The sequence below is a fragment of the Castor canadensis genome, chromosome 11, assembly GCF_047511655.1.
Source record: "Castor canadensis chromosome 11, mCasCan1.hap1v2, whole genome shotgun sequence".
Taxonomy (NCBI): domain Eukaryota; kingdom Metazoa; phylum Chordata; class Mammalia; order Rodentia; family Castoridae; genus Castor; species Castor canadensis.
Window position 1 is genome coordinate 21,278,610 of NC_133396.1, and position 143,533 is coordinate 21,422,142.

Genomic DNA, 143,533 nt, shown 5'->3' on the forward strand with positions numbered 1-143,533 from the left:
GCTAGAGACTGTGGGATGGAAAAGGGGGACATCTTACTTAAAGTTAGAGGTCAAAGGAACAGCAGATTTGCTCCATCACCATACAGAACTCTTAAACTTGGCCAAGCACCATGAGGGCAGGGCCAGTTGACATCTGGGAAAGGTTATGCAGACCTTGAGTTAGATGGGAAAGTGTACATCTCTGGGAGGACCTTGAGATCACCCAGGATTCCTGAAAAGGCAGGAATGTACCAGATGTATGTTGCTTTTTCTATTAACCCATCAGTGAGGGGGACAGCAAGCTGAGGCCTGAATCACCCCCAGAGTCCAGTGAGCCATGACTGGTCCCTGGAAATGAGACACCATGGAATGGAACACTGGGTTAACAGCACTTCTGCTTTTTACCTACCTTTACCCCTACTATGAGATCCATCACCTCCCTGGCAGGAGTTGACAAGGGAGTTGACACAAGTCCTGGGGATGTCCTGCTTAGTTGAGGCTGAACTAGGTTTTGACAACTGAAACACAGTGAGAAGCTGGGAGACTGGATGGGAGTAGATATGATAGTTATAACCTTATCCCATTAAGTGTCTTTGCCTGAATGGGGCTGCCTTTATTCTCTCCCACCATGGCCCATAACAGAATTGAGTGTTAGGTCCCCTGACAACCTACTCCTCTCCCAAAATCTCCTTTAGGTTTGAAACAGTGTCTTCTTGAAAACATGACTGATAGAAGTGGAAAGCTGAATGATGGGATGGAAAGGCAGGTCCAGATTCCCATGTAGTCAATTGGTAGCTGTGCAAATTTGAGCAAAATCTTAAACAAGGAACTTGAGCCCCACTTTTCAAAAGATGTCCTCCCTCAATTGCTATCTCTTGGTTATTTGATCCGACACTAATCTAGATAGCACTGTAAAGGAACTTTGTAGCTGTAACTAAAGTGACAGACCTTAAGAACAGGGAGATCACTCTGGAATAACCAGTGGGTGCAATCTAATCACTTGAACCAGCTGGGCGTAGTGGCATATGCCAGTAACTCCAAGTGCTAGAGGACTGTAAATTTAAGGTCATCCTGGACCATATAGCAAGATTCTATCTCAAAAAATCCAGATTAAAAAAAAAAAATCCCCCAAACCAGAGAACTGTCTCTGGCAAGAGTTAGAAAGATATGACAGACATACTGTATGAGAAAAACCTGTCTAGCTATGTATAGCTAGCTTGGAAGGTGAGGCGGGGGTAGGAGGTTAGGAATGTGGGCAGCCTCTAAACAGAGCATGACCCCAGGCCAGCAGCCAGCTAGCAGAGAGCTCAGTCCTGCAACCCCAGGAACAACTTGACAACAACATTAACTTGGAAGCAGACTCATTCCCATTGTCTCTATAAAAGGACACAGACCTACAGCTACTTTGGTGCTGGCCCCCTGAAACAGATACAGAGAAACCACTTAACCTACCTGGGACCTTGAACCCAGGGTTTTTAGCATACTTGGCAGGTCTATCATTTAGCCACACCCTTAGCCCACACCTGGGACTTCTGACCATATAACTGTGAAATAATAAATAGATATTGTGAGCCACTAGTTTGTGACAATTTGTTATAGCAGCAATAGAAAACAAAAAAGATATTGAAGCTGCCTCAGGTACACCAGGAGGTAGATGCCATTCTTACCACTATTTTATGGATGAGGAAACAGAGAAAGTGAGAAGACTGAAAACATCTGCAGGTGGGTCTCAAGAACAGTTATTCTTGGTGGAAGTGTTTGCTACCAAGTTTATTTGCAGTGCTAACAGCACAACATTTACAAAACATACTTTGTACAATCAAGACTGCACTGCCCTTGCACACTGGGGAGCTAGGGAAGACCTCTTTCTTCTAACAGCTATAACAGTCCTCGATAATGAGTTTATGAAAAACATTTTTCTCTTCCTTCAGCAAGCAAAATTATTTATGAAGCAGTACAGTTCAACAATAGGCAGCAAAAGGAAAAAAATTACCTCAAAGAAAGCAACAGTTCCTTTCCTGGTGGGATCCATCATTTTACAGACATGAAACATTCATATTAGAGAGCTTATATTCTAAGAGGATTGGGTTACATACCAGAGCTCCAACAATAAACATTTTTATAGAAGACTCTTTGGACACTGGTTTTTGAAATTTTCAGAGCACATTCTTTAGAAATCAGGTGACTGAGCCCAGTGTTCTGGTGTGTGTGTGTGTGTGTGTGTGTGTATCAATAATGAATCAGCGTTTTGCTCAACTGACAGGGTATAAATGGTAGGGGCTGGTGGAGTAGCTCAAATGATAGAGTGCCTGCCTACCAAGACCCTGAGTTCAAATCCCCTACTGCCAAAACAAACAAGCAAAAAAACCAAAAAACTTCTCAGGTGAAAAATTACCACAATTTTGTGCTCATGACAGATTTTAAAGGGAGACTTGAAGCTGTCATATATAAACAGATGCTTCTTTTAAGCTGATGTACATAAAATATTTAGTAACCAGAACTATGGAAGGTCGCAAAGGCACTCTTTGGGCTTGGAAAGGCCATTCCTTACGCACATCCTTGTGGTCTTGTGGCTTTAGATGCATGGCTAGCTGCAATCACGGCTGTGGGCAATCTGTGGTATCAGGTAGGTGTCCAGATCCTGGCACTGGTAAAGGGCTACGCTGTCCAAAACCCACTCCCGGGTCACCACCAGTGCCTCACACACCTTCCCAATTGCTGGGACAGAACACAAGCAGAGATTAATGTCAAGTCATTCTTACAAATTAGACTCCAAGCACTCCAAGAACCTGATGATAAGAGTTTCAGGGTTAATCAGGAAAGGATCAAATTTTTGTTCTTAAGCAATGCTTCAGGGCATAGGATCTTACTCAGAAGCCTGAGGAGTGACTGCTAATGAAAGTCCAGCCTCTGGCAACCATATTAACATGGACTTCAACTTGTTAAAGGAAAGCCATCAGAGCAAAATAGCACTGCAATTTAATGATGTGAAAAAATATCTTAAGCGAAAAAACCAGTATTAAGAACATGATCACATCTGTGTAAAGTACACATGCACACATGAATACACCATGCCTAGAAGAGTTTTATACTGATCATCTCCAATGGTGGGATCACTATTCTTATTCTACTGTTTTGTGCTAGATTATTTCTATGATGAACATTCATATTTAAACTACCCCCCCATGGAAAAAGTTCATGCATTACTTTTATAATAGAAAAGAATAAAAATGTTAAAAAGACATTTTAGCCATTCACTCATTCAACAGATATTTAAAGTGGGCTGAGAACTGTGCTACTCAAATGTCAGGTAATTGGTGGTAAACCAAGCACATCCACCAGGACCCCATATGACAGGTACATGCAGGCACCTTACCATGGAAGCCATCGTCCTCTGTCCAGGCATCTGGCTGTACGACCACAATTGGGTGAGCACCCTGCAACCCCAGGAAGGAAAGAGTATTGAGAGTGAAGAGTAGGGCATTTTTTTGAATGGGACTGAGGTTTGAACTCAGGGCTTCACACTCACAAAGCAGGGGCTCTACTGCTTGAGCCACTCCTCCAGCCCATTTTTCTCTGGTTATTTGGAGATGGAGTCTTATGAACTATTTGCCTGGGCTGGTCTTGAACCTTGCACCTCAGTCTCCCAAGCAGCTAGGATTACAGGCGTGAGCCACCAGCACCCAGCAAGGCAGGAATTTTGTAACTGTCACTTCAGCATTTCTAGTTTGCTGAAGAAGACTACATTGGGGGTAGCCACAGAAAGGAGGGGGAAAGGCACATGGTAAAAAGCAGAGGAGACAGTTGTAATGGCTCACATCTGTAATCGCAGTTACTTGGGAGGCAGGAGGATCATGGTTTGAGACCAGCCTGGGCAAAAAGTTAGTGAGACCCATATTCTCAACCAATAAGCTGGGCATGGTAGCATGCACCTGTAATTCCCAGCTTTGAAGAAGGCATAAGTAGGAAGATCACAGTCCAGGTCAGCCTGGGCAAAAATTAGAGACCCTAACTCAAAAAATAACTAAAGCAGGGCTAAAGGCATGGCTCCAGCAGTAGAGCACCTGACTAGCAAGAACAAGGCCCTGAACTCAAACCCAAGTACCACCAGGAAGAAAAGCCAAGATTACAGGTGTGAGCCACCAAGTGCTGGACTACAGAAAACTCTTAAGGATACGTTAGAGGCCTTGTTCAATTGCAGGAGAGAATATTGTGTCCCCCCTCTAACAGGACCTCAAACACTTACTGTGCCAAGGGTGAATGAGGAAAGCTCCTTCACGACAGAAGCCCCACACAGCTGCAGCATCCACTCCAGTTGATCTACATAGGACAGTCAGACCGTACATCGCCATGGTGATCCACATACATAATCTGTGCCCTCTACCACCTCCGCCCCAGAGGAAAGCTTACAACAAGACTTATCAGAGGAAGAGCCCCTGTCTCTGCTCCAAAGGACAGAAAAGTCTTAAAATTAGTATGGATTCTAAGTCAATTTGCTACTGATACACTGTTTCCTACTCTGGTTATTAGTCTTCATGAGGCCTCTTGGTAGATAAGGTTTCATACTCTTTCAACTAAAACATTTTGAAAGAAAAAAAAATCAAGATCTAATTTTCATCAATTTACTAAATTGCTAGATAAGATACTGGGTGAAAAAAAAAAAAAAAACGCTCACCTTCCTTCCCTTCCATTTTTCTTCCCTCCCTGCATCCTAATGCTGTGTTGGTAATTGATAATCACGGCCACTGAGAGTACCATACTTGGTGGTAATTATTATAAATGTCAAGAGATGGGAAGATAATTGATCCAGTGAAAAAATTACATGGCATTCTGGCCAGGGACTCAGATCAGTGGGAAAGGTCACATGCTACAGGGAATAAAAATCAGAAGACATTGCAGAGATGTTCCATTTGCACCTGGAGAATCAGCAGAACGGAGCAATGGGTGCCTTCTGTTTCTTTGGCTGTGCTCCTCAAGGCATCCACAGATGCTTCTCTTTCCCATCAGCTCATTTCTGGGAATTGCTGAGGTGCTCCTGTCTGTCTGATTAAACTGAGGCTCACTAATTTTATCCTTCTAAAAATGACACCTGCTGGAAACCCTAGTTTTCACTATACCAAAGTATAAAAACACAGAGAAATCCTTGGGTGGGGCACTTTAAATTTTCATAAAAATCCAATCAATAACCAGTAAAGAAGGAAGCAAGTTACATTGCTGGGCTCTTTTCCTGCCACTCACCTGCCTACGACCAGATGCTAAGGCCTTCCTCTCAGAATTATGAAGACCCAGTCCCTGGGGCAGAAATGGGGCACAGGAGGCAAAGGTGGGTAGCCTTTGTTTTGAAAAGAAGGAACCAAATCTACACATGCATAAGAGGCTTGGTCTACACAACAACAGAGTTGAGCCCTACAGCAGTCTAAATGGTAACATCCCATTCAATGTCAAATTTAATTGGAAAATATTCATCAAGAATCTTCCTCTGCTCTGGGCCTGTGCATAGCCCCAGACCCATAGGGCTTACCCAGCTGCTGTGCTTTTTTCTCTGTATTAAATGAGGATGGTTTAAGAAGAGCAGTACTCTCTCTTGATATTTATAGACCCGTATCTTCTCAATTCCTTATCCCTGCCCCTTCCTTAGTGCACAAAGGCAATCACAGCAGCTCCACTCCCACCTGAGTGCAGAATACAATATCCTAAATTCCTAACTCTTCATTGCTTTCATGCCCTTGGGAAGTGGCATAAGGCTCTTTGCCATGGGACGACATTTGTTTGGAGGGTGCTAGAGAAATAGAATAACCTCTAGACCATCTCACCAATCTGAGAGACCCCCACAGGGTGACACTACCTGTACTACTGTTATGTAACTGGGACTCTGAAGTTCTCCCAGGCTCTTACCTGTGGGCATGTTGGTAAAGGGCCCGTAGCAACAGATTTCTAGGCCTCTGAAGATCTGCAAGGAGAGAAAGAGAAAGATGGGGGATGGAAGGAACACACTGAGTATGAGCTTTTATAAAAATACACAGATTCCTAAAAAGGAAGTACTTTTCTTTACCACTTGACAATTTCAGCTGCTACCTGCCAGAAACAATCAGTCCAATGTCTGGAAAACTGACCTTTTTTTTTTTTGTGCCAGTACTGGGGTTTGAACTCAAGGCCTTGTGCGTGGGGGCAAGCACTCTACCACTTGAGCCATGTCCCTAGCCTAGCACTGACAGATTTAATAAGAGTTCCTCCTGCCTCGGCCTCCAGAGTGCTGGCATTGCACTTTTGCACCTCCACACCTGGCAAGAAGATTTTTTTGAAGTGTTTAGGTAGTTGATCTTAGTCACTGTCATTCAAGAGATGAGCATCCCATCTTGTCATCAGGCTCAGGCTCCTCCTTAATGACCTTTGCAGGTGATTCTACTTTTTGTTAGCCATGAGAGGAAAACAAAACAAAACAAAACAAAACAAAAAAACCTGGGCCTTCTTTATGTTTAATAAAAATTGCTAGGTGCTTGTGGCTCACACCTGTAATACTAGCTTCTTAGGAGGCTGAGACTGGGCAGATTGAGGTTTGGGGTCAGTCTGGACAAATAGTTGGAAAATATTTGTTCCCATCTCCAAAATAACCCCAACAAAATAGACTAGAGGTGTGGCTCAAATGATATAGTACCTGCTTTGCAAGTATAAAGCCCTGAGTTCAAACCCCAGTCCCACCAAAATAAATAAATGAATAAATAAATAAATAGGCTTGGGCAGCAAAAAATTTTAAAGCTACTGGTTGAAATTTGACATTTTTCCAGATTTGGTACAATACCAACCATGACCCTATCAGCAAAGCAGTCTATCTGTTTTATGTGTACATGTTCCTTTTCTCTTCTGCCTTTCTTCTGGTCCCCAGACATCTCTTCCTTTCTTCACACTGCTCTGAGAACGACCATTACATCTGCCTGCAACCTAGGCATTGTTTAATCTACAGTGAAGCCTCGTTCTGCCTCTCTGCACTAAGCTACTCTGACTGCCTTGTTTCTTGAAGACACAGATCAAAAGAACCTCCTAGGGGAACTCAACTTACAGTGCTTGGCAACACTGTCCAAAGAACTTTCTGTGATACTGGAAATGTCCTATATCTGTCCTAGTAAGGTATCCATGAATCAAATATGGTTGTTGAGCATTTGGAATGTGGTAAGAGTGAGTGAGAACTGAATTTCATTATATCTGTAGTTTTTTTTTTTTTTTTGGCAGTACTGGGGTTTGAACTCGGGGCCTCACACTTGCTAGGCAGGTGCTCTACCACTTGAGCCATTTTGCCATTCCTTGAATTTTGTATTTTAATTGAAATCTAAACAGTCTTAGGTGGCTGGTGGTAACTGTGTTGGACAGTACAAATACTCATGAATATGTTTGGCACAGCTTCTTAGAAAAGGACTAAGGTATAAATTAAAAGAAACCCAAATTTGTGTCAGTTGGATAGATGGACTTTTTTTTCCTACCTTTCCATTCCACTAAAAAAACTGCCTGCCCTACAAGTTACTTGGTATCAAAAATCAAGAATCCAGCCAGGCGCAGTGGCTCACGCCTATAATTCTAGCTGAGACGGCCAGGATCGGGGTTTGAGCCCAGCCCGGGAAATAAGCTCATGAGACTCTATCTCCAAAAAAACGGACAGGAAGTGTGGGTCAAGTGGTGGGGAGTCTGCTTTACAGGTGCAAAGTCCTGACTACAAACCCCAGTCCTACAAAAAAAGTTAAAAAACTAAAAAATTTTAAAAATCAGGAAACCAGAAACACACAGATGGCTTTTTAGGAAATGTGTCCTCTGACACACAGACACACACACAGACACACACACACACACACACACACACAGACAGACACACACACACACACACACACACACTCTCTCTTACACTTTCCAGTCAGAGAAAAAAAGGACAGTAGGACAAGTCTGTTTAAGTGACAGCTTCCACCTATGCCACTCTCCCTGTCTGTCTGAATAAAATGCACCTCCAACTTGACTGCACCTAGATGCTCATAAAGTTAAAAGTTCTCCCCAGACAGCTAGTGGGAGCAAAATGCTGCTACAGAAAGTATAAAAGATTAGGAATGTTTATACACAGGCTGACACTCATTGATGAGAATGTCTAGTTATGAGATAAGAAATTTGAAGTTTTACCTCTACAAATACATTTCTCTTCTACATGAAAATACTATGATGACATTTAGTATCTTCAGAATGTCACTACTTTGACCAGGCACTTTCCATCATGTAAGAAAAATTCCAAAGCACTAGGATTTCCTCTAAGGAAGGAGGAGTTTGGTGTTAATTCTGCCTGGCATCAAGCAAGGTAAAAACAAATGGCTGGCTTGCACGAGCTCCCCTGGGGTGAAGGCAGAAGCAAGAAGTAGGGCAGACAGTTTTTCTTGGCATCTGGGACAGTTACTTGATAGGCTCAGAGGGCGAGGAAGGGCTGACCCTAAGGGTTTAGAACTCCAGGCTCGACTTGTGATCACCTCCCAAAGCAGCTTTCCTGAGACTCAGTTCCATAGTTCCCTCTCAAGTTTCTGGAAAGGGACAGAAGGTGCTCCGCGTGGGGATGCTCTGAAATGCCTGGTGGTACACACTTAAAAAAAGAGGAAAAGCAGACTGGGAACATAAGCACTTAGCCAGTAACCTGAGAAAGCAGCTGGTCGGGCCTGACAGGCAGGTGTGATATCTTACATGGCCTTCTGGGGAAAGTAACTGAGTCCTCCTGTGCCTTATTTGCCAAGTTGTTAGAATAATCTATTTTTTCTGTGAAGTCAAAGCCATGACACGGTTGTTAAGAGTTTATACTTAAGAGGAGACTGCCTGGGTTCAACTTCTAGTTCTATCACTCACTAGCTGTGTGACTTAGACAACTTAACCTCTGTGAGCCTCCATTTTCTCATATTTAAAATAGGTAATAATGGTACACACCTCAGAGGATTGTTGTAAAATTGTTAAGTAGTTAAAATATGGTCAGTTGTGCATTTATTTATTTGTTTATTGATTGACTGATTGCAGTACTGGGTTTGAACTCAGACCCTATACCTTGAGCCTCTCCACCAGCCCTTTTTGGTGAAGGGTTTTTTCAAGATAGGGTCTCATGGAACTTTTTGCCTGGGCTGGCTTCCAACCACAGTCTTCCTGATCTCTGTCTCCTGAGTAGCTAGGATTGTAGGCGTGAGCCACTGGCACTGGGCTTGCTCAGCCATTTAGAGCAGTTCCTGGCATATAGTGAACATTATATAAATGTTAGCTATTGTTAATTATGAATTACTTCCTCTTCTATGCCTCCATAGATAAGCACAGTGTACATCCTGCTCACTGCACTTAATACACAGCTTTAGAGAAAAGATACCATGGTAAAAGTGGAAAGAGCAAAGGCTCTGCCACTAATCAGCTAAGATTTGAACCCTAGACTGGAGTCCAAATTACCCAGGCATGAAAACTCTACATTCTCTCACTCAGAAGCAGAAGCAGCCAGGCACCAGTGGCTCACGCCTATAATCCTAGCTACTTAGGCGGCAGAGATCAGGAGGATCAGGTTTGAAGCTAGCCAGGGCAAACAGTTCAAGAGATTCTATCTCGAAAGTACCCATCACAAAAAGGGCTGGTGGAGCGGCTCAAGGTGAAGGCCCTGAGTTCAAGCCCTGGTACTGCAAAATAAATAAATAAATGAAGCAGAAGCAGTATTTATTTGCCTTGTTGGACTGGGAAAACTAAAATGGCCTCTGTGAAAGCGTCAGGCCAGTGTTCTAGCAGTGGACCTATAAGGCACCTTACCACATGAAGCCCACCCCCATGGAGGTGGCTGGCATCAAAGGTGTTGGGGCTTTGTCAACACTGGGAGGGGGCTTTACCTTTCTCTCCTGGGACTCTCTTGCTCGCTTTGGACCTTGGTGATTTCTTCCATTGACCACATCTCCTTTGACCTCAAAATCACGCTGAAAGAAATCAAACCAAATCACAGGGATCAGCAGAAGTGAAGCAGACACCTCCATTTATGGGATTCACAATCACCGCAGTTCTGACCAAAAATATATAAATAAATAAAATTATTCTTTTTGGTGGACTGGATGAAATGACCAGGATCTTGGCTGCTGAAATCAATTCATTGAAGCAAATCTTTGTGTGCAGAAATTACCAATTGCCTTTTCACCTCACTGGAACTTAATGTATTTTAATTTTCAACATCTTTCTCCTCACAAAACATTCACTTAGCATTTAGATTAAACTGCTAATCCTGGGCAGTTACAAAGATAACTAGAGAATTCCCAATCTCTTACATCAATTGTATATTACCCTCTAAAGAAATAAGTGCTTTTCAGATTTCCACTGAGAGATTTACATGGTTAATAAATCCAAAATGATAAAATATACTGAAGAAAGTTGGGTCTTTCATAATAACCATTTTGACTGGTCAAGGATGAGAGAATAAATAACAGGCTGCGTGTGGTAGCATCCATCTTGTAATCTGAGCTACTTGAAAGGCAGAGACAGGAGAATTTTAGTTTGAGGCCAGCCTGGGCAGTTAGCAAAGCCCTGTATCAAAAATGAGCCAGGCATGGTTAGTGGAGACCGTGTCTCAGAATAAGCCAGATATGGCGGTGTATACTTGTGGTCACAGATACTCATGAGGAGGATGTAGGAGGATCATGGCTCAAGGGCTAGCACAGGAAAAGTTAGTGGAGACCTTATCAAGAAAAATAAACTAAAAGCAAAAGCAAAAGGACTGGTGGACTGTTCAAGTGGTAGCGCAGATGCTTAGTAAATCCAAGGACCTGAGCTCAATCCTCAGTACTGCAAAAAAAAAAAAAAAAAAAGATTAGGGCATTCAGATTCAGAGTTTTGAGGAGAAATTTGGGGAAAAAGGCTCAGAAACAATTGTGACTGAAATTCATATTGTAGGGAAGACTGCATGTACTGCTAAGAGTAGTATGAAGAAAAATAAAGATACGTGTGTAACCACGTAACCAGAGGCAGAGGTTATTATCATAGGCAAAAACACCTAACATTTCCTAGGCATGCAAATGAGAAGCCTGGTGATAAATGTGTCATTTATTTGAAGATGACTCTCATATTTAGTGTTGATTGCACCCCAGAGTGTCTTATAATCTGTCCAACTGACTACTTAATCCCTATGTTCAGATGTCTAGCACAAATGTCAAAATATAAAGCAAAGCTCCTGATTCTCCTCCTGTTTCCCGCCCTCCCTCCTCCCAATGTGCTCCCTCCAATGCTTCCCATCTAATTTATTTATTTATTTAAGTGTTTTTGGTGGTGCTGGAGACTGAACCCAGGGCCTGTGGCACTCTACCAATGAACTATATCCCAGTCCCTCATGTAATTTAATATTACTAACATTCACTCTATTGGTTCAGGCCCCAAACCCAAGAATTACCCTCCTCATTTCTCTCTTTATCCTCAAAAAAAAAAAAAAAAAAAAAAAATATATATATATATATGATAAAATATATATACTTTTTGTACTGGGAGTTGAACTCAGGGCTTTGAGTTTGCTAGGCAGGCGCTTACCTCCTGGACCTTTTTGTTTTGGGGAGAGGTTTTTTTTTTTTTTTTTTGTCTTTTCTTTTTTGGTGCTGGGATCGAACCCAGGGCCTCACGCATGCTAGGCAAGCGCTGTACCACCGAGCTACATCCCAGCCCGACCTTTTTGTTTTGGTTATTTTTGAGATAGGGTCTCACTTTATGCCTAGGGCGAGCCTGGGCCATCATGATCCTCCTATTCATGCTTCCCCACTTAGCTGGGATGACAGGTGCTTGCCCCTATGCCCACTAATTGCTTGAGATGGGGTCCTGAGAACTTTTTGCTCAGCCTGGCCTGGAAACCTCCATCCTCCTGATCTCTGCCTCTGGAGTAGCTAGAATTACAAGTTTAAGCTGCCATGGCCAGCATTTTATCCTCCAAATTTAATTAACTAGCAAGTTCTATCTCCATATACATGCCAAACTAACCTTTTTCGTGCAAGTATCCTAGGAATAAAACTCAATTTCTCTCTTTTTCTTTTTTTTTTGGTTTCGCACTTGCAAGGCAGGTGCTCTACCACTTGAGCCACACCTCTGATCCATTTTGGCTTGGTTAGTTTTGGAGATGGGGTCTGGTAAACTATTTGCCCAGGCTGGCCTGGAACCACAATCCTCGTATCTCAGCCCCCCAAGTAGCTAGGATTACAGGTGTGAGCCAACGGCACTCTTTGTTACTATGGCTTAACATCAACTCTTACATGATCTGCTCCTTGTCTATGTCCTCTTGCCACTTGTCCAAATAGTTGTTCACTACATTTGACAGACAATTCTTTCTTGTCATTTAGGTCTCAGCTCAATCTTTTTCTAAGACCTTCCCCAACCTCCTTAACTGAGGGTAGTCAATCCCTATCCCAGACAACTGCTAGTCTTTTTCTGTAGCCCAGGCTGGCCTCCCAAGTTTTGGGATTATAGGAGTGTACCACCATACCTGGCTAGTTGATTGCTCTTTGTAGCATTTATTAGTATCTTAAATTCATCTTCATTTATTGTTTCTCCCCTCATTAAAACATAAATCATTCCATAGCAGAGTTGATCAATCTTATTTACTGTTGTCCCAGTACCTGACACATAGTAGGCTCCTAATAAAGAGCCACTGAATGAAGTTAAAGGCAGCAAAAATGTAATTGAATCCATTATGAATATACTGAATATACTGTTTTAAAACAGCTTTCACTAATTTTATTTTGCCTTATCTAGTGTTACCAGCAGCTTTTGGCTATTCTAAAATTATTTTTCCTCCTACCCTATCTTATTTACCTCTCACTGTTCTCGGTATCACAGAGAACATCTCTTTGAAGGAATCTGATTTCTAAACAGATACATTTGTTTATTAACAAGAAGTCTTCAACAATGGTGAACAGCCAGTCTTCTACAAAGATTCAGGGGGACCCATTTCTTGTCTCTGTGAATCTTTATTTCCAGGTCTAAGCCAGGAATGGTGGCATATACCTATAACCCCAGCACTCTGGAGGCTGAGGGAGCAACATCTCAGTTCCAGGCTAGCCTGGGATATATGGCCTTTTTTTTTTTTTTTTTTCCCCCAGTACTGGGGGTTTAAAGTCAGGGCCTCACACTGGATAGGCAGACACTCTATCACTTAAGCCACTCTGTCAGAACCTTTTTTATGTTGGGTATTTTCAAGATAGGTTCTTGTGAACTATTTGCCCTGGGTGGCACTGAACCTTGATCCTCCCGATCTCTGTCTCCTCAGTTGCTAGGATTATAGGTGTGAGCCGCTGGCACCCAGCTGCTTTGCCTTTCTGATTCCCATTATCAAGGAAAACTCATGAAAACTGGTACATTGATGGAGGAAGCAGATACATTCTTCATGACTGTGTGACTCAGTGGCACACAGTCTCTGATTAGTTTGTAACATCAAGTACCTACCTCATCTAGCATTTTTCTTTCTTTAATAGACTGGGTTACCCCTAAAGAGATCACAGAAAAAAACAGGTCAGAGAGAGAAAAACATGCTCCTTTCTGATGATGGGAAGAACAGGAAGGTTCTCTCTCTCTGAAGCTACAGCTTTTTCATAAAGCTTGTGGCAGAGATTTCCTCCCAGAGCCCCAGTTGATGTTTAATTTAAACATTATAAAAGTGCCTGCTGCACATGGATTTTTTGCCTACTTTATTAAATAAATCCTTTGTTCATATGCTAACATTGTTACAAACAGATTAGGTTCTATTAGTTACAAAATAAATCCATTTTCTCAACATTACCAGCTTATCTGAATATGTATTAAAGATAGTTTTGTGTTACCATTAAAGACTTTTTGGTAATTTAGACTCAGCAACAGAAAAAAATCTTAGGTGTTAAAACATCAGGTGTAAAAATGCAATTCTGAGGTGTTAAAGGGAGGAGGGGAGAAATTGTATTATACTTACAGAAATAGCTAACTACCCATTTTCCTCCTGCAATTCCCAGAAAATATTTCAGTGTCCGTTCACACACAAACTCAGTATCTGTAGAAGGAAAAAAGTCCAAAGGATTAGAAGAAAACAAAATCAGGAAGTGTTGCCCTAAGAAGTTAAAGAGCCTCATATCCTGCTCTCAAGATCAATCTGGGTTGATGATTCAGACACCTCTGGAGATAAAATCAGAAGCTAGAAGCACCATTAATTATGTCCAGGAGATGTGGGTCTTTGGAAGTCTGGTGGAGGCAGATATTGTCTGCTCCATCTTGTAGATGCCAAGACTAGCTAAAGAGCTCCATCCTTAACTGCAGAACATCATGGTAAATGAAGTAAGCCAGTTCAGAAAGACAAAGGTTGCATCCTTTCTCTCATATTTGGAAGATAAATCCAAATATAAGCATTATCATCTATACATACATACATATATATATATGAAGAGAGAGAGAGAGAGAGCGCGAGCGAGCGAGCATGTTTCCAATAGCGGAACTATTAAAGGAGACTAGAGGATGAGGGAAAGAAGAGAATGATGGAGTGAATAATATCAAAATACATTGCATCTGTGTAGGAACAAAACAATAAAACAATGAAAACTGTTGGACAATATGGGGTGGGAGAAAAGGGTAAGGAAGAGTAATAGAGGGGTGAGACTGATTGAAGTATAATATATTTACAGGTAAAATGCCAAGGCAAAACCCCACTGAACAATAAACAGACAAACAATGAAGGACAGGACTGCAGAACAGGTCATGCAAAGGGGAGGACCCTAGTGGGAGAGGGAGGGTAAACGAAGAGGATGTATTTTCTACACATGTATGAATATGGAACATTAAAACCTGTCAAAGTCATTTTAAGAAGGGGAGGAAAATGCCACAGTGAACCCCCCCCCCGCCCCATACAACTATTTTATACAAATAAAAATTTTTTTTAAAAAAAAGATTAAAATACAAGGATTCATTGTATTCAGAGAATTACCCATATCAATACTGTTTAAAATGGGTGAAGAAGATCCACTTTACTGGATGGTAATATGTGAAAAGTGAAGAAAAAGTCTGGAGGTGTGGCTCAAGTGGTGTGTTTGCCTAGCAAGGCCCTCAGTTCACATACGAGTAACACATAGAGATACATAAAAGGAGAAGAAAACAGAAGTCCTAAATGTGAAATGCCAATGTGACAAGTTTTCACCCATCAAAACATCTCTCTGGGGAATCCTAACCCTCTGTTTCCCTGAGAAGGACAGGAAAATACAGTTCTTCACGAGTACTTTCTTTTCTATATAAGTATTGTAGAAAGCAGTAGCTGAAGAATCACTTATTTCCTAGTGTTTCAAAGGTCCTTTTGAAGAACTAAGCAAACTGAGAAAAAGACCATTTAGTTTTAAACAGGAAAAATGTATTTAACTAAATCCCAAACACAGCAGGCCTTCTGCAGGTAGTAGCAGTAGTCATTCTCCCTCACAGAATTCCTCATAACTTTTGAAGCTTTTCGTTTAACTACTACAAAGCTGATTTTAGTTTGAAAGTAATGAATGTTGTATTGCCTTTGAATTTAAAGGCTAAACTATTTTAGATTTAATTTTCATTGTAAAGCTTTCTTTTCACCTTTTGTCAGCTTAAAATATATTAAAGTTTAATAATATTCATCTTTAAAATGGTAATTAGTTTGTGGTACCTTGTTCTGGCATCCGATTCCAATAAGCGTTATTCTCTGACCTTGGTACAATTTTCATGTAGCAGAAACTTAAATATTAGCGTTTCTAAACCAAAGAGTCCAAGGGGTTTGGACCCTGTGCTGAAGCACCTGCAGCTCTATGAACAGAAACATCCTGAAGTGGGCAATAATATATCTAGAGAATCAATTTTTGTTGGAAATGTTTCAGAGTGAAGCCCACAGTCTGCATCTCCTGTGCCCTCATGTACTGGTTTGTCTGCTTTCTGGAGTCTTAACAACAATTCTTCAGCTATGTGAGGAGGTTGTCTTGTTCCCTTATATTTTCTCATTCCAACATCTCTTTCTTCAAATGACATCATTCTGAGTTCCTTTCCCACAGCTTCACCATCTACTTCTGGATGAAGACTCTCTCCAGGTTGTCAGTGACTAATCTCAAAAAGAAAGCTCAATAGAGGATATCATCTTCCAGGCAGTCACTCCAGCCAGCAGGGGCAAGATCTTTATTTCACTTGCTTCAGACATCAGGCTCCTATTAATATATCCCCAATTTACTTACTTCCTTACTTATTTTGTGGTGTTGGGGATCAAGCCCCAAACCAGCTCATAGGCACGTGCTCTGCCAATAAGCTACAATCCCAGCCAGCCCAATTTCAAATAAGCTTTTTAGCAGCTCTTAAACACTGACTCAGCATTAGCTGATAGTCAACGAAAAATTCCCATGATCAGCTGGAGGACTGGCTCAAGTGGCAAGAATATCAGCTTTGCAAGGGCTAAGCCCTGAGTTCAAACCCCAGTCCCAATAAACAAACAATTGTAAAAAGGGAAAGTATTGGACAAATGAGCTGTTTCCTTTTTTTCCTCTTTTCTCATATGTTAGGATTATCTGGAGCCCTTGTTTCCTGAAAAATTCCCAACCATACTCAAAGCAGGTGTTACATGGAGCTAGTCTTCAGATTTTTCCCTTCTTTTCTTCACTTGTTCTTCCAGGTCTTGGTCTCTGACTCCACTATATTCCAGGAAGGTAGATAGAAGTGGTTCATCATTTTGGTTTGCCATTCTCTAAATCGTAATCCAAAACAGAAGGGGGGCAACCAAGTAGCAAAATTATTGTCCTTCATAAGTAATAATTGATTGACCATTGGAAGATCATTATGCTATACTTAAGAGATACAAATTAGAACATCCCTATCTCAAATGCTTGGGACTAAAGATGTTTTGGAAAATTTTGAATTTTGGAATATTTGCATATTCATGAAAATAGCTTGTGGAAAGGACCCAAGACTAACACAAAATTCATTTACATTTTATAAACACTTATACATAGCCTGAAGGCAATTTTACTTTTTCTTTTTCTTTCTTTTTTTTTTTTTTAGCTCTAGGGTTTAAAACTCAGGGCCTTGCACTTGCTAGGTAGGTATTCTACCACTTGAGCCACACCCCCAGTCTTTTTACTTTTTGTGTTGATAGGGATCAAACCTGGGGCCTTTGTACATGCTAGCTAAGCATCCTACCACTGAGCTTCACCTCCAGTCACTGAAGATAATTTTATACAATATACTTAGTGTGCCTGCATTTTTGTCTGTGACCTGTCACATGAGGTCAGGTGTGAAATTTTCCACTCATGATGCCAGGCCTGCAGACTTTGGATTTTCAGATTCGGGGTTCTCAACTTGATTGCTATTTTTTCATATGGTTTATATAGCAAATGCAACAGATTCTGTAAAGGTTCTTGGTATACCTGTTTTAATAACGACATGAGTAGTCTCTTCAGTAAGTACATTAGTTAAAGTGATGTGATATTTTCTGGCAAACTTGTGTGCAAGCATCTGAAATCAAATCAAATATTACATTATGATAAATTACCACTAGTACACAGCTTAGAGTATTAGTTATCCTAGCTTTGAGTCTCCAATTTTCTCAGAAAAGGTAAATCATTTTAATAACATGCTTAAAATTTCAAAATGAATTAATTTTATAAAACTTATGAACAAATCAGAGGAAGACACTCTAATATAGTTTTATACAGGGCTAGCAGACATGAATTTACAACCAAAGATTCAAAAGTAATATTAATTTTGCCTTTAATAGCAGATATCATTTGATTCCTTAAGACAGTTTCTTTGTATAGTGACACTTTATTGTCCTATAATTTTAGATTTATCAGCCTACAGTTTATAAGCTGAGAGGAAACTCGCCAGTACAGAAAAGTTATGCTTTCTGTAGCTTAAAGCCAAGATTCAATTCTCTGATAGCTATAAAATACACAGGTGAAAATGCTTCTAAAGGTCAATGCAAAAAAATATTAATTCTAGCTTAAAGAGAAGGATTGGAAGGGACTAATGTTCTTCTCAAAAGAAATCCAGAGTCCTCTAGTTATTATAGATCAACCAAATAAAAATCAATAGGTAGTAAAAGAAATTAACCAGGTCCATTATGGGGACACCTGAAATAATTGGTAGTGGTAAATAATTTTGTTTACCAAGAGCCATCATTACTAGCCATCACCACCCACACCAACATTTATGTTCTGCACAATATTGCAAGGGAAATCAGACCATCTTTCTTTTGTGCTGTCTCACTCTATATTGCCATGGGGCACAGAAAAAAGACAGGCTAGAGAAACTAATGACATCCTCCCCCTTTTGCCACTGCCCTCTGCCGGGATCATTAGCAATTCTGAACTGATTAATTGCTAAAATCTCAGCCTTGAAACAGTGTTCAGTTAGAAGAGCAACTGCTGAACAGATCATCTTAATATGGGCTTCAGAATTAATCATGTGAAATACAGTCAGCAGCTTTCATCATAAATTTACCACACTTCAGCTCGTCTGAATAGAGCTCAAAGTTTTCCTCTTTCCTTATTTAAAAACAACATGTACTCAAACCACTTGTAGTCTAATCTGCAGCTTGGAATAGCCAAAGGCAAAAAAAGATTAGACAATTTTAACCATCTCTGAAAAGATGAACTCACAAAACAAAGGAATAGAGAATGCTAGTTTTCAGTGAATAAATGGGAATTCTAGATGTGTAGGCAAGTGATCAAGAGTCATTTAAATAGACACAGGTAAGAATTTTCAGAGCAAATTGCTGGTCAGGGCATGGGGCTGTGAGATGAGAATATCAACAGCCATCATGTTACACTTGTTCACTGTATCTATCAGGGCAATCACAGCCTGCTTTGTAGTTTCAATGGGACACATCTGGTCACAGACAATGTTATGCTGAGTCACTAGCTATAGAGGAATTAGGATGAGAAATGGTTCTTACCCTAATAAGGATGTATTAAGAAAGACACTTTAGAATGACTTGGTTGTCTCTCAGCATACAATAAATGGCATCCACTATTGAATACAACTGGTAGTCTGATGTGTAATCTTACCAAATTTTAAAGAAAAATTTATTTGATTGTTTTATTATCAAGTGATAACAATAACAATGAATTATAGGTAAGTAAATATCCTAAGATGTCTGAAAATCACAGTAGCCAAAGGAGAAACAAGGGTTCAGTGGTCTTAATATTTTAATGGGTATTTTTCCATGTGAAACAATTCCCATTTCTGGCACAAGTGGCCTAAGGAGATGCCAAAATCCTAACAGCAAGGGTGTTGTAGGGCAGAAATGACAGGAAAGGCTATTGAAGAACTGTCTTACAAGCTGGGGATAAAGACAAACAAACACTGGAGAAATGCCACTGTCTGGCAGTGTGCTTGGAACCAGCTGCATTTAGTTAAATGTGTTGGTAAGTTCACTCAAATGTAAACTGAGGAGAGAAAAAAAGGATGGCTTCTGAGAACTACACCGATTTGCTTTTTTAGATAAAAGAAAATACTAACACTAAATCAAAAGCTTTATATCATACCCCAAAGTATACCTTTTTTGCTAAGATTTAGTAATTATTTTCTCAAATACATATGTTTTTAAAAAATCTGTATTTTATCTAGATGCAAATTTTCAGAAATTAGGAGTGGAAATTAAATTATACAGAACTGTGCTTAGTTCCTTGATTTCTTCCTACAGGTTATTTATTACGAGTACCTATATAAAACTATTTGCAGTATGTTGCTACATCCCAGTCATTACAGACATATAAAGATAGACTCACGAATTCTTTGGGGGTCAAGCCTGATACCACCATGGATATTCTTTTGTTGACCCTTTCTGTTGAAGACGTCAATTCTGGCTTCTCTCTACTTGTACTTTCTTCCCCTGTATTATACCCAGCAGTATTACTAGTATGAGCAGCAGCTGAACCGTTGGCAAATTCTGCAACTTGAAATTGGGAGGATTTCAATACAGAATTTGAAGTTGGTGAGCTGCAAACATGAGCTGGCTCTGGAGCTCTGTCTTCAGGGGGGTCAGATTCAAGTTTACTAGAGAAGAGGCTAATTCCAGATTCCAGGTATGGGGTTCCCCCTGAAAGGAAAAGAAGTTTAAAATACATGGTGATGAATCTTGAATTACAAGGTTTGTCTCTGCTAAGAATTAAAAAGATCCAAGAAATTAGGTTAAGAGGATACACAGTTGGTAGAAGTACTGTGGCTTAACTTTTCTAAAGGACAATAAGGATTTATGTGCAGAAGTCTTAACATTTGTTTACACTTTCAGTCAACAATTCTAATTTTAGAAATGCATCTTAAGAAAATAAAAGATGTAAGCCAGATGCTGATGGCTCTTGCCTGCAATCCTAGCTACTTAGGAGACAGAGATCAGGAGGATCAAGGTTCAAAGTCAGCCCAGGCAAATAGTTTGTGAGACCCTATCTTGAAATAACCCAATACAAAAAGGGCTGGTGGAGTGGCTCAAGGTGTAGGCTGAGTTCAAAACTCAGTAACACTAAAAAAAAAAAGATGGATGCAAAGGTTTAGTCATAGGGATGTCCACTACAACACTGTTTATGATAGCATAATTTTAGAATGACCCAGATATCTACTATGAGATTAAATAAATTATGATACATCTATTCTAATGCAGTAGTCTTTGTTACAGTTTGAGTATAAATGATATTCAATAAAATGCAGAAATGTTTCTAATATATTAAAGATAGGTAAGAAACTGAGAAATATCTTTTTTTAATTAAAAAAATTATTAGGATGTATTTATTTGTTGTACAGGGTGGACTCGTGACAATTCCAAATCAGCTTATATTGTACATCAATTAGATCACTCCTACAATCTCTCCCCCTCAACCTCCAACCTGTCCCACTTAAAGCAATTGCAAGAGGTTTCTTTGTTCTATTTTGTATAAGTATATGAAGCCCATCAACCATACTCCCTTACCTTAATCTCCTTTGTTCACCTTCCCCAACAAGTACCGCCCCTGTAGCTATTTTACACTCCTGTCTTTCATTATTTACATTTAAGTCAATGTTCAAAGGAGTTTCTCAATGTATCACTGCTTTACTTTACTTTGGTAAAGTATACTTTACTTTGATCCTTTCAACCCTTTCTAAGAAATGTTTATCTTAACTACATTTTATTGATTGATTGATTGAGACAAAGTCTTACTACATTGCCTAGGCTGTCTCAACTTCAGGGCTAATGCAACCCTCCTGTCTCAGCCTTTCAAGTAACTGGGACTACAGGCATGTGCCATCATGACCAGCTTATGACTCTTTGAAAACTAAAAATTTAAGTAAAATGATTAAAGAAATAGCAATAGCTTTATTGCTAACTGATAAGAATACAGGTAATTTTAAATATTCCTCATTTTGTATTTCCTATATTGTACACTTTCTGGACAGCGAATATACAGTACTTTAGTAAGGAAGGAGAAAAAAGGTTGGCAATTATGACAAATACTCTACTTTTATTTCTTCATCTATGATGGTATCATTACCTTTTTCACTTAATAAATCAATAGATGTCACTACCAAATTAAAAAGAGCAGAGACAACATCCTCGAAACATTTCAGATGTTAAACTGAGTATAGGTATGAGATTCCTAAAATGACCCTAATGAGCAAGGCCAAATACCACATTTGATGTCCAAGAGTACCTTTTATCATCATGTGTTTTCTAGGACTAAACATTTTCTTTATTGATTAAAACTTTGATATACAAGCCACAAAATGTACTCTTCATTAAAAGTGATTTACAGGGCATAAAAAAATCATTCATATTCATTAATTCTTTTTTAAAAAAGAGCTTCTTTGGGATTTGACTAATTTTTCAATACAGAACAGGCCTAAACTTTATTCTAGAGCCTTAGAACTCTTATATACAGTTGAAGTAAAATATTTAGAGCACACCAAGACTCTTTCATCTTCAAAACTTCTAGTTAAATAAAAGACAGATGAAAAGGTCCAATATTTTTAGGTAAACTTGAATTGAAATGTGTTCTTTATTTTTTTTTTTGCAGTACTGGGGTTTGAACTCAGGGCCTATGCCTTGAGCCACTCCACTATCTCTATTTTTTGTGATGGGTTATTCTGAGATAGGATCTCAAGAAGTATTTGCCTGGTCTGGCTTTGAACTGAGATCCTCCTGATCTCTGCCTCCTGAGTAGCAAGGATTACAGGCATAAGATACCAGTGCCCAGCAAACTTGTTATTTTTCAAAAATGGGTTTAAGTATAACAGAAGCATCTATAACAGATTGATATATTTGACTAACTAGAATACCTTTTTTTATTTTTATTTATTTGACAGTGGGTCTCATTATGTAGTTCAGACTGGCCTTGAACTCTTCATGTAGCTGAGGCTGGTCTCAAACTCATTATTCTTCTGCCTCAGCCTTCTGAGTGCTGGGATTGCATTTCCAACCCAGAATATCTTATATAGGATTCAGAGTAAAGTAAAAAGTGTTACGGTATTACGGTAGATGAAATATTACCTAGATCTTGCCTTGGCAAATAAGCCTGGTCCATTACATCATGTGGGTTATTCTTTTCCTGTTTTTGCTCCTCTGAATCAAGAATCTTAACAACCTCCTCTTGAGATGGGTAGCTTCTGTCCTGAAGACTCCCAGAGTGGCTGTGTGCAGACCACCTATTACCTCCGAACTGGGACTTAGAAGGGGAAGATCTGGAAAGATGGATGAAAGGAGAAAGCCATCACTGCCAATTCTGTAAGGACTTAAATCATAATTCCCGGGCAGCCAAAGCGTAAGTGAAACAGCTCCCTGTTAGAGAAATAAGGAATGACTAACAAAAGAGCCCACATGACAGCCTAGAATTCTGGATTCATGCTGCCTTCCAACATGTCATGGCTGACATACAACTCTCCCCTTAGGGTTTGGTCTGAGGCAGTATATCTCCTAGGTGTTTAAAACCATGTCAGCAATTTTTGCCAAATTATCCACTGCCACTTAAATTCTATACACCATTCCACTTGAGGCCAAATGGATGTGTTAGACCTCTTATAAAGACAGAAAGCTGACCAATGTTGATGTTTCTTTTTTTTTTTTTCTTTTGGTGGCACTGGGATTTGAACTCACGGCTTCACACTTGCTAGACAGGCGCTCTTGAGGCACTCCACCAGTCCTAATGTTGACATTTTTATACTCCTTCTTTCTACACAGTTTTGGCAGAATTTATAGAATTATCCCTATCCTTTGCTTTTTCAATGTCCAAAATCATTCTAAAAATCATCCAAAGTCATTCTAAAAGTAAAAGCCAGTAGTAAAATGCTTGCCTGTAGCATGTGTAAGGCCCTGGGTTCGGTCCTGAACACCTGAGAAAAAACAAGTCTAATATACAGAGGAAGTTCTATTAGTGTGAGGTTTATGATAAAAGTTTCTATAAGGTACATGTGGGAGGAGGAGAAACAGGGCCATTCAGTTTGAATACTTAGTGGAAGTTAGATTACCAGTTAAAGCATGCCAATGAGTTTATTACCTCCAGACATGGCTTTCAGTGCCTAAGGAAGCCAGATCTTATTCATTGTTTGACACAACTATGATGCCAGTACCCTAACCTCAAAAATAAATACAAAGTGAAGTCCAAGGATAGGAAAGATGGGATGGTTATGTTACTCTCAACATGTCACCATTCTCAAAAGAAATATACACATATTCAAGGACATAATTCCTTTTCTTTCGTGGAGTGGTGAGATGTGTGTCTTTATAGTTCTGAGTATTTTTAAAAAATATCAACTGGGCATAGTGGTGCATGCCTGTAATCCCAACACCTGGGAGGGTGAGTCAGGAAAATAGAGAGTTTGAGACCAGCCTGGGCTATATGAGTCCCTATCTCAAAAATAAACAAACAAATAAATAAAGTACTTAATAGTCTTTCTTTTTGCTAGTCTTTGAATATTTACTGCCTAGAAAGGCAAAAATTTTAATTAGGGCAAGGGCTTGGGGAAGTCTATCATCAGCCTTCAGGCTTGCCTCGGTTTTAGTTCTGACCTTTAGAAGGACAGATCTAACTGCACATTTTTCATGTTGCAGCTTATTTCTTATATAGGTCCAAAAACCCTATCTCCAATTAGGAAGTGTCCCAGAGCAATGAGAGGTTAGAAATGTCTCTGTATAAAACACTGCAGAAAGTTGTGACCAAAATTAACAATAAGAAAGAAAATGATGGAGGGTGTGAATTCAACTATGATATAATGTAAGAACTTTTGTAAATGTCACAATGTACCCCCAGTACAACAATAATTAAAAAAAAAAGAGTTAAACATAAACAAAGACATTACTGAGATACCATAACTTGGTATTTCTTACCTTTCTACTCCTGGTCCTGGAGATACTTGAAATTTGTTAGCAGAAAGGTTTTCTGGATTCTGGCTTATAGGATATTCATTACTTTTCTCCAAAGTTAAAACTGCTTTAAATGGAATGAGAAAATAAAGAAATATACTTTACTTCTTTGTCCTGATGGTGATAATTTAGGTGAGGATGCTGATTTTTTGTTTGTTTGTTTTTTAAGACAGCGTCTGAGCTGTGTACTTGCTATGTAGCACAGACTAGCCTTGAAATTAATTCTCCTGTTTCAGCTTCCCAAATGCTAGGATTATAGACATATATCACCATGCCTGGCACGTATTGACTTTAAAAGCAGCTATCTGTGACAATCAAATTGGTTCTTGAGTTTATCAGACAGAATTTTATAGATACAAGTGATGTAGCAGACAATTACTAACACCAAACAAAACTGATTAAAAATCAGTAATAATTGGGCTGACAGAGTGGCTCAAGTGGTAGAATGATTTCCTAGCAAGAATGAGGCCCTGAGTTTAAACCCCAGTCCCACCAAATAAAAAAAAATTAATAACAATAATAAAAGGAACACTTTATAGACTAGATAAATAGGGACACTCGACTGAGTCAAAGCTGAAGAAACCATATATATCTATTTTTGGCCCTGAATGATAAGAAAACAAGATATGTACTGAATTTTTATCTCTGCAACAAACTGAATTAAACCCAAATCCCCTTGGACAACAGGAAAAAAAGTACTGGTAAACACAAGGTACTTTCCCTTCTGTATGTACACTCTATCCACATTAAAGTCTGCAGGGAGGAGAGTTTGGACTTCTGCATGTATGGGGAAGCAGGAAAAGAACTCTCCCCTGTAAACAAAACAAAAACACTAACACACAGACACAAAACAACAAGAGGCTGGTTGATAAGGAACCTTGAAGTAATACAAGGAACTAATGAAGAAATAGCACAAGAAGGGAGCAAACAGACTCAAGGCAAAGTTCTAGCATGTTAGCATATCCTTATTTATTAATTCCGCCAATGTACATTGTGCCACTGCCTTCTAGGAAGTGGCTTAAAGGCAGAAATATTTAAATAGTAAAAACAAATAGTTAAAAGTTATAAATGTCTTCTATCCATTAAAAAGTCACTGATGGCTGTAATTCATTCTAAGCTTTTATTACAGAAGTTAAAATCCATAAATTGAGGCAGAAAATGTAAACAAAAGGTTGCATTAATTAAACTGCTCTTTAAGACAGTGGATAACCTAAGGGGAACTAATCATTGATTTCTTGAGTTAATCTTCAAATGCATTATTTATAGTTTCTTTTATGCTCATCTTTTGGACTTGTGAGTTTCTAAGAACTCTGTCTGAAGCTACCAGTTGCTTAAAGAAAGTAGGTCTGACTATGAGCATTGTATATTTTCCAATTTTCTCTTTTCTCTTCTACAAAATTGGAGAACAGGAGGGCTGACACCCGTGGGAGAGAGGGGGGGTGTTGTGGAAAGGGGGTAGGAGGGTGAATACGGTGCAATAACACATGCACACATGTAAGTAAATGCAAAAATGATACCTCAAGGCAAAAACTACAAACAAACAAAAGACTCCAGGAATGGGGGAGGGGGATGAAGGAGAATAGTTGAGGTGAATTCATGTATGATACATTTGACACGTTGTAAGAACCTGTGTAAATGCCACAATGTACCCCCACCCATCACAACAATAAAGGAAAAAAAATAAAATAAAGAAAACTGATAAAGTGGTATGGGTAGCTTCCAAAGAAACATATAGAATAGTATTAACCACTGCAAAGGTTTTTAAAAAAGGAGGGGGAGGATGGGAGTATAGCTCAGTGGTAGAGCTGGTTACCTAACCTGTTGGAGACCCTGGGTTCAATCCTCAACACCACGAAAAACAAAAGTTATCCCATCACCAGAATATTTAGCAAATAAATTCCTCTTTTCATTACAACAGACCTCAAACTTGAAAAAAATAAGTTTACTCCATTTAGGTGTTAGCAATCCACCAGAACCTAAAAAACTTTCCAGCTGCTGGGCTCCAGTGGCTCACGCCTATAATACTAGCTACTCAGTAGGCAGAGATCAGGAAGCCAGCCTGTGGAAATAGTTTGTACAACCGTATCTCGAAAATACTCAACAAGAACAACAAAAAAATCAAGGCTGGTGTGTAGAGAGCTTTCTCGTACTCTGTTCCTACTGAACCTAACTGGGGGTGACTGGAGATGCAGAAAGGAAAAACGATAGACAAACATGCACAAAGCTGGGGCCAGGTGTGCTGGGCGTTTGGATGGAGACACACAACAGCCTCGTTGCTTCTTTTCTCTATAACTCTCTTCTTTTACTGTTTCTTTTATCTTATTCTTTAAAATCTTACTTTTAAAGTCTTCTTTTTTATTCTTTAAAGTCTCTTTCCTTAGACTCACTCTGTCCCATGTTCTCTTTTAGCTTTTCTTTAGCATAATCTCTCTTAAAGTCTTGGTCCTCAGATTTGCACTGTCCCATGTTTCCTCTAATCTCTAGCATAACTCAGCAGCCAACCAATCAATCCACCCTCTACCCCAATCAAAAAACCTCATGTCCTCCTTCAGTGAGCCTTTTATATCCAGTGGTAAACAAGGAGGTGGAGCAACTGTTCTCAGGGAGGGGTAACAAGAGAAACCTGCCTTGTAAACAACTTAGGAAAAGGAGCTGTGCTGCATTTTGCCTCTAGCTCTCTTCTGCTGCTGGGGCCTTGCCAAACTCAGCCTGTAGATCATTGAGCACAACTGTGCTTATGTCACGTTCTCATAGGCTTCTCATGATCTGCTCCCACACTGGTGGAGTGGTTCAAGTGGTAGAGCACCTGCCTAGCAAGCATGAGGCCCTATGTTCAGTACTGCAAAAAACCAAACCAAACCAAACCAAAAAACCTTTCCTGCTAAACTGAACATGGTGGTGCATGCCTATAATCCCAGCAATAGGATGGGAGGTTAGGGTAGGAAGACTGTAAGTTTGAGGCCAGCCTAGGCTACACAGTATGAGGCCAGCCTAGCCACATAGTGAGATTCTGCTTCAAATAACACAAAATAAAACATAAGCCTCAAAACCTTTTTTTGTGGTGAGCAGGGAGGTGGTGATGGGGTATAAACTCAGGGTCTTATGCTTGCTAGGCAGGTGTTCTACCACTTGAACCACATCCCATCCCTTTTTGCTTTTGTTATTTTTGAGATAGGGTCTCACATTTATGCCCCAGATAGCCTGGACCGCAATCCTTGATCCTCCTGTATCCACCTACTCATGCTTCCCTGTAGCTGGGATGACAGATCACACCACCATGCCCAGCATTTTTTACTGGTTGATATGGGGTTTTACTAACTTCTTTTTGCCTGAGTTGACCTTCAAGTGAGATCCTATAATTTGCACATAGGCAATCAGTAAATTTATTAAATGTTTTGGTCCAGTTCATATTCTGTACCATGAGAATGTAACATGTTAAAACATGTTACATGTTTATAGGGGGACTTCGGTACTGTTCTGGAATCTGAGCTCTACATTCCTGCATTTATACTTTTCTAAATCAATCAACAAGTAAATAATATTCAAGGCCTGGGTTGAGCTTGTGGTTTAGAGAATGATTAAGGAAAATGAAGGGCAATGGGGCTGTGGGTGTGGCTAAAGTGGTAGAGTACTTGTCCAAGGTCCTGAATTCAATTTCTAGTACCAGTCCCCCCCCCCCAAAACAAGGTTTCTCCTAGCTACTCTGGAGGTGGAGATAGCATCTCACTTCAAGGTCAGCTTGCACAAGGTATTGGGAAGAATCAAGGAAAGAGACTAAGAAATGATAAACTACAAAATACAGAACCCATAATGAAATTCAACTTTAGAAAAACATTTAACCCTCTAGCTGTGGTGACACATGCCTGTAATCCCAGTACTTGGGAGCTGAGGCTGGAGATATTGAGTTCCAGGAGACATGGAACCTGGGATACACAGCATTTCCAGGTCAGACTGGGCTACATAGAGAGACCCCATCTAAAAACCAAAACCAAAATAAAAGTACATAACCCATGCACCTCAACTGATTCAGAACTCCCAGGAAAGGAACCTAGAAATTTTTGACAAGTGCTTCCCGGAATGAACATATTACAGGATACAAAAGCTCAGATATGTCTGAAAAATCACTTCTACTGTAATTTGCTATGATCTCACAATTGCTAATATTTGCTTTCTGAATGACAGGAAATCCAGGAGGGGGAAAAAACCCCCATAACACAAAATGAAGTACCTAATATGAAATAACTTTATGTATAGAAGCACACATAATTTATGAGTAAGTACACATATTTGCATGCAAATACTATGCAGGGTTGGGAATGATCCTTGGACAAACAGCAGGTAGATCTATGCTGAAGAGCAGGGCATTGAGAAAGGGCTTTGGATCGTAGCCTGGTGCCAGTGGCTCACACTTCAATCCTAGCATCTCAGGAGGCAGAGATCAGGAGGACTGAGGTTGGCAGCCAGCCCGGGAAAATAGTTCATAAGACCCTATCTCAAAAAAATCCATCACAAAAAAGGGTTGGTGAGTGGCTCAAGGTGTAGGCCCTGAGTTCAAACCCCAGTACTGCCAAAAAAAAAAAAAAAAAAAATTTACTGGAACTTAAAAAAAAAAAAATTGGTAGAATACAAATAAAGTCACTACTTAATAGTAATATATTAATGTCAGTTTCTTAGCTTTTACAAAAGTACGATGGTAATGTAAGATAATGTTAGGGAGAAAACTGAAATTGGGTAAGGAACATATGGCAACACTGTCATCTGTACTATCATTGCACCCTTTTTGTAATCCAAAAATTATTCCAAAAAGTCTATTTAAAAATGGGTCAGAAGATAGCAGGAGATAAACAATACTTTTTCCTAGGATTAAGAAATTTTCTGCTGGGCACTGGTGATTCATACCTATAAGCCTGGCTACGTGGGAGGCTGAGATCAGGAGGATCAAGATTCAGGCCAGCCCAGGTCTCAAATAGTTCTTTGAGATCCCATTTCCAAAATAACCAGAGCAAAATGAACTGGAGGTGTGACTCAAGTGGTAGAGTACCTGCTTTGCAAGAGCCAAGCCCTGAGTTCAAACTCCAATACCTCCCCCAAAAAATTTACTTGAGTTTTGGTTAAGACTCACAAACCTAAGGAGGAAAAGGCTGACACTTGAGTTGGTACTAAATTGATACTCAAAATATTTCAGAAATGAAACCATAAAAAAAATTGTTTGTTTACAAAGAAACATTTTATGTACAGATATTCACTTAAAAAACCAACACACATATATGCCAAAGAAGAGAAAGTATATTTAGACAGAGAGTCAAAGCCAGACAGTAACATTTCTTTTCTTGTGTATTAGAACTGAAAGTCCAGCTTGCTTTCAGAGTGAAGACAGTGAAAGAATCCCAAAGAAGAGAGCTGTACTGAGGATGGGACTCTGGGCTTATTAGCCTGGAGATAAACTAAAAGAAGATGCAGTTACAAAGAAAGCATTTAAGGAAACACATTTTGAAGCAGTGCCACAACAACAGTTTCTAGCTGCTCATGTGTGAGTTACTGTTTCTTTCTGAACATAAAAATATTACAAGTCACATGTGGGGACCAAGGCCACTGTTCTGAATAATGAACATGCTTGAGTTCCTAGAAAGACTCAAAAGAAGGTCTTAGGGCCCTGAGCAGGACTGTGGAACGAGGTGTTGGAGGATGAACTTTGACACTTAGTCAGGTAGGGCTCACTCAGATGGTTGTAAAGAACACTTTGGAGGGCTCACCACCCCTACTTGTTCCTGGGCATTAAGCTCTCCCTGTGGGTCCCCTGATCATGTGCTATCTCTCCAACTGAAAACTCAGAAGTATAGTTCCTGAAGTAGAGGAGCTCTCTTTCCAAAAATCATAAAGAATGCCACATAGGCCTTTGTGATCCGACACCAGTGCTGTAAGAGTACATCTGAGTATTTTTTCCATGGCTTTCTGAAATTATGGGGTTACATATTACAATTTCTCCCACTATACTGAGCTTCTAAGAATAAGAACTAGGATGTCTATCTCCTATGGCTTCCCACAGCATCTCCTTGGGTCTCTCTGAATGGTATATTAGGGACTAGAACCAAGGCTCCCAAATTACCCATGGAGTGACTCAGTACATATGTGTTGAGCAAAGGTCATAAAATGTTGAAACTAGGTCCTTACTTTTCAGTCGGAGAAAAAGGCTGCAGAAGGGGAAGAACTTTTGTGTAAGACACTGGCATTTGCCAATATTACAAACCTTTTCCTGATATGTTTTGTTCTGGATTTAGCAGGTTGTCAGGGTCGTAAGAGTCAGCTATGAGGGAAGGGGAGCTGTCAGGAGGCTGGCTCTCATGTTGCTCTAGCACAGCTTCTAGATGAGCCATTTCCTGCTGGAGCTTTATCAAGTTATCTTGCATGGTATCCCTTTGCTGCAAAAACAAGAAAGAACACCAAGAAAGTCACACACTCTGAGAAACTTGCCATAAAGTGAAAATGTGTCACAGCAATTAATTTTTAGTAGGAACTGAAGTCACCTAGTATGGAATTATGAGTTCTGGCTGAACAATTTTTAATCCGACCATTCTCATGAATTAATGACCTTGAAATTGTTTCAAAACGATGTTGAGGGGGAATCTTTAATTCTCTCAAATAGATTTGCTTTATTGTGATGTCCTTTTGCAATTGTTTCTTGGGTTTTTTTTGTTTTTTTGGTTTTTTTTTGTCAGTGCTGGGGTTTGAACTCGGCCTTGTGCTTGCTAGACAGGTGCTCTACCATTTGAGCCATGCTCACTACCCAGCTATTTTCTTTTGAAGATAGGGAGTGAAATAATATGGAACCTAAGCAGTGTTGAAATATAAAATTAGCATGAATATGTTAGTATTTTATGCAGGCTAGGTTTCAAAGATTTGGTATTGGGAGATTAACAAGACATTTTAGATTAGTTCACGTGAAAATACATGATTACTTACTTATTTTTGAGATGGAGTCTCATACTCTTGAGCTCAGGTGATCCTCCCACCTCAGTCTCCCACGTAGCCAGGGGTACAAGCACATGTCACTATGCTCAGCTCCAAAAATAGGTTATTTTTAAAAATTGTATTTATTTATTTATTTTTGTGGTACCGAGGCTTGAACTCAGGGTCTAAACCTTGAGCCCCTCTGGCAGCCCTTTTTGTGATGGAATTTTTCAAGTTAGAGTCTCCTGAGAACTATCTGCCCAGGGTGGCTTTGAACCACGATCCTTCTGATCTCTGCCTCCTGAGTACCTAGGATTACAGGCATGAGCCACCAACACTCGGCTCAAAAATATGTTATTTTTAAACAGATGAAATGTTGAGTATTTCCTATGGCATTCTAGAAAGCCTGTAAAGACAGTTAATGTTTTTAATTCAAGATAATGAGTTCTTATTTATGGGGCTCCTATTATTTATTGCTTCATTTCAAGAAACAATATGCTGGTAGCTGGCAGAGTAGCTCAAGCGGTAAGAGCACCTGCCTAACAAGCATGAGGTCCTGAGTTCAAACCTCAGTGCTACCAAAAAATAAAAATAAAAAAAAGAAACAAAATGCTGGGGGGGGGTGAAGGAGGAGGTGGCAGAAATAACATATACATGTGTAAGTAAATGTAAAACAGTAAAATAGAAGAAAAAATAAAAAGAACAAACAAACAAAAAAAGGAAACAATATGCTAAGTCTCAGGTATTTGATAAGCAAAGAATTCAGGTACATAAGGCGTTTTCCAAAACATATATTTCTTTGTCAGGAACACTGATGGCTATCTGGAAGTGGGGGTAAGGGAAAAGGAGATGAAACAAAGTCTATTTTACTCTCTGCTTCTTTCTTCTGATCCTTGAAAACAACTTTGCTCTCTACTAAAAACAAGCTATCATTTTTCTCCTGCTACACTAAGTTCATAGTTTTCAGGAGGTTTTTATAACCAGAAAATGTGTTTTTCCAGTTTTACAAAGATTTCCACTGCTACCGTGTGACTGCTTTGCTGCCAATGTCTGCAGCAACACCACTGCCACCACATGGTACCCATGGGTACTTACACTACTGACCAAACTCTATCCATGGCCCTGCCTCAATAAAACAGAAGTAAAACCACACATAAGATATTTGAGCAGGGTATCAGTCAGTACTGTCACAATTATCATATCTAGCCTGTATGTGGCCATTAAATAGACCAGCAAATCAGAAAAAATAGTAATGGGAGAATTAGGTATAACTTCCCTTTAGTTTTCTCATAGGAATTACTTTATAACAGATAAATTCCCCTACAGGCAACAGGCCAAATACATTTGGGAGAACAAAACAAAAAAGGTCACTAAGTCTTCTTGATTCTAATTCTAAAAATGTCTCTTTAATGCGTTCTACTCTTCTATTCTATTCCCACAATGTTACTTTGATGTCTGCTTTTAATATTATAGCAGTTCCCCAAAACCCATGTTTATCATGTCTTTTTCTTCCATAAACCTTAGTGGCATAACACTGTTCAGATAATAAGCCAATGCTTTCTTAACACTATGTAATTGTTAATCATTACTGCCCTCGGGATAAAGTCCAAATTCTTAAGCAGAGCATTTAAAGGTTCTTCATACCCTGATCTTATCTCTTTATTTCTCCTCAGCGTTCCCTATGTGCTCTGGTTTCTAGTGACACAAGACAACTTGTGTTTTCTGGGCATTCCATGTCTCTGCTTTCACCTCAATTGCTGCTTCCTCTCTTTTTTCCAGTTGGAAAAATTCTCATATTTCAAGGCTTAGCTCAAAAATCTCCATTGACAGTCTCCATCAACTTTGGAGGTGTGGCTCACGTGGTAGAGTCTATCAAGTGTGAAGTCCTGAGTTTAAATCCTAGTACTGCCAAAAGAAAAAAAAAGTCCCCACCAATACTGCAATCATACTGTTAATGCATTAGTATACCCATGTAGACCTCCTTGATGGAAGAAATCTTCCCTGGATCTTTTTTTATTTTATTTTTGTGTGTATGTAACAGGGTCTTGCTATGTAGCCCAGGCTGGTCTCTAATTAGAATCCTCCTGCTTCATCCTCCCAAGTGCTAGGATTATTTATTTATTTACTTTTGAGGCACAGTGCTTCACTCTTGCTAGTCAGGCGCTCTTACCACTTGAGCCACTCCATCAGCCCAAGTGCTGGGATTATTGGCATGTAATACCACACCTGGCTCCTGATCATTTTTGCCTTCCCAATGCTTAACAAGTAGTAAGCACTCAGCAAATGTTTAATGTACATATGAATTAATGAATGAATATAGTTAACCAGTATTTGGTTTAAAAAATTTATGTATTCTCTATCTTCTATATACTTCTCAGTTCTATATAAACAGAGGGGAAAGATCATATTTCAATTATTTTGCTTGTCTGTGTTATTCCAGATTTAAGCTACTTATTTTCAGTGGGTGCTTGATAAAAACACTTTGCAAAATGAATCCTGAACAAATAGGTACATCTCTGGGAATAAGATCAGGGACACAAAAAACAAAGAGGCAGTATACTGAATGCCAAATATAATACAGTATGGCTAAGGCAGATGGAATAAAAAACTGGAATCTAAAACTTTAAAACACAAGGGACAGAATTAGATGACAGGCATATTGACAGAGTACCAAATCCACAGCCAGAAAGGATCAGAAGAACTGTAGCTACAGAAAGCTCTCCTAAGACTTTTCATCAATTTAGTCACCAGGGCAATCCTGCAGAAGTAGAAAGTACTGGTAACAAACGTACAGAAAGGACCATCATCTCAAAGGTTTTTTCCCAACTCCAATGGGCTTCAGGCCTAGAGGGATTTACTCTGTACAGAGAATGGGTAATAGAAGACAAGTCCTCTGAATCTGAAGTACTCACTGCAATAAGATTTAGAAGATTTTAAAACTGGACAGTACTCAGTGTTGGCAAAGGTACAGGAAAATAGGAACTATTAAACATCACAGGGGCTGGAGGAGCGCAATTGGTTTCATCTTTCTAAAGAACAATTTAACAATAAACATCAAGGAAAAAAATTTCAGTCCCAGGAATTCATACTAAGGAAATCACCAGAGATGTGGGCAAATATTTAGCTACTTGGATATCAACTATAGTGTTGTGCATAATAGCAAATGGGCCTCCTATGCTGAAACCTCAACATTCAGCAAAGGTCGAATAAATCTGGACACATCCAAAAATAGAAATGTTAGGTAATTAGAGTCTGGGCTATATGGTAAGACCTTGTCTCAAAAACAAACAAAACCTAAAAACAAAAAATAAAGTCATTGAGGCTAGGAACATAGCTCTGTGGTAGAGTGCTTGCCTAGTAGACACAAGGCACAGGGGTCAATACCACACACACACAAAATTAATTAATCAGTTAACCAAATAGTCATTGAAGAATTCTAATGACAAAGTAAAAGCTAGATTCCAATGCAGAGTATCATTTGAATGTTTTAAAGCTAAGGTTCACACAGACACCACTGAGTACACACAGAAATAAGACTGGAAGGATATATACCAATAAAGTAAAGTAACCATTTCTGGACAATTCACAAAATTTAACTAGTTTACTGTCTCAATCATTTTTAAGTGCATAGTTTAGTGACATTAAATACTTTCATATTGTGCAACCATCACCATTATCGATCTCTAAAACCTTTTTATCTTCCACACTGAAATCTATAGTAACTCTCTGTTCCCTTCCCCCCAATCCTGGTAACCATTATTCTAACTCTGTTCTTACAAATTTGATTGTTCTGATATGTAACATAAGTGGAATACAATATTTGTCCTTTGATGTACAGCTTATTTCAAGGTTCGTCCATGGATGCTTCTATGGTATATTTTCCTAGTTTTCTACAATACACCTATGACTTTAAGAGTATCAGATATTCTCAGTTTCATCTAATTTAGCATTTTCAGAAGTTCAGAAAACAAAGTCATTCATTTGCTGGCAGCTAAAAGTGAACTTATGAGATTCCAAGATGGCGGCGAGAGGGAGGAAGCACAAAGCATGCCTCCTAAAGTGAAATCTTGGAGAGACACTGGAGACACAGCTTGCAGGCAAGGCCACCGAGAAGAGGCAAAACTTTGACCCCTCCACACTTCCAGCCTGCGCAGAGCATCTCTACTTCACATTGAACAGAGAAATCAGAAGAGCCCCCAGAACACCCCCAGTCGCCCGCACCCAGATGGCTTGGGAAGACACGGACCACAAGGTGAGCTAAGCGGTATGTGGTACTCCCACAGACAACCCTGGGCCAGATCAGCATAGCCCCCTGGACAGACCCACCACCCACCCAGGAAAAAAAGAGAAACTGAGTAATAAGCAATCAGAACGATAAAGACACGTTGCAAAGAGAGTGGGGAGCCCTGAGCACCGAAGAGGGGGAGAGGGGAATCCTTCACAGAACTGTAAATAAACAAGCTAGGCCTGGCCGGAGAGGGTGGGAGAGGCAGCGTGTGCCTAGCAACCAGGAGCGGGAAAGCTTGGGAGAGTGGCGGAGGGAGGAAAATTGCGGAGTTTTTGTGTGAGAGGGGGGAAGGCCCACTTCCCACATGAGCTATAAATAAACACCCAGGCCTGAGAAAGCGGTGCAGTGTCACCTCCGCCAGTGTGCTTGGAAAGGGGAAAGCTTGTAGTAGTGGCTTGCGCACAGGTGAACTCTGAGTAAACAAAGCCTGCAGGGCCAGGTGAGTGCTAAGCTCACCCCTGAGATGTGCATAAATAATGCCACCAGCAACATCAGGCTGACAGCAGATAGCCATTCACAGAACTGTCTCCAGACTCTTTTTTTTCCTCTCTCCCTATCTTTGAAGGGAAACTACACTGAACTATACCTGCATACTAAAAAACTTACTGAAACTGTATTGCATTTGAACTTGGGACACTTTGTTGTTGTTGTTGTTTTCTTTCTTTTTTATTTTTGGCTTTTTGCAGTTCCATTCTATTTTATTTTTCCCCTTTGATGAGACAACTACAGAACAACAACTGAGGCACCATCTCCAGGATTGGAGGCTGAGGGATGAACATCAGAATTATTAAGACTGAAACTTTATTGCATTTGAACTTGGAGATTCTTTCATTTTTATGTTATTTATTTTTTATTTTATTTTATTTATCTATATTTTTTTCATTTACTCATTTTTATTTTTATTCTTTTTATTTTTTATTTTCAATCCTCTGTCACTCTAATGTCTTTTCAGCTTACGGTTGATTACACTGTCTCTCCCTGTTTTTATCTCTGAAACTTTTTTTGTTTGTTTCTTTGTTTTGTTTTCTACTTCTTTGTTTTTCTCTTTTCCTTTAACTTCTTTGCTTTCCATCTCCTCCCACCCTTCCATTCTAAATATCACTAGTGCTATTATTACAAGCCAGAAAATACTTAACTGCACACAGTACAGGGACAATAACAACACCAAGGGCAAAGACGGGAAGACAGAAAAAACAGGGAAACCAGTTTCCCCACAGCAAAAAATTAGTACAGGAGCCAGAGAAAAATGAAGAAAACAGATACTCAGATCCAGACTCCAACAAAATGAAGATAAACTATGCCAAAGAACCCAATGAAGCCCACAAGAATAATCTAAAAGAAGAAATACTACAGGTATTCAATGAGAATTTTATAGAGATGATACTGGATACGGTCAACCAAAATGTACAGGAGACACTCAAGAAATTCCAAGACAATAAAAATAGAGAATTTGAAAAAGCAAAAGAAGAAATAAAGGAAACCATAGAAGCACTGTATAAACAACAAAGTGAAACAGAGAACACGATTAATAAAGAGATAAATGAACTCAGGACAAAAATAGACAACATTACAGAGGAAACCACCCAGGATATGGAAAACCCCAGAAAAAAGAAAGAAACAGAATTGCAAAACAAAACGGAAAGCCAATCCAGCAGAATAGAACAAACAGAAGACAGAATCTCAGAACTCAAAGATGAAATGGTAATTAAAGGAAAAACCGAAGAACTATTAATTAAACAACTCAAGACCTGTGAAAAGAAGATGCAAGAACTCACCAACTCCATCAAAAGACCAAACTTGAGAATCATGGGCATCGAAGAAGGAGAAGAGGTGCAAGCAAAGGGAATGCGTAATCTATTCAACAAAATAATAACAGAAAATTTCCCAAATCTAGAGAAAGATATTCCCATATAGATGCAAGAGGCCTCCAGAACACCAAACAGAGCAGATCAAAATGGAACTACCCCACGACATATCATCATTAAAACAACAAGTTCAGAAACTAGGGAAAGAATATTGAAGGCTGTAAGAGAGAAAAAACAAGTAACATAAAAAGGTAAACCCATCAAAATCACAGCAGACGTCTCAACAGAAACATTAAAAGCAAGAAGAGCGTAGGATGAGATCTTCCAGGCCCTGAATGAAAATAACTTCAACCCCAGGATACTCTACCCAGCAAAACTATCATTCAAAATAGATGGAGCAATAAAAGTCTTCCATGATAAGCAGAAACTAAAACAATATGTGACCACAAAGCCACCACTACAAAAGATTCTTCAACGGATTCTGCACACAGAAAGTGAAACCCAACATAACCATGAATGGATAGGCAGCACCAAACTACAAGAAAAGAAAAAGCAAGAAAGTAGAGAGTAACCTCAACTTAGGTACACACAATCAAACCTTCAAACAACTAAGACAACTAAATGACAGGAATCACCACATACCTATCAGTACTAACACTTAATGTTAACGGACTTAATTCACCATCAAACGGCACTGTTTGATGAAATGGATTAAAAAGGAAGATCCAACAATTTGTTGCTTACAGGAGACCCATCTCACCGACAGAAATAAGCACAGGCTTAGGATGAAAGGATGGAAGAAGATTTACCAAGCTAATGGCCCCCGAAAACAGGCAGGAGTAGCAATACTTATCTCTGACAAAGTAGACTTCAAACCTATATTGATCAAACGAGATAAAGAAGGACATTCCATACTAATAAAAGGGGCAATGGAACAAAAGGAAATAGTAATTGTCAACCTATATGCACCCAAGGTCAACGCACCCAATTTCAAACATACCCTGAAAGACCTAAAAGCATATATTAACTCCAACACAGTGGTTGTGGGAGACTTTAACACCCCATTATCATCAAAAGATAGGTCATCCAAAGAAAAAATCAATAAAGAAATTCAAGATCTAATATACAATAGATCAAATGGATCTACTTCATGTCTACAGAACATTTCATCCAACTTCTACACAATATACATTCTTCTCAGCAGCCCATGGAACCTTCTCCAAAATAGATCATATCCTAGGGCACAAAGCAAGCCTCAGCAAATATAAGAAAATAGAAATTATACCGTGCATACTATCTGATCACAATGCAATAAAACTAGAACTCAACAACAAAAGTAAAGACAAAAAACATGCAAACAGCTGGAAACTGAATAACTCATTACTTAATGAACAATGGGTCATTGATGAAATAAAAGAGGAAATTAAAAAGTTTCTGGAAGTCAATGAAAATGAAAACACAACCTACCGGAACCTATGGGACACAGCAAAGGCAGTCCTGAGAGGAAAATTTATAGCCATGAGTGCATATATTAAAAAGACTGAAAGATCCCAAATCAATGACCTAATGATACATCTCAAACTCCTACAAAAAACAAGAACAAGCAAATCCCAAAACAAATAGGAGAGAAATAACAAAAATAAGAGCTGAAATCAATGAAATAGAAACAAAAAAAAAACATATAAAGAATTAATGAAACAAAAAGTTGGTTCTTTGAAAAAATAAACAAGATCGACAGACCCCTGGCAAACCTGACTAAAATGAGGAGAGAAAAAACCCAAATTAGTAGAATCAGGAATGCAAAAGGGGAGATAACAACAAACACCATGGAAGTCCAGGAAATCATCAGAGACTACTTCGAGAAACTATATTCAAAAAAATTTCAAAATCTTAAAGAAATGGACAGATTTCTAGATACATATGATCATCCAAAACTGAACCAAGAGGATATTACTCACCTGAATAGATCTATATTACAAAATGAAATTGAAGCAGCAATAGTCTCCCCAAAAAGAAAAGTCCAGGACCTGATGGATTCTCTGCTGAATTCTATCAGACCTTTAAAGAAGAACTGATACCAACCCTCCTTAAACTGTTCCACGAAATAGAAAGGGAAGGAAAACTACCTAACACATTTTATGAAGCCAGTATTACACTTATCTAAAACCAGGCAAAGGTTTACACCTCCAAAAAGGAGAACTATAGGCCAATCTCCTTAATGAACATTGATGCAAAAATCCTCAACATAATGGCAAATCGAATTCAACAACACATCAAAAAGATTATTCACCACGACCAAGTTGGCTTCATCCCAGGAACGCAGGGGTGTTTCAACATATTAAAATTAATAAGCGTAATAAACCACATTATCAGAAGCAAAGACAAAATCCACTTGATCATCTCAATAGATGCAGAAAAAGCCTTTGATAAGATCCAACACTATTTCATGATAAAAGCTCTAAGAAAACTAGGAATAGAAGGAAAGTACCTCAACATTATAAAAGCTACATATGACAAACCTACAGCCAGCATTATACTTAATGGAGAAAAACTGAAACCATCCCCTCTAAAATCAGGAACTAGACAAGGATGCCCACTATCTCCACTCCTATTCAACATAGTACTGGAATTCCTAGCCAGAGCAATTAGGCAAGAAGAAGGAATAAAAGGAATATAAATAGGTAAAGAAACTGTCAAAATATCCTTATTTGCAGACGACATGATCCTATACCTTAAAGACCCAAAAAACTCTACTAAGAAGCTCTTAGACACCATCAATAGCTACAGCAAGGTAGCAGGATATAAAATCAACAGAAAAATCATTAGCATTTCTATACACTAATAATGAACAAACTGAAAAAGAATATATGAAAACAATTCCATTTACAATAGCCTCAAAAAAAAAAAATCAAATACCTAGGTGTAAACCTAACAAAAGATGTGAATGACCTTTACAAGGAAAACTATAAACTTCTGAAGAAAGAGATTGAGGAAGACTATAGAAAGTGGAGAGATCTCTCATGCTCATGGATTGGTAGAATCAACATAGTAAGAATGTCTGTACTCCCAAAAGTAATCTACATGTTTAATGCAATTCCCATCAAAATACCAATGATATTAATTAAAGAGACTGAAAAATCTACCATTAAATTTATATGGAAACACAAGAAGCCACGAATAGCCAAGGCAATAGTCAAAAGAACAATGCTGGAGGCATCACGATATCTGACTTCAAACTATATTACAAAGCAGTAACAATAAAAACAGCATGGTACTGGCACAAAAACAGATATGAAGACCAGTGGAACAGAATAGAGGACCCAGATATGAAGCCACACAACTATAACCAACTTGTCTTTGACAAAGGCGCTAAAAATATACGATGGAGAAAAGAAAGCCTCTTCAACAAAAACTGCTGGGAAAACTGGTTAGCAGTCTGCAAAACACTGAAACTAGATCCATGTATATCACCCTGTACCAATATTAACTCAAAATGGATCAAGGATCTTAATATCAGACCACAAACTCTAAAGTTGATACAGGAAAGAATAGGAAATACTCTGGAATTAGTAGGTATAGGTAAGAACTTTCTCAATGGAACCCCAGCAGCACAGCAACTAAGAGATAGCATAGATAAATGGGACTTCATAAAACTAAAAAGCTTCTGCTCAACAAAAGAAATGGTCTCTAAACTGAAGAAAACACCCACAGAGCGGGAGAAAATATTTGCCAGCTACACATCAGATAGAGGACTGATAACCAGAATATATAGGGAACTTAAAAACTAAATTCCCCCCAAACTAATGAGCCAATAAAGAAATGGGGAAGTGAACTAAACAGAACTTTCTCAAAAGAAGAAATTCAAATGGCCAAAAAACACATGAAAAAATGCTCACCATCTCTAGCAATAAAGGAAATGCAAATTAAAACCACACTAAGATTCCACCTCACCCCTGTTAGAATAGCCATCATTAGCAACACCACCAACAACAGGTGTTGGCGAGGATGTGGGGAAAAAGGAACCCTCTTACACTGTTGGTGGGAATGTGAACTAGTACAACCACTCTGGAAAAAAATTTGGAGGCTACTTAAAAAGCTAAACATTGATCTACCATTTGATACAGCAATACTACTCTTGGGGATACACCCAAAACAATGTGACACAGGTTACTCCAGAGGCACCTGCACACCCATGTTTATTGCAGCACTATTCACAATAGTCAAGTTTTGGAAACAGCCAAGATGCCCAACTACTGACAAATGGATCAAGAAAATGTGGCATCTATACACAATGGAATTTTATGCAGCCATGAAGAAAAACGAAATGTTATCATTCACTGATAAATGGATGGAATTGGAGAACATCATTCTGAGTGAGGTTAGCCTGTCCCAAAAGACCAAAAATCATATGTTCTCCCTCATATGCGGACATTAGATGAAGGGCAAACACAACAAGGAGATTGAACTTTGATCACAAGATAAAAGCGAGAGCCCACAAGAGAGATATGAGACCTAAAAAATTAGCTAGCATTTGTTGCCCTCAATGCAGAGAAACTAAAGCAGATACCTTAAAAGCAACTGAGGCCAATAGAAGAAGGGGACCAGGAACTAGAGAAAAGGTTAGATCAAAAAGAATTAACCTAGAAGGTAACACACATGCAGAAGAAATTAATGTGAGTCAACTCCCTGTATAGTTATCCTTATCTCAACTAGCAAAAACCCTTCCTATTATTGCTTATACTCTCTCTTCAACAAAATTAGAGATAAGGACAAAATAGTTTCTGCCGGGTATCGAGGGGGTGGGGGGGAGAGGGAGGAGGCGGGATGGTGGTAAGGGAGGGTGTGGGGGCAGGGGGGAGAAATGATCCAAGCATTGTATGCACATATGAATAATAAAAAAATAAATTAAAAAAAAAAGTGCACTTATGATTTAGGGTGAGGAAAAGAAGTTACAACAGGGTGATTTCAAAGGTGTCCAGATAGCTTCATTTAAAGAATGTGCTTACTATCAGTTGAGAAAAGGTAGGCAAATTACCTAAAGTCACACAGCCACTTACAAAGGACTCTTACCAGTATTATTGCAAGCAATTGCTGTGTATTTTTTCCGCATAGGACCCTGTACTAGGAGTACAAAGAGGTAACTGTAAGAGATTGTCAATCTAGTGGGAGCTAAATATGTGACAATACAGATTTTTTTTTTGAATAGGAGAAATTGGAAAATTTTGGTACCACTTTTACGAAATAAAAATTAGGAGACAGAGCCAGCCACATTGCATGAGGAAGCTAATGCTTTTCCAAGGAGATTGTCCTGCCTCGAGTACAGAAACATTCACATTACCCAATGTTGTAGTTCTCACCTTCAAAAGTAACCAAATGATTGGCTTTAACTACTAGGCCAGGAAGTAAAATTGTGTATTTTCTTTTTTAAAGAAAAAAATATGACTTCCAGGCAGTAACTAGTTTGTCATGAAAGACAAAAACAGAAAGTAATTAAAAACAAAACAGTGAAAGCCTAAATGGTCTCCAATAAAAAAAGAATTCTGTAGCTTCCAAATTGGCACCATGAATAAATATAATCCTCTCTTGCTATGATCATGCTGTCATACATGCTTTTGCTATGGGAGAAATGGGTTTTTAAAGTTTAGCTTAGCTGGTGGAGTGGCTCAAGTGGTAGAGTGCCAGCCTAGCAAGTGTGAAGCCCAGAGTTCAAAATCCCTGTACTGCCAAAAAAAGAAAATCACTCAAAGTTCAGCTTGTTAGTAAGATTTAGATTCTACAGTGAGCTAGATGGCATGTGTATGTGTGCACGATATAAAATGTAGTATGAGTTACATCAAGGGGCTTACAATTTAATTGGAGGAGATAAGGTATCATATATACATGGCATCAATCCAAAATGACATTAGATATAAGAATAGTTTACATATCACGGCGTGCAAATGACCATCTCATATGTATGCACATATGCTTTTACCTGAGTGGTTAAAATGTCGCTCTGTGAGGACAGCCCTGAGCAGTCTTCAAAGAGGTTTGTCTCACTCTCATACCCAGGTGCCACTTCACCTTAAACAGTAAGAAATAAATTCAGATGTAAAAATAGACCACGAATACTGCAACTTGCTGAATCTGTTTCTTCCCATTGGCAGGAATGGTTCTACTTTCATGTCACATAAAATGATTAAACTCCTTGCTTTGAGACACCATAGAAATCCTAGTAATAAAAACTGGAAGCAAGTCTACCAACAATTAGGGCATTAAAGTTCATTCAGTCACAGATGTTCTAGCTGTGTGAGGGACTGCTGACTTTTTAGGAAAAAATCTTAGGAGGAACAACTTTCAAGTTTAAGTAGCACTAAATTTTTTTTTTTTTTTTTTTTGAGGGTACTGGGATTTGAAATCAGGGCTTCACATTTACACAAGGCAGGCACTCTACTGCTTGAGCCATACCTCCACCCCTTTTTGCTTTGGTTATTTTAGAGAAAGGGTCTGGTGTTTTGCCCAGGCCAGCCTGGATCACAATCCTATTTTAAGCTTCCTGCAGTCACTGGGACAACAGGTGCATGCCACCACACCCATCTTTTTTTCCACTGAGATGGGGTTTCGCAAACTTTTTTGCCTGGGCTGGCCTTAAAGTGCAATCTCCCCATCTCAATCTCCCAAGTAGTTAGGATTATAGATGTGAGCCACTGGCACCAGGCTGTAGCAGTCAATTTAACTGTACTTGGAGACTCACAAAACTTGCTCCCCCAAAAAGGCATAAACATTTAGTTCATTCCTATTAAATAGATTTGGGAAAAAACAAAAAACAAAAAACAAAAACCTGGTTCCAATACCTAAGTTTGAATCCACACAGTCTTCTTCATCATGATTATCTTCTTCCAGGCCATTTTCCCTTTCTTCATCATCTGAAACCAATTCCTTGCCACTCAGAACAACTTCTTTGTTCTCAGACTGATGCCTCATTTGTTTGGAAGGAGAATCAAACATTAAGAAGGGATCCTGGGAGTTTGTATTTGTAGCCAAGTCTTCTAATGCACTGCACTGTGAAGAAAACAAGCTACCAGAGTATTTTGCTTCCTCATGAAGATGATGTTCCTGGGATGCCTTCACTAAGATCACCTCGTTAGTGCAGTCATTCAAACTTTTCTTCAATGGCACTAAGTTCTCCCCTGTCTTCTTAGACAGATACTCTGTCACAAGAGTGCTATGTCTGTTAGACTGAGGTATATTGGTTACTTTACTGAATAGTAAGTGTTGGAAGCACGGAAGATCTTCGCCCTCACTGGACAGACTCTCTTCCGAAGACTCTAAGTTCCTGGCCCCTCTCTGATGACCCTGGGTCAAAGATGTGTGGATTAAAGGGCGAGGGCTCCTGCTGAACTCTCCTCTCTGGATATTTTTGCTGAAAACAGCAGAGGTTTCCTTAATGACATCTTCAGCAAAGCTGGTATTTTCCTTTATTTCATTGTTATCTAACAGGTCATCAGGTGTCTCAGAACAAACCTGAGAGACATGAGTACTTCTCATAGGTGGTTCTAGGTTATCTGAAGTTAGATGTGGAGAGAAATCTACACTAACAGATTGAAGTACAACTTCATTTTCTCCTTGCTTTTGTATTTCAGGATGTTTATAATTACTTACAGGAAGACTTTGTTTATAGACTTCAGGTTGCATAAGACCTAATCTAAGCACAGAATTTAATTTAGGTCCTCTGTTTCTACCTAGTTCCATATGAATGTTTTCACTACTGGAACCTACTTCATTAATACTGGAGCCTACTTCATTAGTACTGCCTGAGCTGGCTTCTTTACGAGCATTTTCTCTTGTGTTATTTTGGCTAATTACATGCACTGCATTTTGAATGATGTTTTCGTTTCCCATTGCTTTTCTAGGTGACAGTGAATGTTTCTCAAGTCTTTCCTTTGACAAATTTTCCTTGCATTTAATTTTAACAAATGACTTGATGGGAGAAATTGATGGAATAAGATATGGATTTTGTGAAATTCCATGTTTATCTGTAGTAATGAGTTCACTGCCTCTGAACTGAGATGATGGACAAAGCCTAGAGACTCTTGCAATGCCACACTTGGCATTATCACCTGGTTTATCTTTCTGACAAATCACAGGAAAGTCCACAATGGTGTTAATTGCCTGCACATGCTTGGTTTTAGAGTGTTCCTTGCCCTGATTTTCTTCTCTTTGTTCACATTCAAGAGTGATATTTGGACTTTGCTTCCTTAAGGGCATGGAGTGGGCATAGACTGTTGCATATCCTTTTTCTGGATTTCCTGGACTTGGAAATAGAGCAAATGACTGACGCTTTGAAACTTGGAATATGTTCTGCAAATACTGAGTATCAAGTTCACTCTCTTCCATTTCTAGGTTTGTCTCCTGAATGTGGTTAACTTCATGTCTTAATGAATCCTTAAAGCCCTCTGTGTCATTTCTACTATCTTTAGAACAATCACGGTTAAGTTCCTTGGAGTTTTCAATGGCTACATACTGAGTCACACATTGATTTGATGTGGTTTTTGCCTTCCTAAGTGTACTACCTTCCAGTAATGATATACTGTCCTGAGTGCCATAATCAGTATCAGGTACCAATGAAATACTGGTACTATCTGCAGATCTTTCAGCTGGCAAACCCTTTACCCCATTTAATACCAGATCTTTAAGGTCTTTAGACACTTGAATTGTTTCTAGGCTTTCTTCTATTTTTTCTCTCTGAAGGCTAGGATTGACAAATTCTTGAAGTTTATTAGAACCTGAACAATAAACAGGTATGTTTGTTAACTTCAGTTCTGGGAAAGCATCACTGCCATGTCTTTTACCCACATGTTCATTTGGCTGGTTATTCTCAACTGCAGTTGCAGGTTCTAGATCTTCAGTGAGCTGAAGCTTTCTGCCACGCCTGACTGGCATTTGGTTGGAACTGTGTCTCTTTTTTTCTTCACTGCTAGTACAACTATCAATTTCTAGTTCATTATAATTAGATGGGCTTGGATTTCCACTGACTACTAGTTCAAGTGCATGAATATGCCTGACAGAGGACTTTCTCCTCAGCTTATTTTTCTTAGGTGCTTCTGGGTTGTGGATATTTAATTCTAGTTTCATATTGTTTATACTGCTGCTTATAGGTTCAGCTTTAGTTCTGAAAGCAGAATGTTTTTCCAATGATTCTACTGGGTTAGTATTTTTCTCTTTCTGAACATAATCACTTTTTGTTTCATTCTCATGACCACTATTAGTAATATTCATCACTAGACCATTCTGCTCCATTTGGTCAGTTCCCTGATTTATCTTTTTAGAAGTCTTTTGAACAGTCAAGTCTGCTTTCTTGATAAAATCCTCAGGATGAAGGCATGTAGTTTTCCTTTTACGCTTTACTTTATTTGTGAGAGGATGCTCTTGTGTTATTTGTGGTTCTGCGGGAAATGCTTCCACAATAAGATTTTCAGTTACATGGCTCAAGTTAGGGAGGCTTGCCTTCCTCCGATAAGTTTTTCCAAATATTTTATCTTCAATATTATTCTCTACTGGCTTGGGGCAGATTCTTTCATTTTTACTTATTAAAGCATTACAAGGATCAGTGGCCAGTAAGTCAATTTTCTCTGAAGAACCAGAATTTCCATTTACTTCATTTGGAACTTCTAATGCACTAGCTACTTCAGCATTTGATTCAGACCCCCCATCATATGAGTCACCAGAAGTTAACGTTTCATCACTTCTGGAAAACCAGTCATTAACTTTCTGAATGCTGCTATTTAGTGTTATCCAAGGAACATCTTGGGTATCTCTAGGATTCTCAGAGCATGGTGGTTTCTGCATATTCTGTTCTTTTCTCCCACAGAGGGGATCAGCAATCAGATCTAACTTTTTCTCTGTGCTGGGAATCTGCCTATCATTACATGTTTCCTTACTTTCAGCCCATCTGTTCTGTTGGCTCCTTGCTAAGCCAGGCTGTTTGCTTTTATTACAGAATTCAGCCTTTTCTACATTCATTCTGTCTTTAGTGAGTAATAAACTGCTGTTCTCATGCTGTAATGAGCTGGCACGAGTATTTGTGCCACATGGCTCCACATGCAAGTTTGAAACAGAAATACCCTGATACTTTTCTGGATGTCTCTCAGTTGCATGCTTCCCAGTGGTGTTCAAGTCTTTATTACTGGATTGATGGTGCTCAATATTTGTTATGGCCTTCTCAGAAAACTCACAAGCCGCTGAAAATATACAAAAATAACAAGGTGCTCAAAAACTGAATTATCATGAAAAAATATATGCCTAATACAAACTGGAATAGAAATCAACCAACTAGTTTTTTCAGAGAAACTAACATCATAAACTGCCAAATACACTGAAGATGTGACTTATACCCTTTCATGTAATTCCTATTTATCTAGAATCTCATTATTTCCACTTGAGATAATTAGATCACATCTCCTACTTCCCCTAGGAAGAGTAAATTAACTCACAGGTCTTTTTTTTGTGTGTGTGGAACTGTGATTTGAATTCAGGGCTTCACACTTGCAAAGCAGGCATTTTACCGCTTGAGCCACACTTCCAGTCCTCTAAGAGTAAATTAAAAGCAGACTCTTTGGTCATCAGACATATAGTACTCTGCTCTATTTGCAGACCTATGTTCCTACATTTAAAAACCAGTTGGCAAATGATGAAATACAAATATAGCAACTAAAAAACAAATGGCAGCTGGGTGCAGTGGCACGTGCCTATAATTTCAGCACTTTGAGATACTGAGCCAGCTTGGGCTATACAGCAAGACCCTGTCTCAATAAGCAAAAGAAAGTAAAAGGCAACAAGCAATTGTGTAAGGTATTATTATAATCACATCAATCTTGTATCACTGAAATACATCAGGCTGTACTATGACATCTGAGGAAAAAATACTATTCTAACTCTGCCAAGAAATGTTGTAAATTATAAATGCCCCAAATGGTTTTCAGAATAATCTAATTACAGTACTATATCTACCCACTCTCTCTTCACTGCCTATTAAATTGGGAAGACTTGCCATTACCCTTCTTTGCAGAATCCAAACTGGCTTCAGCCCTGGCTCCTTCAGGGGTGATCTGTAACAATTCTTGGTCTGTCACACTAAAGGAGAAAAGACAGAAGTTTTAATGAGAAACACTAGTTATGTGTTCACAGATCTACCAAACGAGCAAGATCAAGTATTTTCACTCCCCTAGGCAGGGTTATAGTAGCTGACCAGTCTGATTTACTTTTTGAAATCAGCTTTCTCCCTTAAGTAACTTCTAGTCACAATGGAATGATCAAAGACTGAAAACACACAGTTATAAAAACAGAGTGGTAGTATAAAACATTGCTTTATGGACATGAAAGTGAGAACCAAAATTTAAATGATTTCCAAAAGATAGATAGAAGACATATAAATGGACTGGAAAGCTACATTGCTTCCTATGCTTTTATTCAGGCTAAAACCACTTCCTTCCAATTTTTTTTGAAGGACTGAAGTTTGAACTCAGGACTTTGAATTTGCAAAGCAGCTCTTGTAAAGTAGGCACTCTACCACTTGTACCAGCCCACCAGTTCATTTTTGTCTTTATTTTGGAGCTGAGGGGGGGTCTCATGAACTATTTGCCCAGGCTAGCCTCAAACCATGATTCTCCCAATCTCAGCCACCCAAGTAGCTCGGATTACAGGCATAAGCCATGAGCACCTGGCTTGCTTCCTTCCAATTTTAAGATTAGGAAAAAATCATTTCCAAACAAAAACTAATTGATAATGACACCATCCACATTCAGACCAGTTATTACAGATCTTAGTCAGGGTCAAGCAATAATTCCTAATAACAATCTGGCAGTTAGCGTAAGTGGGACCTACTTATATGTTATTATATAATACATACAGACAATGTTTAGGAGATAGGTAGAATTAAAGAACAGACGCAAGAACTGAAAATGGAGTCCTTTAATATTTTCATCCACAATTACCACTGCATCAATACTACCATATATGAAAAATTCAGCTAGAGAACCACCATCCAGTAGAAGCAAGTGTGTAGAGTTCTACTGTTATTCTAAACTCCTTTGAGCATTACAAATAAATAAGTGAAATAAACAATAAAAAGGATTTCCTCAGGTATAAAATGAGAAGATGAAACTAGGTACCGCTAAGGTTTCTCCTAAAACCACGATTCTATTCTCCCTCATATGCGGACTTTAGATCTAGGGCAAATGCAGCAATATGGTTGGACTTGGATCACATGACAAGGGGAGAGCACACATGGGAGATATGGGAATACGTAGAAAACCCAACACATGATAGCATTTGATGTCCCCACTCCAGAGGAATTAATACAGAAACCTTAAAGCAATAGAGGTTAACATGAGAAGGAGATCAGGAGGCAGTGTAAAGATCAGTTAGAGATGAATCAATTTGGATTGTAACACATTTGTACACGAAAGCAATGCTAGGAATCTTTCTGTATAGCTAACCTTAACTCAATTAGCAAAAACACTTTGTCTTCCTTATTATGCTTATGTCTCCTCTTCAACAAAATTAGAGATAAGGGCAGAAGAAGTTCTGCCTGGAAGTGAGGGGGGGAGGGGAGGAGGGGTGGGGAAGGGGGATAGAGGGGAGAAATGACCCAATGTACACACATGTGAATAAATTAATAATAATAATTTTTTTTAAATCTAAGTATTAAAAAATATACAAAAAAATAAAACCATGATTCTAATTTAGGAAAACACAAAATCTTAAACATTAACTAGATATGAAAATACCATAGACAAAGGATCTTTTTGACTCACCTGCAATAATTTGCCTTATTAACTGTATCTTCAGAAGAATCAGATCCTAAAAAAATTGTCCCCAACCCCCCCAAAACAGTCAGTAAGTGTTTTAATTAAAAGAATGAAGTAAGAAAATGTATTTGTTGCAAAACAGATATTCATCTACAAATATTTACTGAGCACTCACTAGGTGGCAGGCACAATATGTATGTCAGGCAATACAGAAAAGTGGCTGAAAGCACAGGCTCTGAAGCCACCTTTCTACGTTTTAATCCACAGTTCACACATTTGCTAGCATTACTAACTTGAAAAAATTTCTTAATCTGTGAATTCATTCATCTGTGGGCTGGGTGTGTGGCTCAAGTGGCAGAGCACCTGCTTAGCAAGTGCAAAGCTAGGAGTTCAAAACACCAGCACTGCCTCCCTCAAAATTTTCATTTATAAAATCAGTGTAATAATAACAATCTCAGAGGTTTGATATGCATGTCAAATGAGTTATTCCAAAAAAAAGCATAATTGGGCTCATGGAGTGGCTCAAATAGTAGAACAAATGCCTAGCAAGCGTGATGTCCTGTGTTCAAACCCCAGTACCACAAAAAAAAAAAAAACAAAAAACCAAAAAACTCCTGGAATACACTTAAGTATTAACTATTATAATGATTGTAACATAACAAATTGTAACATATTATAATGATTCTGACATAATACCTGACGTACATAAATTAATTATCTTATAGGTGAGAGACATACAGGTAATTTCAATGAAATCCATTAAGTGTAATGGTAAATATATGGCACTGTTTGGGAGCTCAAAAGAGAACCATCCTCCCCAATTCTTATTTATTTTTTTCAGTATTGGGGTTTGAACTCAGGATCTTGCACTTCCTAGGCAGGTGTTCTAGCACTTGGGCCATGTCCCCAGAGCAACTGCATCTTTTACATTATTAATAACGCACCATAGCGGCCCCCTGCGAAATTATTTATTTTTTACTTCCCAAAGTTTCTTGCCACATGTAAAAATTATGCCCAAGGTTTCTGGTAAAATTGTATGACAAGAAATCTAAAACTATTAATTTGAATGTACAAAATTGGACACTCACCCAATTCAATATAGACTGATTTATTACGAGGTTGTATCTGCTGCTTTGTCCTCAGAGATCTCATAATTCCAAGGTTAGAGAGTTGGACACTAAGACTGGTTTCCTGCTAAACAGTACAGTAAAGGATGGTCAACCAATTTTTGGCCAGTTCTGTGCCTTTTTCCTAAAGAGAAACTTGAAGCCATGGACAAAACGAATCAACCATAATCAGTTAACTAAAATTTATGACACTTTGGGAAAAATGCCAGGTAAACTATCCACTAAAACGTCTGGGTTAGTCAGCCTGGGTTACACTGTAAACCTTGTCTCAAAAAGTCAAAATAAAACAAAATAGAATAATATGTGCCTGGCACTGGTGGCTCACACCTGTAATCCCAGCCACTCAGGAATCAAAGATCAGGAGGATTGAGGGTCAAAGCCAGCCCAGGCAAAATAGTTCCACGAGACCCTGCCTCAAAAAAAACCTTCACAAAAAAGGGCTGGTGCAATGGCTCAAGGTATGTCCTGAGTTTAAGCTCCCAGTACCGCAGACAAGAAAGAAGGGTAAAATAAAATGTCTGGGTTGTATGTGATTTGAATGTTTTTCCCTTTCTGTTGTTGGAAAAATTTCCAAAACTGTTAATTATGTATTATATATAATTATATGTATAATATACATTTTTTATTACCAAATGAGTAACAACAAAGCAAATCACTGCATTTTCTTTGACAATTACACCTTTTAAGTTGCTTAAAAAAAATCAGTAGCCTTGTAACTATTACAGACAAGCTTCAGAGATGAAAGCTCCAAGCAGGGGAAGGGCCTGGAAGGCTTCTCCTGACCACAGGTGACCTTCCCAAACCTCTCTAACTCTGAGCAGGACACTTGTCCAATCACTCAGTTTACTACTTTCCTTTCATATAAATCCAAGAGCATCTAGCATATTCACTAATTCATGATGCTTAATAAAGAGATGCTGCCAGAAGAAATGAAAATGGCTTTACCATGGAAGGATTTTCTGGTTCACTCTGCCGAAGTCTTTTGGCACGATTTCGGTAGCCCATACTTTGGATGATAGAAACCTCCTCCTTTAAATGTTCAGGAGAGTTATTTTCCTTTTTTGAAAAGTTATAATTATTTGCAACTGTGAAATTAAAAAAGTATATTAAATTTCATTAAAGAAACAGAAAAACCCTGTGTTTGCTAGCCATTGTGTTAAGATAGTACACTGCCACGTATGGTGGGGCACTCCTATAATCCCACACTCAGGAGATTGAGGCAGGATTTCGAGTTTGAGGCCAACTTGGACTACACAGTGAAAGTGTCTCAGCCACTCCTGTACTCCATTAAAAAAAAAAAAAAAAGGGTAATGCATCAAAGTTACCTATAATTTTAAAAAAATCAACTTTGGAAATTCTACTCCTAACACAAACAAATAAATACAGAGACTATCAAGGTTATTTTTTTTCCACCTTGTAACTAATAAACTTGCCTATTAATACTGAATCTAAGACAACAATGCGTGATGTATCATTTTATCACTAAAGAAAACAACGAATTAAACAATGGCACACCACTGATGATAAAACACTCCCTATTTCATAGATGTTAAGATCTGAAAGATGTGCATTTTAGGATTGATAGAATACGGTGTAAGGCTGATGGAAGTGATTTAAAATATAGATTGAAGATGCAAAGCTAAATTAACTTAGACCAAAAGGTCCTATCACTTATTCAAGGAAAAAAAATAGTGAGAACCTCCTGAGTTTTTCTGGACAGCCACTTGAGCACTGCCTCTGGGGCTATGCAACACTTACACTGCAATCCTGTGTCAAGCTCAAAAGCATGAATGATTTTCAATAGCTCTTCAACAAGTTGACTAAATCTTGTACTTTCTTGTAGACTTCTGAAATTAAATTGAGAGACATAATTAGCAAGTGATTATCAGCTTTTAAGGACATTAAAATAAGGAAATATGTAAACAAATAGATTATAACAGTTTCTACTACAGTCATAGTAGAAAATCCATATTCAAAGAACTATTAGTAACACTACACTAATCACTATATCATTGATATCAGAATAAACTGTGTAGCAGTATTTTTTTTTTAATAATTTTTTGGTATTCATGTAAGTCCACCAAAAGCCTAAAACTACCTAGCATAATGCTACCCTGAATCTATAATAGATACACATCCACTGCATAGAGAACTTACTATTCTTTTTTTTTTGTGTGTGTGGTGGTGGTACTGGGGTTTGAACTCAGGGTCTTGTGCTTGCTAGGCAGGGGCTCTACCACTTGAGTCATACCCTAGCCCTTTTGCTTTAGTTATTTTCTAATAGGGTCTTGTGTTTTTGCTGGGGCGGCCTGGAATGCAATCCTCCTATTTATTCTTCTTGCTTAGGTAGGAAGACAGACACATGCCACCATGCACAGCTTTTATTGGTTGAGATGGGGTCTCGAAAACTTTTTGCAGGATCTGGCCTTGAATTGCAATCCTCCAGATCTCTGTCTCCTGAGTGACTCGGATTACAGGCAGGAGCCACTGTACCAGCTGAGAATTCACTATTCTTACCATCCAAACCCTACCCAATCTCTCACTACTAGCTCTCCTTCCCAGGCATTTCCACCAAATTATGACTACATCACTTTGAAAGTAGATTGATATCAATTTTAAAAGAGAAATTTGGGTTAGGAAATTGGAAGGAAAATATAATTTATTCCTTTAAATATCTGAGTGCCTCTCTGTACCAGACATTGGAGAAACAGTATTGCTTGAGAGGGACAAAAATCAATGCCCTAGTAGAACTTACACTGTGGTAGGAATAACACACAATGTATAAATACACTGTGTGTAGGTAAATAGAAGTCAAAGCAATGAAAAAATAAAAGCAGGATTAACAATTGGGTCAGGGTAGTACAGCGCTATTTTAGATAAGACTGTGAGTTCTTGCATTATTCAGAAGCCTTAGATAAAGGCAATACATTGTTTATGGTCATGATATCCTGTTTGCAACCCTGTTTCATTTGATATTGGAAGTTAGGCCTGGTTAGTATTTGGATGGGAGAAAAAAGCATTAAGTTGCTAATACATATATAAGGCAGATGTCTCATAAAACTTTAAGGAAAATAACTTTAGAAATAATTTACTCTGCTAAAGACATTTTTATACATTTTTCTACTGATGAATGGTTTCATAGGAGCACAGCTATATTATTAAAGAATTTCTACTTCTTCCTGCCATTGTAGGTTGCTTCCCAACCTACCATGATTACACAAATTATATACCTTTTGGTTATATCATTCTTACACAAAGGACACCGTGAAGGCCCTTTCTTCTGGTTGAGAAGTTTCAGCATACAAAATCTATAAATTATAAAGAAAGAAAAGAACAATTCAAGTTACTTTCTTTTGTAGGAAGAACACTCAAAAGGCAAATAGCCATGAAAAGATAATCTCACAACTGTCCTTGAGTCATTTAAAAGATAGTAACAGATGAATTACAACCAGTGGTTTTCTATAATTGTTTTTAGGTGCTGCATAAGCAGAAACCAAACAACTTAAGAAATGATCTTGGAAAACTGAATGTACCTGCATATGGCTTACTATTATGATCAAATAAACTAATTCAAAAGTTAATATGGCATATTTAATAATATACTCATAATTATTTCATGCAGCATAATCAGACATAAGTAGCTAAACAGTTCAAGCAAAATGATTATAATTAGCTTGAAAACACATCATCTGAGGCTAGCTCAGTGGTCTAGCACTTGCCTAGCATGCACAGGCTCTGTGTTTGATCCCCAGCACAGCAAATTAACTAACTAAATAAATACATATAAAAACAAAAACTCGGGTTGGTGGAGTGGTTCAAGTGGTGGAGCACCTGCCTAGCAAGCATGAGACCCTGAGTTCAGACCCCAGTACGGTAGACCCTTGGTATCTGAGGGTCTGTGGCTTCAAGGAGACAGCTGTTGAAGAAAAACTGCAAATGCTGAGGATGCAAAAAGGTCAATACTGTTACTGTGGATACTTCATTCATTTTTCTTATAACTGCCCAATTTCCACTAAAGACATCTCACCTTTCAAAAAATCTGAAAATGGGCTGGTGGAGTGGCTCAAGTGGTAAGTGTCTGCCTAGCAAGCATGAGGCCCTGAGTTCAAACCCCCAGTACTCACAAAAAAAAAAAAAAAAAAAGAAAGAAAAAAAGAAAGTTTTCACTTTATCACTTAAACACAACTGACAATAATGAGGGACTGACTGAGAGCTTCTCTGCATCAACTGAGCATGGGAATTTAAATTATTTTGTTTTTCAAATTTCTTTTGATTTTTAAAAAATTAATTAATTGTTTTGGACCAGGTATGGTCAAAAGTGCCTGCAATAAAGCCACAAATAAGGTGGGTTTACTGTACTGCCCAAAAAAATTATTTTAGAGTCTATAAATAAGATCATATATATGTCTATGATTAATTGATTTTCAACAATGATGCCAAGACAATTAAATGGGAAAATAATTATTTTAACCAAATGATACTGGGACAACTGGATATCCATATGTAAAAGAATGTCTTATCTCACTCCACACCCAAAAACAAACTCAAAGGCTCATAGACTAGCAATGCATAGCAGTGGTGATAATTAAAGGCAGTGATTCACTCGTATAACCAGTATTTATTACATGCCTGGTGTTGTTCTAGATGGAAGGGATTCAGTGGACAAGCAAGATAAAATCTCTGCCATTTTAAAGGACATAATATTCTGGAGAGGGCGTGACTGGGTACAGAGGAAACAACAGACACTGACACTGAAGAGAGCCAAGAAAGAAAAGATTAAGGGAGCTGAAAAGTCAACAGACATTTGGAGAGCACTTTTTCTTGGTCAGTTTCTTTAACATGCATTGCCCTCTTTTTTATTTATTTATTTATTTTTGCAGTGCAGGGGATGGAAGCTAGCTGAGCAAGTGCTCTACCACTTAGCTACCTAACCCACATTATTGCCCTCTTCATCCATGCAAAAACCCTGAAGAATTATTATTTCTTTTTCTGGTGGTACTGGGGTTTGAACTCAGGGCCCCATGCTTGGTAGGCAGAGGTTCTACTATTTGAGTCACTCCACCAACCCTGTTTTTGTAAAAGGTTATTTTGAAATAGGGTCTCATAAACTATTTGCCCGGGTTGGCTTCAAAATACAATCCTCCTGATCTCTGCCTCCTGAGAAGCTGGAATTTCAAATATGAGTCACTGGCACTCAGCTGAAGTATTATTTTTGTTTTATAGTAAAGACTCATCCCAGATCACACAGTAAGCAGATGATGAAGGTGATATTGAATTCAGGACTGAACTGAAGCTAAGTCCTTGATCTTCAGACTATAGAAAGTGCATGCAAGCCAGGTGCCAGTAGCTCATGCCTGTAATCCTAGCTACTCAGCAGGCAGAGATCAGGAGGATCACAGTTCAAAGCCAGTCCAGGCAAATAGTTTATGAGACCCCTATCTCAAAAACAACAACAACAACAACAACAAAACAAACCCTTCACAAAAAAGGGCTGGTGGAGTGCCCCCAGGTGTCGGTCCTGAGTTCAAGTCCCAGTACCGCAAAAAAAAAAAAAAAAAGAGAGACAGAAAGTGCATGCAGGTAGGAATGGTGAAGGAGACTCAGGGGTCCTTCTTCACTTATATAGATACTTCAACTACCATGCTGCACTTTGACACTATAGCTTTGAAAACGAGGTTATCAAAAATTACCCTCAATCTGGACACAATAACTCATGTCTGTAATCCTAGCTACTTGGGAGACTGGGATCAGGAGGATCAGGTTCAAGGCTAGCCAGGGCAAATAGTTCAAGAGACCCCCATCTCCAAAGTAACTAGAGCAAAATGAACGGGAAGTGTTGTTCAACAGTAGTTCCAAGCATGAACCCCAGTCCCACCAAAAAAAAAAGTTATCTTCAAGGAGGTGGAGAATAGCTCAGTGGTAGAGCACAAGCATGTGTGAGGCCCTGGATTTAATCCCCAGCACAGAAAAAGGTGGGGAGGGATAAAAAGGCTAAAAGGCTACCTGCAATGCACATTAATATACTTTAAAGACATAGGGTAGGGCTGGCAGAGTGGCTCAAGTGGTAGAGTGCCTGCCTAGCAAGAGTGAGGCTACCATCACTTGAGAACGTAGGAATTCTACCTGCACTTTAGTACAATGGGTCAGGGAGGCAACAATGTATTACCCTGACAAATGATAGTGCGATTGAACAATTCACAGGAGGGGAATGTACTGCAGAATACAGCACAGTGACAAGCTAAGCTATATCGTATTACAGCCTATACAACAATTATATAAATAATACAGGGGAGCTAGTTATGCAGAAGTCAACTAAGACAGAGATTCTAATCTTTATTGATGCAAGGAAAAGAATGCATAAAGGAACATAAAGGTTTAACTAAACTCAAAAAAGAAAATGACTTTGTACATTATTTGAAAAGATTGAGCTAAGGAAAATGAGATGGATCAATGGAACATTGGCATATCTTTCAGGACTTAGGAGAAGAATTCATTAAGTTCTGTTTTAGAGCTCTGGGGAGTCTATGTGGTACACCAATTAAGGACAACACATACATTAAGTTCTACATGAGGCTCTCCGTGAAAAGGTCTGAGGCAAGTTTTTGCCTTTTTGGACTGTTAAAGCTTGAAACTTAAAGAAATGGCAAAGCATTTGATAGAAATAGAAAATTTCTATAGAAAACAGTCAGTAAATCACAGTTCCACAAACCGATTCTGGGGGTTTCTCAGAGTACTCATTTTTGGGAACATCTGTACCCCAAGCAGTTTAACAATGCTGTGGAATCCCATCTTAATTTGCTAATGCTTATCCAAGTCTGTGGTGGCAGGGAGTAGTAAATTAATAGTTCTGAGTCTAGGAAAATAAAGTCAGGTTGATTTTCGGCTACATATGATTATTTTGGGTGTTCTGGATCCCTATCTCTGCATCTTCCCTGCTAGCACAGCTAAGATTATGGACCAAAATAGCCTGTAGGAAAGGAAATGCAGATACACAGAGATCCAAAGCTTGGCACAGCAGCATTCATTTATGTTACTGGTCACATCATCATCAAACCTTGTCACTTAACAATAAGGCACTGTTTTGTATTGTTTTTTTCTTTCCTCTTTGGGCAGTACTGAAGCTTGAACTCAGGGTTCAGGTCTTGAATGCTTGCTAGGCAGGTGCTCTACCATGCTAGCCAAGCCCTCAGCCCTTTTTGCTTTGGTTACTTTTGAGATAGGACCTTGCCTTGCATTCATGGCCTGGGCTGGCCTGGGATCATGATCTTTCTATTTAGGCTTCTTCTCCTAGCTGGAATAACAGGAGGAGTGCCAATATGCCAAGCTTTTTATTGGATTGAGATAGGGTCTCACGTACTTTTTGCTCTTGCTAGCCTCTAGCTGTGATCCTCCAAATCACCTCCCAAGTAGCAAGGATAACAGACTTGAGTCACCACACCTGGCTTAAAGTTTTATTTTCTTCATCAAACCTCGTTTGTACTATTGTTTCAATAATTAAGCATCTATGTTGAGCTCTTCTACTGGGAGATTCTGCCTACATTTTTTGCTTGATATCCCAGTCCATTGAGTCAAGGCTCTTGCCTTCTATAGATAAGAATCATACCCTAACCCTCTACCTTCTGTGGTTAGATTCCTCCTATTTTTCTTCTCTTATAACCACCATCCTGCACTTCTGCTCATTTTTTGCTACTAGGTTCCTGAGAGACAATGTTCAACATATTTGCTCGATAGTCCATCTCTTGTGCATTTCTGAATTTCTCTGACACACCACACCAGTTACTAGATTCCAGAATTCCCTGGTATCATGATCTAATGCACCTAGACATCAAATCTGCCTAACACCAACTCATCACTCATCTGGATGTCCATAGTCGGAACCCATAACTTGCCTTACTTGGTCTATCTGGTTTTTACACCTTAACTACCCTGGTCTGGTCCATCTTCCTGTGCATCAAAAAATATATATGAAGGCCATCAATCCAAAACACTGGCTCTCAAACCTTAATGTATTTAAGAATGTCTTGGGTAGTCCCAGCACTCAGGAGGCTGAGGAAGGAAGATCACTTGAACCGAGGAGTTGGAAATAGCTGGGGCAACACAGTGAGATCTACTGAGTGACAAGAGTGAGAGAGTAAGTGAATGAGCCAGCGAGAGAACCCTAGCACAAAATACAATCCCCAAGGACACACCCTCATGACCTAGTTCCTCCAATTAGGTTCCACCCCTGGAAGTTTATCACCTCCCAGTAATGCCAACAAATTATGGCTCCATCAGTGGATTAATTCATTGATTGGGTCAGAGCTTCATGACCCAATCACCTGTCAATGACTGGCTTTTACCAGCTGGGGATCAAGTCTTAACCCATGAGTCTTTTTTTTTTTGGTGGCGGGGGAACTTTATATCCAAAACATAACACAGACTTAGTTAAAAAAAAAAAAAAGGTCAAATAGCTCATTCATATTTCTTTTTTTGCTGTTTTTTTCTTTTTCATTAATATTTTTTACATTGATTATATTCTTTTACCTATTTCTTTTCTTTCATTTTTTTTTTTTTTTGGCAGTACTGGGGTTTGAACTCAGGGCCTAGTGCTTCCCACTTGAGCCACTCTGCCAATCCTTTTTTTGTGTTGGGTATTTTTGAGATAGGTTCCCACTTTTTGCCAGTGCTGACCTTGAACCACAATCCTCCTGATCCCTGCTTCCCAAGTAGCTAGGATTACAGGCGTGAGCCACCAGTGCCTGACTTCTTTTTACTTTAAAAAATGTTACTACTAAAAACTTTAAGTTACATTTATGACTCGTATGACTCTTTGGACAATGCAGTCTAGATCTTCTAAAAGGTATTACACATTTTATTTATTATTTAGAAACTTCAAACCAATCCATGGATGTCTTAGGTAATTTTTTCCCAGATTGGTACTATTGTCTTCTTGGTATATATCTTAAAAGATTTCAGTACTACAGGCTCGCTCAAGTCAAAAAAGCTGCTTTATTTATTTATTTTGGGGCTTTTTTTTGAGACAAGGACTTGCTATGTAGCCCAGGCTGGCCTCTAACTTGTGATCTTCCTGCCTCCATCTCCTGAGTGCTGAGATTACAGGTGTGCACCACCATTTTCTAGCCAGCAGTTTTATTTTTATCAATTACAGTTCATCCAGAGAAAATACAAATGATGCTTGGGGGTATTTCCCCAGCTTTCTTATCATATAGATCAAGGTATTATACAGATTATGAAGGTATAATAGCAGAGATACTTGTGAAAAAGTTGATGTGTATATAGGCATTGTATTAGTCTATTCTGCATTAATGAAACAAAATATATGAGCCTGGGTAACCTAATAAGGGAAAGAAGTTTACTTAGCTTGCAGGTTAGGAGGCTCAAGGCATCTGCTGGCCTGTCTGCTGGCAGAATCCTGGGGCAGCACAGGGGATTATCTGACGAGAAACAAGGAGCACTTGTGTGTGGCCCTTGGTGCTTCTCTTCTGATAAAGCTGCAAGTATTCAATCATGAAGACTCCACCCTAAAGACCTTGCCTAAACCTTCCACAGGTCCCACCTGTAAACACTGCAGTCAGATTAAGTTTCCACCCTCTTAATAGCTCACAATGAGAATTGAAACTTCAACACATGAAGCCTCAGAGGACACATTCAAACCACATCCAACTAGTATATCATTGAAAACACAATTTGAAATATGGCTGGTTCTCTTACTGTCTATCACATTCTCCATATTAGGAGCTGTAAGTCTTTCTCACTCCCTCCCAGTTGCCGACTCTAACCTTCTCAATCTCAACAGCTGGCTTTACTTTCAACATTACTGAACTCAACTACCTTAACTTCCCTCACCAGCCCCCCAGAATCTTTCTGTAGAATTACTCTTTTTCACTTATTACTGTTTATGAGTAACAACCACCTCTCCTTCTTATATCCATTTTCCATTTCCAAACACTTGTGCCTCCTCTTGCACATTTTCTTATGTCTTTTCCTCTCTGAAGGTTCCTTCCTCTACAAACACAAATCCTGTGAACACATGCAAAGTTAGTTTCTTTTTCCTGGACATATTCTATTTTCTTCTCTTCATACTTTTGTTATTTTCGTTATTTCCTTTGCATATAATTACATTCTTCCAGAAGCTCTCAAAGTAACTATCATGTAATATTTCCTTTCTTTAATCCCTCCCTTCCTTCCTTCCTTTTGTCCTGGCAATTGAACTCAGGACCTCCTGAATTCTAAGCACATGCTCTACCATTGACCTTTACCCCGGCCCCTAATTTAATCTTTCCTTAACTCACTATAAATATATTCAGTATTCATTACTAAGTGACAGGTAAGCATAGAGTACTTATCAAAAAGATTCTCACTGAGAAACAGCCAAAGTCCCAGCATTTAAAAGGTTAATCTTTAGGCCTGGTGATGTGGCTCCGTGGTAAAGTGCTGGCCTAGTATGCAGGGGGCTATGGGTTTGATCCCCACCATGCTAAATAATAAATAAATAAATGCTTAATCTTTAGCTATCTGTAATCTTTTAAATACTGTGACTTTATTTTCTTTGCCTCATACTTGCCAGGCAGGCACTGTACCACTGAGCCAAACCTCCAGCCCAGAAGCATAAAATTCTTAAAGCAGGTCAGTAATAAAGCTATATTGTCCTGGTACATGGTCAGAAAGAATGAGCTGAAGAATCATAAGGGAACCGTTGGGAACAGATCTAAACCAGTGTGATGATATGGGAAAGGAGTAAGGTAGTGGGAATGGGCTTCTGGATCCTTGTTGGGACAGAAGAATGAGAAGATAACAGAATTCAAAAGGAAGAAGACACCAGCCAGCTGGCAGACTTGTGTATCAGAGGGTATCCCTCCAAAGGGAACAGGTTTCCTGCAGTTTCAGCCAGCACTCATTATCCTTAAAGCAGCAGCTGTTCCCTTTTTTAGGTTATGGAAACATTCTAAGATTGATGAAAATTATGGTCTTCTCAGAAAAAGTACATGCCCATAGTTTTAAATACAACAGACTTTCAGGGAAAGCAGAAAGTCCCCTTGTTCCACTAAATTACCTACTCTACTTTTTTTTTCCTGAAATTCTCCCATTAAGAAACAAATATTTTCATTTCAAAGGGAAAGATCCTTAAATATGTAAATATAGTCATCCCTCAGTATGGGGGAGAATTTGTTCCAATACTGCCCATAGATACCAAAGTCTTCAGATGCTCAAGTGCCTTATGAAATGATACAGTATTTGCATACAAGTACAACCTCCCTATACTTTAAATCATCTCTAATTACTTATAATACCTAATACAGTGTAAGTGCTATGTAAATAGCTATACTACTGCTTAGAGAATGAAAAGAAAAGATCTGCACATGTTCAGCGCAGATACAATTTTTTACCTGAATATCTTCAACCTATGGTTGGTTGACTCTGTGGATAGAACCTAAAGCTATGGAAGGCTAAATGAATAACCTGAATCATTTGCATGAATGATTTTCAGCCTAAATATGAACTGACACCAGATCCCCTCCTATCTTCACAAGGATCACAAAGCAGCCAAAACATTGAACCTTAGAAAGGGGAAAGCAGAGACATATACAGAGGAGAGAAAAGTTGCTTATTTCACAACTGCTTACAGTTTGGTTTCACCCATAGACACAAAAACTAAAGAGCTGTTTGGTGGTTCTAAGTCACTTTTTATAAACAGATAAACTATGTCAATACTTTACCAAGAACTAGGCTACAACCAATTTATGATGACTTTGTAAGTATTCTCTGAAGAAGAATAAATAACTCGGAATTTTTTGTTGTTGTCACTTAACTAAAGAAGCTAAAGCTTCTATAAAGTTCAGTGTTCCCCTGTGTTATAAAGAATAAGTGTAGGGGAATGAGAATATAATGCAGGAGGAAGAACTAGTGGAGTGGTAGAGAACCTGCAAGCAAACATAATGCCCTGAGTTCAAACCCCAGTACCATTAAAAAAAAAAAAAAAAAAAAAAGAAAGAAACAAAATAACGCAGGAAGTGAATTTCTTATACTGGTATACTGTACATATGTATGGAATTATCACAAGGAAATTCGCTTGTATTATTAATATATGATTAACCAAAAAAATCATAAAATAAAATTTCAGGAAAAAAAAAGAATAAGCACAAAATATAATGGATTCACAAGAAACATCCAAACTTACTTGCAAAATATGTGGTCACACTTCGTGGAAACAGGTTCTTTGATCAATTCCAGACTAGAAGAATAAGTTGGGGGAGGGGGGAAGAAAAAATGAGGCTCAATAATTTTTCTAAAAATAGATATAATTTTAATAGAGCAGTTCAACTTTAAGCTGCTATAACCAAGTAAAGTATTAAATGTTTTTTGGGCTAGGAGCTAAGAACACAGCAGAAAAAAATCTGATCCTTACCCTCACTGAACTTTCAGATACCACCACAGAATTATACTGATCCCTTCAATGTTCTATAGTACAATTAGTATTTAAAAGATTAGCTGAACTGGAGATGTAGCTCCCTGACAGAGTACTTGCCTAGCCTGTTCAAGGCCCTGGAACCGACAAAGAAAATCATTAGCTGATAATACTTCATATTAATTATTTCCATCGATGCCCTTTTTTTTGGAGGTATCATTTTGAGTGTTCATTCTATAGCTTATTTAAACCCCAAAAGCTTTTTTCTTTGGTGATACTGGGGTTTAGATTCAGGGTTTCCAGCTTTCAAGGTAGGTGTTCTACCAGTTGAGCTATGCCTCCAGTCCTTTTTTTCTGCTTATTTTGGAGACAGGGTCTCACTTTTTGCCTCTGTGGGCCTGGACAACAGTCCTCCTATTTTAAGCTTCCCACTGTCCCTTTGGTAACAGGTGTGTACCACTATGCCCAGCATTTTTCTGTTGAGATGAGCTCTCACTGTTTGCCCTGGCTGACCTGGCACCACAATCCTTCTGATCTAGGCTTCTCGCTCAGTTTGGGATGACAGGCACAGGCCACTGCACCCAGCGATTGGTTGAGATGAGTCTTGTGACCTATTTGCCCAGGTTGGATTTGAACCAGTTTTCCCAATCTCAACCTCCCAAGTAGCTAAAATTTCAGTGTGAGCCTCCATGTCTTTTTTTTTTTTTTCTTTTGTTTGGACTGGAGTTTGAACTCAGGGCCTACACCTTGAACCACTCTACCAGACTTTTTCTGTGATTGGTTTTTCCAGATAGAGTTTCATGAAGTATTTGCCCAGGCTGGCTTCAAACCACAGTCCTCCTGATCTCTGCCTCCTGAGTAACTAGGATTATAGGCGTGAGTCACCAGTGTCCGGATAACTTTTTTTTTTATGGAATATGGGCAAGTTCAAGCATTTACACAAATAAAATAGTAAAATGAACTGCATGTACCATCATCTAGTTTCAAACAACTACCAACAAATGGCAGACTGGGGGCATGGCTCAAGTGGTGTGGTGCCTGCCTAAATAAGCTCAAGGCCCTGAGTTCAATTTCTAGTACTACAAAATAAAACAAAAACCAAAAAAGCAGATGGACACTCTTGTTTCATTCAATCTAGACCACCTGATTATTTTTAAACAAATCCCAGGGCTAGGGGTGTAGCTCAGTGGTAAAGTACTTGTCTAGCATGTGTGAGGCCCTGGGTTCAATCCCCAGCACTGCAAAAAAAAAGAAAAAGAAAAAGAAGAAATAAAACAAATTCCAGGCATACTATAGATATACAAATAAATATTTATGCAAATACATATCTTATATATTTATATAAGTACATAAATATTTAAACTATATACTTAAAAGACTTTTTTTAGTATAACCATGAAGCTATTATTATTCCTAAAAAATTAGTAAGTGCTTTAACACCATCTTTTTTTTGTCAACAATAGGGTTTGAATTCCGGGCCTCTTGCTAGGCAGGTGCTCTTAGCACTTGAGTCACTTGTCTAGCCAGTTTTTGTGATGGGTTTTTTCGAGATAGGGACTCCCCAACTATTTGTCCAGGGCTGGCTTCAAACCTCGATCCTTCTGATCTCTACCTCCTCAGTAGCTAGACTTATAGGCGTGAGCCACCAGCACCCGGCCATACTTTCTAATACACAACTAATGTTCCAATTTGCCTCATTTTTGTGCCATAAAAATTGTATGAAATAGTTAGATATGCTTAAATCATGATCCAAACAAAATGCACAATTACTTTTTCTTATGTCTCAAGTGTCTTAATCTAGTTTTCCTGTCTTTTATTTTAAAAAACTAGAACATGTGGCCTACAGAATTTCTCACATTCTGGATTTTGTCCATTGAACCCCCATGGTGTGATTTTTGGGGTTTCTTTTTCCTTTTTTGTTTTTTTGGTGGTACTAGGGCTTGCACTCAGGGCCTACACCTTAAGTCAATCCATCGGCTCTTATTTTTTGTGATGGCATTTTTCTAGATAGGGTCTCGAGAACAAATTGCCCAGGCTGGCTTCGAACCGCAATCATCCTGATCTCTGCCTCCTGAGTAGCTAGCTAGGATTACAGGCGTGAGCCACCAGTGCCCCGCCATGGTGTGCTTTAATATGTTCCTTACCCTCTTTGTTTCCTGTAAATTAAACTTATAGACTCAATCAAATTTAGGTTCATTTTTTTTTTAGCAAAAACACCATATAGGTATTTATTACACCACTGCAGTAGCATCAAAATGTTCAGTTTCTCATTATTTTGTAAAGACAGTGTAATAGAGCTGGTAGAGTGCGTGCACAAGCTTGAGGCATTTAGTTCAAACTCCCATACTGTCAAAAACAAAACAAAACAGTGTAGCAAATACTCATTAAAGGAAATTCACATCCCTATCTGTCTATCACAGAGTCCCAAGGCCTTTCTGAGATTCATTCATTTAGCAAAGTAACAAATATTCACTAAGCATCTGCCACATACAAGCACCATTTGTTGGAGCTGGAAATACAGTAGTAAACAAAATAAAGCCTGCCGTCATAGAGCTTACATTCTGGTTGTGGTAGACAAGTTGATAAGAAAAATAAACAAGAACAGATAAAAATAACCCAGCTACTGGAGAGGCTTGCAGTTTGAGGCCAGCCAGAGGAAAGTTAGTTCAACAAATAAGCTGAGTATGGTGATCCGTTCTGTTCATTACATGTTTAACTTTAGAAAAGGATCACAAGAAAAGCTAGATCACAAGAATAGCCTTCTTTTGAAGGGTTTGGTAATACAACTCTTGTAATCATGGGGCTTCTGATGCAGCACAGAGCAATGGAAAGACAAACGCTGGACTAAGTCAGAAGGCTTGGTTTCCACTACCAGTTTTTTTTAATTTTTTTTATTTTCTTTTATTCATATGTGCATGCAATGTTTGGGTCATTTCTCCCCACTTCCCCCCAGCCCCCTCCCTTAACGCCCCCACCTCCTCCCTCTTCCCCCCTTCCCCCTCAATACCAGGCAGAAACTATTTTGCCCTTATCTCTAATTTTGTTGAAGAGAGTATAAGCAATAATAGGAAGGAACAAGGGTTTTTGCTAGTTGAGATAAGGATAGCTATACAGGGAGTTGACTCGCATTGCTTTCCTGTAGATGTGTTACCTTCTAAATTAATTCTTCTCAAACTAACCTTTTCTCTAGTTCCTGGTCCCCTTCTCCTATTGGCCTCAGTTGCTTTAAAGTATCTGCATTAGTTTCTCTGCATTGTGGGCAACAAATGCTATCTAGTTTTTTGGGTGTCTTACCTATCCTCATACCTCCCTTGTGTGCTCTCACTTTATCATGTGATCAAAGTCCAATCCCCTTGTTGTGTTTGCCTTTGATCTAATGTCCGTATATGAGGGAGAACATACGATTTTTGGTCTTTTGGGCCAGGCTAACCTCACTCAGAATGATGTTCTCCAGTTCCATCCATTTACTTGCTAATGATAAGATTTCATTCTTCTTCATGGCTGCATAAAATTCCATTGTGTAAAAATACATTTTCTTAATCCATTTGTCAGTAGTGGGGCATCTTGGCTGTTTCCATAACTTGGCTATTGTGAATAGTGCTGCAATAAACATGGATATGCAAGTGCTTTTGGAGTAACCTGTGTCACATTCTTTTGGGTATATCCCCAAGAGTGGTATTGCTGGATCATATGGTAGATCTATGTTTAGATTTTTAAGAAGCCTCCATATGTTTTTCCAGAGTGGTTATACTAGTTTACATTCCCACCAGCAGTGTACGCAGTTTTCTTTTTTATTAAGAGTAAACTGGGCCAAGCATTCCACCTGAACTTCAGTTTCCTTCAGTCACCCACCTGGCAGTCTTCTGGGATTATTACTAGAATAAAAACAATCCCAACAAAGAGAACGCCCATGTGCTATCAAATCACTATCTGAGACAAGCTAGCTATCAAAGAAATTCTTAGTAAAAGAGAAACTGGATTTAGCTATGATACCAGATGGCTTTCATTCTCACCACTGATTCAATTCTGAAATAATTATATTGCAGTATGGTAATTATAATCTAAGCTATACAAACACACTGTAAACACAAACTTTGAACAGATGAAAACTCCAATATGTGAAAAGGTGATGACTGTTGAAGGAAGAGCGTGAAGATGGAATAGGAGTGAAAAGGAAAAAAATTTAAATGTTCCTTTTCTAGGTCCTGATGAGAGTAAATGTCTACTATAAAAGTGATTCAAATATTTAAACACTTTTCATACCAGGCAATATTTTGAGCCTAGTGCATATTTATATTTTGAACTTCCAACAGGATAAGTTACTAGAAAAAGAAGCTAGGTTTAGATTTCAAAAAACAAGAAGCCATCATAGTACATATTTTAGCAAATTCTTCTAAAAGCAAAATATTTTATATAGTTATGTGTAAAAAGTTAGAAAGAATAATCAATTATTATAAATAACCACCAGCCATGAATAGTGGTGCAGGCCTGCAGTCCCAGCTACTTTGGAGGCTGAACTAAGAGAATCACGAGCCCAGGAGTTCAGTAAGATCCTGTCTTTAACAAACTCCAAACCAAACCAAAACAGCTATGCACAACCACCAATCAGGCAGGCTTGGTGGCTTACATCTGCAATCCCAGCTACTCCGAAAGGTGGAAGCAGGAAGATCAACAGTTCAACACTCTGACTCAAAACAAAAACAAACAAAAATAGGGCTGGGGACATAGTTCAAGTGATAGAACATTTACAAGCACAAGGCCCTGGGTTCAATCCCCAGTACTACAAATAATAATACTAATAAAATAACCACCAAGAGGCCAACGAAAGGAATTTTAACTCAAGAGACCTAAAAGAACTGAAGATCTACCCTAAAGTCATCACAACTAACATTGTTTCTAGTCACAATCAGTAATCATTTATCAAGACAGCACATATACAAAAATTGGAAGGACACGGAGAAGTGTTCCATATTAAAAAAAAAAAAAACAAAAAAAAAAAACCAGCAAAGCACAGTAAGAAACTGGAAAATGCAGAATAGTCAACCAAAAATAAAAATTTATCAGTAACTTTCATTCTTGCATCTTTAGTTTTTAAGTATATAAATTTTTAATTGATGGTTTAATTTTCCAGAATGAGAAAGAACATTTCTGTTTTTAATGACTGAGTCCCATGGGAATGTAAAATAAATGGACCCAAATATCACATTATGGAAGACTTTTTGATCACTCTGTAATTATAAGTAAGTTTTGGGCTTTTCAAAGCAATCTTCTTCCTACAGTGTTATTTCCTGCTTCCCTGGTTCTGTATTTCATAAATTAGGGTACAAATCTCCTTTAGCTCTTGGTTTTGTTTGGCTGATATGATGAGGGATAGAAAAGATGGTTACTTATAAATCTTATATCTCTCTGAAAGGCACAACTTGCATTTTCCTTAATCTTATTTACTTGACTCCAAACACGAAAAACAACTTTCACAAAGGCAAATTTACCCTCCCTCATTGAGGGTAAAGAGGCAAAAGGGGCAACTTTTTAATTTATTCTTTGAATGTTGCCAACTAATAACTGTTACCATTAAAAAAAAAAATTGGGGACACTCTGCAGTGCCGTCACTGGTCACAAGGCTAGCCACCAGCTGGGCTATTTGGGTAGGGGGGAGGGTAACTGGGGGCTGGCAGTGTGGCACAGTGGTAGAGTTCTTGCCTAGCAAGTGCAAGGCCGTGAGTTCAACCCCTAGTACTGACAAAAAAAAAAAAAAAAAATGAAGCTGGGTGTAGCTCATGGATGTAGCTCAGTGGTAGAGCACACGCTTAGCATACAATAAGCTCTGGGTTCGAGCTTTATCACATAAATAAATAAATAAATAATAAACTATCAAAGAACCAATTTAAGCTGGGCACCAGTGGCTCACATCTGAAATCCTAGCTGTTCAGGAATCAGAGATCAATAGGATCTCAGTTCGAAGCCAGATTGTTCAAATAGTTTTCAAGACCCTATCTCAAAAAAGCCATCACAAAAAAGGGCTGGCAGAGTGGCTCAAGTGGTAGAACACCTGGCTAGCAAGCCTTGCAAGCATAAGGCCCTGAGTTCAAGCTCCAGTGCAGCAAAATTTAGTTTATCAGTTAATTTAGTTTATTGAGTGACTACTATATCCTAGGTACTATTCTAAATACAAACAAAACTTATATCCTCATGGAGTTTATATTCTCTTGGGTAAAGAAAAAGGATGAGCAAATTATACTGCACATCAAATTATACAGCACCTGCCTCCTAAGTATGAACTCCCATTCCCTCCCCCTCCCCAAAAAAGCCTCAAACTACCATTTTGCATCAGGAAATGCAGCTCAAGTGGCAGAATGCCTGCCTAGCAAGCAGAAGGTCCTGAGTTCAAAGTTCAATTCCCAGTCCTCCCAACAAAAACAGCAGGAAAGAGGGATATGGAGTGTGTTGGGAGTATTGCAATTTTAAATAGGGTTGTCTAGAGATGCCCCTTTGAAAGGGTGTAATATGAATCAACATTTTCAAGTCATGCAATTGTCTAGGCAAAGGAAAAGGAATATAACAGCTCAGAGGAAGAGGCAAGAGAATATATCACATATCTTAAGACTAGTTAAAGAGTCGAGTTGCCTATTTGAGTGGAAAATAGGAGAGGAGAGAGAAGGCAATAATTTTTCCTTTCTGGCTTTATATCGAGAAAGTCTGAGGTTGGATTTTCACTTATTTTGTAGATTTAAGAGAAACTGTAGAGATCACCTAATGACTGGGATTCTTAACCTTTGCTTTGCCACAGACCTTTTTCTCAGAGTAATACTTTTATTTACTTTTTTTTTTTTTTGCAGGGCTGGAGGACCTAAATCATGCTAGGCAAGTGTTCTTTTATTGAACTATAACCTCCAGCCCTGAATATGCTTTTAAATGCATTTTTAAAAAATTACACACAAAAAAATACTAACCTCCAATGGTCCTAGAGGGTCTGCAAGTTAAGAACTCCTGAATATACATAAGGGAATTTGCTGGGGGATGGGGAGATGGAAATGTTCTATATCTTTATCAAGGATTGGGTTACATAGATACACACATCTGTCAAAATTCACTACTTTTAGGCTGCGTGTGTGGCTCAAGTAGTAGAGCACCTGCCTAGCCCTAGTGTGAAGCCCTGAGCTCAAACTCAAGTACTGCCAAAAAAACATTATACTTCGCTCAGGTGGTAGAGCCCTTACAGGTCTTGTTTTATTTAAAAAAGCTCATTTTGCCGGGCACCTGTGGGTTATGCCTGTAATCCTAGCTACTCAGGAGGCAGAGATCAGGAGAATAACAGGCTTGAGCCAGCCCAGGGCAAATAGTGAGAGAGACCTTATTTTTTTTTTAATAAAAATTTTTTATTAGGATATACTCGTTATACAGTGGAAGATTCATAATGACAATTCCAATTAGGCTTATATTGTACATTAGTTACCTTTCTGCCATCATCTCTCTTCTTCAACCTCTTCCCAGCCCCACTTAAAGCAACTGCATGAGGTTTCTTTGTTCTATTTCATATAGGTGTATGAAGTCCATCAACCATAGACCCTCACCTTTATCTCCTTCATTCACACTTCCCCCTTTCATTAGTACCACACACACACACTGTACCTATTTTACAGTCCTTTCATTATTAACATTTAAGTTGATGTTCAAAGGGCTTTCTCAATGAGACCCTATCTTGAAAAAACCAATCACAAAAAAAGGGCTGGTGAAGTGGCTCCAGCACTAAGAGCATCTGCCTAGCAAGTGTGAAGCCCAGAGTTCAAAACCCAGTGCCACCAAAAAAATAAAAAACATTATTGCTCTGCACACTCTTTAAGATCTCATTTCACTGTGTGTAAATACTTCAGTGAAGAAAAATAGTCCATTCCTCTCTTTATTATATGGAGAAAAACAAAATCTCACTGAAAATTACTTAAAGTTTTTGATGCCTTACAGTATTCTTTTTTTTTTGGTGGGACTGGGGTTTGAACTCAGGACTTCAAATTTGTAAGGCAGGCACTCTATCATTTGAGCCACACCTCCAGTCCATTTTGTTCTGGTTATTTTGGAGATGGGGGGTCTCATGAACTATTTGCCAGGGCTGGCCTAGATCCTTCTGATCTCAGCCTCCCAAGTAGCTAGGATTACAGGCGTAAACTACTGCTGTCCCTTCAATATTCTTATTTAAATGTACAGGGCCAGATTCTTTGAATGGTTCTCTTAAGACCTATCCCCACAGAGACAAGACATTTGTGATTTTATTTTGCCATTATTAACTAAGTCAATTCCAAGTAATCAAACTGGTTTTAGAGCTGGAAGAAAAAAGTCTAAGAGCACTTAATCCAAACCAGATTCAATCCACAGTATGTAGTATCCAAACTGGGAAAGGAAAAAAAAAAAAAAACAAAAAAACAGACTGGGAAAGAAAGGGGCTGTGAGGAGGGAAGCTGAGTGAAGAAAAACAGAACACTTTTGTTTTTCAGGCTCTTTGGGACTAAGGGTGTAGAACCAAGTGATAGAACACTTGCCTAGGAAGCTGAGGCCCTGAATTAAATCTCCAGTACTGGAAAAGAAAAAAACAGAAGCAAAAGTTCTTGAGGTAAGACAAGAAGAAACTTTAGCAGCCTGATCTTAAGGTTTATTATATGTTACTCTCTATTACATAAGTTCAGTTCTACTCATTTGCTTGGAAGTTACTCATATAAGGTAGAATCCCGAATGAATAAACTTTTGCTGACTTACCAGATTGGACACTCTAAGATTTTCTGCATAGCATTAAGGACATTTTGTACTTCGTCAATGTGATCTGCAGATAAATCCATTTCTTTCTGTTGCAACAAACATTAACATATAAATTTTAAAACATCTAAATAAATCACTTTAACAGGCTTTTAAATACAGCAGCTTATATGTATATTTCTTTTAATTCCTCCATCTAGTGATTTTTTTTTTTTGGTGATATGGAGGTTTGAACTCAGGGCCTTGTGCTTACTAGTCAAGCACTCTACCACTTGAGCCATGGCCCCAGTCCTTATATATAATTTCTAAAAAAGATAAATTCAGGATTAGAATTAGAAAGTGTAGGCTTTCTCCTGGCTGTTTTCTTTTTCTTGCTTAAATCCAAAACCAATCAAACCAACCAGGGCGTGGAGAAACAGAGGCAGAAGGATCGCTTGAAGCCAGGATTTCAGAGGCCAGCCTGGGCAACATAAAGAGACCCTAGTCCTTTAAAAACAAAGACAATATCAACACTAGCCAACGTTTACCCATGGCCTGCCCTCATCTCAAGATCCTCCCTCCTTGGGCGCTGGTGGCTCAAGCCTGTAATCCTAGCTACTCAGGAGTTAGATATTGCGGTTTGAGGCCACCCCAGGGAAATAGTTATTGAGACCCTCTCTCGAAAAAGTCCATCACAAGGTGGGGAGTGGGTGGTAAGGGAGGGGGTGGGGGCAGGGGGAAGAAATGACCCAAGCCTTGTATGCACATATGAATAATAAAAAAAAAAAAAAAAGAAAAAGTCCATCACAAAAAAAAGGGCTGGTGGAGTGCCTGAATTCAAACTCCAAACCGCAAAAGTAAAAAAATCTTTTTTTCTCAAAAGCGTCCCTGCCAACAGCATCTGTTACTACTGATGCCCCTCTATGTACTTACTTGCCTGTAGTCTTTTCTGAAAAACGCACCTGGATCTAGCTCTTAAAGGTTCTCTTTCACACACATTTTCTTGATAGACACATTCTTGCTCCCCTCTTCTTCCTCAAGGTCCCCTTCTCTCATTTACCAGCTAGTATTCTTAATATTCATGCTGTTCCCTTTAAGGAAACATCCTATAACCAGAATTCCCGCTCGAGCACACTCTTCCTTATCCCCCAAAGTCCCCCCGCCCCACCCAGTGAACACAAACCTTCCCAGGGCCATTCAGGTTCCATCTCCCACATCCTCCAGCTCGAGAAACACCTACCTTGCTCTCTTTTGCTTTTTTTTTTTTTTTTTTTGTCTTTTGGGGGGAACCTTTCTATCTACACTAGCTTCCCGCTTCTCATTAGACGACCTTTGGGCCCCTCTCCCTTCCCCAAGGCTCTCCCACCTTTGCCCAGAGCAAAACGTCCGGGCTTCCCAGGCGCAGGAACCCAGTTTTCTAAGAAGACCCCAGACGCTACTGGGTCCAGAAAGTCTCCGCCGCGCAGTCGCAATTACAGTTTATCCGTAATTCCCGCGCTTTCTGTCGCCACGGAAACCGGGCGCTACCGTTAAGCAATAACCTCTCAGAATACAAGATCAAGACACGTTAGCGGAAGGGTGGTGCCTAAGAGGCGAGAGTCTTTCGTCGCTCGGGATTGGTCATTCGTGCTTTCCCTCCATGACGTAATCAGAAAAAGACGGAAGAGAAAGCTAAATTTTCTCAGGCACAAGGCCGCTCCCCCAACCCCACCCCGCCTCTACGCTTCTAGTTGCGGCTTATTACGTCACAGTAATTGCTGTACAAGGGTTGGAATCGCTACCTGAGGCCAGAAAATGAGCGCAACATAGTGCCCAAAGCAGTCGCAAGAAGAGGCCCCATTCCCCCCACCCTTTCCGCTGCAATGGAAGTCTCCAATTTCGGTAAATAAAGGGGTTGTGGGGAAAAAAACTACGATTTCCAGCATGCATTGTGAAACGAAAGGCCTTCGCCAGCGTTCCTTGGAAATTGTAGTCTTATAGAGAGGAGCTTCCGACATTGGTTGCTGGCACGATTCCCACAGCAACCCAGTTGGTAGACTGGAGACTTCCTTGCGGTTTATGCACGTCTACATCTATGGATTGGAATGTTGTGTTTTCGTATCTTGTGAGCAAAAAGTAAGATAAACAAGCTATAAGTCCTAGGAAAACTACAATTCCCACCCAGCGCTGTACTGTCGGGCAAGTAGTTCGCTAAGATCAACCACCTGCGGGAACGCCGAGGGCGCCCACTCGGCCCGGGAAGGGGAAGTCCGGTCTGGCTCACTTCTGCGCACTAGTAGTTCCGCCCCTCGGCCCCGGTGTTTGTTATTGTTGTGCGGTTCAGATGGCTTCCGCCCCGCCCCTGCCAACTCAGCCTTGACCAATCAATGGTGCGGTGGTTTTGAGGGACAAGTAGTAAGAGCCAATCATCTTGTCAAAAGCTCAGAGAAACAGGGGACGAGGATCTGCCTCTATCCGCCATGTTAGATTCGTCCCGCAGGGATAGCAGCAGAGCTGGCAGTGAACCGTCTTCGCACTGGCCTCTGGCAGGCGCCCCCCGGGGGCGGGAAGCTGGTAAGGAAGCAGCTGCGGTTACCTACGGGTGGGGTCACGTCCCTCTTAGAGTGTTTGGGGAAGTGAAAAGGGAAGAACAGTTGAAAGGGAGGTGACTTTTTCCGTGTCTGATCTTTTCAGTGACCAGGTTTTTGAAAGAGTCGTTCGTGTTGTGAGGGACTCGGGGGTGGAGAAGTCTGTGCCTCAGGACGCTTGGCTTCTGCTGAGAGAAAGTCGAGATGATTCCTTAACACAAAAAAAAAAAAAAAAAAAAAAGAGGCCCTAGGCAAAGAAAATGAGAGTGAGTCCTCGGAGGTGGGGGTTGGGGGGCTGACACTATCTTGGGGACATGGAGTGCTAGGAAACGATAACTGGTAACCTAGGATTAAGTCCGCAAGGACTTACCCTCACACACATCTTCCTCATCTTGAGACCTTCTTGAAGAGATATCCTGGTCTGGAACCGCAGTGTTGGAAAGACACTGTCATTTTTGTCAGACACCCAACTTCCTGATCGCACTTTTGTTTTTTCCCGGGTACTGGGGATTAAACCAAGGGTCTCGCTCTGTCACTTGAGCTCACCCCCAGCCCCAGGTCACTCGTTTTAAAACTTTGATATCCTCTGGTTGGAACAGTAAACAAAACTCAGGTTCCCAGATTCGCTTCATTAAAGGTATTTGTGAGGCTGAAAAAAAAAAGTAATCATAATGGAAAAGCTGACTTGTGCCAAGTGAAGGTGAGTCAGACATGAACTTTTAACACCAGTTAATGAAAGCTGGATGGAGGCTTAAGCCCCAGTTACTGACTGCTCCCTGTAAACCTACAGGACAGATAGGGCTAACTAGTTTTGGTGTTTCCACAAGTTTAAGATCAATGCTCTTGCTGAAAGAATTTTCACATGTAAGCCAAAGAGAAATAGGCAGCTCTTTATGAAGACTTGGATACTGTCCAGCTAAGCTAGAATCTCCCACTTCCTGATTTCTCCCATGGGCAGACCAGCTGGATGAGTTCAAGTATCTAAACTAATTTCCAATGGTGTAATTTGAGAAAAAGGAAGGAAGATTACTTTCCTTGCAGACTCTCAAAAATGTGGAAGTATGTTTCTTGAACTTGGAAGGTAAGAATGTATTTCAGAACGTTCACGGACTGACTCAGTCCCTGAGTTTCTCCCAAGCTCCTGGGAGTTGACAGGAATTCTGCCCAAATTTTAAGTGTCCAAGAATTGCATCTGATATGAATGATTACTGGGTTGCAACAGGATGGGTTGCTAGAGACTGGTGTTACTTTGGTGGTGAACCCAACTGTAGCTGAAGACAAAGAATGGAAAAAATTGGAAGATAACTGAGTTTTAAAAAAAAAATGTGATCTTCAGAGATTTCAGAATTCTTAAAATGACAGTCTCAGTTGTATTCATAGCAAGTGTTTATTTACTTTGTAGTACTGGGGTTTGAACTCAGAGCCTCACATTTGCTAGACAGACGCTCTACCACTTGAGCCACTCTATCAACCCTAAGGTTTTTTGGGTTTTTTTGGGGGAGAGGTTTTTTTTTTTTTTTTTTTTTGTCTTTTTTGGTGCTGGGGTCTCACTCATGCTAGGCAAGTGCTGTTCCTCCGAGCTACATCCCAGCCCTCAGTTGTATTCATGGGCAGTGCATTAGTCTATGAAAAACTATTTTAAGGTCCTAAGGGCTATAGCTTGTTATAATCACTTTTATATTTGAATAATGTTTTCAAAGAACTTGCACACTTTTTTTTTTCTTTTGTGGTGCTGGGAATTGAACCCATCACATGCTGGCACTCACTCTGCCCCTGATCTATATTCTCACCTTCCCCACCGATGTTTTTATTCGATTCCTTTGATAACATGAGGTAGGCAAAACAGAGGTATTAGTCTTTTTTTTTTTTTTTTTTTACAGATTAAATAACAACTCAGTTATATGGCTATATGCTTACAGTTATATGGCTAGTATTGTGCTAGAGTTATCTAGAACCCAAGTCTTCCTACATCTTGGGTTTGCTCCCCATGACACTAGAAACTCATGGGAGTTAATCTTGTTCATTTCTTATTTCCTGTTCCTGGAGCAAAATGTGGCTGTTTGTAGCCGCAGATAAAAAGTACGTTGGTGAATATGTTTGAGAGCTGACATTTTTCCAGAACCACTTTTGTTTAGTTTTAAACCGTTTTTTTCTTTTAAGTCATAAAAACAAACCAGTTAACAAACAACTCATCAGTAAACAAATTCTTAATTGAGAACTAGTCTTTGCATGGATGGTACCAATGCCCAGCTCTTTGGCATCAGAGCAAAAAGAGCCAAGGAAGCTGCAGAACAGGACGTTGAGAAGAAAAAATAAATGTTGGAGCTTTGTAACAAACCCTCAGGAAAACTTTAAAGAAAAATATTTTAACCAGAATAGGTATTTGATAAAGGGATTGTTAACTTCTTAGGCATTAAGTGGTATAATTTTTTTCTAATTATTTTAATTATTTTTGGATGAAAGGATGTTTTGTCAAAATACAGAAGTTGTACATGTGGCTCAGTGGTAGAGCAACCTGCCTAGCATGCTCCATCCCCAGCTCCCTGCCCCCCCCACCACACAAAAATAATAATCCAGTAAGGAAGGGGCATTGCTATAACAAATTTAGTCCTAAATTGGTAATTGTGGAAGCTAGCTGATAAGATCCATAGGTACTCATATTATTCTCCCTAGTTTTTTGTAGCTTTAAACTTTCCCATAACAAGTAGTTGTGGGATTTTGTTTAGTTTCGTTTTGTTTGAGACAGGTTCTCATTATGTATCCCAGACTCACCTAGAACTTAGAATCCTCTTGCCTGTGCCTCCTGAGTTCTGGGATTGCACAGCGATGTCCAGCTAGAGACCTTGTCTGTCTTACTCATCTTGTTACAAATATTTAATTAACCAAGCACTGTAAAGTACAATAAAATCCTTACAGATTTAAAAAATGCAAGATCAGTTTTGTGAGTGTAGTCATAATTTAAACACTCTTGACAGACTTTTTGTGTGTGTGTGTGACAGGTTCTCAACTGTTACCCAGGCTGATCTTAAAGTCTTGGGCTCAAATAATCTTCCTGCCTCATTTTGAGTAGCTGGGACTACAGGTATGTACCATTGTACCTATCTTGATTTTTTATTTTCTTTTTTGTTTTTCTCTTTTTGCAATACTGGGGGTTGAACTCAGGGCTTCATGCTTGTTAGGCAGGTATTCTACCAATTGAGCCACACCTCCAGCCCCTGACTTATTTTTTTAATGTGGAAGTTCCTAATAACTATAAGAATAATTTTTGTGCCTTATCTAAGTACACATCTTTATGGCATAGTTTAAGCACTGATATTTTTATTTCTTAGAAGGAACAACTCCTGTTTAATAGTGAAATTTGGTTTAAATCACTTACTAGATATTAGATCCTCACAAGTATTTATTGATTGAATGTTTATGTAATTTATAGAACTTTTCTAATGTGTTTTCTCTCTCTTCAACTCATCCTCTTAACTCCAGCCCTACAGTATGGAACCACAGGTTACTCTAAATGTGACTTTTAAAAATGAAACTCAAAGCTTTCTGGTTTCTGATCCAGAAAATACAACTTGGGCTGATGTTGAAGCTATGGTGAGTATTACTTTGTTATTTCTCAATGGTTGAAGCAGACAATTTCCCCCCGCCCCCAGAGGTAGTTATTTTTAGCAGTATTTTTTCATAGCTGTTAAGTCTGTCATATTTACCATTTCTGGACCTTTTGGAAAATTATTTTTGACAGGGGCTCAATATTTGTAGGAGATACGTCCCGATAAAGGGAATAAACATGTAAGTTCATTTTGAAGAGTTTAGAAAGAGAAAGTAAAATTAAATGAGATAGGATTTTAAAAAGCAATTTATTTTAGAAACAGTTTAAGGAGTGAATTGATGTGGCCATTCCCCCAGCCAGGCCCTAGGAGAACATTCTTTTGCTTAAAAGCAGATATGTTACTGTTATAAACTACCAAGGATATGACTTGTGTTTTACAAGGGCCTATCAGTTGCTTTTATTGCCAGATTAGAGGTTGGGTAGCTTAGTGTTGGTCAGAAAAAACCTCCCACAGGTGGGAAAGAATCATCCAGTTCTTTCTTTGCTAATGCTTTCCTCAACTTGGTTTGCCCTTTGTACTCTTGTGGTCTTGCTGGGTTTGCAGCGGTCAGTTTTTTAGTATTTGTATGTATTTATCTAATGTAACCCTTTGGCTAAAAACCCACTTTTACCTGGTTGTCTGTGATGGAAGTGGTAGAGAGACCTTAAAGATGAACTGATGTAGTCCTCTGACGTCCAGCAGTAATCTCTGTATACTGTCCTAGACAGGTGGTTATCCAGAAAGAAGTGGGATCTTGTTTAAAAATGGTCTGAAAATCAAACAATTGTGGGTTTTGGGGGGTGGGTTGTCTTTTTTTTTTCTTAGTGGTTAAATGAGCTGTCAGCTTGCCTTTTTCCTTTATTATAATTTTTTTTTTTTCCGGCAGTACTGGAGTTTGAACTTAGGGCCTCATGCTTGCTAAGCAGGCATTCTACCAGTTGAACCACTCTACCAGCCCTGCTTTGTGTTGGGCATTTTGGATCTCTTTAACTGTTTGCCCAGGGCTGACTTTGAATCACAATCTTCCTGATCTCTGCCTCCTGAGTAGCTAGGATTGTAGGCATGAGCCACTGGTGCCCTGCTAAAATTTATATTTTAAGAGTGTAATACCTGTCCATTACCAGAAGTGAAACAATACAAATACATATAAAGAGAATTTTAATGTCCCTCCACTCTCTCTCCCCTCTCCCATATGTGATATTCACACCTCTTTCGAATAACCAGTGTTAACAGCCCTAAACTCACTACATTTTTCATGTTCATGCAGATTTGGTACTAGGATCATACAATAAATATTATTCTGCAACTTGCTTTTCTTGCCCAACAGTATATGATAGACATAGTTCTCAATAAAGATCAAAGCTCAGTCTTTCAAAGCTTATTCTACAGTGTTAATGTACATCATGCCATAATGTAGTTAACCATCTCTTATTGAAAGATTGTTTCCAGGTTTCTTTCTTTTCTGGTAGTAAACTACCAGAGATACCTCAGTGCAGTGTTCTATACTACTAGATGTTACGGTTTTAAAATTTTTTTTTTTTGCTATTCTCATATGGTATCTTAATGCTTTAGTTTGCATTGTTTTGCTATGTGAAGTTGAGCATCCGTTCATGTATTTGTCAGCCATTCTGCTTTCCTCTTTTATCAATATTCTTCTGTTCTATGAATATTTTGTACATTTTTGAACATTTTTACCTGGATTGTTAATTTTATCAGCAATTTTACTGATGTTCTCTCTCTGTGTTGCAGATATTAACCTTTGGTCCGTTATCAATTGGAAATATTTTTTCCAGTCTGTCTTTTGATTTTGTGGTGTTTTTATCATATAAAATGTTTTGGGTGGAGGTATACCTCAACAGTTAGCATGCTTGCCTCTCATGCATGAGGGCCAAATCCCAAAACTACAAAAAGTAAACAAACAAAGAAATAAAATACTTATTTTTTATATAGTGAAATATATGCCCACCCTTTTATTTAATTTGCAGGTAAAAGTTTCATTTGATCTGAACACTATTCAAATAAAATACCTGGATGAGGAAGATGAAGAGGTAAAATATTTTATGGACCCCACTGCTGGGCATTCAAAATAGGGATCTTATTTCTCTAGTGATGTGGAGTTTGAAAAGCTCAGAATCTGTTTTTCTCATTTATAACATGTTTTAAATATATTTGATAATTGCATGTTCTAATGAGACTAGAGGCATCTGAGGTGAAGTTGAGAAATAGAGAAGCAACATGAAGAACATCTGAGAGAATTTTCTTTTTTTTTTGGCAGTACTGGGGGAGAGATGACTTAAATTAAGTGATTTTAATTTCAGATCTAGCATAAGCTGCCATTTTGTTTACAATAATAAAAATAATCATGGCTAACCTTTATTGAGCAGTTACAGTGTGTTGGGCTAACAGTATTATGTATTATGCACATTATTATCATCTCTGTTTTACCGTGAGGAAACCAAGGCACAGAGAAGTAACTTGCCCAAAGGCACAAAAGCTTGAAAACAGTTGAGTAGGTGTTCATTCCATATCCTCTGGCTCCAGAGCACATGCTCCTAGCCTTTATATTATGCTGCCTCTTAATGTAGTTGGAATAAAGGAGAGCACAGTATTTAAGCAGTAAAATTCCTTAATTAGCATTCATGACCAGCAGGTGATACTGGTCATGAATACTGGTCATGAAAAGCTGAACCCCTGACCTGAGATTTTGCATTTATCCTATGAGCCTGGTTCTAGTAACAAATGCTTAATTGATGAGATGTTTATAATTCATTGCTGCTTTTTTTTTTTTCTCTTTTTAGGTATCCATCAACAGCCAAGGTGAATCCCTGAGAATCTATTCAGCTTTACTTAAAATTTAATGTGCTCATTGAGACATTTCCATTTATATTTAGTTTTGCTGTGATACTCACTTTAGAATAGAATTTAGCATACTATAAATTGACTTTGCATTCACTCTTCCATGGGCATTAGTTATATAAGAGATTTTTGTTGTATACTATTTTTCATATATAGGATGGTGCCTTTGAATGGACCATAAGAATAGCTTTAGTGGAGGTTCTCTTATATTTAAGATGCAAAGCTTCAGCTGGGCACCAGTGGCTCATGCCTGTAATCCTAGCTATTTGGGAGGCTGAGATTGGAGGGTCAAGGTTTGAGGCCAGTCCAGGCAAATAGTACATGAGACTCCATTTCTGAAATAACCAGAGCAAAATGGACTGGAAATGTGGCTTAAGCAGTAGAGCTCCTGCTTTGTAAGCATGAAGTCCCGAGTTCAAACCCCAGTCCCACCCACCCCCCCCCAAAAAATGCAAATTGTCTGAAGATAATATGCCTCCTAGTTTGTCACATACAACTTTTTCCCCTGGCTGGCTCCCAAAACCTTGTTTCAACCAGCTGAAATAACACAATCTATGAACTGCCTTGAATCTTGAGCTTCACAAAGCCTGCTGTGAAGGAGCTGGGTTAGATTTTGTAACTGAAAGGCTAAAGTAGCGAAGAAAAAGAGACTTAAGGGAGAGAATTGATCTGCAGTAGCTTTCATTGGGGTGAGTAGGGATTTTATCAGCAACAAGGTAGTAGCTATTAATATATGATTTTAAGCTAAGAATTAAGTCAGTATTAGCTATACCTTTTTATTAGTGAAAATAATAGTAAAATTTACTAGAAAAGAAATTTAATATGCAGGATAAAAGTAGGGAGAAACAAAAAAGAAACATTTCCTGCTCCCCTTTTAAGAAATGGGAGTAGAGACTCCTACACTTCTTTTTGAAATAAATTTTACTCTATGCATTTAAGGTACACAACATAATGTTACGAGATATGTATAGATGAGGGATATATAAAATGGTTACTACAGCGGAAAAAATAACATATGTATCATTTCACAGTAACCTATCCTTCCATTCTACCTCTGCCACTCCAAGACAAGAGCAATTATAATCTACTCCTTTAACAAAAACCCTGAATACAACACACTATTATTAACTGTTAACTATAGTCCTTATTTTGTACATTAGAACTGTAAAATTAGCCAGGTGTGTGGTGGCCCTATAATGCCAACACTTGGGAGCCTGAAGCAAGGAGGATTGCAGGTTTGGCAGGTTTGAGGTCAGCCTGAGCTACAGAATGAGACTCTGTCTCAAAACAAACAACAAAAAAGCATATAAAAGTGAGATAATTAATAGAATGTTTAGGACTCTTGAAACATCATTGTATTTTTTTTGTCCTTTTAGGAGAATATGAAGAAGCACTTAAGGTAATGGTTATTTCATTTTCAAATAATTTTTTAAATATTTATTGATTAAAATTTGAATTTCATTAGAAACTAGTATGTGTAAATGCTATGACATATATTTTTTAGGGAGGCTATTAAAAGTAGAGCATACCTACTCAATAAAAGGCAGGTCCTAATAAAAAGATTCTTCCATTTGTTGCCTTATCTCATTGTTGGTCTTTGTGCCACCATCTTATCACTTAAAAATATAAAGAGAAATGGGGTGCCATTGGCTCACACCTGTAATCCTAGCTACTCAGAAGGCAGAGATCAGCCTGGACAAATAGTTTGTGAGACCCTATCTTGAAAATACTGAACACAAAAGAGGTTTGGCAGAGTGGTTCAAGTGGTAAGAGTGCCTGCTTAGCAAGCATGAGGCCCGATTTCAAACCCTAGTGCTGCAAAAAATACAGAGATATCTTGGGAATGGGACTCAAGACTAAGTTTGAAATTCATTAGTCTTTCCAAACACCTCATACACATAGCTTAAAGATACTTTCCTACAGTATTCTTAGTGAACCAGTGTTTTAATTGCAACTTGTCATACAAGGTCAGGTGTAGAATTTACTTGTGACATCATGTCAGTACCTCAGAAAGTTTCAGATGTTGTTGTGTTTCAGGTTTTCAGATTAGGAATGATCAACCTGTATATTTAATAATACAACAAAATCATAGTGTAATTCACCACACTTATCTATTTTGGTGCTTTCAACTTCTGTTTGGAAAGAGAATCACACTATGTTTTTGTTTCATAACATATGCTCCCAGATGGCAGTTAAGCAGGGAAACCAACTGCAGATGCAGGTCCATGAAGGCCACCATGTTGTGGATGAAACCTCACCCCCAGTTGTAGCAGAAAAACGAGCAGTTGCTAGGACAGGGAAGAAGCCACTTGCACATTATTCTTCATTGGTGAAAGTCTTGGGATCGGACATGAAGACCCCAGAGGAGCCTGCAGCACAGGTATGTCCAGTTCGTTGACCTTATATCTCATTATCTTTGATACAAAACATGAGAATTCATCAAAGATTGGGAGTTATTGTGACCATCTGTCTTTTTTTTTTTTTTTTCCTCACTATCTCTGACTTTTTTAAACGATGGTTTACTTCTAGAGAAGGAGCAGCAGAGTAGGATACAAACTTTGTTTTCCTTTTCTACTCATACTTTGATTTTTAAAAACCACATAATTTGCTTTTTGATAAAAGAAACTGGAAAATAATACAAGAAAAGTAACTTCATAGATCTTGGACTGTATTTTCTTGCAGCCATTTCCACTTGCTCCTTGTGACACAAACCAGCCTCAAGACAAGCCCCCAGACTGGTTCACAAGCTACCTGGAGACAGTGAGTGTTCTCTTTGGCTTGGATTTAGCAGTACTGTTGGCACAGGTGGAATGTAAAGAAAATAGAAAGCCAAACCCAGATGGCTGCTGTCTCTGGTGCAGGTGAATAAGAGTAGTAGCTAAAGATTTCCAGACATAGAGAAGATCTAGTCAAGAAAGCACTAACCTTTGCCTTGAGGTACCTGAAAAAGAGGAAATCTAATTATATGCATGTAAGGGAGAGAGACAGATCTCTGTCATGAAATGGAGTAAGTTAGAAATTTATGCATCAAAAGGATTTCATGGTGTTTTCATTGAACTAGATTAACTATGGAAGGAATAGACCTTTTGTTACATTTCTGTTTATTCATTGAGTAGTTGCTAGTTGTTTATTATGTTCTTATATTATACCAATGGTATAATATGGTAGGTGTTTTTATATTTATACAAGCCTTGTAATGTGGTAGGTTTCAGGTACCAAAGGGTATCTTCACATGTATTCCAGTATTGGAACTGAATTTTTTTCCCCATCTGATTGCTATTTTAGTTCAGAGAGCAAGTGGTTAAAGAAACAGTTGAGAAGCTTGAACAAAAATTACATGAGAAGCTTGTCCTTCAGAACCCACCCTTGGGTTCCTGTCCCTCAGAAGTCTCAATGCCTACTTCAGAAGAAACGCTGCTTTCGCCAGAAAACCAGTTCAGCTGGCATATTGCTTGCAGCAGCTGTCACAGGAAGATTGTTGGTGTGCGCTACCAGTGTAGGTAAGCAGTCACTTGGGAATAGCTAGCTTTTGGTAGGCCTTAGAACAGTGACTTCCTAGCATTCTGGGTAGTTGAAGGGAAATTGGGTGTCTTCTGTCTCCTTGTCTAAACTATCGTAACTCTGGATTGGAAGCACAAGCTATTCTTTATCTATATGTTTTATGAGTTGAGGGGTAACTGTTCAGATTTCTGTGTTCAGATAAGCATTTGAATTAACAGAAACAGGCAAAATTATGTTCCTCAACACAAAATTAGATCACTAAAGATAGTTCCACTCTTGTTACAAATGCTTTCATATCTTGCTTTCTCCCATAGATTGTCCCACAGAAGTAAGAGTATGTATTATTGTCCTTATTTTTATTAATGAGAGACATTAAGATTTGGCATGGTTGGGTGACCTGCTTGGGCTACCACCTAACTGGTTATGGAGCAAATGTAGAAATCTGGAAGTACCTCAGGTACTTCCTACTATGACATTTTTACTATGCCATTCTTTTCCTCACAGCCTGTGTCCATCCTACAACATTTGTGAAGATTGTGAGGCAGGACCATATGCCCATGACACGAACCATGTCCTGCTGAAGTTACGTAGACCAGTTGTGAGTTCCTCTGAACCATTTTCTCACTCAAAGTACTCTACTCCTCGTCTCCCTGCTGCTCTAGAACAAGTCAGGTAAAAACACACATTTTGGAGTGTTTGATCTCTGTTTGGCTTCTTGGTTCTAAAGACACAAGATATGCTGGTGATAAAAAGAAATCTGATGCCAGAATGGTGACACATACCTGTAATCTCAGAGGAGAGTTTTGAGGTCATCCTGGACTACATTTTGAGACCCTATCTCAAACAACAAAAATTTGATTTTATATATATGTGTGTGTATATATGTGTGTGTGTATATATATGTATAGTATTAGAAAATTAGGGATAGTTTCCTTGTTTCTACTTCTTTTCAGTTGATGTGCAATAATGAAGACAGTTTTCAAAAACTAATCTAATGGCAATAATAACTATAAAACAAACTAAGAAACTAAACTAAAAGCTGACACTGATAGACACTAAAGTTGAATCCAGATAGCGTCAAGATTTGTTTGTGATGCTGGACACCAGTGGCTCATGCCTGTAATCTTAGCTACTTGGGAGATTTACATCAGGAACATCATGGTTCAAGGCTAATTGGGGCAAATAGTTTGTGAGACCACAATCTCCAAAAACAACCAGAGCAAAATGGACTGCTCAAACAATACAGTGCTTGTGAAACCCTGAGTTCAAAACCCAGTCTCATCAAAAAAAAAAAAATTGTGATCCATTTTGTTTTGTTTTAAGACATTCATTTATTACCTCACAGGCTCCAGAAACAGGTTGATAAGAACTTTCTTAAAGCAGAAAAACAAAGGTTGCGAGCTGAGAAGAAACAGCGTAAAGCAGAGGTCAAGGAACTTAAAAAGCAGCTTAAACTCCACAGGAAGATTCATCTGTGGAATTCTATCCATGGACTTCAGAGCCCCAAGTCCCCTTTGGGTCGACCTGAGAGCTTGCTGCAGTCTAATACCCTGATGTAAGCCCAAGGCCAAGGTGGGGGATAAGGCCTTAGGTTCAGCCCTCTAAAACTGAAATTTCAGCCTTCTTCTGTCTTATACATTGGCAGCTCCTAACACCCATACCCTTAAAACTTCCCATTTTCTGACCCAAGCTTTAGTAAAGGGTGGTTTGGTAGTTATTTTTTATGCTTGCTTTGTTAACTGCTTCAGAAGTAGGAAGTAATAAGGCTCAGAATTTGGTTGGTCGTGATCTCTTTTCAGTAGAGGCTGTCTGAATTTGAAGCAAAAGGAGCAACTAAGAGCCTTATTTTCCAGGTGGTGGTTATTATCCTGAGCCTAACCAAGGGTGCTTGTTTAACCTGCTTGAGGCCCAGGGTTTGATCCCTAACTAACAAACACACACACACACTCTCACTCTCTCTCACTCTCTCTCTCTCTCTCTCTCTCTCTCTCTCTCTCTCTCTCTCTCGGTTTTGGTTTTCTTGGATGGGGGGTTTGTTGCTGTTGTTTTAAGACAAATACATTAGTATGTGCTCAAGTGTCACAGCCAGCATCTCAAAAGTCATAGTGTGGGATATTCAAAAGCCATCACACCCAACAGCAGGTGACTAAGCATCTGAATTTCTGTTCAGGCTCCCTTTGCAGCCCTGTGCCCCGGTTATGCCAACTCTCAGTGCAGCATTTGTGGATGAGAATTTGCCTGACGGGACTCACCTTCAACCAGGAACCAAGTTTATCAAACACTGGAGAATGAAAAATACAGGAAACATAAAGTGGAGTGCAGACACAAAGGTATTTTTCTCACAAAATGTGAAGACCAAGTGATTTAAAGAGGCAGAGTACACAGCTAACAAATTTTCTTTCTCTGTTAACTGTTCTTTTCAGCTCAAGTTCATGTGGGGAAACTTGACTTTGGCTTCTACAGAAAAGAAGGATGTTTTGGTTCCCAGTTTAAAGGCGGGCCACGTGGGAGTTGTGTCTGTGGAGTTCATCGCCCCAACCTTGGAGGGAACATACACTTCCCATTGGCGTCTTTCTCACAGAGGCCAGCAGTTTGGGCCTCGGGTCTGGTGCAGCATCATAGTAGATCCTTTTCCCTCCTCAGAGAGCAGTGATAACATTGAAGAGGGCATGATTAGCTCAAGCAAAGTCAATGATCTCACCTGCCAGCAAGAGGTGAGCATTGACAGACTTTGGCCCAGTATACCAAGTTATTTTCTTAAGAGTTAGGGTTCCTGGAGCCAGGTGCTGGTGGCTCACGCCTATAATCCTAGCTACTTGGGAGGCTGAGATCGGGAGATCACAGTTTGAGGCCAGCCCAGGCAAATAGTTTGAAAAGCTATGTCCAACATAACCAGAGCAAAATGGACTGGAGGTGCAGCTCAAGTAGTAGAGCTTTGCAAGCATGAAGCCCTGAGTTCAAATCCCAGTCCCACCAAAAAAAAAAAAAGTTACTGATACTAGGTATATTGATGATACACACCTATAATCCAAGCACTTAAGAAGGCCAGTCCGAGCTATATAGTGAGACCTTGTTTCAAAAAAAGAGGGAGCGGGTGACTAAAACTAAAAGATCCCATTCATAACTGGTTGTTCCTCCAGAAATAATGAAAGGTTAGTCTGTCAGCTTTCCAGCACTAAAACAAAATACCTGAGACAGTTAATTTAGAAAAGGTAACTAGGCACCAACCTCTGGTCTGTAATCCCAGTTACTTGGGAGGTGGAGATTAAAAATTGGTAGGATTGTGGCTCAAGGCCAGCCCAGGCAAAAAGTTAGTCAGACCCCATCTCAATCACTAAGCTGGGTATGGTGGTGCATGCATGTCATCTCAGCTATTCAGGAGCCATGGAAGGATTGCAGGATTTGTGTCTGATCTACAGGGCTGCAGGCAAAAATGCAAGACCCTACTAAAAAATAACTAAAACAGAAAAGGACTTGCGGCATGGATCAAGTGGTAGCACCTGCCTAGCAAGCTACAAGCCCTGAATTCAAACCCCAGTACTGCAAAAGAAAAAAAAATAGAAAAGGTTTATTTTGCCTTATAGCTTTAGAAGTTTCAATCCATGATTAGGCAAATCCATTGTTTTTAAGCCTCCATGGGGGTGTGGCAGCATATCGCACTGGTCGGGGGATCGGGTGGTAGAGAAAATTCCCGTCCATTTCATGGATAGGAAGAAGGGACCAGAGTCCCACAGTTCCCTCTAAAGGTATGCCTCTGTGTCCTAGGTACCTCCCACAAGGCCTCTGCTCCTAAAGGGTCTACCACCTTCCAGTAGTGCTATGACCCTGGGGACCACGCCTCTAACACATAAACTTTTGGGGGACGTTTATACAAATCATGGCAGTTAGCTTCTACTCCTACCCTCAACACATACATATATACTGATACTTGGCCTACTCCTCAGGACTGTTTTAGTATCCTTAGCATCTTGGCACACTCAGTTCCTAAATGTTTTTTGTATCTCTTTGTAATGGTGCTTACTCAGCCTCTTGGCTGCACAAGGGAAAGAAAGGCACCTGGCCTGGCCTGTGGAACTACTAAACTTAAAGCTTTGCTCTTTGACATTCTTCTCTCCTGAAATATCCCTCTGCATGCTCCCTAAATATTAATGAATTCTTGCTGTGCTTGCTGTTGGGCACATATTTTTTTTATACACCTGTTAGTGGAGCTAACAGTTAAGTTAATGCTTAACTTTAGAGTCACTCAGTGTTAATTTCCTGATTTTAGTACAATAGTACTATGGTTAATGTAAATTGTAGTCATTCATGGAAGCTGGGCAAAGAGGTAGTATGCAAATTCTATACTATTTTTGCAACTTTTCTAAAGTTTAAAGTTATATTAATACAAAGTTGTAGTTTTTGGACTGGCAGAGGAGCTCAAGTGGTAGACTGCCTGCCGAGCAAGTGCAAGGTTCTAAGTTCAAACTCCAGTACTGCCCCCACCCCCGCAAAAAAAAATTTTCAGTTTTATTTTTATATTTATTTTTAGTAGTACTGGGATTTGAACTTGGAACCTTGGCCTTGGTAGGCAAATGCTCTACAACTAGAGCCACACCCCCGAACACAAAGTTGTTTGTCTTAACGTAGAGGTTCAGCAGTGTTTTTATTTTAGAGAACGAATTGTCATCTTGATGTTTGAGTTCTGTTGAGGACCTAAAATATGTCCCAATGGTTTGTCTCTGTAGGAAGCTTTTCTTCTAGCTAAAGAAGAAATCCCATTGAGTGAAAAGACTGAACAGCCAGAAGCTGCAGAAACCACCATCCCGCAGAAGACAAAAAATGTTGCTAGTGAGAGAGAGCTCTACATCCCATCTGTGGACCTTCTGACTGCCCAGGTAGAACATTCATTACTTTAAGGAACAAGGCAGGGGAGGGAGAGAGAGAGAGAGAGACTGTCTCTCTCTCGTGGAGAAAGTGGTATAGCCACAGTTTGTTCCCAGGCAGTTAAAGATATGTATCTGTAGATGCATTTAATTGAAAGGAGATCATCCATGGAAGCAAATTTCTAAACTAAGTGTTTCCTCTTTAAATTGTGTTTACCCACAATTCCCTTTAGTTGTCTCTTTATTTTAGCCTTTGTGCTTCACCTTCACCCCCACTGCATTTTTTTTTTGTGATGGTACTAGGGATTAAAGTCAGCCTTGTGCTGTAAGCACTCTACCACTTGAGCTGTGGCTCCAGCCCTTCTTGCTTTAGTTTTTCAGATAGGGTTTCATGCTAACTTCGCCCAGACCAGGAAGATCTTCCTTCCTCCATCTTCCAAGTAGTTGGGATTACAAACATATACCACTGTATCTGGCTGCATTTTCTCTTTCCTGCCATTTAGTCATTTGAACCTCCAGTTTCCATTTAACTGTTTTTGTTTCCACTTGACTGAGACTGAGGAGAGACGAATTTGAACAGAGTTGAATCCAGGATGATGTGCAAATGGCCTTCAGTTCAAATCATGACAAAGCATGGCTCTAATGTGCAGTGCAAGCAGCCTAACATGGCCATCTTTTTTCTAGGACCTGCTGTCCTTTGAGCTGTTGGATATAAACATTGTCCAAGAGTTGGAGAGAGTACCCCACAACACCCCTGTGGGTAAGAATGTCACTTGGCTCAACTTGACTATATGTCATTAACAAGCACAAAGGTACTGCAACCTAGACTCTGGTAGTGGGTATTCTAATCTGAGATGGCAAGGACCGTCTCACCCGTGTAACAGTAAAGCTGCACCCGTGATCCATTTTTCTCCTGTCCCTGTTGTCTGTCAGAAGCAACAATGCAAGTTTGTGTAAGACTTCCTGACAAGAAAGGTTCCCTTTTCTCTATTTTTCGTCCTTTTTTCCTTTACATTTCATGGTTTTGTGTCTTGACCATGACCTTCCAGGCCAATTAACTATAATCCTTCTTGCATTGGTTGATCTGACAGTAGTTGCATATCTAGCGGTCTAGAGAAATTCTTTTATTTTTTTGTTTTTGTTTTTTGTTTTTCTTTTGGAGAAATTCTTTGCCACAGGTGTTGGGGCATATCTGGGTTTAGGCTTAGTCTTGCAAGAGGCAAGAAACTTAGGAACTGCTGCTTCTGGACACTTGACAGTTGATAATGTGATGCTTTTTCTCAGTTGGTGGTTCTTCTGTCTTCATTCTCCAGATATGACTCCCTGCATGTCTCCTCTGCCACATGACAGTCCTTTAATAGAGAAGCCAGGCTTGGGGCAGATACAGGAAGAGAGTGAAGGGGCGGGATTTAAAGCATTTCCTGGTAAGGGATTAAATATCTGTAAAGTATTTGCATCCTCCCTTTCCATACCACACCCTGTTTTTATACCTACTCCTTACTAACCTTACCTCAGCATGTAATAGCATGTCATTTTTTGAAATCTCACCACATGGCACCGAGAGCAGCTGTTCCTTAACCTAGTGTCAGCATGGGTAATGACTAGTGAAAGCCTTCAACTCTTTAAATACCAAGTGCAGACAAGGTTTGTATCCCTTTCAGATTCCACAGTGTCAGCAAAGAGGAAGGCTGAAAACACTGCTTCAGTGGAGGAAGCAGAAGAAGACCTGAGTGGGACACAGTTTGTGTGTGAAACTGTAATCCGATCCCTTACCTTGGATGCTGCCCCAGACCACAACCCACCTTGCAGACAGAAGTCCCCCCAGAGTGAGTGTCCGTTTTCTACCAACTAGCAGGGTGGCATATGAATAGTCAGCAGTGCTTTTCCTCCCTGAGAAGGGAGGGAGAGTGATCTTTGTTAGAAACTCATTACATTTGTTTCTTTTTTTTTTTTTTTGGCAGTACTGAGGTTTGAACTCAGAGCCTCATACTTGTTAGGCAGGCACTCTACCACTTGAACCCCACATTCCCAGCCCTTTTTTGCTTTAGTTATGTTTTTTAGATAGGGTCTCATGTTTTTGCCAGGTGCTGGCCTCAGACAGAGATCTCCTACCTTTGCCGCTAGTGTAGCTAGGATCACAGGTGTGAATTACCATGCCTAGCGTGTTTACTGAGATAGGATCTTGCCAACTTTTTGCCCAGGCTGGCCTCAAACCTTGATCCTCCAACCTCTGCTTCCTGAGTAACTGAGATTATAGACATGACCCACCATATCCCACACAATTTGTTTCTTTAGGCTCTATACATCTTCCCTGACCATTCTATTTAGATTATCAAAGCAAAGAAGCCACCCTAACTCATTTCTGCACTTTCTCAGGAGAATTACAACTGCATTCCACAGAGGAACAGCAGACAGTTGCGCTGCCTGGATTCTGCAGAAAAGAGTCTTCCTGTAAGTTGACAGAACTCCTCAGCAGAGACCCCAATTGACAACTGAGCATCTGTTTTCTCTAAGGGAAACAGTCCAAAAGATAATGGGAAAGAGAAAACAGCAGTACCAAATTCAGTGTTCCAAGGTTAATTTTGTATAGTAATCCATCAGATAGGTAGAGCTGATACCATGTGCTTAAAGAACTATCTAAAAGCTCAAATTTGGGTGCATAAAAATAACCTGAGAAAAATCTTTGTATATATTATAGTGAAATTTGACCTATACTTTTAAATATGATTTGTATCACTTTTGTTTAAATGGTACATACGTATCTATATATTTTTTCCACACGTGTACTGATGCTTAACAGAAAGGTCTGGGAGGTGGAGGAGTGGCTCACATGGGAGAGCTCCTTCCTAGCAAGCATGAGGCTGTGAGTTCAAACCACAGTACTTCCAAAAAAAAAAGATAAAAAGATAGAACAGAAAGGTCCGGAAGGACTACACCAAAATGTTCAATCTTTATTCTGACAGGATTTATGGGCACCTTTTATATGCTTCCCTCTCCTCTCCCCATAATTTTCCAGTTTTCTCATCTGACAGTGTATTAGTTTTGCAAGGAAAAGGAGAGTAAGCACATAGCCCTGCAGTCCTCACAACCCCACTTTTTATAGCTCTGGTAGTTAGTATATCAGTTTTGATTTAAACTTATTTCAATCTGTTAACCATCATATGGCAAGGAAAAAGGATGGGGGCCTCCTTGATGTAAGATCATAGTGCTTGTCATATGCCTGGCTATTTGTGTTTGTTTTTTTTTTTTAATGACTTTAGGGTCTACTTAGTTTTACATAGTCTTTAAACTTAGAATGTGACCATGGTTCCAGCATTAGCTTTTCACTGTAGTTTTCCCCTTCTGACTTTCATAATGCTAGCTTATGATCCAAAAAGCTTTAAGTAAAGGTAGCACTGGGGGCTGCTTTTAAATTGGTTATTTTCATCCTTCAGTGAAATTTACCTTGCCTGAAGAGGGACCATTTGGAGATGAGAAGGAGGAGATTATCTATATCCCTGAGGAAGAAGTTGTGGAGGAGGAAGAGGAGGAACTGAAAGATGAAGTTCGGAGTCAGTCTTCTGCTTCCTCAGAGGATTACATCATCATCCTGCCTGAGTGCTTTGATACTAGTCGCCCCTTGGGGGACTCCATGTACAGCTCTGCACTCTCTCAGCCTGGCCCAGAACGAGGGACTGAAGGCGAGCCTGGAGTTGAGGCTGGGCAGGAACCAGTTGAGGCTGGAGAGAGACTTCCTGGAGGGGAGAGCCAACCACAGGAACAGAGCATCAGTGACATCTTCACAACCTCACAGACTCTGGAAACTGTGCCCCTAATCCCAGAGATGGTGGGGCTTCCACCACCACTGCCCAGGTATTATTCACACCCCCTTCAGCTGGGGTGTTCTTCAGAGGTGAAATAAAGAGTGGTAGGAACCAACTTGACCTCAAAACCTATTTTTTCATCAGTATGGGAAGAGACTGTTTCCCATGGTGAAGTCTGAATTTAGATGAATAAAAATCATATTTCTCAGTATTTGTGGTTTTGAATTTAAAGAAATACTTGTTTTAGTCAACCTTAACTTATCTGAGTATAGTTTGTCTACTTCTTTTTGGTTATTAAAAGCAATTTTTAGCTGGGTGCCAGGGGCTCTCTCCTTAGCTACTTGAGAGGCAAAGATCAGCAGAATCGCAGTTCGAGGCCAACCCAGCAGATAGTTCCTGAGATCCCCATCTCCAAAATAACCAAAGGAAAATGGACTGGATATATGGCTCAAGCGGTAGAGTACCTGCTTTGCAAGTGCCAAGCCCTGAGTTCAAACCCCAGTACTACCAAAAAAAAATTTTTTTTTAACACAAACTTCCCTGGATCATCCCTTTTATTGATTAATAGGTAAAAGCAGCAAAACTTTATTCAGGGAATAAGCATATAGCTGTTTGGCAGAGTGCTTGCCTAACATGAATGAGACCCTGGGTTCCATCCCCAGCAGTGCAAAAACAAAAAACAAAACAAACCTTATTCATATATTAACCCAAACAAAGCATAATTAGAAAGTTAAATGCATTAGGGGAAAAAATACACTACAAACCCAAATAGAAATTATTGTCTACTGGATCTATCTGAGTCTTGCTGTCTCCTAATAGTATAAAAAACGATGGAGCAAGTGTGAAGCCCTAAGTTCAAACCCCAGTACTACCAAAAAAAAAAAAAATGGAGCCTTGACTATAAACCATTTTTCCTTTATAGTACCACTTGATATAAGGGGAGAAGTGACCAGACTAAAGCTAAGCTTTCTAGTTTGGTTAAAAAGGAAAGCCAGGAATAGCATTTAGTCTTTTCTGACCAGATCCCTAAATTCACACATGGATCTGTATAAGAAATTTGAAGTCTCTGTAGAGAAGTTGGTGCTGCTGTGCTGTATATACTGTTTCTCTACCATTGCCATAGGTGCTTTTCACTTACTTTCAATATTGTGTTTTTCTAAAGGAGTCCTCCCTGTGTACAGCATGGTTCCCTTGGAATGGATTTACCAGTTACCATACCAGAAGTTTCTTCAGCCCCTGATCAGATCAGAGGAGGTAATGACAAGCTTGAGCTTCATCTCTTTTTTTAAATTTGTTCCTTTCTAATGGAAACCACATGTAGATAGTCTCTGCATCTGTGTGATTCTTAGCAGTTTTTAGAAACTTGCCCTTTCCCTCTTTCTGCATTCCTCCCTCATATTCTATTTCTATAGCTAAATATTTATTAAGTGAGACCTCATAGAGGTAGTCCTTGTGTAGTAGTGGAAAGATACAGGTTTGGAGCCAGGCCAGTCTTAAGTTCCAGCTCTAGTTCCGCCTTTCCTGACTGACCTTGCAATAGTTCAGCTGATTTATAATGTCTCTAGATCTGTTTTCTTACTTGCAAAATCAGGACAATAGCACTGTGAAGTGGTGAGTAGATCCACAAAATCACTTCTCATTCCGAAAAGCAAAACCTAGAAGTATTTGAAAACTAATATGTCAGTATAATAGAACTATAGAATTTTATTTTTGAATCAATAAAAAGTTCATTACATTTTGAGACAGTTCATAACTTACTTAAACCACTCACAGAACTTCCCAAAAACTTTTTAAAAAATAAGTAAAAGGAAGAAAGAAAGGATAGAGAGAAAGAAAGAGAAAAAGACTTCAGACACTTTGATTAGATTGCCACCTGCCTTGATAATAGCCTTGTTGTGAGTTAGGAAACGCTAGGTGTTTATGGATGCTGTATCTAACTGTTAGCTCTTTTGCTTTTAGAGCCCAGAGGCTCATCAGGACTTGTAAACAGCAGACAGAAGAGCTATGACCACTCAAGGTAACAACCTTGTTCACTCTCTTCAGAAGCGGGTGGACATCCTAGCATTGCTTCTGCCTCAGAACCTCTCACAGCTTGTGTTCATTTTCAGAAAGAAAAGGAGAGCCCTCATTCCTTATTGTTCTTATTTCTCCTAAAGCTTTTGAGCAACACTGGACAGAGGGGTAAAGCTTACGATTAAGTGTTTTCACAATCCAGACAGGAAAGGAGTACCCTAAAGTTTACCTTACCCTTAGTGCCAGAGAAGGCAAGAAAGCCAGTGTGCATAGGAATTTTTTCTTAGACACACCTGCCTTTCTGCTCCCAGTCATCGAAGAGCAGTTTACAGAAAAATCACACTTCCTTTTCCAGGTGTTTTCTCAGAGACGAACAGATGGGCTGTTGATGTCCCAGTATGCTCATGACCTCATTAATAATTTTCAGCTAGAACTGAAAGCTGGCATGATAACCAGAGTGGTGTGTTTCCTAAAGTGCCCATATCTTGTACTAGCAGAGCTGAGCTTTACATAAAACCAAGGTTTATAGCTAGAAAACTGATATGAAAGAGTCATATTCTCTTTTTACATCTGATTTTTTTTTTCTTTTAAGGAAATCTCATTTTCTTTTGAGATTACTGTTCAGATCATCTTGTTAGAAGGTAATGGTAGCCAGGTGCTGGTGGCTCACACCTGTAATCCTGGCTACTCAGGAGGATCAAAGTTCAGAGCCAACCCAGGCAAATAGTTTGAGAGACCCGATCTTAAAAAACAAAACAAAACAAAAAAAAAAAACACACAAAAAAGGGCTTCGAGGTGGGGGAGTGGCTCAAGCCACTAGGGCCTGTGTAGCAAGCATGAGGCCCTGAGTTCAAATCCCAGTACCCCCCCCCAAAAAAAAAGAAGAAGAAGAAGGTGGTAATGGGTTATTTGGGGAGATAATTTGGTTTTCCTCTACAGGCACCACCATGGGAGCGGCATTGCTGGAGGACTGATGAAGGGGGCTTTATCTGTTGCTGCCTCTGCATATAAGGCCCTATTTTCTGGGCCACCAGTCACTGCACAGGTAAGTGTTATATTTTCCTAAACCTCAACGTATAATTCACAAGTGAAAATGATCCATCTGTCTGGGTGGGCAGATAACAATGGCATTGTGCAAATAGCTTGGGCTCTAGATTTAGTCTTTGGTTAGCACACAACTTCGCCATTTCCTAGCGATGTAACTTTAGTCAAGTTATTCTGGGGAGAAAAGGAAAAGGACCTAATGTTTGCTGAGGACCTACTACATGTATAAGTAGCTATTCTGGCACTATAAGACAAGACAAAGACTTTGTGAAACAATTGAAACAGACATTTATAAGGTTAGAGAGCTATAGGCGTAGCTCGAGTGGTAGAGCACTTGAGGCCCTGGGTTTGATCCCCAGTCCTGGGGAAGGGAAGGAAGTACAGGGTAAGATACTCTGGTGGTATAATTAGATATATACCTCAGCCTGTTGGGATCATAGGCTTTCTGATAGATACTGCTTGAACTGAGCCCTGAAGGACAAAGCAAGTATCTGCCAGGAAAGGACAGTATAGCACATTGTAGACAGTAGCTAGTAAAGAGACTGGAAATGTGAGTCTGATGAATCTGGTCTGAGGAGAAAAGTAAGGAAAGACCAGATGTGGGCAGGATGCTGTGTTAAGGGGTTTGGATTTTATTTGAAGACTGATGGGACTAGGGAAGAGTTTTAAGAAAGTGATTAAACATGATATTTGTTCTTAGATTCCTCTACTCTGCTACAGTGTGAAAGACTGACAGGGTCAGTTTTTAAAATCCATGCCAAGCGCTGGTGGCTCACGCCTGTAATCCTAGCTACTCAGGAGGCAGAGATCAGGAGGATTACAGTTCAAAGCCAGCCCAGGCAAATAGTTCCATGAGATCCTATCTCCAAAAAACTTTCACAAAAAAAAAGGGCTGGTAGATTGGTTCAAGGTGTAAGCCCTGAGTTCAAACCCCAGTACCACACACAAAAAAAAAAAATCCAAGCTGGGCACAGTGACTCACATTTATAATCCTAGCTACTTGAGAGACTGAGATTGGGAGGATCATGGCTCCAGGCCAGCCAGGGCAAGTAGTTTGTAAGACTCCCATCTCCAAAATAACCAGAGCAAAACGGACTGGAGCACCTGCTTTGCAAGCATGAATTCCTGAGTTCAAATCCCAGTTCCAAAAGAAAATCTGTATGAAAATACATGTATAGGTAGAAATGAGTGGGTAGAAAAAATAAAAATGTCAGAACTTGGTAGCCCCAAAAAATCACTATTGCTAATTATTTTTGGAGGTGTGGGGTTTGAAAAAATAAAAGATAGGCCTAGACCAGCTCTGAATTATCTGTAGTGCTGGGCACATTGCTGTCCATTAAAAGCAGGGTTCTGTTGGGCACTGGTGGCTCACACCTATAATCCTAGCTATCAGAAGAATCCAGTTTCAAAGCCAGCCCAGGCAAATAGTTTGCAAGACCCTATCTCAAAAAAAACCTTCATTTAAAAAAAAGGGAGGGGACGCTGGTAGAGTGGCTCAAGGTGTAGGCCCTGAGTTCAAGCCTCATGGTGGGGGGAGGATAGAGAACCTATTTGTAAATATCACAGTGTATCTCCCTGTACAACTATTACATGCTAAAAAGAAAGGATTCCCAGGGTGTAATTTCCCAAACAGTTTTTTGTTCATCTTTGTGCATCAGACTAAATTTCCTATACTGTCTTCTAATAGCAGTCTCTTTTATCTTGTTGATACTTGGCCCACTCATCAAATTACCTATATGTTCATAAGGCCTCCAAGACTTGTTTTCATCTTTCCCTTCATCTGGCCAAAAAATGCTTCTTTTTGAAAGTCCCCTCTGAAGCATTCTAGTTCTTAGGACAGTTCATTACCTCCCCTTTTTCTGTCTCACCTTCAGGAACCACCTACCTAACCTGAAATACTCCCTTACTCCCTCAGAAGACCCACTGATGTCAGGTAGACAGGAATGCCATACCCTCTCATCTATTACCTAGCATTTTGAATAAATCTAGAAAAACTAGTATAACAAGATAATAAACATTTGCAAAATAAACACTTAAAATTATATAGAAAATGTGTCAGCTTTTTTTGTCTTTGTACAGCCAATAGTTTCTGAAGACCAGACAGCAGCCCTGATGGCCCATCTCTTTGAAATGGGATTCTGTGACAGGCCACTGAACCTAAGGCTGCTGAAGAAACACAATTACAACATCCCGCAGGTTGTGACAGAACTCCTTCAGGTCAACAACAATGACTGGCACAGCCACCGCTACTGAGGAGGGACCTTGTATTAAATAACTGCTGCTCAGAGATGATCTTTATTCTGTTATTGGGGTGTGGAATAGAGGCCCTTGCTTGTTTTTTAATCTGATAACTCTATGTAGAGCCCATCATTGAACTGTCAAGACAATACATGTTACAGTATTTTTTGGAGCAAATCAAAGACCTGAACTTTAGGAACTGGATGAGTAGTAGGAAGAGATTTTCCAATTGATTTGGCTAAAACTCCTTTCTCCATGTTAGTGCATTGAGGAGTATAATTTGACCTTTTCTTTCTGCTTGTATTGAACTTGAGTATTTTTCATTGGTTCATGTGGATGCTTTTAATAGGATATCTGTTAAAATGTCAGGTTTTTATTAACCTTGGAAGGTTGTCTTCAAGAATTTTCAAAATTTCTATAACTAACCCCAAGCCTCATAGCCATATGGCATTGAAAAGACACCAGAGTATGATAGAAACATTGCTGCTCTTTCTCAAGGAGAAAGTCCTGTTCCTGCAAGACTTAGTGAATGGCACCTTGCTTTCTGAAGATCCCCTTGGGTGCATTTGAGTATGCACCTTGTAGGAATCTTAAATACAAAAGGAAAGAATGTGCTAGTTGTTAACCCACCAGCACCTGTTGAACAGTGTCTATTGTAGTAATTTTGCATATATTTTTTATTTAAGGAAGAATCTTAAATAGGTAGTGTGAAATATTTTGCTAATCCTATAGAGAAGAAAAAACCCACCTACTACAGAAAGGGAAAAGTAATGGTTACCTTTTTTCTAAATGTCAGGGCAGATCTTATATTACAGCAGAGTGGAGGAAAAAAACATGAAAGGCAGGCAGGCTCATACGTTAATCTCAGTTAAGTTCAGAAGTGGGCAAGTGAGGAGAGGGGAAGGCACAGGAAATGCTGATTACTTAATTGAATGTTCCAGTCCATTCAGAGGAGGTATCCAGCCCTAGATAACGTAGAACAGGAAGTGGTGGCTGCTGTTTTGCAAAACTTGGGTCCAAGCAGAGGCACTACAAAAAAGTTTTGGTTGAACCCTAGGAATGAGTAGGAAGGGGCTTGCTTCCAGGGGCTCTTCATGTTCACAAAAGGGAGTCTTAGCAAGTGGTGAAAAAGGCGGCAATAAAAAACACTATAATAAAGATTTTATTCATAAAAATGGCTTTCAGAAAAGGAAAAATCTGAACCCCAACCCGAGAGGGAAAGATAGTTAAAATAGTATTTAATTTGGTTGGTATTTATAATGAATCGCGATTTTAATTAGTCATGTTTACTTACAGTATAACTTTTGAATGCTACTAAATAAACCAGAATTGAGACTGCAAACCAACCAGGCTCTTCATTATTTAGAACGGTTTTTATCTGGACTTACGGTAGAAGGCGGAGCGCGGGAGGCTGTGTATAATTGGGTCGACTTCGGGGGGACCTGTTTTGACCATCTGGGTCTTGTAGTAGGGTCCAGTCCTCCGCCCGGTTGTACTTGTACATAACCACTTGAAGAATGGTGAAATAAATGTTCTCTGAAACTCCTAAGTGGACTAAGCTGGTCCCTGCGGAAGCAGGGTCTGTGTCCTTCCTTAGCTGACCTTTGAAAAGCCCGGGGGCGTGCACCGCAGCGGCGTGGGGGGGCCGGGGTGAGGGCGGGGCCGGAGGAGTGGGGCGGAGCTTCTCTAGGCACCGCGTCAAAGCTTGAGATGCGTGCTCTGCTCCCGCACTTTCGATTCCGCTAGCCGCCGTTTCTGTCGCTGTCGTCGCCCGGGGGTAAGACGCTCCTAGTATCCTCCTTTCCCTTCCTCAGGCAAGAGCCAAGAGACCTTTCGGGTTTTCTCCTCGCACACGCGAGTACCAAACTCGACAGCTTCTCGGGTGTCAGGTGGGATTTGATACCCCCCTTCAGTGAAGTTCCCCCTTTTCCGTCCTCGACCACTGACCGGCCAGTGCGTGGCACAGCTCCCGAGTAGGGTGGAAAGCAACTTGGCCCTCCTCGGAGGCAAAGGTCCCTTGTCCACACTCCAGCGTGGCACATTCAGTCCCCCAGGACTCTGCTGAAAGGGCCTGGTTACAACCCCCGCCTCACCCCCAACCCCCATCTGCACTCGAAAGACCCTTCTCCCCAAAGGCGCATTCCAGAAAACTTGCCTTGCACCTGAGAGGATCCCGGAATCCCAGCCCTGAGCCAGGTGAGGCTCCGTGTACTTAGGCCCAGGAAGATCTGAGTGTGGCTCAGCTTACCCATTCTGCCACCACTCGGGTTTTCAGGGGAAAGACCAAATTTAGCCTTGACCTTTCCTGGTGAAGGACAGACCTTGACATTACTGTGGCCCTCCTCAGGCCTCTTTTTCTGTTGCCACTCAGCAGTGAGGAACAGGTTTTTGCCTCTGCCCAAACCATTTTTTTAGACAGGATTTTTAGCACCACCTGCGACCTGTAGCCTCCTTTCTCCTTGTTTAAAGAACCCTTGTCTTCCTATTAAGCCATCACCACCCAGGCCCAGTAATGGAAGCCGTCCTTTTGCACTTCAGTGAGCAGACCTTGGTGTTCTCTCCAGAGTAATCACGGGACTGGGGAGAACAGAAGGAGGGACCCCCCCAGTTTGTTCCTCCCCACCCTATCCCACTTCCTTCCTTTGGTAATTGTCAGCTCAGCAACTTTCAGGGGTGAGGGTGGGTGGGGAATGTTCTACATTCACTTATGGACGTCCCTTAAACTGAAATAGCTTCTACTTTTCTGGTTTTTCTCTTTTGTAGGGCAATTGGTTTCTCTTACAATAATGAAAGAAGTTGAAATGCATTGAAATTTTTGAACTGAGTCCCATGTCACCACCCAAACTTACCATCTTTAGGCTTTGGCTTACATAGATTGTATTAGGGCTTCTTGCCAATCTTGAGACCTTAAAAGCAGAATTACATCTGGTGTGAATGTTAACAAGCTTAGCATTGAACTTTGTTCTTTTCTCATTAGTGAAAAATTCCCCCGAACAATGGGTGAGACATTCTCCCAGCTGGATGAGAACAAGTCAATCCTGCCCCACAACTCAGCCATTAACAGCAAGACTGCCAGCTACTCCAGCAATGATAGCAGCAAGTCATTTTGTTCCTGTATGCCTTGTGAAGGGGCTGCTCGTGCCAGCTTTGTGACTTGTCCTACCTGCCAAGGCAATGGGGAGATCCCTCGAGGTGAGTACACCAAGGCTCTAGAAATAGCCTAGAATCCATGAAGAGCTCTTAGCCAGCTGGCCCTGGACTAGCCCCTCTGAGTCTCCTGGAATGGTTGAGATCTGCTCCTAGTTTGTAGTATCCCAGTCTCACTCGGTCTCACTCAGACTCCCGAAGGAGTTGCTAACTATCCTTAGACTCCCTGAAGAGACCCACACTCCCCTAACCCTTATGGGCTGAGGGGAGTGGGAGAAGTTTCCTAGCCACTCTGCTCCCCAAGCAACACTGTATCAAGAAGTTACAAATTACCTCTGCAAAGAAGCTGGGAGTATCTGTCTGATTTGCTAGGGACTTTCAAAGATTGCCCACACCTAGTATTGAAAACCTCACTTCCACTCTAGTTCTTCAATACACAGCCCAGTGCTACCAGTTCTGCTGTGGGACCAGAGGTATCATGCTTCTGACATTGCTTTATGAAGTGGAGGGGTGCATATGGGAGGCTGACACAGGAAACATTTGGCTTGGACATTTCTTGGCCCTCCCACTTACTCTCTTTCTCTCTACAGAGCTGGAGAAGCAACTGGTGGCCCTCATCCCCTATGGGGACCAGAGGCTGAAGCCCAGACACACGTGAGCACCCCCCCCCTTCCTCCAGCTCCACAGGACATCACACCTAGGGGCTGCTTCACTTACTATCTCACCCATTCAGCTCCCTACTGATTTTTTCCCTCCCATTGTTCCCCCCACCAAGCAAGGCCTGAGCCTTGCTGGGCTCAAGCATACTAGCTCTTGTTTCCAAAGATTTTCCTGGTTAAATAAAGTGTTGGCTGGGCACTGGTGGCTCACACCTGTAATCCTAGCTATTCAGGAGGCAGAGATCAGGAGGATCGAAGTTCAAAGCCAGCCAGGGTAAAACAGTTCTTGAGACCCTTTCTTGAAAAAAAAAAAAAAAAAAAAAATCACAAAAAAGGGCTGGTGAAGTGGCTTAAGATGACAGACCTGAGTTCAAGCCCCAGTCCCACAAAAAAAAAAAAAAAAAGTTAGTGTTGGACTGGAGGCGTGGCCCAAGCAGGAGAGCACCTGCCTAACAAGCATGAAGTCCTGTACCACCACCAAAAAAAAAAAAAAAAACCCATAGTGTTGCCAGGCACGGTGGCACACACCTGTAACTCCAGTACTTGAGAGGCTTAGGCAGGAAGATTTGAGTTCAAGGCCAGCCTGTACTACATAGCAAGACCCTGTCAGGTACTGGGGTTGTGGCTCAGTGGCTCTGTGATAGAGCATTTGCTTAGCATTCATAAGACCCTGGGTTCAATCCTTAGGACCACAAAAAGAAAAAAAAAAGATAAATATCATAGATATGCTAATTTTCCTAATACACAACATATATAGACACACATTACATTATACCCAGTGAGTATGTATAATTATGTGTCAATCAAAAATAAAATAAGGTCTGGGGGTGTAGCTCAAGTGGTAGAGTACCTGCCTAGCAAGTGTGAGACCCTTAGTTCAAACCCCCATACCACCAAAAAAAGGGGGGCAGGTTAAGAAAATTACAAAATAGAACTTACAAAAAAATGTAACACCAAGCATAGTAAATTTCACCTGAGGCCACTTCATGTCCTTCCTACATCATCACTGCTTCCAAAATACAGAAAGGACCTCTTGGCTCTGTAAATCTTCCCAGGAGGGAGCAAGTGGCCATAGCTGCAGTTAGTTTGAGGAAGTTATTTTTCCTAAGCACTTCCCTTGCTGCAGCAGTTTTGAGCTGCTTGTTTTCTTCCTAGTAGAGATAGAAAAACAAGCTGCTTCCTGTTCTGGAACAATTCAGAACATCAGAAGCAGCCCTGTGTTTCATTGGGATATCTGTGACCCTATTTGTGATGGGTCCATTTGACATGATCCCTGTCCTTTCCAAGGTTCTTAACTTCAGCCTGAGAGCCACCATCCAGCCTCCCCCAACACTACACTGGAAATAAAAAGTAGTAATGTCCCTTGTAAGATACTAAGAAAGTACTATCTCCAATGCATAGCATATCCCAGATTTTTGGGTTTTTGGGGGGTTTTGTGTGTGTGTGTGTGTGTATGTGTGTGTGTGTGTGTTTGCGTGTTTGCAATACTGGAGATCAGTCCAAGGGCCTCTCTCGTACTAGACAAGCATTTACCACTTGAGTCACTCCTCCAGCCCTTTTTGTTTACATTTTGTTTTTGAGATAGAGTCTCAAACTTGAGATCCTCCTGTCTCTGCCTCCCAAGTAGCTGAGCATATCTGTTTTTAATTAGATGGATGGTATCCTGTTCTGAATATTAAACTTAATTGAATGTTAAAATTAAGAATTCTCAGCCACATAACCCTACCTACTTAGGAGGCAGAGATCAGGAGGATCACAGTTCAAAGCCAGCCCAGGCAAATGGTTCATGAGACCCTATATCTCAAAAATATCCAACACAGAAAAACTGGGCTGGTGGGGCACCAGTCGCTCACACCTGTCATCTTAGCTACTCAGGAGGCAGAGATCAGGAGGATCGAAGTTCAAAGCCAGCCAGGGCAAAACAGTTCTTAAGACCCTTTCTTGAAAAATACCCATCACGAAAAGGACTGGTAGAGTGGCTCAAGGTGAAAGCCCTGAGTATAATCCCCAGTACCACAAAAAAAAAAAGGTCAGAATTCTCAAAGATTCATGTGGAGTTACTTTTTTTTTGTACTGGTGTTTGAACTCAGGGCCTCATGCTTGTTAGGCAGGCACTCTACCACTTGACCTGGACTTATTTTGTATAATAATGATATTTAGCATTCACTGAGCTCTTGGTATGTTATCAGGAGCAGTGACAGGTTAGTATTTTTTTCATGCATTATTAGCCTATAGCAAATTCTATAAAGTGGGTACAATTATCTCCATTTTATGGGCAAAGAAATTAGGGCTTTGGGAGGTTAAGTGGGTTGCTCAGTATTATTGGGTCAAGGAGACACAGCTGGGAACAGAAGCCAGTCTGCCAGCCTCCCAATTCTGTGCTCCTACCCATGCTGGACCACAACCAGAAAGCTAAATGTGCAGAGTGGGGAGGATATGCAGGGGACAGCCTTTTCTCTGGAGAGGAGTATCTGAACCGCTCTGTATGTTTTGTTGGTATTCAGACTTCTCCCCTCCTCCATCCTGGGAGGATGCTTTCCCACAGGAAGCTCTCTGTGTTTCTGGCGGTGCTCATCTGCCTGGTGACCTCCTCCTCCATCATATTTTTCCTGTTTCCCCGGTCCATCACTGCAAAGCCTGCGGGCCTCAACTCCTCCACGGTGGTCTTTGATGACACTGCTATTCACCTCAACATGACAGTGAGTAGGAGGTATCTCCAGCTCTGTCCACCTGCTCAGAGCACATCCCTGTAGCTTTTATTCACTATTGCAACCCTACGTATGGGTCTGTGGCACCCAGAGGGTACTAGGAACCTAGGGAGTAGCTAGAACAGCATTAACCCCATAACACTGTATGTAGGACTAGGACTATACACAGTGAAGGGTCAGAATCTGGGTTGAATAAATCAAGGGTGGAGTGGGATAGTGGTGCCTGAGACTTCTCTGGATGGACAAGACAGAATGTAGAGAAGCCAGGCAGGATAAGACTAGATTCTGAAGCAGTGTAACTTCTTTTTTGTTGTCATTTCTTTTGAGACAATTTGTTGCCTAGACTGATCTCAAACTGCTAGGCTCAAGTGATCCTCTCACCCAGCCTCCTAAGTAGCTAAGATTACAGAAGTTCACCGCTACATTCAGTATAACTTCTTAAAGGTGATCCCTTGCCACTAAGAGCCTTTTGGAGGGGCTCCCAGTTCTAGTCCTCTGCACTGGATGGCCATCATGGTAGGGTAGGGCTTCTACCAGAGCCACGTTTCTGCAATATTTCACTTTCCTTGTCTTCATCTCCAGAGTATCTTGAACATCTCCAATCCCAACTACTACCCCATCACTGTGACCCAGCTGAACATTGAGGTTCTGCATGTGTCCCTTGTAGTAGGGCAGATCTCCAACAGCCTTTTTCTACACATCAGCCCCTTGGCCAGTAAACAGGTGACTTGCTTCTTGGCCAGCCCTGCTCACAGATGTTGTGGTGGGAAGAGGGCAGCCTGGCATGAAGCTAATCCTGTGCCCATTTGGTTGACAGGTGTTTTATACAGTAGCCAGCAAGATATGGGATGAAAACACATAGTGAGTACTCCTTGATTTCTTCTGGTTCCCTCTTTCCTGGCTTAGATACCCAGTTAATATCCACCAGGTTTCCTGGTTGTTTAGCAAAACTCTTCAGCCATTGTTTGGCCTGCCCTCTTGTGGGCAGGACTGCAATGTGCAAGGACAAGTGTTCCCAGCTTCTCTGCCTTTTGGACGTAGATTGGAATGAAAATAGACTGGAATTTGGTTAATCCATGTGACCTGGGACTTTTGGGCCTGAACCATTGAAGTGTCTTGTTTTCTACTGAGGGAGAGACCAGCAAGTGGGGTTGAGGTGATAGTGTAGCCAGGGGGCCCAACAGGCTTACCTTAGAGGAAGAGGGAAGGGGTAGGAGTGGCATCTGGGGGTTGACAAGGAAGCTCCTTTGAGCTTTCTGACAGGCTGCTCAGTGTGAAACATGGATGTGTGTTCTTTTTTTTTTCCTCTCTCTCTCTCTCAGCAAAATCTGTACCTGGCTGAAAATCAAAGTCCACCACGTGGTTTTACATATCCAGTAAGTATCTGACTTCAGTCCTACCTTAGCGCCATCTCATTGGGAGGTGGGAGGGGGAGACATCAGAGCTAACCCTGTGAATCTTGGCTATGAGGAATAGCAAGTCCAGGCCTCTCCTACTAGGTCTCCCCTGGTTTGGAAGCTACTGGTATGAAAGCCCTGGGGCTGTCTAGAAGCTGCTGGAACACAAATGAGGCAGCCATCCCAGTGCTTTGACACAATAGGGAACAGAAGGAAGGAGGAGGGAGCTCTGAGGGAGTCAACCCTTCCCAGACAGCAGAACAGGGCCAGAGCTGTCCTTTTCCTCTCAGACTTGACAACAAGGTCTGCTTTCTCTCCAGGGGGACCCTGACCTGCTCCTACCTGAGCCTTTCAGAGAAGGTGGTCTTCCAGGGCTATGAATATGTGGACTGCCGAGGAAATATGTCAGTGCCTCATCTGCTTATCCCTCACCCCCCCTGACCTGTCTGCTGCTTCTGTACTCCAGGTACCTTCAAGCCTGGTCCCTATCTCCCTCAAGTCTGTGGGGCCCAAGGAAGGACTGACTTTGCCAAAGGAAAAGCCCTGATTTATCATGTACTACCCCCAACACCCTCAGCACAGGTTGATTTCTGTAATGTTAACATCACACATGCACACACACACTGGATCCTCCAATTTCCACAGGTTCATTTCCAGGGTCAGCATCAGATCCTGCCCTTGGTCTGTTATGAGGAAAGTTTGATCTGACATTGTCTTGCAGCTTAGCACGTTGGTTGCCCAGCTTCATCAAGACCAGTCTTCTTCCTGTCTGAATGTGGAGAAAGCTATAGTTTTTAATCTAGCTTTTCCAACATGGACCCTTTTCACGTTCTCTACTTAGTGATAAAGAAGTGACTTTGGGGACATCCAGTGCTGTCTCCAAGGCCTTTTAGTAGAACATACATGTTCTCCTATGCCTCTGCTTCAGTCATGTGACAAAGTGATGGTGATAGCCTGTTTCTCTCTGCTAATTTGTTCCCCATCCATCTGTAAGATTGGCCAAGGCCCTCTGCCTTTCCTGGTTAATGACAGCCCATGGTTCCCAGGAAGATAGCTGTTCTCCATCCAAACCTCCTTTTCTCTATAGAACAGTTTTATTATTGTCACCACAACAGGAGCTCAAGTACTAGGAAGGGAGGCAAGCCACCTGGCACCTCCTCTGAACCTGGCACCTGGTCCACATAGGAAAAAAGCATCTAAGGCAGAGGCATTTTAAAAGGTATTTATTAAAGGAGGGTTTCTAAGCTCTCAATCCCGAGTCCATGTGAATGGACAGGCAGGTCAAACTCTGGGACCTCTGCTGTCTTCTGAAAGCCTGCAGGAGATGAGGTTGTCAGTCTCCAGTCAAAGCTGCAGGACTCTGTTCAACTCTGCTCCTAGTCCCACCTTCTGCTCCCAGAAGCCTCTGCTCTCCTCTGGGCTTTGACATTGAGAAGAGTAGCCCATCCACCAGGACTAGAGCCAAACCCCAGGTAACCCCCAGTTCCTACTGGGCTCACATGGAGGCAGTTTCTGTACTTGGGCAGAGCAGGGGTGATATTTACTCCTTAAAGGTGGCTAGATTTTTGTCCTTCAGACAGAGAAACAAACATAGGTTGTGGGGAAAGCTGAATTTAAAGTGAGGTAGGTGGAGGAGGATGTAGGAACTAGCTGGGGCTACCAGAGGGAGAAAGGAGTCTTTGCTATCTCAAAGACTTCACACATAGGTAGCTGGGGTCAAGGTGGTGCCAGCAAAGCTCAGAAGTTCAAGGGAACAGGCTAGGGCTTCTCTGTATAGGTCACTAAATGTAAAAGATTTATATTGTGTTCAATAAACTGTACTTACTAGTGTTGAAAAAAATGTCTGGAAGTGAGAGGGAGCTGGTAGACACTCCCTGTCTCACAAACTGCTTTAATATTCCAGTGGGCATAAGGGCCAACCAGCCTCCCTGAGAATGTGTCCTGCTTTTCTGGCTTCTGAGAGATTACTCACAGCAACTCACTTTCTCCCTCTTTCTTTCAATCTTAATACTCCTATTCCATGCCATTCTCCCCATGCCATCCCATCTGCTCCCCTCAGGAAATGTCCTCAGCCTCACTGAGACAGGGCTCTTCAGTTTGACCCAAAGATGATGCTCCCCCGACTACAATGAAATGATGCATCAATCCCTTGGACTTGGGTGATGACTAGAGTGATTGAGGAAGCCTTTTGCAGGATCAAGACAGAAAGGACTTCCTAGGACCTGCATCTTCCTGAAGCCTGACATCCAGGGTCCCCCAGCCCTGCCCACTCTTCCACCTTGGGCTAGAGAGGGAGGGATGTTGGGCCTTTGGAGCCTCCTGGTTCTCCCTGCTAGATGGAAAGGCTGAGACCTGGGAAGAGAGGCCTGAGGATTTTAGCAGACAAGTCCCTCTCCCCTTCCCAAGATCAGATGTCCCAGACCCAAAGCTGTACCCCTCTTTCTGAGCTTTTCTCCCCCCCCCCACCAAGTCAACCATTTAACAGCTGAGTACCCATTATGGGACAGGTAGTGCAAGAGGTTTAGGAGTCCTGCTGCTCCCCCAGGCCTGTGCTGGTGTGGTGTAGCCCCTCCTCCTCAGGCTGGCTTGGGAAAGGGATAATGGCTCAAATCATGGTCAGTAAACTTCATTTGACAATGAGCTGACAGACCTATTATTGCTGAATAAGGGCCAGTAGTAATAAGGACCAAGGGAAGACTTGGGAGACCCAAGACCAAGTTCTCTCCTTGGCTTTGCCTCAAGAAGCATGAAGTTCTCTTCCACTTTCTTCATCCTCCTCCTAGGCCCTCCTGCTCCCTACCTTATCCCATTCTCAAAGCTGTCTGTTCTGGTTCTTTGCAGAAATCACATTTTACTCCCAGCTAATCTCTTCTGGAGTAGAGATGTTGCTGAATGGTAAGAAGGTGTGGGGTCTTGGAGTCTATCTCTGGCTCACCACTGCTGGATGTAATTAGTCGACTGAGAAAAGGGAGAAACGGCAAAACAAAAGTTAGTAGTTTCAGGCCTGCTGTTTTCAGAACATTGTGTTAAGCCCTTTGAGGCCAGAGGAAACAAAGTGAACTATACAGCCTAGTCCTAATCCTAAACCTGATGAAAGAAGCTACTCAGGCTCGCCCTTTGCACTTGTGTCAGAGGTCTTTCCAAAGCTTGCACCATTTTATACTCTCATTAAGAGTTACCAGGGGATGGCTCAAGTGGTAGAGCGCCTGCTTAGTAAGCACAAAACCTTGAAATCAAACCCCAGTACCACTAAAAAAAAAAAAGTTACCAGCAATGTAACTGGGGGTTCGACTCAAGTAGAGCACCTGCCTAGTAAGGGTGAGGCCTTTTAGTTCAAACTCTATTACCACCATAAAAAAAATAGTTACCATCCACCAACCTCATATGGACAATAAATGACTATGTTTCTGGTTTAAAGAAAAAATTTATTGAACTGAGCACTGGTGGCTCATATATCTATAATCCTAGCTACTTGGGAGGAAGAGATAAGGAAGATGGTGGTTTGAAGCCAGCCCAAGGAAATAGTTCTAGAGATCCTATCTTGAAAATATCCAACACAAAACAGGGCTGATGGAGTGTTTCAAGTAGTAGAGTGCCTGCCTAGCAAGTGTGAGACTCTGAGCTCAAACCCCAGTATTGCCAAAAAAAAAAATTGTAACCATCCTGGGTTTGATGGCCCACAATGAACCAGACTGTAAGCTGAGTGTTTTTGATGCTATTTTCTTTTATTGTCACCTTCAGTCATGATATCTCTATAGAGGACATAGTATTAGTGCCAGATTTTGTGGATGAGACTCAGAGCTTAACTCATGCCACCAGAGAGTGATGATCCTGACCCTCACACTCTTTTTTTTTTTTTTTTTTTTTTGTGATACAGAAGTTGAACTTGGAGCCTTCACCTTGAGCCACTCCACCAGCCCATTTTTGTGATGGGTTTTCTCGAAATAGAGTCTCATGAACTATTTGCCAGGACTGGCTTTGAATCATGATCCTGCTGATCTCTGCCTCCTGAGTAGCTAGGATTACAGGTGTGTGCCATGGGCACCTGGCAACACAACATCTGTTTAGTTCTTGCCCTCTCCCTGCTCCAATAGCCTCTACCCAACCAGTCCTTAAAACATCTGTTTAGCTTCTTTGATATCTCTTTCTAAATAGATTGTTCACCTCCTCTAGTTATGCTTAGTATTAGCAATAAGCCCTACCTAAACATTTTTATAGGGCCAAGGAATGGAGGAATGAGCCACTCGGAAGTGACTTTAAATAATTCTGATCTCCTTGTTCCACTACACACACACACACAACTTTAAATAATTCTGATCTCCTTGTTCCACTACACACACACACACACACACACACACTCTCTCTCTCTCTCTCTCTCTCTCTCTCTCTCTCTCTCTCTCTCTCTCTCTCTCTCTCCATGTTCACTCAGCCAGAGCCTCTGTCTTTCAGGTGTCTCACCGTGAGTCGTGAATAGGTGGTAGGATTAGATTGACATGGGTTGGTGACACCTAATGATGAAACAAAGTACAAGTCACTTATCTGGCAGTTTGCAAAGATAGAACCCAGCAAAGTCAGACTCCTTACCATAAATCTGGGGGTCTTGGGACAAGGGTAGGCTGCAAAGGCAAAGACTGAACCCATCCTGAAGATTCTCCAGTAGGAGACCATGCTGTGGCTCCCTGTTCTAGACCTCACAGGGTTCAGTTTATCTGCTGATGGCCTACAGTTCACATTTCACCCTCACTATCCCCACCTCTTCTGTCACCCTCATCGTAGGAGAGGTTGACAACTTTTCAAATACCTTCTGTAGAAGTTGGTAGGTTTCTTTGCAGTCCTAGGTTAGCATAAATGCACCCAGAGGCAGTGGCCACCAAGGCAGTAAAGGCTGAGAGTGCTGGGGTGGGACAGACAGGATGGGGTGGCCGAAAGGGATTCTGGACTATAGAGCTGGGATGGGAGCAAGAGGCTGTCTCCTCACCACCTCCCTTCCCAGAGGCCCCACTCACCAGGGCCTGGGAGGATTTTTGGCCCATCCTGGCATCTGATGTTCATATAGTGGGATTGTTGTCCAGTTTGATGGGCCCCCACGGACCCAAGCTGGAGCCCTTGCATTTGAGAATCCTTCTGGATATTGTGTGTGAAGGTACATTGAGTAGGAGGGTCTTGGTTACTTTGTTGCATTGGCGGAGGTAGCTGTGGCTGCATGTGTGGCTGTGGTGGTGGCTGCTGTGGTTGTGCCAGTGGTGGCTGAGTCTCCTTGTGCTCCTGATAGGGTTGGGATTTTTTCTCAGGATGCTGTTCCTCTTGGTGTTTCTTCAGTTCCTGGTGAGAAGCCCCCAGCAAGTGACATTCTCTTCCCTCCCCACCCAGTCACCCATCTGCCAGAGAAACTTTGAGCAGCAGGGCAAATGAATAGGAAAGAAAGGTGTAAGTAGTCAGAAGCATCTCTGTTCCCCTGGAAGCTCTAGGACCTAGGATTCTCCCCTCACCTACCACAACACCAAAGAACTGGCTTCTTGTGACAGTGCCACCTTGTCACAAGCCCCTGACAGGAGGTGGCACTCTCTGAGCATTTATCTTCTATCTGAGAGCTGGGCACTGAAAGAAGTTTTCAGTGTGAAGGATAAAAAATGACTCCTTTCAATTGCCTTGAAACAGCACTGTCCAGTAAAAATGTGAACCACATGAATAATTTTATTTTTACACTGTTGGAGATGGAAATGAGGGCCTTTCGAAATGCTAGCAAGTGGTCTGCCACTAAGCTACATCGCCAGAACTAGTGACCACATGCCAAGTCAGGTGAAACTAATTCCTCATATATCCAAAATGTGTGATCAATATAAAAATGTTGAGAGGTTATATTTTTTGTTATATTTTTAAGTCTTCAAAACACAGTACTTATTTTACCACTTAACAGTATATATCTTCATTTAGAAAGTAAATTTGCATTAAAAATATTTGATCAAAGTCAGAAGTGATAGTGCTTGCCAGTAATCACAGCTATGCTAGAGGTGGAATAGGAGAATCCTGATCTGAGGCCAACCCCAGGGGAGAAAAGTGAGACCTCATCTGAAAACTAAACTAAAGCAAAAAGGGCTGGGAGTGTGGGTTAAGTGGTAGAGTGCTTGCCTAGCAAGCACAAGGCCCTGTGTTCAAACCCTAGTACTGCACAAATAAATAAATAGGTCATATTTAAGTTGGGTATGGTGGTGCATTCCTGTAATACCAGCACTCAGAAGATTGAGGCAGGAAGATTATAAGTTCCAGGCCAGCCTGGGCTATATAGCAGTACCCTGTCTCAAAAAAAAATTAATCATATTTAGATTTTGTACAATTACAGTTGAAAAAGTAGATTTACATACTCAAGTTGTGCCAAACATACTTAACATTTTTCTAATATGTAAATTGAATGTTTTCTCTAAGTTAATATAAAATTCAGTTCTCTCAGTCTTACTAGCCACATTACAAGGGCTTAATAGCACACAGGCTAGTTGGTGATAACCACATTGGATAACACAGCTTTACAGCCTTTCAGGCTGTGCCAGGCAGCTGTAGTCCCAGCTACTGGGGAGGCTGAGGTAGGAGGATCACTTAAGCCAGGAATTCAGGGTCAACACATGCGACAGATCTTTTTTTTTTTTTTTTTTTTTTGTAGTAATGGGGTTTGAACTCAGGGCCTACACCTTGAGCCACTCCACCAACTCTTTTTTCGTATGGGTTTTTTAAGATAGGAGCTCATGCACTATTTGCCCAGTCTGGCTTTGAACCTTGATCCTCCTGATTTTGTGACCCACAGGTGCCCAAGCTTTTTTTTTTTTTTAACAGATCTCTTCAAACACAAACCTTCCCAGGTCTACTACCCCATCCCCACCAGCTTACAACAGCAGAACTGAGTCAAGTGATACCTCCCCTTGCCCACCCCCTCAGAACTCCAAATAACCTTGCTTGCCTCCTGCCCCAGCAAAGTCACCAGAGAGCAGGCAGCTTCCTAAGGGTCTGTCCTTCTTCCCCATCCCCTTCTTGCCCACTAGAGGATCCTGATCGACCTGCCTTTCTCAAGCACCTGCTCTTGATGCTGCTGCTGCTGGGCCATGAGCCACTTCCTTCGGTCCAAAGCCATCTGCCGGCGCCGGGCCTCCCAGTGGTACGCACTACCCATGATGGTGGGATGGTAGAAGGCCCCAGCAGGGAGTAAGGGCAGGCAGAGCCCAGGACACTGCCACTGCCCCCACCACCTCTATCACCTCACACCCCAACCCCCACTGCATATAACCAGAACCACCTCACAATGTGGCCACTGCTAGGGCAACTGGGTAGGCCTGCCTGCTTTGCTGAGTAGAATTTGTTCTTCCCAAGGCTCCTGGAAATGGTTGTAGGTCTATAAAGTACCTTTCTCTCTAGGGTCCTGAGCAGGCAGAAGAACTGTCCCATCTCAGCCTGGAATTTCAGCAGGCCCCAGGGGCGATTCTGTCTGCAATAAAGTCTGCTCATTTTCTCTTCTGGTTTCATTTCTGCACTCCTCTGGTAGCTTCTAGCACCAGTAACTGGGCTTTTGCTGACTCCTCTCTCCCCCCCAGGATGTTCCTCACTTTCCCATCTCTCCTCCCTCACTGACCACATCCCTCCCAGTAAATGTCTGCAGAGTCAAGACAGAAGAAATTTCAAAACCTAGCTAAGCTTTACTGGGGAATGGGAAATAGTCCTTAGATCACAGAACGTGGGATCCAGGAGAGTATGTCAGTTATTGCAGTAGTGGAGTTAGCTTAGGCTTTGATGTCAAAACACTCAAGTTCAATAGTTGAACTCAAGTTCAAGTCCTTAGTTGGTATACTAGCTAAGGGGACATGGGCATTCCACTCAGTGTCTTGGAGTCTTCCTATAAAGGTTGCTGGAAGACCCCAGGAAATGCTTTGAAAGTGCCTGAACTCATGGGGCACTCAGCTGTGATCAGATGGTGGGAATGCCCCAGCTCTGCCGTGGGGCCAGCAGAATGCTTAGCCTTGCTGAGTATTTTTCTCCTTTGATGAAAGGGTGCTACTTCCTTTTCCCAGCACGCAGGGGCATTGTCTGCAACAATATGTACATGAGAGTTGCCAGATATAACAGATAAAATTGAGACTTGTCACTGGACCCTCTTCACAGCATTTATCTTCATATAAACTCTTGCTAGGCAAGTGCTAAGCCCTGAGTTCAGTCCCCAGAACTAATGAAACAAGTAAGTAAGTAAATAAACTAAAACTATTTATATGGAAAACAATGGTAAGAGGAAGCAAAAGGCATGCCCACTGTTCATGGGCAAAGCAGGAGGGGGATTCTTTTCTTGCATGTCTTCCTCTCTCTCTCTTCCTCTCATTCTCCTCCCACCTGGGAAGTAACAGAGATCCCTGGGATGGATGAAGGAAGGGCCTGAGCTGACTTTGGAGAATTGTTTCCAAACCTGAGCCAGTCTTATGCTAAAGGAGGGCTTCTCAGTGATTTCTGCCTGGCACTGGTGGCTCATGCGTAGGTCCTCAGGAGGCAGAGATCAGGAGGATGGTGGTTCAAAGCCAGCTCAGTTAAATAGTTCTTGAGACGCTATTTTGAAAATACTCAACACACACACACATACACAAGGGGATGGAGTGGCCCAAGTGGCAGAGCGCCTGTCTCGCAAGCATGAAGTGCTGAGTTCAAACCCTAGTATCACTGGGAAAAAAAAAAAAAAAGATTGTACCCTCACTCTTCTCATCTCCCTTTTGGAGCTCCTCTCCTGCCTCCTCTGTGCACACTGCCTCTTGCAGCCCCTCCTCTGACCTCAGACTCCCCTCCATCTCTTGGCTTCTACTCCACATCCCATTCCACCCCTTACAGTCTGCATTTTAGCTAACATCCACCTTCAAGCAATTTCCCCCAATGTCATTGATTATATCACTTGCACATGTGCTTTTTATTTAAACATTTTATTTCATTTTATTTGGTTTCTTTATCAAACAGGATCTGACTATGTAGCCCAAATTGACCAGAAACTTGACATCCTCCTACCTCAGCCTCGCCAGTGCTGGGATTTATTACAGATGCATATCACCAAGCCTGATTTCACATTTTTTTTTTTTTTGAAGGGACTGGAGTCTTCATGCTTGCAAAGCAAGAGCTTTGTTGCTTAAGCCACACCTCCAGTCAATTTTGCTCTGGTTATTTTTTGGAAATAGAGTATCAAAAACTATTTGCCTGGGCTGGCATTGAAACCACAATACTCCTAATCTCAGCCTCCCAAACAGCTGGGAATACAGTCATATATTTGCCTTTTTAAAATAAAGCGTGTTGGGCTGGCGGAGTGGCTCAAGTGGTAGAGTGCCTGCCTAATAAGCATGAGGCCCTGAGTTCAAACTCCAGCCCTGTCAAAAAAGGCCTAGAAATCATAAAATCATAAAGGGGGAAAAACATCATAAAAGCGATAAAAGACACACTAGAAAACCAAAAAAAAAAAGGAAAAAAAGCTGCAAGGGCCAAACAGATTATAGAAAAAGAAAAGGCGGTTCTTAAGCAAATCAAGAGAACGCCACTGAGATGCCATTTCCCACTAAGAGATTGGCAAATTTCCAAAATTTTGATACCGTGCTGTGCTGGCCACACCGGAAACACACAGCTTCCCACCTCTCACTGTGCTCTTAGAATCACTATCCTGTAGCACTCGGTTATCCCCAGTTCCCAGACGACTCCCCCACCCCCATGGGAATCTGCTCTGTGCACATCCATTCCAGTCAGCCTGGGGCCATCACAGTACCCCTCAGAGCCAACTGTGAGCTGGAGAGAAAGCAGAGTCATTGGTTGGCAATGAGAACTTTGCCTTTCTAAGGACGGAACACAATCACGCCCACAATCCAGAACGGCCGGCCCCCTCTCAGGAAAAGCCAGTTGCTGTGGAGAAGACGGCCCCACACAGACCTGAGCAGAGATCACGGGATGGGGCATGAAGAGTCTTGTCAGCTGTGGCTGCCCCCGTTGTGTTCATCACCACCTCACTTGACCCTCATCCTCTCATTCAGCAAACTGATTAAATGCGGGCAGCACCCTAGTGCTGAGGACAGGGCATCCGGCTGACCCTCGAGAGGGGAACAAACAGCAGTATGTGTATGTTGTGAACATATCTACATCCCTTGTGTCCGTGTCTATGCTTCTGTCTGTACAGGTGCCAGGGGATGATCAATGGTATGGGAAAATTAAGCCAGACGAAGCTGTGTATGAAGTAGGAAGACCCGGTGGCATGGGGATGGTTACCAATACCCTGAAATGAATATAACTCCTCTTTGACACATATGAAAAGTGGCTTCTCCCATGTATGCTGGAGGGGTGCCAGAAGCTTGGTATTTACTTGTGTAGCTAAGTATAATATTTTCTTTAACTCCATATGTCCAAAACATCACTTTGACATTTAATCAGTACAAAATCATGAATGGGTATTTTGTCTCTGCTCTTGACATCACCCAAACCTCGCTGTATCCTCCCACTATATCCTTGCAAGGATGTACCATCAGCGATGAACTATGGCAATATGGTGGTTCTCACCAGGAGACTCACTCTGAGGCCTGGTACCGCTCACAGTTTCAGGGAATGAGAGCCAGGGAAGCCCTGTGAGTTTCATAACTAGAAGTGCCTGTGACCTTTAAGGGAGGTGTGACCAAGATGCAGTGGCCTTGAAGCCAGACTGAAGGGCAGGGAGGCCACAGAGAAAACTAGGTTCAGGCCCCAGTGGACAACTCTTTTGGGCTTCTGTCTCAAAGGAAAGTAGTTAACTTGATTAAACCAGCTGAGACAAATAGTTCCCAAGACACTATTTCAAAAAAACACTTCACAAAAAAGAACTGGCTGAGTGGCTCAAGGTGTAGGTCCTGAGTTCAAACCCCAGCACTGCAAAAAAAAAAATTGGGAGGGGGCATAAAGAAGACAAATGATGGAGGGGATGAATTCAACTATGGATATATTTTAAGAACTGTGGTAAATGTCACAATGTAGCCCCAATACAACAACAATTTTAAAAAATGGAAAATAATATTTGCCAGTTCAAACCCCAGTCCCACCAAAACAGGAAGGAAGGAAAGAAAGAGGGAGGAAGGAAGGAGAGAGGGAGGAAGGAAGGAAGGAAAGAAAGAAAGAGAAAGAAAGGAAAGAAAGAAGAAAGAAAGAAAACCTATTTGCCAGGTACAGTGGCTCACATCTGTAATCCTAGCTACTTGGGAGACTGAGATCCTGAGGATCATTGTTTGAGGCCAGACTGGGCAAATGGTTTGAGAGACCCTATCTCCAAAATGACTAGAGCAAAAAGGACTTAGAGGTGTGGCTTAAGTGGCAGAGCGCCTGCTTTGCAAGCTTGAAGCCCTGAGTTCAAACCTCATCCCACCAAAAAAACAAAAACAAAACCCCACTTTCCTGGGGCCTTGACCCCAATCTTCCTCTCAAGGCATCCCAACATCACCTTTCTTTCCTCTTTGGTGTCCTGCCCCCAGCCAAGGAGCCTCCAAAATGCTGCTTCTCTCAGTCTGTCGTACACATCAAACCAATCCATGGATTAGTCAGTTAACAAACGTTTGTTGAGCACCTGCTACACTCTAGGCACTGGAAAAGTGAGTGCTGGCACACCAAGATCAATTCCTATGAGGGCCACAGTCCTTAAAGATCTCAAGAGTTCAGTGGGAGAGACAAAGGGACGATGTATGGTGTACTTGCTATGCACAACAGGGTGCATAACGGAGAGAAAGGCGGCTGATCAGATTTGGGGTGGGGATCAGATTTCTGTAGAAGGAAGGAAGGTCTGGGGAAGAAGTGACCAGGAGAGGAAGAGGGGAAGGGAAACGACTTCAGGCAGAGGCGGTTGAACATACAGTCACAACCTGATTCCTAGGTAGACTCCACACAGGCTAAAGTGTGGCAATCAAAGCGAATCCCATCCGCCAGCCTCCTCCCTGCTCCCCACTGTCACCCGGGCCCAGCACGCAAAGGCCCTACCCACCCACGCCGAGCCCCGCGCAGCACTTCAGCCCGCTGGTCCTGAGCCCTCCTGCGCGGCTCACACCGGTAATCCTAGCTACTCAGTAGGCAGAGAGCAGGAGGATCGCTAATTGAAGCCAACGCGGGCAAATAATTCGAGAACCCCTATCTCAAAAAAACCCTTCACAATAAAGGGCTGGTGGAGTGGCTCAAGGTGTAGGCCCTGAGTTCAAACCCCAGTACTGCACTAAATAAATAAAACACAGTGGGGTGCAGCTAACCCTGCCGCACCTGCCTAGCAAGCACAAGGCGGTGACTTCAAACCCCAGCACCACCGAAAAATGCTTAAATAAAAATAAATAAAAACTAATAATTAAAAATAAAACAAACGCAGCCAGGCGTGGTGGCGCCCTCGGGAGGCAGGTGAGGAGGGTCGCCATTTTGAGACCAGCCAAACTCTGCCTCAAATAGGTACATTACAAAGTAATTAAATAAAAACCGATGCAGTAGGACTTTTCTTGTGTGTCTTGCAACCTTGTCCTCCTTCGGGAAGACCTGGACCGCTAGGGCCCAACAGCGCCCTCCCCCAGGCCCTGCTGCCGCCCAGCGCAATCCCCTCGGTTCGGTCTTTTCACGGGCTGGACAGCCCGGAGGGTGGAGTCCACCCGCGATGGCCCCGCCTCCTGGGCTAGGGGCGGGGCATGCAAATTGAGCATGGCATGTCAGCCAGGGAATGCTGGGACCAGCAACGATGTAAAATTTCTGAAAATGGAGCAAGAACTCTCCACGGAAGTCTAAAGATATCCATGTGGGTGAGGAGGAGGCACAAGAAAGGGATGAAGACTAAGGGTTCGGGTTTTCACCGTGAAGTGAACGTGAAGGGCAGGACAATGGCAGCGGCGAAGACGGGAGATCCAGTATCGCTTCTCGGCCTTTTGGCTAAGATCAAGTGTAGTATCTGTTTTTATCAGTTTAATATCTGATACGTCCTCTATCCGAGGACAATGTATTAAATGGATTTTTGGAGTAGGGAGATGGAATAGGGGCTTGCTCCGTCCACTCCACGCATCGATCTGGTATTGCAGTACCTCCAGGAGCGGTGCACCCCCTTTTTGGGGGTGTAAGAGTCGTCATAAAAAAAGGCTTTTATTATGAACTGAATAATGTATGATCTTCCGGTAAGCCGTTTAAAGTACGAGAGGCAACCACGGCTGTTGGACCTCTGAGCGACCCTTTTTCTAACTTTTTGTATGGTTTGAAAACGCCAAAACTAAGTCTTATGTGAAGCAACACAATGGCTGCTGTCTATACGCATGACTGAACACAATCCACACAATTACTTGACCATGTCCTAGTTTGGCTCCTGCTGTTCTTCTAATTTTAGGGGAACCAGACTCTCTCATGAACCTCCTTCAGCTTTGGAGCTAACATGGCACCTGATTGATGGCTTTTCTCTGGCTAAGTCTTTTAACCATTTCAGTTTGTTACTTTTTTTTTTTTTTAATCATCATATGGTTTGTGTTTTATGTTTCTTTCACTTGTGTGCAGTGCTTTTCCTTTTTTTATCTGTGGTGCGTGTGCTGAGTGGGTTTTTTTCTACGTTCAAACTTTACATACTTTAGCTTAAGTTTTACTATTTTTTCTGAGACAAAGTTGTCGGAGGGAGGATGTAAGGGTGTGATAAGAGCTTTGTTCTTTTGGCGTTTTGGTGAGGCCATAGATAAGGCCAATAGGGCTACAGCTTATCCATCCCATCCCTCTAACACTCCAGCTTGGCATCACTTTCTGAAGTTTCACATAAAGTGCTGGGGTCATTTCTTATGCAAGTCATCCTCACGGTGAAATCCAAAATGCCGGCACATCTTTTGTCTGGGACAAAGGCTGTGAAGATTCACCTGCAACCTGAGTGTTGCTTGTACCTAAGATTTTATTTATTTTGGGTTTCTGGCGTTTGAACTCATGGCTTCAAGCTTGAACCACACACCCAGCACTATCTTGTGTTGCGTATTTTTGAGATAGGGTCTGGAGAACTATTTGCCGGGGCTGGCTTGGACCACTGCCTCCTGAGTAGCGAGGATCTCAGGCCATCCCCAAGAACTCTTAGATTGCCTCCTCAACAGAATGATCTTAAAATATACTTCTAAGCAAAACAAGAGCTTTTTTTTTTAAAAAACATAACCTTTAGCTAAATTCCTAGTTTTATTCTGAAACTCAAAATTTATCCCAAACCATAATTACAATATTAATTTGTCATGCATATTTGCATGCAATTCCGCAAAGTACACCATCAGGCTCTACTCACCCCAAGCTCAAAAAAAAAACACGATTGGTCACGCCCATTCAACAACAAATCTGTCTCATTCTATTTGCCAATGTGCAGTTTTGGTCTAACTGACAATGAAATACGTAATTACATACCAGTATATCTCATCTTGGTTTACCAGAGTTGCCAAAGGGAATTCTTCATGGCTTAGCTTTGCCTGGCTGAAGCTGTAGACTCTATAATTTTTTTAATCTTTTTTTGGTGGGACTGGAATTTGAACTCAGAGCTTTGTGCTTGCTAGGCAGGCACTCTACTACTTGAGCCAGCTTGCAGTCAGTCCATCTCTGTAACCTCATCACAAGATTTTCAATTTCCCTGTAAATTCCCTGAAAAGAAGGCTGGTTCATGTTACCACTCATCAAAGCCAGCAAGTCTGAGTGAGCCCTGGTGATCACATGTGCCATCTGCCTTCTTATCTGAGACCAGAAGCACTGATTCTTTGCCACTCTTCTCATCCACCACCCAGGTGGCTTCTTTACCCTCAAGGCCATCTTTCACCTTCAAGGCAAAAATACCACCAATGTTCTTCACAGACTGCCACCCTTCTTCAAGCTTCTTGTCAGTCTCCTTGAAGACAAGGTTTGATGTGAATCTACCACCTGCAGAGCTAGTGGGCACAGCCTCAATCTGATGTGTTTTAAGGAACTGTCACCTTCAGGAAAACCCATCTTGTAGAGTGATAACCACAGCTCCTCCGAGACCTAAGTGTGTCGTGTGCTAAGGTGCTTGGGCTATAGGAGTGAACGAAATAGACAACTGGCGGGGCACAGGTGGCTCATGCCTATAATCATAGCTACTTGGGAGGATGAGATCCGGAGGATCCTGGTGGTAGAGCAGCTTGGGTAAATAGTTCTTGAGACCACCATCTACAAAATAACCAGAGCAAATGGACTGGAGGGGTGAGCACCTGCTTTTGTAAGTGCAAAGCCCTGAATTCAGACCCCAGTCCCACCAAAAAAAAAAAAAAAAAAATAGTAGGCAGAGCCGGGTGGCCTTCACACCTGTAATCCTAACTGCTCAAGAGATCAGGAGGATCATGGTTCGAAGCCTTGAAGCCAGTCCAGGGAAAGAGTTCATGAAAATCCTATGTTGGAAAAAAAAAAAAAAAAAAAAAAACTCACATAAAAGGACTGGTGGAGTGGCTCAAGTAGTAGAGCACCTTCTTAGTGTTAGGAAAAACACCACCTGCAAAAAATGCTCATGAGAAAAGTCTCACGTCCAAGAGCAAAGTTTAATGGCAGGCCTGCCAGGCTGGAGGGGAACCGGGGCGGGGGCAGAAGATGGCATAGCACAGACTCTGGGCTAGGTGTGGCTTTTATAGAAGAGGGAGGTTAAGGAAGTTAGCGCATTCACAGGAGCCTCTGGTAGGGGCGGAGCTTGTCTTGGAGCATAGGAGTTTCTGTTTAAGAAGGTTGTTAATTTTGATAAACTCAGAGAAATTCAACAAGAGAAAGAGGAAAATAGGGCTAGTTTTTTGTCCCAACTCACAGAGGTGCTATGATGCTATACAAAAGTTGACCCTGAAACTTGGGATGGGACAATCATTCTTATGACCCATTTTATCTCCCAGTCAGCCCCAGATATAAGAAAGAAACTTAAAAGGCTGGAAAATGGTCCTCAGACTCCGCAGGCTGAAATTTTAAATGCGGCCTTCAAGGTCTATAATTACCAAGAAGAACAACAAAGGGCTGATAAGGAAAGGAGAGATAAGGCTAAGTTCCAGATGTTGGCACAAGCCCTTCGACAAAGGCCTCCGACCTTTAACTCCCAAGGCCAGGGAAAATCCCGAACACCTCCTGGCCCATGTTTTCAGTGTGGCCTTGAAGGACACTGGGCCCATGCATGTCCTAAACCACGCCGCCCACTGGGGCCATGTCCTAAGTGCAAATAGAAGGGCCACTGGGAGAGGGACTGCCCCTCCACCCCTCAAGGAGGAGGGTCTAAGCCCCTCCCACCCTCCCTGCTCTCTAACTGATCTTTTAGGACTGGTGACTGACGGAGCCCAGGACTCCCAGGCCTGACAACCATAACTCCATGGGAGCCCAGGGTAACTGCCCTCATCGAAGGTAGGCCTTTCTCTTTCCTCATAGATACTGACGCCACTTTTTCTGCCTTGCCAGAGTTTTGGCAAGTTACTTTAACCTCCATAGTCGGGGTGGAGGGAACACCTACCCAGCCCTTAATGACTTTTCCTTTAACCTGCATACTGGGAGATACACTTTTTACTCACTCCTTCCTAGTCCTCCCTAATTGCCCCACCCCACTCTTGGGGAGGGACATTTTATCAAAATTCCAGGCCACTCTTACCTTACACCCACTCCCTCTTAAACCATGACACACTAACCCCTTGTCTCCATCCTCATGGTCCCTCCTTGCTGTCATGGGTTCCCTGCTTCCACAAGCCCCTCCTGACCCCTTGCCCTTACCCGCTGCACTGGTGGACCCCATTGTGTGGGGACCTCCAGAACCCTGAAGTCACTACACATCATGAGCAAATTGTTATTATACTCAAGGATCCCTCCACTTTCCCAAACCAACCTCAATATCACATTTCTTTAATCCACTTACAGGGGTTAAAGCCTATCATTTCAGAGCTTCTCTTGAAGGGCCTGCTTCTCCCAAACCACTCCCCCGTAACACTCCTATTCTGTCTGTAAAAAAGCCCAATGGGTATTACTGGTTGGTGCAAGACCTCCGCTTAGTCAACATGGCAGTGACTCCTATACACCCGGTGGTGCCCAACCCCTACACTTTCCTGTCTCTCATCCCTGGTACCACCACCCACTTCACAGTCCTGGACCTGAAAGATGCTTTCTTCATTTTCCGTGTCCACCCACAGTCCCAAAACCTCTTTACCTTCACCTGGACTGATCCAGATTCTCATACTTCCCAACAACTGACCTGGAGTGTTCTGCCTCAGGGGTTCTGGGACAGTCCCCACCTCTTTGGCCAGGCTCTGGCTAGGGACCTCCTCACCCTCCATCTCTCCCCGAGTAAACTCCTCCAGTATGTAGATGACCTCCTGCTCTGCAGCTCCTCTCCCGAGGATAGCCAACAACACACTGCCCTCTTACTTAATTTTCTGGGGAAAAAGGGGTATCGGGTGTCCCCTAAAAAGGCTCAACTGTCTTTCACCCAGGTGACTTACCTGGGCCTAACTATCTCCCCTACTCATAAGACTATCACCCTAGATTGCAAGGCCCTGTTAGTCTCTCTCCCTGCCCCCACCACCAAGGCTAAAATTCTCTCCTTCCTCGGCCTGGCTGGCTACCTCAGAGCCTGGGTGCCCAGCTTCAGTCTGATGGCTAAGTCTCTATATGAGGCATCCAGAGGTCCCATCCAAGAGCCCCCGGACCCCTCTTGGCCTGTGTCAGGTCATTTTAAAACCCTCTTACAAGCCCTATTACAAGCCCTAGCACTTTGCTTGCCAGACCTCACTTGTCCCTTCTTCCTTAAGTTTCTGAGAGGCAGGGGTTTGCCCTAGGAGTTCTGGGACACAACATAGGGCCCTTCTTCGCTCCAGTAGCATACCTCTCCAGACAGTTAGACCCCACAACCAGGGGATGGGCCCCATGCCTTAGGGCCCTGGCAGCTGCCTCTCTCTTGATCCAGGAAAGCAAAAAGCTTACCTTTGGGTCCCCCCTTACTGTCTATTCCCCCCATAGCCTCTTGGAACTCCTCACATATAAGGGTAGTTACTCTATGCCCCCCTCCCATGTCCTATCCCTCCAGGTGGCCTTGATTGAGGATCCCACCCTAACTTTCATCTCATGTCCCCCACTTAACCCAGCCACTCATCTTCCTCTCTCTTCAAAACTGCTTGTTCACTCCTGCCCTGAGATCCTTGAGGAGCTCCTCCCCTGCCCAGACCACATTCAGGAAGGCACCCTTTCCCAGGCCGACTACACTTGGTTCATTGATGGCAGCTCCTTCATTCATGACGGACAGCAAAGAGCTGGATACGCCATCATCTCTGATTCTGTCATCACTGAGGCATACCCTCTTCCTTTGGGTGCTATTTCCCCAAAGGCAGAATTGACTACCCTGGCCAGAGCTCTGACCCTGGCAAAAGGCAAAACTGTCAACATTTACACTGACTCTAAGTATGTGTTTCACACTTTATTGTCCCATTCTGCAATCTAGAAGGAAAGGGGATTCCTAACAACAAGGGGAACTCCCATTATCAATGCCACCTTAGCAGCCCATGTCGTAGAGGCTTCACATCTCCCTTCCTGGGAGGGCATTACTCATTGCAAAGCCCACCAAACTGATTCTTCCATAATTACCAGAGGAAACAACTAAGCAGATGTAGAGGCCAAGCAGGCAACCCTCCAACCTGCACCCCAATTGGCCATGTCCCCTCTTACCCCCGACTCTTCTCTCCCTCTCACTAAACTTTCTCTCCCCCCTTCTGAAGTTAAAACTCTTCTCTCCTATTTACATACGCTTTTTCATCCTAACCTTCATGCTCTTTACACCTTTCTCTGCCAATCCCTTTCCCTATCTCCAGGAGACATACAATACCTTAAACAGGTTACCCAATCCTGCTCAATTTGCCAGTGCACAAACCCCAACTCCAATATCAGACCCCCTTCCTTTCCTACCCACCAAGCCAGAGGATACCTCCCTGCCATGGACTGGCAGGTGGACGTCACACATATGCCTCCAGTAAAGAGGATTAAGTACCTCCTGGTATTGGTAGACACCTTCACAGGATGGGTGGAGGCCTTCCCTACAACCAATAAGAAGGCCTCCACAGTGACATCGGTTTTGGTCAAAGAAATCATCCCACAGTTTGGTCTCTTGGCCTCCCTCCAGTCAGACAATGGGCCTGAGTTTGTTTCCTGTATTTCCCAAAAATTGGCACAAGCCTTAAGTATTCACTGGAGATTTCATATTTCCTATCACCCCCAATCTTCAGGTAAAGTTGAACATGCCAATCACACACTAAAAAATACTCTCACAAACTCTCCCTCAAGCTCCACCTAGACTGGACAAAACTCCTACCCCCTAGTCCTTCTCCAGCTCTGGGCCCTTCTGAAAGACCACTTATGTTCAGCCCCTTTGAGCTTCTCTATGGCCATCCGCTCCTCCCTATCACGGTTCAGCCAGAACCCTCTAACTTTTCCCCCACTCTCCTCAATCCTCTCCTCACTTTTCTTCACTCTCTCCTTTGGTCTCATGTTCATGGTTAATTGCCACAGCCCTCTGACACCACCGAAATAACTCCCTCCCTCCAAATGGGAGATCTGGTTTATCTAAAAAATGCAACCACACCTGGCCACCTGCAGGAAAAGTAGAGAGGCCTATTTAAGGTCATCCTCATCACCCCCAGAGCCTCCTGGGTACATGTCAAAAATCTAAAACTGGCAGCCCCACAAAAGACCTACCAATCTCTTTTTACAGGACCAACAAAAATAAAGATCTGCCTCCCCAAGATCCTAGAAGACAGAGACTCCCGGGGCATAGGCAGGAGCCCTATGCCTGGGGACCTGGCATCTCGCCTACTCACTCTTTATACCTCCCCCCTCCCATTCTTTCCTGTCGGTGCCTGCCCACGCTTTTATTCTTTCCTATATACACTCTACTCTGAGATTTTGCTCTTCCCACCTCCTGACACAGTCAGCCTCCCTCCTTGCTCATGCCTTCTTTACCCCTGCTTCAATAGATTGGATAGCTGACCTTCACCTCCAAGGTACTCTCTCAGACTTTACTCCTGAAGAAATTTATTCATTTTCTAACATTCTCTTTGCTTTATTGTAAACCCCACCACCTATGCTTTCATTCCATCACTTTCCTGGGTATCGGCCTGTGGGTAGCTTCTCCCCCTGAGTGGAGATGGTCACATCACACAGCTCTCTGTTTTGGGTACCTCACCCTGTGTGCCTTACTCATTATGCTCTCTTCTTTCTTATGACCTGTACCCTCATGAAACCCCAAACCTCCCCTCTACCCATGCACTTCATCCTATTCCTACCAGCATAGGACTTGCTACGATACAGCTACCCCATATACAATGTGGGGCAAACCGCACTGGACTGCAAGGAGTAAAGGCAGCAACAAGTGCTATACTTGCTTTGGGAATCGCGGGCAACAAGTGTGCTGGACTGAGTTCACACTTTACGGTATGTCTGACAGAGGAGGAGTCCGGGATCAGGCATACAAGAAGGTCCTCCACACCCAGGTACCCCAGGTTCTCGACAACCTATTCTTTCCCACCAGAAAGCCTCTCAAAATTCCTTTACACATGCTGCCCCTTTCTGAAACCCTTCTCTAGGTCATAAATACCACTCAGCAACTACTCAACCACACCAATCCTACTCTAGCACGTGATTGTTGGATGTGTCAGCGGACTGGCCCTTCTCAGGTCATTGCCAGCCCCATAAATGTTTCCACGCCCCTCATCTTAAACTGTTCTTTCACCAAAAAGCTCACCGCCTCCACTCTTTCCCCAGTTCCCCTCTTCCAGCCAGCCCCTCTTTGCCTGCAGAGTTCCTCAGGGACAATTGAGGTAGGCTCTCTAGCGGCCAAAAAATGCCACACCACTAGGACAGCCAACAAAACCAGAAATATCTGCTGTCCTCCCCCCATTCCTGGGACTCTCTTTCTATGCGGTCAGAGTGTGTACCCCTGTCTACCCCAAACCTGGAAGGGCATCTTCACTCTGGTATTTTTGGTTCCTGACATGGATATTATTGCAGAAGATTGGGACCTCCCCATCCCCATAACCAAGTGCCTTCGATCTAAAAGGGCAATCCAGGCTATTCCCTTGTTAGCTACCCTGGGAATAATGGCTGCCATGGGAACGGGGGCTGCAGGAATAGGAACCTCTATCCACTACTACACAAAACTCTCTAATCAACTTATAAGTGATCTTCAAACGGTGGCTGAGTCTGTCCTAACCCTACAGAAACAACTTGACTCCCTAGCCTCAGTTGTACTCCAAAACTGACGAGGCCTTGGCCTGCTCACTGCAGAGAAGGGTGGTCTCTGCCTGTTTTTACAAGAAGAGTGCTGCTTCTATGTTAACCAGTCGGGGGTAGTAAAAAATAAAATTAGACAACTCCAGGAGCAATTAGAAAAATGGAGAAGGGAGTTAGAGGACTCTTGGAATCCTCTAGGGAACAACATTTCACAGTGGTTCTCCTGGCCAATGCCCATCCTAGTGCCTGTGTTCTTGCTCTCCTATTCTTAAGCTTCCTCCCTTGTGTCATACTGCATGTCTGCTATTGCTAATCAGAAGTTTAACCAGTTGTACCTCCAGGGATATCAACCTCTCCAAAACCGCCCAGAGGACTGCTATGAGGGCCCCCATACAGTGCCCCCTGCCCGCAGGAAGCAGCTAAGAGGCCAATGCTTCCCCACAATTCCCCATCCTCAGCCCCTACCCTCATCATTACTAAAGAAAAAAACAGGGAATGATAGAACAATAATGTCACCATTCTGTAAATCGGTGGCCATTTTATCCTCATGCCTCATTTGAGAAATGGAGTCATTCCCAGTAACAGCCCCGCCCTCAAACAGAAATTCCCCTGCTACAAGACAAGCTCCGCCCCTACCAGATACTCTCACGCACTTTCTTTGTGAGTGGCGTTTTTCATAATACTTAGCAAGCGTGAGGCCCTGATTTCAAACACCAGTACCTCAAGGAAGGAAGGGAGGAAAAGACTGAGAAAGGAAAGGAAGGAAAGAAAGAAAGAAAATTTGTAATACACCACAGAAAAAGTGTGTAGCTTTCTTTTTCAAAATTTTTTCTCTTGAAAAAAATATAAAAATCAATATATATCAATATACATAATATAAATCAATAAATCTAATATCTCAAAAAAACCCATCATAGCTGGATGCCAGTGGCTCACGCCTGTAGTCCTAGCTACTCAGGAGGCAGAGATCAGGAGGATTGTGGTAAAAAGCCAGCCTGGGGAAAACAGTTTCGTTTTCTCAAAAAAACCATCACAAAAAAAGAGCTGGTGGAGTGGCTCAAGGTGTAGACCCTGAATTTAAGCCCCAGTACTGAAAAAAAAAAAAAAAAAGCAGTTATCTCTCTCTCTTACTTAAAAAGCAGCTTAGCCTGGAAAGAAACAGAAATGTAATTTAAATAAACAAACACTCAGGAGGAACAGAAGGAGGGGAGGGATAGCTGTGTATTTAGTGAATGGAGGGGCATGGAGTGGTGGGGAGGAGGAAGGGTGAACACAGATAGGATGATGGGACATGACTGATGAGTACACACTAAGAGTGTCCAGGCTGTAGAGCGCCTGTGGCTCAAGCCTATAATCCTAGCTACTCAGGAAACTGAGATCAGAAGGATAGAGGGAAACAGTTTGTGAGACCCTGTGTAGAAAAACCTGTTGGCAATAATGGCACCAATAGGTTTCGGTTCTTACTGCACCCTTAAGCTTCTGTTTCCCAAGGTCACGGTCCTTCCTCAAGTCTAGCTTGAATTCTCCTTCTGCCCCAACCTCCAATCAGCATGAACCATAAGATCCTAACCAATCAGATCATGCCGAGTCTCACTGAGGGGTATTTAAGCCCCTGCCCCACCCCCCTCTCTATCAGTTCTCTCCCTCTCCCACCCGGCAATAAAGAATCTCTTGGCCAGATCACTCCTCTCCACGTGGTCACTTTGGGGCCTACTTTTGGTGCCTTGACTGGGATCGGGTTTCACCACTAATCCTGGTGGGACTATGATTCCCACTCACCCCACGACCACCCTGAGGACATGACTGGCCAGGACTCATCCTCCGGATCAACCTCGCTCGCATCCAACACCGGATATCCTTTGGTGAGTCCACATACCCTTACTGGGCTCCCTTTACGGTCTCTCCCTTCAGTGTCTCCTGGGTTCCAGCGTCCCCCCCTTTCTGATCATCTCTGGGGCTCAGATGGTAGAGGAAAGACCTCTTTCCCAATCAGCCTCAGCTTGGGTCTATCTTTGTCATTCTCGGTCTCAGAGGCCGCCCTCCGAAAAGCCTGGTGCTGGGTAACCCATAGCCCCCTCAGCCTTTTGGCTCTACAAGCCACCAGAATGCAGTGACGACTGCTTCTCATGTGTCTTGTACCATTCTTGAATATTTGAGCCGTGTGGGGATGCCCCGCAATTCATAATATCCTCCCAACCCCTTTTCGGGACCAAGTCCCAACATGGGGGCCTCCTCCTCTTTGCCGTCTGACTCCCCTCTAAAATGCCTCCTCAATAATTTACACACTTTGGGTTTGACCCCAGATATAAAACCAAAAATTTGATCTGCTTTTGCACCCAAATCTGGCCCACTTATCCTTTAGACAACCAAAGTCACTGGCCCCTTTTTGGGTCTTTAGATCCCAACCTCCTGCAGGACCTATGTAACTACTGTGAGCGATTGGGATGATGGGGAGAGATTCCTTATGTCCAAGCCTTTTCACACCTCCGTCTAAATCCGGTTCTCTGCACCACTTGCAAGCCACCTCAAACCCTCCCTCTGTTCTTTCTGTTCCCCTGTGCAGATTCTATCAGCCTGTAAACCAGTTTCTACCTATCTCCTCCAATCTTCCTGAAAAACTTTCCCCGTCTTGGAGTTAAGCAAGTCTCTCCTTGCCAACTCTGGCCTCAAGGCGGTTCCAACTCTGGGAGAGCTCATGCTCCCTTCCTGTGGGCTGAGACCAAGCCCCAGATTTACTCAGCGACTGGAGAGTGGAGGTTTCATTTTGCTGAAAGCTTGCCAGTACCAATCAATGGGAGCAACCTAGAGACACAGATAATGGCTAATCCTATAGGCGTGTGTCATGCCTCCAGGCTCTGCCTTCCCATCCCTTACCTAAGATGTCACCACACCTTTTCTGCCTCCTCCATGGTCTCACCACATGTCTTTTGTCTCTGTCTGCCTTCTCCTCCCTGGGCTTACTGGGACCCTGCTTCCCATGAAAAACTTCTAACATGGTACCTTATGACTTAAGTTATTCCAACTAGTTTGCCAGGCCTCTCAGTGTAAAGTAACTTTAAGTCAGCTGCTTTACAAAAGCGCTTACAAAAAACTGCAGCTGCCACACTCATGCTGTAACTCTGCCCCCATAAGGGGAGGAGGGAAAGCAAACAGGCGCATCTGTGCACAGGATGCCGGCTCCTGGACACAGCAAAAATGCCTGTCATAGCTAAGAAAATCCATAGAGAGGACCCAGTACATCCTGGGTCACCAGCCACATGTGGTGATGGCTGTGGCCTGCCGCCACTTCCCCTAGAATAAACGTGTGTGTAATACACAGGAAGGGGTGACAGGCCACAGGATCAGGCCTAGGCAGTCAGGGTCATTTGTCCCAGGTGTGTGTGGAGGGAGTGGCACCTTGCACAAGTCCTGCTCCTAGCCCCACCTCAGACCTCAGGGCATCAGATCCAGCCCTTGTAAGTCAATTGTTAGCTCAAGGTTATAGTTCCAGAAATAACAAAAGAGACATTACTGTGGTCTCTAAACTTCTCATTTAGAATTTTCTATACCTTTGGCCTCAACATAAATTTTTCCATCCAAATATTAACACTAGTTGTCCCGTATGGCACTGTTATTGGCCTGAAATGCCCTCTGAATGCCCTTCTCTAACTGTACAAAAGATTTCTTTGTTAAAAAGGTAGCCTTTATTAAAGAGGCTGCCTGCTGTTAGCTAAAAGACAGGATCCTAACGTTTTGTTCTTTCTAGATGGGACCTGCATCTTCCTGTCTTTTGGCTGGTAGATGTTGGAAGCTTTTTACTGAGGTGGCCTCAGTATGCCTTGGGTGACCAAGAGAAGTGGCCCTCACAGGGTTCCTTAAATTACAATACCATACTCCAATTAGACCTTTTCTATAAAAGTAAAAAAAAAGTAAACTGAGGTCCCCTATACAAATTTCTACCTTCTAAGCCACTCCAATACTCAGAACCTCTTAACAAGCGCTTCCCTCTTCAACAGGCAATGGTAGGAAGAGGGCAAGTCTCATGTCCCCTTCCAGTTACCAGATCTAAGGGAAATTTAAAAACATCTAAACAGCTGTACTGATGCCCAGACAAATACATTCAAGCTTTTATCTCTGTAATCCAAACCTTTCAACTGTCATGAAAGGATATTATCCTTCTAATAGACCAGACTCTTATCTCATTAGAAAAGCAATGGGTCCTGGCCCAGGCTACTCAGGTTGGAAATGATTATATGGCTCAAGCAGTAGAGTGCCGCTTTACAAGCAGAAAGTCCTGAGTTCAAGCCCAGTGCAGCCAAAGTAAAAATAATAATAATAATAATATTTGGGGCTGAGGAAGTAGTTCAATGGGAGAATGTCTGCTCAGCATATGCAAAACCCTGGGTTCAATTCCCCATGATTACTAAAAAAATAAAAAAATGGTAAAGAAGATAAGTGGCATTAATGTCACTTCAGCCATCTCATAGTAGAAAAATGTAGTTTAACCTAGACCAGACCCCTCATTCTTCAAGTGAGGAAACTGAGGCCCAGAACAGTTCAGAGACTTGCTCTCCAGAGTGTCAGGTGTCAATGTAAAATAACAACTTTACTTTACAGCAACAACCTAACAGAAAGCATACCACGGTGGACTCAGTCACAGGTGAGAGAGGTTCTCCTCAAAGATAAATTTCTAACAGTCAGCCCCAGATATTTGTAAAAAACTCAGACTGTGGCTGAAGGAAAAGTCATTGAACCAAGTAACACAGCAGCCATGTCTGTATTTATGGCTATGTCTGTATGTCCAGGACCTTACTAACAGGAGAGAAAAAGATAAGGGACACATGGCCTCATTGCTGCTCTCAGAGAGGGCCCCACCTGACTGAGGCCTGTATCCTGAACTTGCTACCGTGGTGGGCAGGAGGGTCACTTCTGCAGAGAATGCCTAAGGGGGGACAGCCCGGGAGACAGCCCCGCCCCCAACCAGGACCCTGCCCTCTGCAAGGGTAACCACTGGAGGTCTAAGTGCCCCCATCACCTGATGGAAGGCAAGGTGCCTCCTCTTATGGCTTGATGGGTCCAAGCCTCCTGTCCACACTCCACTTCTTGTTGAGGAGCCATAATGGCAGAAAAACAAAAGGTCATTTTCCTCCTAGACAGTGGAGCCCATTTCTCTGTTTTACCTTTTTCTCCTGGTCCCCAGTCCAATGACAAAAGTTATCATTCGGGGCAAATCTGGCCAGCCCCTAGAGCGCTAGTTTACCTGGCCTCTGGCCTGCTCTTGGGGAGACCTCCTCTTCTGTCACTCTTTCCTCATAGTACCAAAAAGTCCAGTGTCCCTGCTGGGATGGGATTTACTATCTCAATTAAAAGCTCAAATTCTCCTCCCCTCAGGCAGCTATCTTTGCTGCCCCCTCCTTCAGGAACAAAGAGATTCCACAGTGTGGACTGATGAGATGAGTGTAGGGTGAGCCAGGACGGCCCTCCCTATTCAAATAAAACTAAAAAATCCCTACACCTAAAACAATATCCCCTCAAGCCTGAGGGATGATGAGGCCTTAGGCCTATTCCTTAAAACAGTAAGGGCTACTAATTAGTTGCTCCAGCCCCTATAATAAATTTAAAATTCTTATAAAAGTTAATTTTAAAATACAAGTTACAAAGTAAACAACTGGAAAGGATATAGATAGGTAATAAATGTATTTTTTGAGAAGTTAAAGGAAAAAGGAATGGTTTTTTGGATGAGAAGGGATTTTGGAAAGAAGGGTTTGTCCTAAAGATTGTTTCAAATAGGAAGGATAAGGACAAACCATCAAAGGGTTTAGTATGTTGTATGAAGGTCTGAGTAAGTTTGAAAAGTGTATAGTAAAAGCTTCGGTGTATAATAAAGTTAAAGTTGAATATAATCTAAGAGTTGCCTAAAAGATTTTTAGGGTCATGTCAAACTAAAATCAAATCCTCTATGTCTATGAAATAACAAGATTATCTTAATATTCTGCTCTGAGTAACATCTACAAAAAAACATTACAGAGAAAGATTTTATCAAAGAAATTATTTGTGTTTTCTGCTGATCTTGTCAAGCTTCAAGTACTACTAAATCAGAGTTCATTTACATATTTGCTTATGTGTCTTAAGTGACCACCTTGTAACAGTGTTATGTTATACTTTATCTAAATATGGTACAAACATTTAAAAGGTTCAAAGTGTCAATTTATATAAAATAATGAGCTAAAGCTCTCTTTTATCCAAGAGTGTTACATTTAAATCCTGACAGCCCCTGCCTCCCACAGGTCACCTACCTAGGTGTGGCCTTAAAGGGATAGACTCAATCTCTGAGTCAAAAATGCATCAAGCCAATCTTCCATTTCCCAACCCCCATACCATAAGACAGCTTACAGCTTTCCTGGCAGTTATAGGATTTTGCAGAATTTAGATCCTAGGCATGTAGTCCCTGAACAGACACCTTTTTATGCTCCTCCTAATATTCCTATTTGGGTCTTAGATAATGTATGGCCACCCATTTCTCTTAGAAAACTTGCCTCCAACAGACTTTGCTCCTCTGGCTGACTACCTGCCTTCTCAGAGAACTTCTCAGAGAGCATGCAAACCAGATCCTGCCCCACCCTGTAACAATTTCTGTTAAACCAGGGCATCTTGTTCTCCAAAAAGGATCTTCTACCCTCTCCATTGGGACTTCGATGGACCAGCCCTCATCTGGTCATTCTCATGACACCCACTGCTGTCAAGATCAATGGGATGCCCCAATGGCGGCACCTCTCAAGAAACAATTAGAAAATGGAGAAGGGAATTGGAGGACTCTTGAAATTGTCTAGGGAACAACATTTCACAGTGGTTCTCCTGGCCAATGCCCATCCTAATGCCTGTGTTCTTGCTCTCCTATTCTTAAGCTTCCTCCCTTGTATCACACTACATGTCTGCTATTGCTAATCAAAAGTTTAACCAGTTGTACCTCCAGGGATACCAACCTCTCCCTACACGAGGATAGTTGGCTGATACCCACCATGCGGAGGTCGGAGGATTGGCTCGAGACTCTTTATGACCTATGGCTACAAGGGACCTTCATCAACTTCAGGGAAGAGGAAATCTTCATTTTCGGAGCCTGGGTGTACGCCATCATGAGACTCAGCACCCCAACATTGTTTGCCAACTGACCCTCCCTTCCCCTACGCCGCCCCGTTGCCAGCTCGAAGAAGCCCCCCTTCCTTAACAAAAAAGGGAGGAATGTTGGCAATAATGGCGCCGATGGGTTTCGGTGAACCCTTAAGCTTCTGTTTCCCAGGGTCACGGTCCTGCCTCAAGTCTAGCTTGAATTCTTCTTATGCCCCAACCTCCAATCAGCCTGAATCATAAGATCCTAACCAATCAGATCATGCTGAGTCTCACTGAGGGGTATTTAAGCCCCTGCCCCTCTCTCTCTCTCTCTCTCTCTCTCTCTCTCTCTCGGCTCTCTCCCTCTCCCACCCGGCAATACAGAATCTCTTGGCCAGATCACTCCTCTCCACGTGGTTACTTTGGGGCCTACAAAACCCATCACAATAAAGGGCTGGTGGAGTGGCTCAGGAGTAGGCCCTAAGTTCAAACCCCAGCACCACCAAAAAAAAAAAAAAAAAAGAAAAAAAAAGGAGAAAAAGAATGCTGTATCAGTCATAGTAAGAGCCTTGTGCAGAACTACATAAAATATCCTCAGTGTGAACTTTTCCTAAAGTACTGATTTCTTTTTTTGTTTTGCCTTTGGGTGCTAAACTAATCTAATTCTTTAGCTTCATAGAACATTAAAGAAAATCTGTCTTTATCAGCCAAAGTGAATCTGTTCACACTAACATACAAGTTATTAATCTTTATTTTATGCCAAAACTAAAAGGGGGATTTTGGACTTAACAAATGAAAATTCTATCATCTGATGCCATAAAAAATTACCCAGAGCTGGGCACTGGTGGCTCACGCCTGTAATCCTAGCTACTCCACGACCAGAGATCAGGATTGAGATTCAAAGCCAGCCCCAGCCAAATAGTTCTCAAGACCCTGTCTTGAAAATACCCAACACAAAAATAGGGCTGGTGGAGTGGCTCGAGTGATAGAGCACCTGCCTAGCAAGTCTGAGACCCTGAGTTCAAACCCTACTACAGACAAAAAGGAGAAAATAACAACAACTATATATTACCCTTTTTCCTTCCATAATGATACAGGTTTCTATATTATTCATTCATAAGCCAGAATATCTTTTTTTTTCTTTTATTATTCATATGTGCATACAAGGATTGGTTCATTTCTCCCCACTGCCCCCACTCCCTCCCTTACCACCCACTCCACCCCCTTCTTCTCCCCCCCCCAATACCCAGCAGAAACTATTTTGCCCTTATTTCTAATCTTGTTGTAGAGAGAGTATAAGCAATAATAGGAAGGAACAAGAGTTTTTGCTGGTTGAGATAAGGATAGCTATACAGGGCATTGACTCACATTGATTTCCTGTGCATGGGTGTTACCTTCTAGGTTAATTCTTTTTGATCTAACCTTTTCTCTAGTACCTGTTCCTCTTTTCCTATTGGCCTCAGTTGCTTTGAGGTATCTGCTTTAGTTTCTCTGCATTAAGGGCAACAAATGCTAGCTAGTTTTTTAGGTGTCTTACCTATCCTCACCCTTCCCTTGTGTGCTCTCGCTTTTATCATGTGCTCATAGTCCAATCCCCTTGTTGTGTTTGCCCTTGATCTAATGTCCACATATGAGGGAGAACATACGATTTTTGGTTTTTTGAGCCAGGCTAACCTCACTCAGAATGATGTTCTCCAATTCCATCCATTTACCAGCGAATGATAACATTTCGTTCTTCTTCATGGCTGCATAAAATTCCATTGTGTATAGATACCACATTTTCTTAATCCATTCGTCAGTGGTGGGACAGCTTGCATAAGCCAGAATATCTTTAAGTTTTCATGTTCATGTTTTTGCTTTTAGAATATTGAGTTTTCCTTTTGCCCACTTCTTCTTAGGAAACAGACCTTAAGCTATGAAGACATTCTAAATCCTATTGAAAACCTGGGCTTTCTACCATATAATAAAAGGCATGTGAGCTACCTGCTTATGGCTGGGGTAGGACCAGTGTGTTTAAGACTGGTGGCTACACTGAGGAGAGAAGCAGTCATATGCTCCCTCATAAAGGTTTGAGTCCTCATGCTGAGGAGATCCTCAGATTATAACTGCTCAGTATCTTGCTCTTATTGCATCATTTTCCTTTTTGTAGACTGAATATTGGAGTAGTTTCCAAATATATTAAGGGTAATCCTCCAAAAATAGATTGGGAGACATTTTAGCCACAGCAACTTATATTTGGTTTTGTATATTGTTAACAAAGCATAACTGATGTTTTAAAATCAAATTTGATTGAGAATAGCTACTATTTGTTATCTTAGAACTTACATTTTAGCATTTGAATAAAACATAAGTTAAAAAAAACAAAACACTTGGGAAAATACCTCATAAGATCACAAAAGTGTTTCCAAAGAAAGATATCTGCTTCAAAGAAGAACACTTGTCCTAAAAGGAGAATGTGACAAAACCCGTCCTTTGTTTAGAGGGATGCTTAGGCATCCATGTCATTATGTCCCAAAATTTAGTAAAGAGGCCGACCTTGAATATCTCTGGGTCCAATGGGTAAGGCAGGGTGGCAGTTATAATGTCAGAATATAGCAGGTGTTCAAAACAAAGGGGAGCACTCATCCCAGGGCAAATTAGGACCAACCCTCCAACCTACTTATTCACCAAAAAGACCCAATATCAGAGCACTCATTGCACCTGTTATCGGGTGTGCCTGCACCAACGTCTGACTTGTGAACCGTCTTTTGACTTTTCCTTTGCTATGCTTTACTAATAAACTTTCTTGGTCTCTACTTGGATCTGTCATAAAATTCTTTAAAAAGCATCACAAACTCAGTACCTGAGGGCCAAAGGCCTCCTTCCTTTCGGAAACCTCCCCGGAGGCTCCCTGATTCTGGTGACACCCCCACCTGTGTAACCTCCCCATCTTGCCGGTTCCACCTTCCCGTTCTGTGCTGCGAGGGAGCCCACCCATGCTCCTGCCACAGGCCCGCCGCCTCCCTGGGTCCCACGCTCCATGCACCCCCTCCTCTGGCTACTCTACCTCTCTCTCTTCTGCCTTATCAATAGTCTCCTCCGGAGATTGGTCTTTTCCCGCCAGCATGTAAAAGTACGTTGCTGTTTTTCTACCTTAAAAGAAAACGTCCTCCACCAGACCCCACCTCGCCCCGAAGCCACCATCAGGATTTGCTTCTTCCTTGTACAGGAAATGTCCTCCAAATTTTCCACTCCTTCTTTCTCCCTCTGAGTTATTTTTGTCTTGAAATAACTTCACACTAGGCCAGTGTGGTGGAGCACGACTGGAATCCCAGCTACTCCAGGTCTTGGAGGCAGGAGGATCTGGAGTTGGAGGGCAGTCTGGGCAAAGTTAGTAAGACCCTATGGCAAACACAAAGCCAGAAGGCTGGGGTGTAGTTCAAGTGGTAGAGCCGTTGCCTAGTAAGCACAAGGTCATGAGTTCAAACCACAGTAACGCCAAAAAAGTAAAAAATAAAATTGTAATCCTAGCTACCAGGCAGGCAGAGATCAGGAGCATCAAGGTTCCAAAGCAACAAATAGTTCTAGAGACCCTTCCTTGAAAATACCCTCTCCACCAGACCTGTTCCGTGTTGGATTTTTTTTTTTTTTTTTTTTTCCGAACTGGGGTTGGAACTCAGTGCTTCCACCTTGAGCCACTCCAGCAGCCCTTTTTTGTGACGAGTTTTTTTCGAGGTAGGGTGTCGCGAACTATTTGCCCGGGCTGGCTTTGAACCCCGATCCTCCTGATCTCTGCCTCTTGAGTAGCTAGGTTGACAGGCGAGAGCCAAACGGCGCCCGGCCAGGCTGGACTTTCCTTGGGAGTGTATCTTGCCACCTTGTCTTCCTTCGGGAAAACCTGGCCCGCTAGCCGCCAACGGCGCCCTCCCGCGGGCCCTGCTGCCGCGCAACGCAATCCTCCTCGCCTAGTCTCTCACCGGGTTGCGCAGCCCGGAGGGTGGAGTCCGCCCGCGATGGCCACGCCTCTCGGGGTGGGGCGGGGCACGCAAATGAGACCTGGCTCCTCTGGGGGCCGGGCGGGGAAGCGGACCACTGCGGATGTGAAAGTTCTGGTGACACTGGGGAGGGGAAGAAGTCTGCACGGGAATCTGAAGATGTCCGCGTGGCTGTGAAGGAAGCCCAGGAAAGGAAATCAGGACTAAGCGTTCGGGTTTTCACCGTGAGTTGAACGTGAAGGACTGGACAGTGGCAGCGGCGAGCACGGCAGCATCAGTATCGCTTCTCGGCCTTTTGGCTAAGATCAAGTGTAGTATCTGTTCTTATCAGTTTAATATCTGATACGTCCTCTATCCGAGGACAATATATTAAATGGGTTTTTGGAACAGGGAGATGGAATAGGGGCTTGCTCCGTCCACTCCACGCATCGACCTGGTATTGCAGTACCTCCAGGAGTGGTGCACCCCTGCGGGGGGTTTAAGAATGGTTAAAAGTCAGTGTGGTTGGCATGCGTCTTTTGCTTGGCTGCCTGCTGCGCCTTTTCTGAGTTGTTTTGTTTTTTCTTTAGGGTTTTCTGTTGCTTATTTTACATGTGGTCCTTCCTACGTGTTTTTAATGCGGTGCCTCTAGTTCACTCAATGAGTTTGTGCTATACTGTGTTTTCACACTCTCCCTTCTTGGAGTTTTTTACTCTCTGAGATAGTCTTGTCAACTCAGTGAACATTTTATTTCGGTTTGAGGTTTTGGAGCTTTCCATCCACTGTGCACATAAGAGCTTGTGTGATGCCTGAGAGGAAAGACACCACCAAGCAGGTTTGGGCCAGAAGCTGCGAACATTCCAAGCTGGGCAAAAATATGGGCTTTTTTTTTTCTTTTTTCTTTTTTTGGTACTGGGCCTACACCTTGAGCCCACTTGAGCAATGCATTCCACCAGCCCTTTTTATTTTTATTTCTTTTCAAGATAGAGTCTTGTAAACTATTTGCCCGGGCTGGCTTTGAACCACAATCCTCCTGATCTCTGCCTCCCGAGTAGTTACAATTACAGGCTGTGAGCCACCAGTACCTTGCTGTGGCCTCATGATTTTTGTACCTGAGATTTAATTGATACAGTTGACTGACAACAAAGATATCAATATTGTGGAACATTTTCTTATGTGACAGTGTTAAAAGAAAGAAATGACATTTGCAAGCCCCCACGGGCTCACCTCACCCATGCTCTGGCTTGCCAGGACTACAGGGGGTGGAAGGGCTCAGGGCTCAGTTACCCTTACCTTTCAAATGTAACTGTTAAATTTGAAAAAGGAAGAAAAACTTAATGACACTTGAAGATGGTGAGGCCAGCTTGAATAAAACATTCAAGAGGACTATGGCAATAGGTACATGGGGTCTGAGGGGAAGACAGAGTAGAGTCAACTTGACTCTAGGGACAAGACAGAGTTAGAGGAAGGAGAAGGGTATAAGTAGAGAGAGAGAGATGGAGAGACAGAGGAAGAGGGAGGAAGGAAGGGAGGGAGGGAGGAAGGAAGGAAGGAAGGAAGGAAGGAAGGAAGGAAGGAAGGAAGGAAGGAAGGAAGGTGAAAGAAAAGAGCAGTGCCTCATGCCTATAATCTTAGCTACACAGGAGGCAGAGATCAGGAAGATTGAGTTTCAAACCAGCCAGGGGAAATAACTAATCAGAACTGTCACTATGATAATTCTGATGATCAATATAATATAATATATTGAATATAATGAATATTTCCTAATAAAAAAATTTAAAATAAAAATATGGTATACAAATACACACACACACACACACACACACACACACACACACACACACACACACAAAAGAATGTACACAGATGAGCAATGGCAAAAACCCCTCAAGAAAAAATATCGTTGCCCTGGAGGTATGGCTCAAGTGATAAGAGCGCCTGCTTTGTGAGATGAAAGCCCTGAATTCAAACCCCAGTCCCACCAAAAAAAATAAAATAAAATTACAGACGCCAGGGGCTCACGTCTGTTATCCTAGCTACTCGGGAGGCTGAGCTCAGGAGGAAGGTGGTTCAAAGCCAGCCCTGGGAAAAAGTTCTTGAGACCCTGTCTTGAAAAAAAAAAACCATCACAAAAAAAGACGTGGTGGAGTACCCCAAGGTGAAGGCCCTGAGTTCAAATCCATGTACAAAAAAGAAAGAGACAAACAAACATTGTGGCTGGGGATGTAGCTCAGTGGTTCAGTGTTTGCCTAGCATGCATGAGGCATGAGTCCCTGGGTTCCTGGGTTGGATCCCTGGTACCACAAGAAAGGAAGGAAGGGACAAAGAGAAATAAAATTTGTAACAACTCCACAGAAAAACTATGTAGCTTTCTAATTTATAAAGGGTACACAGACATAAAAATGTGGGGACAAAAACAGGAGGGGCAGGCACCTAGCACAGACAGATTATAGAAAAAGAAAAGGCAGTTCTTAAGCAAATCAAGAGAACGCCACTGAGATGCCATTTCCCACTAAGAGATTGGCAAATTTCCAAAATTTTGATACCGTGCTGTGCTGGCCACACCGGAAACACACAGCTTCCCACCTCTCACTGTGCTCTTAGAATCACTATCCTGTAGCACTCGGTTATCCCCAGTTCCCTGACGACTCCCCCACCCCCATGGGAATCTGCTCTGTGCACATCCATTCCAGTCAGCCTGGGGCCATCACAGTACCCCTCAGAGCCAACTGTGAGCTGGAGAGAAAGCAGAGTCATTGGTTGGCAATGAGAACTTTGCCTTTCTAAGGACGGAACACAATCACGCCCACAATCCAGAACGGCCGGCCCCCTCTCAGGAAAAGCCAGTTGCTGTGGAGAAGACGGCCCCACACAGACCTGAGCAGAGATCACGGGATGGGGCATGAAGAGTCTTGTCAGCTGTGGCTGCCCCCGTTGTGTTCATCACCACCTCACTTGACCCTCATCCTCTCATTCAGCAAACTGATTAAATGTCAATTACCCATGCCGGCGCCGGTGGCTCACGCCTGTAACCCTAGCTACTCAGGAGGCAGAGATCAGGAGGATCGTGGTTGGAAGCCAGCCTGGGCAAATAGTTCCGTGAGAACCTATCTCGAAAACCCCTTCACACCCTTCACGAACACAGGGCTGTTGGAGTGGCTCAAAGCGAAGGCCCTGAGTTCAAGTTCCAGTACCTCCAAAAAAAAAAAATGTCAGTTACCTGCGGGCACTCTCCTAGGTGCTCAGGACAGAGCATCCAGCTGACCGTGCAGATCGAAAACAAACAAGGGAGACCACCCACAGGTCCAAGACTCTTTCCTGCACAGCCGGCTCCATAGCACTGTGGGGTGGGGGCTGGGGCCAGGGGCTCCTCACAGTGAATCTGTTTCAGAGCCGTCCTCCCACCAGGCAAGCCTGACAGGTTGCATCAGGTCCAAGGCTCTCCCCGTCCAACTCTGCTTTCTCCTTCTTTCAGTCTTGCAAAGCGGTACCCTCAGGCAACAGGTCGCACGCCTCTCACTCTGTCTCATTATCCCCTCCTCCCAATTCCTTCACCCAGCTCAAAGACTTTCTCCTGTGGCCGGGGACCTGTGGCACCAGGTCCCCAGGAGGCGCAGATCCAGAGAATCGAGGTTCCCGGCCAGCATCGGACAAAAGTTAGTGAGATCCAAACTCGACCAATAAAGGCTGGGCATGGTGGCCTGCACCTGGCATTCCTGCTGTGAGGGAAGTGAGCACAGGAGAATCCATCACGGTCAGGCAGGGTGGGCTGCAGCATAAATGCCAGGCCAATTCCAAAAATAACTACAGCAAAAAGGGCTGGGGAGGGCTGGCCTCTCAGCGTCCAGCAACCACCAGTGCCTGTGGGGGTACCGACGAGGTCAGCCTGGAAACTCAAAGGACCCTAAGTTGTGGCATCAGTGCGTTCTGGTGTTTTGCAGAGGAAATCCAGGAATGCTGCAAACATGTATGTATGTACGCGTGAGACCCAGTTCGGGACTAAAGGTGGCACCTCAAAAGCGTGAAGGAAAAATTCACTCGTTGACACCGGTGAACACTGGGCATGTAAATGGCGGGACTCGAGGCAGGCCCTTGCGAACAGTTCGTGAGACACCATCTCCAAAATAACCAAAGTAAAATGGACTAGAGGTGTGGCGCAAGCGATAGAGAGCCTGTTTGCTAGGGAGAATCTTCCGATCCCCAGAGAAAGTTTAGGGAATGATCTTGTGAGCTCATGGAGAAGTCCTTTGTAAGCGTCACTCAGCATCGGAAAACTATTTTTTTAAGTTGATAAATACAACTTTTTTTTCTTTCCGGTTTTTGTTGTTGTTCTGTGGTTTTTGTTTTTGAGGCAAGGTCTGGCTGCGGGAACGAGGCTGGCCTCGAGCTCCGCCTCCCGATTACAGACGTACACCACCCACGCCCTGCTTAAAAATGGTTTTTACAGAATCGTCATGCTATTAAGGCAAAGCCGGAAGACAGATCCCCAAACTGGAAAAAGAT

The 143,533-nt window shown here is 41.5% G+C and overlaps 4 protein-coding genes and 3 non-coding genes across 18 annotated transcripts; 5 read left to right on the plus strand and 2 right to left on the minus strand.

Moving 5' to 3' along the window:
- Positions 1-1,661: 1,661 nt before the first annotated feature.
- Brca1 (BRCA1 DNA repair associated) lies at positions 1,662-73,974 on the minus strand. Of its 8 annotated transcripts, none has more exons than XM_074045797.1 (23): positions 73,766-73,974; positions 72,424-72,509; positions 63,451-63,504; positions 54,503-54,580; positions 53,031-53,119; positions 52,218-52,357; positions 51,234-51,336; positions 50,152-50,197; positions 48,393-48,469; positions 44,191-47,577; positions 43,332-43,420; positions 30,564-30,735; positions 24,281-24,380; positions 22,448-22,638; positions 19,719-20,029; positions 17,355-17,442; positions 13,919-13,996; positions 13,420-13,460; positions 9,846-9,929; positions 5,875-5,929; positions 4,226-4,299; positions 3,356-3,416; positions 1,662-2,697 (listed from the first exon to the last, which is right to left on the minus strand). In XM_074045797.1, the coding sequence occupies exons 2-23, from the start codon at positions 72,501-72,503 to the stop codon at positions 2,567-2,569; spliced, it is 5,529 nt and encodes a 1,842-aa protein (XP_073901898.1). In that variant the 5' UTR covers positions 72,504-72,509; positions 73,766-73,974; the 3' UTR covers positions 1,662-2,566. The 8 variants fall into 8 exon arrangements, with proteins under 8 accessions (XP_073901898.1, XP_073901896.1, XP_073901897.1 ...); XM_074045795.1 differs by having other exon boundaries at positions 24,281-24,383; positions 73,766-73,973; XM_074045796.1 differs by having other exon boundaries at positions 51,234-51,339; positions 73,766-73,973.
- On the plus strand, positions 31,772-31,845 carry Trnav-aac (transfer RNA valine (anticodon AAC)). The gene has a single exon. It is a non-coding gene; the product is annotated as a tRNA-Val (tRNA).
- A 182-nt stretch (positions 73,975-74,156) lies between the features above and the next one.
- Positions 74,157-100,212, plus strand: Nbr1 (NBR1 autophagy cargo receptor). Of its 5 annotated transcripts, none has more exons than XM_020165203.2 (23): positions 74,157-74,280; positions 77,966-78,048; positions 78,447-78,557; positions 80,539-80,601; positions 81,352-81,370; positions 82,786-82,808; positions 83,595-83,789; positions 84,092-84,169; positions 84,695-84,909; positions 85,415-85,582; positions 86,256-86,465; positions 87,081-87,240; positions 87,334-87,624; positions 89,635-89,784; positions 90,457-90,532; positions 91,086-91,196; positions 91,434-91,598; positions 92,149-92,223; positions 93,207-93,624; positions 94,738-94,829; positions 95,535-95,592; positions 96,528-96,633; positions 98,712-100,212. In XM_020165203.2, the coding sequence occupies exons 3-23, from the start codon at positions 78,456-78,458 to the stop codon at positions 98,883-98,885; spliced, it is 2,949 nt and encodes a 982-aa protein (XP_020020792.2). In that variant the 5' UTR covers positions 74,157-74,280; positions 77,966-78,048; positions 78,447-78,455; the 3' UTR covers positions 98,886-100,212. The 5 variants fall into 5 exon arrangements, with proteins under 5 accessions (XP_020020792.2, XP_073901902.1, XP_020020797.2 ...); XM_020165202.2 differs by lacking the exon at positions 74,157-74,280 and adding an exon at positions 74,432-74,952; XM_074045801.1 differs by lacking the exons at positions 74,157-74,280; positions 91,086-91,196 and adding an exon at positions 74,426-74,952.
- Positions 100,213-100,520: 308 nt separating this feature from the next.
- On the plus strand, positions 100,521-111,865 carry Tmem106a (transmembrane protein 106A). Its single transcript, XM_020165210.2, has 8 exons — positions 100,521-100,647; positions 101,848-102,062; positions 102,608-102,671; positions 105,222-105,375; positions 105,967-106,107; positions 106,202-106,245; positions 106,707-106,760; positions 107,102-111,865. The coding sequence occupies exons 2-8, from the start codon at positions 101,867-101,869 to the stop codon at positions 107,220-107,222; spliced, it is 774 nt and encodes a 257-aa protein (XP_020020799.1). The 5' UTR covers positions 100,521-100,647; positions 101,848-101,866; the 3' UTR covers positions 107,223-111,865.
- Ccdc200 (coiled-coil domain containing 200) lies at positions 111,756-114,032 on the minus strand. The gene is made up of 2 exons (XM_074044746.1): positions 113,845-114,032; positions 111,756-112,094 (listed from the first exon to the last, which is right to left on the minus strand). Exons 1-2 carry the CDS (start codon positions 113,938-113,940, stop codon positions 111,756-111,758), a joined length of 435 nt encoding a protein of 144 aa, XP_073900847.1. The 5' UTR covers positions 113,941-114,032.
- A 5,632-nt stretch (positions 114,033-119,664) lies between these two features.
- On the plus strand, positions 119,665-119,855 carry LOC141414187 (U2 spliceosomal RNA). The gene has a single exon (XR_012439266.1). It is a non-coding gene; the product is annotated as a U2 spliceosomal RNA (small nuclear RNA).
- A 19,475-nt stretch (positions 119,856-139,330) lies between these two features.
- Positions 139,331-139,521, plus strand: LOC141414183 (U2 spliceosomal RNA). The gene has a single exon (XR_012439262.1). It is a non-coding gene; the product is annotated as a U2 spliceosomal RNA (small nuclear RNA).
- The last annotated feature ends 4,012 nt before the right edge of the window (positions 139,522-143,533 follow it).

Bases quoted from the DNA above. Each gene is read 5' to 3' on its own strand.
- Ccdc200 (XM_074044746.1), bottom strand. From the start codon at position 113,940: ATGGGTAGTGCGTACCACTGGGAGGCCCGGCGCCGGCAGATGGCTTTG. The intron at 112,095-113,844 runs GTGCTTGAGAAA...CAGGAACTGAAG, and splicing joins AGCAGCAGCATCAAGAGCAG to AAACACCAAGAGGAACAGCA.
- Brca1 (XM_074045794.1), bottom strand. From the start codon at position 72,503: ATGGATTTATCTGCAGATCACATTGACGAAGTACAAAATGTCCTTAAT. The intron at 54,581-63,450 runs GTAAGTTTGGAT...TATAATTTATAG, and splicing joins TGTGACCACATATTTTGCAA to ATTTTGTATGCTGAAACTTC. The intron at 5,930-9,845 runs GTAAAGCCCCCT...CTCTCCTTGCAG, and splicing joins GAGAGTCCCAGGAGAGAAAG to ATCTTCAGAGGCCTAGAAAT.
- Tmem106a (XM_020165210.2), top strand. From the start codon at position 101,867: ATGGGTGAGACATTCTCCCAGCTGGATGAGAACAAGTCAATCCTGCCC. The intron at 102,672-105,221 runs GTGAGCACCCCC...GCTTTCCCACAG, and splicing joins AGGCTGAAGCCCAGACACAC to GAAGCTCTCTGTGTTTCTGG. The intron at 106,761-107,101 runs GTAAGTATCTGA...CTTTCTCTCCAG, and splicing joins CACGTGGTTTTACATATCCA to GGGGACCCTGACCTGCTCCT.
- Nbr1 (XM_020165203.2), top strand. From the start codon at position 78,456: ATGGAACCACAGGTTACTCTAAATGTGACTTTTAAAAATGAAACTCAA. The intron at 91,599-92,148 runs GTGAGTGTCCGT...GCACTTTCTCAG, and splicing joins CAGACAGAAGTCCCCCCAGA to GAGAATTACAACTGCATTCC. The intron at 94,830-95,534 runs GTAATGACAAGC...TTTTGCTTTTAG, and splicing joins CCCTGATCAGATCAGAGGAG to AGCCCAGAGGCTCATCAGGA.